Source organism: Crocodylus siamensis, chromosome 8 (assembly GCF_052110815.1).
Source record: "Crocodylus siamensis isolate JL-2025a chromosome 8, ASM5211081v1, whole genome shotgun sequence".
Taxonomy (NCBI): domain Eukaryota; kingdom Metazoa; phylum Chordata; order Crocodylia; family Crocodylidae; genus Crocodylus; species Crocodylus siamensis.
In genome coordinates, this window is record NC_143402.1 from 79,329,344 (window position 1) to 79,460,228 (window position 130,885).

A 130,885-nucleotide genomic window follows, 5' to 3' on the forward strand; every position below is an offset into this window, starting at 1 on the left:
GCGACCCAGGCCCGGGCCCCTGAGCGCTAGCAGCTACGGTCCTTCTGACTAGCCAGCGCCCTTCCTGCCAGCTTGTGCCCGGCTCCTGTATCCCCGTGGCAGGGGCCTGGGCTCAGAGCAGAGCTGGGGGCTGCGGGTGCCTGCCAGGCCGAGTGCCCCCCTCCTGGTCATCCCTGGGCAGGTCTCTCTCCCGCCCGTGCTGCTCCAAGGACTCGGCTCCCTCCATGCTGCGGCAAGCCCAGCCCTGGGCGGGCGGGGGAGACCCGTATTGCAGCCTCGCAGCAGGTGCTGCCCTCTGGGCCCGCAGCCAGTGGCACGTACTGCCCCGCACCCTCCAGTGCCCCCGGGGTGCAGCCGAGACCCCTGCGGGGAGATCAGGACCCCCACGGTCCTTGGCCCTAACCAACCTGACGTGCAAGCTCAGCCCTGCCCTGCTGTCAGCACGGACGGTCCCCGGGAAGGCCAGGCAGCTCCTCCTCGTCCGTGCCGGGGGACTCGGCTCCTACCGCGGCCCAAGGGCCAGGCACGGTGACCCCAGGACACGCCGCAGCACTGGCTGGGGGAGCCAAGTGGAGGGGCCTGGGGGCTGTCTGGGATTGGGGTGCCCTGCTGACGGGGGAGAGCCCGGCCTGAGCCCCTCCGTGCAAGGGGAGCTGGGAGCAGCCAAACCTCGTCCGGCTCCGCTCCTGTCCCAGTCGCAGCTGCAGGGACAGGGATGCCTTTCTGGACGGTACCGCACCCCCCGGGAACAGGCCGGCAGCCCTGGCGTCGCTGCCAGCACCGGGGCAGGAGGCTGGGGGTAAACACTGCACCCGAAGCCCTTGGCATTAACCTGCCGCTCTGCCGTGAGGCCCCGGCCCTGAATCACGCCGGCTTGCAGGGCTGGGGCACCGCAGCGCGCCCTGTCCCACGGCCCCCGCGGGTGCCGTGCTGCCCGCCAGAGCCTCGTTAACCCTGCGCCGTTAGCGGGCCAGGGCCCGAGGGCTGGGTGCAGGCCAGGAAGCTAACGGTAAACAAGCCGGGGTGATTCATCGATGCCACGGTGCAGGGGGCCCGGGGGGGCAGGAGCGAGAGGCTGCCCCCCCGGCTCACGGCGGAAGCTTCCGGCAGCCGCGGCAGTTGGGGGTTCTAGCGGCTGCAGCGGGGGGAGGGCGGCGAGCGGGCTCGAGCCGCGTTGCCGGACGCCTGGTGCCCTCGGTGATTTAGGAGCCTCGACGGGCCCGCGGGGCCTGCGCTGGTGGGGAAAGGCCGGGTGTTGTGGAGCTGCAGGCGGGGCAGGGGCAGGGCCAGGCCTCGTTAGGGATCCTTGAACGAGCTTTTCTTGCCCCGGAGGAGCAGGGCCGCCGGGGCGATGGCGACGGACAAGCGGCACGAGTTCCTGGAGAGCTGCGCGACGCTGGCGCTGCGCTGCAGGCCCGACAAGTGGGCCAAGCTGGTGGGCAGCGAGGAGGGCGGCGCCGCGCTCGCCGAGTTCTTCGACAAGCAGGACGTGCTGGCACTGGTGCTGACCCTCAGCCCCGCCGGGCAGCTGGTGCCCTGCCTCGACTTCCCGCCCGCCCTCAAGGGCAAGGGCATCTACTTCGTGAAGAAGAAGAGGGAGAACATCACCCGCGACAACTGCCGCACCGGGCTGCTGGTGGGGGACCTGGGGCCCTCGCCCGTGGAGCAGCTGATCGCCGCGGTGGAGGAGGTGGGCGCCCGCCGGGCTGCGAGGGGCACGGTCCCGGCACCCCAGTCTCCCCCGCGTGTGGCGGTGCCGGTGCTGGACCAGCCGTGCGCTCGCTCCTAGGTCGTCTACTCGCTGTTCCTGAAGGAGGGGAACCTGAGCGGGTGGCCCCACGTGGTCTCCGAGGACGTGGTGAAGCAGGCCCACCGGCTGAAGAACGAGATGTTCGTCATGGGGGGCAAGATCCAAGGGAAGACGCTGCTCCCCCTCCCCGAGCACCTGGAGGATCTGGATGGCTCCTGCACGCTGCTGGGCAGGTGAGCGCGGGGCGGGCTGCCCTCCGCGGTCGGGGCCTGCGCAATGCAGGCGGGTGCCGCACCACGCCGTGGGGCCCCTTGCATGACCACAGGCCGGATTGTCTTGGTGACACTTGCCTGGCTGCGGCCCGAGCTGGCCAGGAGGCCACGCATGGGGAGGGCAGGGTCCCCATCGCGTGGCCAGGGTTTGGCCGGCAGGTCACGGGGTGCGGCCATTGCCTTGCAGTCTCCCCGCTGCACTGGACAGCGCCTTGCTGCACAGCATCGAGACCACCATCATCGACTGGTCCCACCAGATCCGGGACGTCCTGAACAAGGACTCGGCACAGCCCTTGCTGGACGGCTCCAACCCGCTGCCCAGGGTGGAGTTCGACTTCTGGCACACCCGGCTGAGGAACCTGGAGTGCATCTACGAGCAGGTAGTGCCCCCCACCCCGCACCGGCACCACGTCGCCCCAGTGCGCGGGAGCCCCCCGCTCACCCACTGTCCTGCCCCAGCTGCTCTCCGTGCGCGTGACCATGATCGCCAACGTGCTGAAGAAGGCGAAGAGCTGCTACTGGCCGGCGCTCAAGGCTATTTTCAAGGATGTCAATGCAGGTAGGGGCTGGGCCGGGCTCGGGCTGGGGGTTCCAGCACTGCGGCCTCTGTGCTCACCCCGGCTGCTCTGGCTGCTTGCTGCAGGGCTGAAGGAAGCCAGTGACATCGACCTGTACCTGAAGCCGCTCCGGGTGCTGCTGGAGGAAACGGAGCAAGTGGACTACGCCCAGGTACTGGCGCACTGTGTGTCTCGGTCCCTGGCTTCCCTGCATCAGCGCAGCAGTCGGAGGTCAGGGCAGGCCAGGCCCGGGCACTGAACGGCTGCTGGGGCGGCAGCCCTCAAGCGAGCACATCCCAGGGCTCTGGAAGCTGGCAGTGGGACAGCCCAACATGGCCCCACTGTCGTGCCCAGCGCATGCTGTCATGTGCCGAGCATCTCCCCTGCATCCAACATGCCTGTTTCCCCCTCAGCTGCCACCCTACATCGACCAGGTCCTGTACACGGTCTGCCTGGTGTGGGCCAACTCGGGGCACTACAGCACGCCCTCCCGCATCATTGTCATCCTGCAAGAGATCTGCAACCTCTTCATCGAGCTGGTATGCCCGGGGCGCGGGCTCCCCCGCCGCGGCCAGCCCGTGGGGCTGCGCTATGTCCAGTGGCAGGCGGCCGCCGCTCTCCTTTCACCTCCTCTTTGTGCCCGAGGTGGCACCAACCAGGGCACGTTCCCTCTTCAGATCCGGTGGCCCCATGCCGTGGGCAGCTGCCTCTCAGGAGGTTGCGCCGGGAGCATGTGCATCCGTGGCCAGGGGCTGGGGGCCGGGGTGGTGCGGGGGGGAGCTGGCACCGGAGCACGCTGCCACCTTTCTCCCTATTCAGACCCGGAACTTCCTGAGCCCGGAGGAGGTGATGAAGGGCCTGCAGGGCGAGATCGAGGAGATCCTGGATGGGATCAGGCTGAGCATCGCCGTCATCGAGAAGCTGTACCGGACCTACGACGCCTGCTGCTCGGACACCATGCCCGCCTTCTTCCAGGTACGCTGCTCTGGGGGAATGGGGCACTGGACCGCTTCGCTCTCTCATGCCTTCCTGCCCTGACCACAGTCTGCTCCCCTTCCAGGACAAGGACCCGCGGCTCTGGGAGTTCCCCTCCTCTCTCGTGTTTGGCAGGATGGACTCGTTCCTGCACCGGCTGAAGACAATCGAGGTGAGCAGGGACAGGGACTTGGGCTGTGCCCAGGGCATTCACGTCCTCCCTGCCCAGCCCCAGGGAGCAGGAGGGGTCTGCAGGGCAGCTGGAGCCCCGTGCCGCACCCTCCAGGCACAGGGGCTCCCCCAGAGAACAGCGATGCAGCAGAGCCGTGCGCTGGTTAGGGAGCAGACTGGTGCCAGTGGGCTTGTCGTGAGCACTAGTGGTCCCGATGCATCAGGCACCTGCTGACCCAGGGCTCAGCTTCTCCCTCTGGGAAATGGGCACACGCCTCTGTGCAGGCTCGAAAGCCCTCTGCCGTGTGGGGGTCTGTGCCCCACGATCTCGCTCATCTATTTAGCACCCATGCTCTTCCCTCCGATCACCCGTTTGGCAGCCTCCGTCCAGCCCTGGCTGGCTGCTGCTACCAGCCCAGTACAGCGGGACCGTGCTGGCTACGGGACGACGCGGCTCTTTCTGCCCGGCAGGAGCTGTATGTGACGGCCGTGGAATTCCTGAAGCTGGAAAAGATTGAGCTGGGGGGCGTGCGAGGAAACATCCTCGGGAATATGGTGTTCCAGATTTACGAGGAGGTCTCTGAGCTCGTCAAGGTGTTTGCTGACTGCAAATACGATCCCTTGGATCCTGCGGAAGAGGTGAGTGGCTGTTGGTGCCAAGCCCCGGCTGGTTTTCGATCGATCGATGACTTGCCTTGAGGAAGCCACTGGATCTGCATGTGGAGCAGTCACCATGGCAACAAATGCATTTAGTTGAGTGATGGGAGCGTTCCTTGGGTTGCAACGAGCCAATCTGCCGGCCGCCTGCCCGAGCAGAAACCGCTCCCTGGCCATGCTAATCCCCGTGCTTTGCCTTGGCAGCAATTTGATGTGGACTTTGTGGAGTTCCAGACCAAAGTCCAGGACCTGGACAGGAGGCTGGCGACCATCTTCTGCCAAGGATTCAGTGACTGTAACAGTTTTGAGTCCGCTGTCAAGGTACGAATGGACGTGTGCAGCTCACGCACCCACCTCTAGCAGGGTGGCAGTGCACGCACCGCTGGGGAGAGCGTCCTGCCAGGGCTGGTGCCAGGTCTGCACAGGGATAGCGCACGTGCCCACCAGGGACAGGTGCATTTGGGTTAAGTGAGAAGCACCCACCCAAATCTGTGGGTGTCAGCATGAGCCACCTCGCAGAGGCCTGGTTCTCAGGTGGGGTGCTCGAGGGAGACAATAGCTGAGCATGGAAATGTTGGAGCTGGCAGAAACAGTTTCAGGGGAAGGATTTCCCATCAGAAAATGCAGTTTTGTGGAAATGAAGCCATCTGGTGGGAACACTGCCACAGGGCCCAGGGGCTGTGGGATTCAGAGTCTGCAAGACACGGTGGTGTGGGAAGAGGTGAAGCTCTACTGCTCGTGTGCAGGGCAGTCAGACTGTGGGACCTTCAGGACAGTACAGTGCAATTCCAGCACGGGTTGCACAGAGGGGAAAGCCTGGCGAATCGTTTGGGCTTGTCTCGTTCCATTTTGCTACTCCCGGAAAGTTTGTTCTGACTTTGGTGGGATTCATGTTGACTCCTCTAGTCTTGCAAATGTAGGAACCATTCAGTATAACGATACAGGGGCGAAAGGGAATGGGATTGACGCTCCCAAAACAAGGCACTCTTACTTTACTGACCTCCTTCCACGGCAGCGCCAGCACCAGCTCTTGGGTTTTTGGAGCAAGGTTTCCTTTGGTTGGGAAATGCTAGTTTAGGTGCTCCCTGGACTTTCCACACTTACCCCCAAGGAGAAGGGAGGCCACTGAGCTGCAATGGTCTGTGGAGGTAGCAGGTCTTTATCTGGCACAGTAGGGGAAGGGCACCATGTGCTCCTGGTGTGACTACCAAGATTTACTGAGAGCTGTGCCAGCGACTACACTGCAGTGGAAACAGCACAAACTTGGTTTTTTAGCTCGTCCACATGTTTGCATCCCTCCTGGACCGACCTCTGATCAAGACAGAAGCATCACCTCGTTACTTGACCCTGCTGGAAATGTTTAATGCTGAACTGGACAATGCCAAGGTCATGTATGATGCCCAGGTAGTGGCCACCCAGTCAAGCAGAGGCGCTCTGCCCATCAACAAGAACATGCCTCCCGTCGCCGGGCACCTGAAGTGGGCTCTGGAGCTCCAAGAGAGGCTGGATGTGCAGATGAGGGAGCTGCAAGCTATCAGTCACCCGTAAGTAGCCGTCCTGCGCCGTGTGTTGCAGGGCGCTCCTCTCTGGGTACATACCACGGGGCGGGTGCTGTTGGAAGCAGGGATCGACTCCCACGCTCCGCTGACACGCCTCACTCGGGTCATTACCTCCGGCAGCATCATGGTCAGCGCTGAGGCTAAGCTGGTGCATGAGAAGTACAGGGAGATGATACGTTTGCTGCAGAATTACCGCGACCAGACCTACAAGGAGTGGATAGGCCAGGTGGATGCCGACTGCCAGTTCAACCTGGAGCAGCCTTTGCTGCAGAGGGATCTGGACTCCATGCTTCTAAGGGTCAACTTCAGCAAGAAGGTCGGTGTGTCCTGCACTCCCACGCGGAGCCGTCCTGCCCAAGTTGGCCGGGGCAGGCATGAAGTCTGTGTAGAAGCTGTGTGGGCCCAGATCCCTGCTACTGCTTGTGTCACCTGTGATAAAACCCCTGCAGCAGTGTCACGCTGCGTGTCTGTGGCACTGGGCTGGCTGTGACCCACGTGGACTTCCCCTGATTCACTCACAGGATTTGTCCTTACAAAGTGACTGAAAGTTTTGCCTGTGCTGACAGGTGCTTCATTCTGCCCTTGTATCTTGCAGCTCGTTGCCGTTCTCCGGGAAGTCAAGTACTTGAATTTCCAGCAGCAGAAGGATATTCCAGAGAGTGCTGAGAGCCTCTTTGCTCGTAACGAGACTTTTCGCAAGTTTGTGGACAACTTGGATCTCATCGTGGGTTGGTACAACAAGGTATGTTGGAAACCCGGGAGAACGTACGGCCAAGCAAGAAAGCATCCTTCATCTCCTTGTCCCTGTAAGAGCTAGTTTTCAGTCTGTCACAGCCGGGTCAAACTTTACATTGGGCAATGGGCTCTCTTGTAGAGCAGGCTTTACAAACCCGTGGGGCTTGGACACGCTAATCAGGGTGCCGTGTGCTGTAAGCACCACTTCCCGCCTGGAGCCACAGGAGACGGCAGCCCTGGGGCTTTGGCCACCTGAGTGTCCCTGAGCAAACCACCCTCCACTGTGCCGGCCACGCTGCCCCCCTGCCCAGGGCTGCAGCCAGACGGATTTGGGGCAAAGGTGCTCGGGCCAGACCGGCTTTTGGCGGCGAGGGCTGCAGCCTCCCCTTGGCCCCACGAAGCAGCCTGGGCCCTCAGCCACGGATGCTGCTGTTTCCAGATCAGGTTGACGGTGCTGCCGGTTGAGCTTCCTCTGATAAAGGAGGAGCTGGAGGAGATGGACGCCAAGCTGAAGACAGCCGAAACCACGCTGTTCTGGAGCAGTGAAGGTAAAGCCGGCTGCCTCTGCTCCACCCACCACAGCTCCCTTGCACACCCGCGGGTGGCCCAGGATTCCCCATCTCACATCAGCCCCAGGCTCAGCTCGGCTCATGGCTCCCATGCTGGGCTGAGCTTGTGCATCCCGTTTGGAGAACAGGCAGGCTGCTGCCAGCCAGGCCCGGGGAGGCCAAGGGCTCTGTGCCATCTAAGGCAGGGGGAGAAGGGGCAGTGGAGCTTCCTGGGACATGCCCTGGCACCCCTGCCTTTAGCTGGACACGCACACAGGAGAGCCGAAATCCCCGTCAAGGCTGATCCTCATACAACAGCCTCTCAGTCAGACCCACTGGCAACTGTTCGAAGTCTCTCAGCCGCCCGCACGGTTTCTCTCAGGGGCTATGGAGTACATCCAGGAGATGAGAGACAGTTTATACAACTTAGAGGCGAGAATCCAGAAAACCAAGCTAAACGTGGAGAGCGTTGTCCAGCTCATGCAGGTGAGCACTGGGTTTTGCAGGCACGTGGGCACTTCGGGCTCCTGAGGCCCAGGTGTCTCCAGCTGGCACAAAGGCACGGGCTGAATGTCAGTGGGTCCTTGCAGGACTGGGCTGCCAGCCCTTTGTTTGAAAGGAAGGACAACAAGGAGACGGCCCTCTTGGACCTGGATGGGAAGGCAAGCAACTTAACCAGACGCTACGCAGCCATTCAGGACGTAGGGCTGAAGATTCAGGCCATGCTGATGGTGAGAGGCTGGGAAAGCTCCTTGGGGTCCCGACTGCAATGGGTAGAGCTTACCCTTGCCTTTAGCATCTACCTACTGCCTGTCTCCAAGCCATCGCCCTCAGCATTTCCCCGAGCTAGGCTGTCCCCACAGCTCTTCGGACCTCCGGCTGGCCCAGCAGCTCTTCTTTTCTCAGGTTGCTATTGCAGACCCAAGGTAAAAGACCCCTCCCTAGCCGTTGTCCGGGGGACCACAGGGACGCTCGTGGCCCACCCCGAGGAAGAGCCCTTTTCCAGGAACGTTAGACGAGTCGTTCTTCCCCCTGGGCTGAGCTGGGGCTGTCGGAGGAGACGTCTGGGAGGAGGGAGCTCGCCTTAGGAACCGGCAGCGAGCTCTGGGCTTGCGAGCGTGCAGATGCCCAGGCAAAGGGCTGACAGCTGCTCTACTTGCAGGAGAACACAGACTTATTCAAGGCTGACAGCACATCCCGGACGTGGCTGAACTACGTGGAGTATGTGGACGACGCGGTCCTGGACGGATTCTTCCGGTTCGTCCACAACTCACTCCAGTTCCTGCTCACCAACATGGCGCCAGGGGTACGTGGCTGGGACCCTGCTGCCCTTGGCGAAATGCAAATGCAGGCACACGGGTAGCACATGTGCCAGCACAGCCTTGGCGTGGGCTGAGGCTCCATCAGTCACAGCCTGCCTGTTCCGGTAGCGCCCCTGCTCTTGGCACGGACGTCTCGCCTCCCGCTTCCCCGTTCTGCCCTCCCAGTCCATCCCCGTGATCCCTTGAGCTGGGAGCCAGGCCCAGTGGGATGGGCGCAGACAGCACAGGTCCTGCCCTCTGGGGATGAAATAAGAGCCAAGGAAGGGGGGCAATCAGCTGGGCCACAGAGACCCCTGAGGGCACGGCAAAGCAGCTGGCGAAGGTGCTGGTGGGCTGGTCAGGGCCACCGGGGCAGGCAGTCGGCAACAGGACTGATGGCCAGTGCTACGGAGGCTGGACGGTAACAGGCTCGGCATTGCCTGTCCAGGCCAACGTCGCGCCACTGTTTGAGGTGCGCCTGGAGCTGTACAGAGACGACCTGCGCTACCGCCCGTCCCTGGAGGTGGGGGCGGAGAACGGCTTCCTGGAGCTGGTGGAAAATCTCATGAACAACATCTACGAAGCAGCCAGGTTCATCCCCCGCCTGGCCCAGGGCAAAGGGAGCTACAAGGTGTGTCCCTCTGCCTCGGGCTCCCCCTCTTAGCAGGGCCCACGCGAGCCGCTTGCCCCCCTGGAGTGCTGGGTTGCACTGCAGGGGGGCACGGGGGCAGCACTGATTGGACTGGATTTACTGCCTGGTTTTGGCTGGAAAATAAACCAGGGGCAGATTCCTGAGCCTGGCAGGGGACTTTGGCGTTCTCCAGGAGCTCGGGCACCTGGGTCTCACTCCCTGCTCGGGTGAAGGCTCAGCCACTGATACCCAGCGGGACAGCGTCTCCAGGGGGGCTGAGATCTCCCCGGGAAGTCCTTTGTGGCATTGGGACACATAGCCCTGACTCAACCACACACGCACCCTGTGCCTTGCAGAGCAACCTGGAGGACATGTCGGACCTGCTGGAGATGCGGGAGGAGGTGGTGTCCCTGGCCATCAGCGCCATGAAGCAGGGGGAGGAGTACGAGGACTCCTTCGAGAAGTACAGCTACCTGTGGATGGACAACCCCCGCGAATTCATGCAGCAGTTCCTCACATTCGGCCGCAGGCTCACGCTCGAGGAGCTGGAGTCCCATGCGGAGGAGTATCTGCCGCACACCCCACCGCCCCTGCAGCAGTTCCAGCTGCAGGTGAGGCCCCTCCAGCCCCTTGTATTAGGTCCGTCCATCTTTCTGCAGGGGGGTAAAGGTGCCCCATGGCCCTCCACATCCCTCCCGGGCAGAGCTGGGACTCGTGTCCATCTGCAGCCGGCTATGGGGCAGTCAATTCCCATCAGACACGCTGCAGCGAGGGGCATTTAGGGCAGGTCCTTGCTGCTGTGCACGGGTGCCCACCTGCCCCCCGCTGGGTAGCAGCCTCCATCCAGAGGAGCCTTCTGCACCCATGCTGCTCCAGTGGGAGCGGGGCCATAGGGTCCAGCAGTCCCCAAGAGCGCACGCTCCCCATCAGTGAGCGCACTCTGGGCTGGGGCTGCTGTGCCTGGAGGTGGGAACGGTCCCTCCTGAGGCTTTGCTATCGGGGATCTCCCTCGATGGCACAGCCATGGCAGCCCTGGCGTGGCTACCCAGGCGTCACTTGTGCACATGCCTGCAGATCGATCTGTACGAGAAGCTGTACGAGGAGGTGTCCAAGTTCGAGAACATGAAGGTGTTCAGCGGCTGGCTGCAGAGCGACTGCCGCCCCTTCAAGCAGGCGCTCCTCAACACTGTCAAGCGCTGGAGTCTCATGTTCAAGCAGCACCTGGTCGACCACGTCACAACCAGGTAGAGGGGCACAGCAAGCCGCCCTGGTGCAGGGGGGCGAGCCGGGCCGGGCCGGCCTTTCCCGACATTGCTAATGACTGAGCAGGCAAGTCGCAATGGGGAGGTGGTGATGGGTCATGCCTGTCCGGAGATCTGCACCACGGACGGTCGGGACCTGCTGCGTCTGTCCTGTGGGAAACCTGCCCTTGTGGGACCCAGTGTGGGAAGGCTGTGGCCTGAGGGAGGAAGGCTGCTCGCCCACCTGGCTGCTGGGCCCATCTCGGGGATGACTGCAGGAGCCTTGCCTTGCTGGCTTCTGCAGACCCCTTGCCTCCCTTGCAGCCTCCAGGACCTAGCGGATTTCATGAAGGAAGCAAGCGCGGGCCTGACTAAGCCCCTGAAGGAAGGTGACTATGACGGGCTGGTGGAGGTGATGGGACACCTGATGAGGGTCAAAGACCGGCAGGCAGCCACAGACCAGATGTTTGAGCCCCTGAAGCAAACCATCGAACTCCTCAAGACCTATGGGGAAGAGATGCCGGAGGAAATCCACATGCAGCTGCACGTAGGTTGTCGAATCCAGCAGCTGGTTGTGCAGCATGGCCCGTGGGGTTTGTTGGGGCATCTGCCCATGCCCATGGCTCTGGAAGGCTGAGACCCAATGCAGCCATGCCTTCGTTATGTGGGCAGGGGCAGCACAGCACTTCCCACTGGAAACAGCCAAAATCAATCACCACATTACTAAACCTCCTGCTGATTCAGCTGTGGCTGCATGCTAAGTGTCCTAGAAAGGAGAGCAGCCACGGGGATGCCCTGCCACGTGGAGGACAAGCTGGTGATGGGAAAGAGCATAGGGCTGTCTTGGCAGGGCTGGGCCAGGCCGAGGGCATGTGCCTGGTACCAGGTGCCACCCAGGGTGGTGCAGAGAGCTGCACAAGGGGCAGTGGTGACATCACCTGCCCGGGCTCCAGGCACTGGGGCAAGAGGGAGTTTGAGTCTATCCTGCAGGACGTGTCACTGGGAGTTTCTTGTGCCACCACCCTGCCCACGGGCCCAGCCTCGGTCGGTCCTTTGCCACGTTCTTTCATTTTCATTGCCATAAATTGGTTTGTGTTCTCTGCAAGTTCCAGCCCTGCCCGTCCCCCCCTCGTCCTCCTTAGCAAGCACCTGTGGGATGGACGGTGGTGTCTGCTTGCGCCCTTGGGTGCAAGGGGGTGGGATGCTGATTGTCCTTGGCCTGCTGCAGGAGCTGCCGGAGCAGTGGAACAACACCAAGAAGCTGTCCTTCCAGGTGAAGCAGAACGTGGCCCCGCTGCAGGCTAACGAGGTCTCCATCATCCGCAGGAAGTGCCAGCAGTTCGAGGTACTGCGTGCTCTGTCCTGACTTGGCTTCTTGCCCGCACTAGAGTGGGAGCAAAGCCAAGGAAGGCGACGGGTACGTTTGAGCCCTGGCCCCAGCCCTGGCCCTGGCCCTGGGCACGTCACAGAACACGGTGCCTGCACCTGCAGTGCAGCTCTGGCACGGAAACAGCCATGAGACAATCGATCTGGACCCCCAACTGCTGTCCCGTTTGTCTCAGACAGCCGGGCTCATCACCGGTGTGCAAGGGGCGTAGGACCTGGGCTCGGGAGATGTCCCAGAGCTCGGGCCTTTGCTGGAAAGTGCCCTGCTAGCAGCCCCTGGCTTTGAGTCCATGGGGGCTGGAGCCCGATCACCCTCTGCCCCCAGATGGATGGTGTCTCCAGGCAGGGAGAGCTTTTCAGGTGAGTGCCCTGAGCTCTTCAGGGCACCAGACAGCAGTGGCGACATTCTGCACGGCTGGGAGTTTCCCAGCCATCCCACTGCTTGTTCACAACACAGTAGCCTAGACGGGCCGGAGCCTGGGGCCTAAGAGTCTGGTCCTGGGCTCTTGCTCACAGCTGCTGTCCCAGGAACAGCCCCTTGCCCAGCGAGGGTGCTAGTAAATGGTAGGGACGTATTTGGTAGCCATGTTGGTCTGAGACAAAAAAGAAATGCAAAAAACTCTAGACCTCTTGGTTCAGAGATGACACCTTTTATTAGACTGACTAAGAAAGTGCAAAAAAATGACCTTTTAAAATAAATGGCAGATAAACTCCGGCGGCCAGGATAGCCGCTCCAGTCGCTCCCCACTGCTCAAGCAGCACTGCCTTGGGGTCTTGTCTCAGCCTCACTGAGGCCCCGGGTCCCTGGTGCTCTGCATACAGCCCCCTCCCACGTGTCCGCTCGCTCTCTGCTTCCTCACAGGTGCGACAGCACGAGTTCAGGGAGAAGTTCAGAGAAGAGGCCCCCTTCACTTTTACAGATCCGGATCCATACCAGTCCTTGAACAAGGTAATGCTCAGAGAAGGGAGGGTCTGGGGGCAAATCATCCTCCACACGTCCCTGCAGAGGTGACAGGCACAAGGTCCCGGGTGCCCGTGCTCTGCATGGTGTTCTCCACCTGGCGCTGAGCTCTGGTGTGCCCAGGGCTGCAGGAGAGGGCATGGCTGGTGGAGAAGCTAAGCCCTGGCTGCGTATCCTGCAAGAGGGGGACCCAGGCTGGGGCAGCAGGAAGCTGGGCTGCTGCTCTGCACGTGGCAGGGAGGTTTGTTGCCCCCAGCTTGCGCTCCCCAGGACTCGCTGCAGGGACCTGGGGCCTGCAGCTGGGGACACGCTCAACCCCAGCAGGGACACTGCCACTCTTGGAGCGCCTCGCCAAGCATGGCGCAGCGGCAGCTCCCGTGGCCAAGGCCTTTTGTGTTCTCCTCACCAGCAACAGAAGAGCATCACCGCAATGGAGAGCAACATGGAAGCCCTGGCCAAGTCCGCCAGCCTCTTTGAGGTGTCCGTCCCAGACTATAAGCAGCTCAAAGCATGCCACAAAGAAGTGCGTTTGCTCAAGGAGCTCTGGGATATGATTGTCTTGGTAAGTGTGTCAAGCGTGTCCTAAGGTGAGTGGTGTGTAGGGGCACATGTGTGGATGTGGGGCACGGGTGGTGTGCGTGTGTGCGCGCACGTGTCTCGGCACAGGGACCAGGTCCCCAGGGGGTGTCTGCACCCTGCAGTGACAGTTCCTGCAACCGGGGCCTGCCTGGCCCACACGCCCTGGCCCATGCATTGCCGGAGGGGAGGGCTTTCCCTCTTCTGAAAGCCGCAGCCAGAGCTGAGAGGGGAACGTGTGTTCGGAAACATAGAACCAGCCTTTGCAAATGGTGCGGGCAGTGCAGCTGGTCTGTGACCGCAGGTGAATGCGAGCATTGACGACTGGAAGACGACCAAGTGGAAAGACATCAATGTGGAGCAGATGGACATCGATTCAAAGAAGTTCGCGAAGGACATCAGGAGCCTGGACAAAGAGTTGAGGAGCTGGGACGCGTTCATCGGGCTGGATAACACCGTGAAGAACATGATCACCTCCCTGCGGGCCGTGAACGAGCTGCAGAACCCTGCCATCCGGGATCGGCATTGGCACGAGCTCATGCAAGCAACCAAGGTGGGGGCCTCAGGGCTGCCTTGAGCAAGCAGGGAGGTCTGGGGCGCAGGGACGGGGTGTTGCAGTCACAAGCACTTGCAGTGCCCGAGCCCCTGAGTGGCCTTGGAAAGTGCTGCCCAAGGAGGCAGAGCTGAATGACTGCTCGTGCCATATACAATGTCCTCCAAGTCCACAAGGGCCTAAGCCTGTTGCATCAGGACTCCCAAAAGCACTGAATAAAGCATGGTGGTAGGAAATCTGAGGACTGCACATGCTGCCCTGGAAATTACTGCATGCTTGTTAACTATATATTGACAACGTGCAAAAACAGAGCATTGTTTCAGCCAAAGCACGAGGACACGGGGCTTTCAGCTTTGCTTCTGATTTCTCAACCCTGCTGCTTCTCCAGCGCTAGCTCCCTGGTATATATTTGTGTACGAATAAACAGATGTCACTAGCTGTCTTTCATTCAAGCAGGAAATCCTGAAGAGCGGCATCAGCGGCCCAAAATAACCCGCCTTTTGCATGTTCATTGGCCGTGCATAAGGCTGTATTTTATAGCCATCACAGATGGGTTGCATTCTAGAAAATCCCAGCTCCTGGCACAGGCTGCATCTTTGAACAGACACCAAAGGGGAAATTCTCATGTGTCATGTGTGTTTGTGGTCTGGGGTCTTTTTCTGGCACAGCTGCATGTGTAATCTCTTTTTCCTAATGTGTAAAAATTGCCGAATTTGCGTGATCTATAGGGACTTGTGTATGTAAGTTCATTTTAATCAGGTACTGAACTCCAGAAACAACCTTCAGCAGCCGAAGCATTGAAGAGGTGTCTCCCATTCTGCTCCAGGTGAATTTCACCATGTCAGACGAGACGACCCTGGCTGACTTGCTGCAGCTGAATCTCCACAAGTTTGAAGATGAAGTTCGCAGCATTGTAGACAAAGCGGTGAAGGAGTCGGGAATGGAGAAGGTGCCGTATGTGCAGCTGAGTCTGTACCTGGCTGGCTGCTCCTGCAGCGGAGCTAGCACGGTCTGAAGCTAGCGCTTTGTGTCCCCTCCGCTCAGCTCATGGGGGGCTGACGGTCGGCACGCAGTTCTTCTCCTGTGGGGAAGTGCTGCTGGCAGGAGGTGGTGGGCTCCAGCGCAATCCTTCCCAAAGTGTTTGTTTCCCATTAGGCTTTCTCCGCTTTGAAAGCCAGAGCTGTGGGAGTATTTCTGTGTCTGCCTTGATTTGCAGGTGCTGAAGTCCCTGGACAGTACATGGTCCACCATGCAGTTTGAGCATGAGCCTCACACCAGAACAGGCACCATGCTGCTCCGGTCCGACGAGGTGCTCATAGAGACATTGGAAGACAACCAGGTGCAACTGCAGAACCTGATGACCTCCAAGTACCTGGCTCACTTCCTGAAGGAGGTGTCGAGCTGGCAGCGGAAATTATCGACGGCCGATTCCGTCATAAGCATCTGGTTTGAGGTACAGAGAACATGGAGCCATCTGGAGAGCATCTTCATCGGCTCCGAAGACATCCGGAAGCAGCTGCCAGAAGACTCCAAGCGGTTTGATTTGATCGATAAAGATTTCAAAGTGAGCAGCCTTTCGTCTCTGCCCCAAGAGCCCTGGCCTGCGGCACACGCTGCAGCGTGAGGCAGAACCCGCCCCTCTTTCTCCTTGCAGGAATTAATGGCCGATGCCATAAAAACCCCTAATGTAATCGAGGCAACAAACAAACCAGGACTCTATGAAAAGCTGGAAGCCCTACAGAAAAGGTGAGCCATGGGCAATGATGAAGTGGGGGGAGAAATTACTGATGTCTGCTCTCTGGCTGGAAGCCTTGAATTTCCACTGCAGCCCTGTTCGCCTGCCTGGCATTTACTCTGCAGACAGGAAAATATGTTTCCATTTCTCTCCCCCTCATTTTAGCTTGGCACTGTGTGAAAAGGCTTTGGCCGAGTACCTGGAGACCAAGCGCCTGGCTTTTCCCAGGTTCTACTTTGTGTCGTCTGCAGACCTGCTGGATATTTTATCAAATGGAAACGAGCCTGTTGAGGTGGGTCTAGTCCAAGGATGAAAGGCCTTTGCTGCTTGCACAGGATCTGGTTCTTGTGCTTTGGCTCAGATGTAGCAGAAGTCCAACATGACCAGGGTAGCGCCGCAAGGCAATGCAAAGTGTGAGGCATTTCTGCGTCCTGAGCAGCCACCTCTGCCTGCTCCCTTCCCAGGTGGGCCGGCACCTGGCCAAGCTGTTTGACAGCATAGCGAGACTCAAGTTCAAAATGGACCCAAACGACAAGCCCCTGAAGGTCGGTTTGGGGATGTACAGCAAGGAGGATGAGTACGTGGACTTTGACAAGGACTGCGACTGCTCCGGGCAGGTTGGTGGGTTTGGGGACCCCATACTCAAATCGCACTCCCTTGGGTATAAGCTCAGACCCCTCTGGCAGGTCACAGCAGGTCGCTTGGCCCAGGCATCCTGAGTGCGCCTACATGTGAGCTTTAATGCACGCTAGCTGACTTTAATGTGCATTGAAGCATCACTTAAAAAAAAAAGGTGCTTTTTACTTAATGCACATTAAAATAGGCTAATGCACATTAAGCATCACGTAAAAGGCGTGCTCTTTAATTAGTGTGCATTAAGACAGGCTAATGTGGATTATCCTAGTACTTCACAATGGAAGTACTATATTTAATGCACATTAACTAAAGCATGGTAACGCACATGTAGACGCACCCTCAGGGCTCCGCTCATCACAGTGGGACCACGGGATGCGATGCACATAGTGTCTTCACTGCAGAACATCCCCCAGTGAAAGGAGATGCCCAGTTTGTGTTTGCTCTGACCCCGTGTGTTGCCATTTGGGGCCGGACTCCATGTGGGCACCACACAGCTCCTCCCCTGCTCTTGGCCAGGGTTTGCTCACATGCTCTGTGTGCATGGCAGGCAGCGTGCGCGCGTCCTGGCTCAGAGCTGCCTCATATCTGTCATGAGACTCCAGAAACCTGCAGCCAGGCAGGAAGCTGAATGCCACGGCTCAGCTGCCCTTGTTCCCTGCAGAGCACCTCCACGGAGAGAGGCAGGGAAACAGCCCCCACCCCACAGCACAGTGCCCTGGGCAGCTGGTTTCCGCTGTCCCCAAGGGCCCATGCCAAGTGTGGCTGCACCTACAAATGAACACGTGGGTGACCACGCATGCATCTGTCTGTGGCAAATGCCAAGCTTGCTAGGTGGCCCGTGGCTTTAGGGGAAGAGCTGCAGCTCCCGCACTTGGCCCACGGTCAGGCCTGCAGCTCAGCATCGGAGCCCACAAAAGGGGGAGGGAAGGGCAGAGCACCAAGGCCGCTCACTGGGCTGGGCTCGTCCCTAGGTGGAGATCTGGCTGAATCGTGTGCTGCAGAGGATGCGTGCCACGCTGCGCCACCTCATCCCTGAGGCTGTGGTGACGTACGAGGAGAAGCCGCGTGAGCAGTGGCTGTTCGACTACCCCGCGCAGGTAGGTTTGTCTGATGGGGTTTGCACAGCCAAAATGAACAGGCGCAGGCAGCCACCTGGGCTCGAGGCACCAAGCGGCCTCGGCATGGAGGGCAGGGTGCTGCCATGCTTCGCCCTAAGCCCAGGGCACGGCTCTGGTCAGCAGCACACCAGGGCAGCAGGACCAGTGTGGCCCCTTGGGATCCGAGCCAGACGAGCCCAGCAAAGTCCTGGCTCCACTTGGGCTCCGTCTGACCTGGCTGAAGGCAGGATTGAACCGCAGCGTTTCCCCCCAAGACTGCAGGACCTGGGGAGCCGCTGGGGGGGGCCCCAACAGCCGTTGTGCATGGGAGCTCAGCTGCCAGCTTCCGGATGCTCTGACCCCAGGGGCCCTTCCAGCCGGGATGAAAGAGCTGGACAAGATGCCCCTCGTGTGTGTGAGGAAGCCAGGCAGACCCGGGGCTGGAGCGGACGGAGGGGCTTCCTGAGGTCTGAGTAGGCTGGGGCTGGAGCAGGGCCAGCTTTGCACCACGTGATCTTTGATTTCTCTGGTTTGCTCCAAAGAGTTGGGTTATTTAGCACCTGGGCCCAGGGGTCCCTCTACTAAGCACTGGTCTGAGCGCCGGCTGGGCTCCTGGCTACAGCAGGGGAGAGGGGAAGGGCCCCGAGGAAAGCAGGACAGTCGTGTCATAGAAGTGCCTCATCCGCAGACTGTTTGTCATGTGGTCTGTCTCAGATTGCTCTAACCTGCACCCAGATCTGGTGGACGACGGAGGTCGGCATCGCCTTCTCCAGGCTGGAGGAGGGTTACGAGAACGCGATCAAAGACTACAACAAGAAGCAGGTGCGTAGGGAGGCACCGTGGACCCACAGTGCTGCTGGAGGACGCGGCTGGGCTCCCCCGGCCCTGACCAACTGCCCTGACCAGTGGTGTCCTGCCTCAGATCAGCCAGCTCAATGCCCTGATCACGCTGCTCCTCGGCAGCCTGTCCTTGGGCGACAGGATGAAGATCATGACGATCTGCACCATTGACGTACATGCCCGAGACGTCGTGGCCAAAATGATCGCGGCCAAGGTAGGACACAGGTGATGGCACCGCCTTGCTCCCCAGGGCCTGGAGCAGGCGCATCTGGCCCCTGCTTCGGTCTCCAACTGCAGAAGTTGAGCACACGCAAGACGAGCTTGTGTGAGCACCAGGGCCAACACGCACAGGCTGCCGTGTGCCTGGCTGTCCTGCTGCAGCCCTATCCTCCCTCCCACACCCTCCCAAGCTTGGGCCCATCCAGCTCTAGATTTCAATGCTCTGAATGGACTTTGCACTGCTGAGCACCACAGTCAATGCACAGACAGCCCCATCACATACAAGCAGCCATAGAGGAAGCCCGGGAGGGCCGTGGTGCCTTCGCTGACGTTTGAAGGGTCTTCCCCTCGGCTCTACAGGTGGAGACCTCCCAGGCCTTCACGTGGCAGTCTCAGCTGCGGCACCGCTGGGACGAGGACAAGCGGCACTGCTACGCCAACATCTGTGACGCCCAGCTGCAGTATTCCTATGAGTACCTGGGCAACACGCCCCGGCTGGTCATCACTCCGCTCACGGACCGGTACGCAGGGGTCGGCCCCGTTGTCAGCACCCGCGCAGGCAGGATTGGCGGTGACACTTGCTAGCAGCAGCGGGAAGCCGCTGGCAGTGGGGTGGGGGGTCAGGCTGCCCGGGCAGCTCAGACAGGACGTCCACCTCGCCCAGGTGCTACATCACGCTGACGCAGTCGCTACACCTGATCATGGGTGGTGCTCCAGCGGGCCCCGCCGGCACCGGGAAGACAGAGACCACCAAGGACCTGGGCCGTGCTATCGGGACCATGGTGTACGTCTTCAACTGCTCTGAGCAGATGGACTACAAGGTAGAGCAGCCAGGTGCATGCAGCGATGGGCAAGGGGGCCAGGTCCAAGTTCCTGTTCACAGCAGACACTGTCCCAGGGCTAGGGCTGGCAGCCCCTGCTCAGCCCATGCTGCAACGGGGTGAGCGAGCGCGGCTGGGGGTCTGCTAAAGAGGGGATTTCCCTGGGGCAGCGTGAGCTTCCTGGGGGCGAGCTCCTACCTGCTTTCCCAAGTGGCCCCCACCTTGCGGCAGCCTCCCATACAGACCGCAAGCCTCTGAGGCGCTCTCCATTGCTTCTCCCCCAGTCGTGCGGGAACATCTACAAGGGGCTGGCACAGACAGGCGCCTGGGGCTGCTTTGACGAGTTCAACCGCATCTCGGTGGAGGTCCTGTCCGTGATTGCCGTGCAGGTGGGGCCCGTGTCCCTGGCAGGCTGTAGGGGCGCGGGTGCTCAGTGCTGCTCAGCTTGTCTGCCCTGGCCCTGTCCTCAGCGGAGCATCGCTGAACCCAGAGCCCAAGTGCAAGAAGCCGTTGGCTCAGTGCCTCACCCCAGCCACCATTGCCTTTGAATCCCACCAGGGAAGCGTAGCAATGGGGGTGGGCCTGGTGATTCCCTGACAGCCACTCCTCAAGCAGGATCTGGCCAGCGGCAAAACAGCAGCCTCCAGTCCACACGCCCCCAGGGAGCCCTGTGTCTGTGGCAAGGATTGCTGGAGTCAGCAGCACATCCTTCCCTCATGACGCTTGAAGCTGATGCTGCTGCGTTTGAAAGCCTCTCGCTGCTCTCACAGGTGAAATGCGTCCAAGACGCCATCCGGGCCAAGAAGACCACATTCAGCTTCCTCGGCGAGATGATCGCCCTTGTCCCCACCGTTGGGCTCTTCATCACCATGAACCCAGGCTACGCAGGGCGGACCGAGCTGCCCGAAAACCTGAAGGCTTTGTTCAGGTGCGTGCAGAGGGGCGGCTCCAGCCGGTCGCCACTCATCGGCTCTCGATGCCAACTTGCTGGGCAGCTCATCTGTGCTCGCACTGCAGCCTGGGCTGCATAACGCTCAGCACAGGCTTCATCGTGGAAATCATGCACATACAATTCCTGCATCTGGGAACTGTGGCTGAGGGTCCCATGCATTGGGGGTGGGGTGTGCACAGAGGGGAGTTGTCACCAGGCTTCTTCCCCTGTCCCTTGTCTCCTCTCCCCCAGGCCTTGTGCCATGGTGGTGCCCGACTTTGAGCTCATCTGTGAGATTATGCTGGTGGCAGAAGGCTTTCTTGATGCCAAACTTCTGGCGAGGAAGTTCATTACTCTCTATACCCTGTGCAAGGAGCTGCTTTCCAAACAGGTGAGTCAGCTGGGCCGGAAAGGGCTGGTCTGTGGCTAGAACTGGGCTTTCACTCCCAGCAGTCTGGAGGACCAGGCTGGACACTTCAGCTCCCATGCAGGCATGTCCTGTGCAGGCAAGTGGGACGCTCTGCTCATCCCAGCATGTCCGCTGCAGGGAAGCAAAGTGCACCTCTGGGCAACTCTGCTGAGCTAGGTTTGCAGCACACACATGCTATGACACAGCCTCGGGGATGCAGACTGGACTTTTCTGTTGCGCGCTCAAACCAAACGTGACATTCAGGCTTCCCACCTTGCCAGGACCATTATGACTGGGGCTTGCGGGCCATCAAGTCGGTGCTGGTTGTGGCTGGCTCCTTGAAGAGAGGGGACCCCGGCCGTGCAGAGGACCAGGTCCTCATGAGAGCTCTGCGGGACTTCAACATCCCCAAGATAGTGACAGACGACCTGCCCGTGTTCATGGGGCTCATCGGGGACCTCTTCCCAGCGCTGGACGTCCCCAGAAAGCGGGATCTCAACTTTGAGAAGGTGAGCACGCCTGGGAGATGGGGCAGGGGCTGTCCCTCAGTCATGGGGATCTCCACCCAGGCTCTGAAATCTGCCCTGTTCGGGCTCTGCCCACTAAATCAGTGCTGCTGTTAACTGTCTTGATTCTGGCGGTTGGAGGTTCCCCGCGCTAGATGCCACCCAAAGCGCCTGCAGCCTGTGCAATGCCCACGGGCTCAGGGCAGGGCAGTGGCAGAGCACTCCAGCCAAGCCCCCGGGCACGTCAGGGGAAGCGATGAGCCCCGGGGAGAGGGACGTGCTGTGGGTGGGGTGTGAGGGAGCAAGCGGCAGGTCCGACGCTGGTGCCTGCAGCGGCATGCGGCCCCGGTGGCGTGCAGGACCCAGTGCTGACAGGCGCGCCCCTCCGCAGGTCATCAAGCAGTCCATCCTGGAGCTGCGGCTGCAGGCAGAGGAGAGCTTTGTGCTGAAGGTGGTGCAGCTGGAGGAGCTGCTGCAAGTGCGGCACTCGGTGTTCGTCATCGGCAATGCGGGCTGCGGCAAGTCGCAGGTGTGGCATCTCCGAGCTGCTCCCCAGCTCGGGGCCTCTGCCCTGAGGATGCCAGCTGTGCCGTTTTCACCACAAGGCAGTGGTGGGAGACCCGGGGTGGCGGCAGACTGCCGAGCAGGGGGACAGATAGGTGTGTGCACCATGAGAGACCACCCCTGGCTTTCTAGCCAGCGCACGCTATGGAGCTGGTGCTGCCCTTTGCCAGAGCTGGCACACGCCCAGACGCAGACAAGGCAGACCACAGGGGCCACAGGATGCTGGCTGGTGGAGGTTGTGGTCTTTCCCACCTCGGAAGGACCCGGGTGCTGCTCAGGCATTGTCGCAGCCGCAGGGGCCATGGCTCTGGGTTTGGATGGAGTCCCGGTGCATGGGTCTGTCATGGGAGAGGAGCCAGCCCCATAGTTGCCACCAGCCCAAGGGGACTGGGGCATGGTGCTGTTGGAGCAGGGGGCCCACTGCGCCCTGGGTCGTGGTGTCTAGGACCCTGTCTCAGGGTATGCATCGGGTTTGTACAGAGCTGCAAGGACGCCTTGGCCCACAGGTCCTGAAGTCCCTGAACAAGACGTATCAGACCATGAAGAGGAGGCCCGTGGCCGTGGACCTGGACCCCAAAGCTGTGACCTGTGACGAGCTCTTTGGAATCATTCACCCGGCGACCAGGGAATGGAAAGACGGTAGGAAACAGATGTCTTCCCCCTTGCACGGCGTCTCCTACCCCCATGGCAGCAGCCAACGGCTAGCCACGGCTCCCGCAGGTCCAGGCACGCACGCCATCCCCTACCGCTGGCCACGGAAGCGGGCCGGTCTTTTCATCAGCTTCTTCCTCCAGTTGGGTGGAAATGGATTTAGCAAGTTTATTCAGAAGCCATTGGCACTGCTCCCCCTGCAGCGAGGTGAGCAGTGCTGGGACGAGCGACTCTGTGTTGTCGGGCAGGTCTGTTCTCCACCACGATGCGAGACCTGGCTAACATCACGCACAAGGGCCCCAAGTGGATCATTCTGGATGGAGACATCGACCCCATGTGGATCGAGTCTCTGAACACCGTCATGGACGACAACAAGGTGGTACCCGGGGCGCCGGCTGCCCGACTCCCGCTCCCGCAGCCCGGAGCAGCTGCTTCACGGCAGCGTTTCCCCCCAGGTCCTCACCTTGGCCAGCAACGAGCGCATCCCCCTGAATCCCACCATGAGGCTGCTGTTCGAGATCAGCCACCTGAGGACGGCAACGCCTGCCACCGTGTCCAGGGCTGGCATCCTCTACATCAACCCTGCAGACCTGGGCTGGAACCCGTGAGCTGCTTTCCTTTTCCCCCGTGTGCCCCCGGGGAAGGTGGGGTGCGTGTGCCACCTTCGCTCTGGGCTTTGCTGGTTGCCCCCCACCCCCTTTCTACACGTGTCAGGGATTTTAAGCCTTCCCCAGAGGCACTGAGTGCTGGCTGCAGCCTGGGCTGGGGCTGGGGATGGGCACCGGGCTGTGCCTGTGCTCCTGCTGGCACCAAACCCAGGTCTTGCACTTCCACTCAGGCTCAGACTGATGCCACACATGGGGGCTGGAAAGGATTTTGGTCAGACTGGAACAGCCTGGGGGGGTTACCTTCCTCTGTAGCAGGGAGTCTGGCCTCCACCCGGGATCTCTCGGGCGCAGGAGCAGGACACTGGCTGCCACGGTCTCCCTGCTTTCCCTGTGGCTGGGCCGGACAGGGTTAAGGGCAGTTTTACAAAGAGTTTAGATGATGGTTTGTCTGGGCTGGTTTGGCCAGGGCTGGTCCTGCCCGCACCAGGGCTTGGACTAGACGTGAGCTCTGGAGGTCCCTGCCAGCCCCTCGTCTCTGACTGCGGGGCACAGCACGCGGGCCTGGCCTGGAGCATGCAGCACGTCCATCTGGTTTGCAGTGTGGTGAACAGCTGGATTGAGAAGCGCACAGTGCAGTCCGAGAAAGCCAACCTGATGATCCTGTTTGATAAATACCTGCCCACATGCCTGGAGAAGCTGAAGTTTGGGTTCAAGAAGATAACACCAGTGCCTGAGGTTACAGTGATCCAGACCCTCCTGTATCTGCTCGAATGTCTTCTGACTCGGGCCAACGCGCCCCCAGACTCCCCCAAGGAGCTCTACGAGCTCTACTTCGTGTTTGCCTGTTTCTGGGCGTTCGGAGGAGCCATGTTCCAAGACCAGGTACGGCGGCGGGAGCGACCCTGACGCAGCAGTGCACTGCCGCCCGGGCCTGCGCTGCACTTGCTTTGGCTCTGGAAGCTCTTGGTGCCAGAGCAGGGCCCTCGGCCGAGGGAAGGGGGTTGTGCTCGGGCCCCGTGCCACGGCGTGCTGTCCGGTCGCTGTTCTGCTTGCACGGGGGGCTCAGCTGCTGTCCGGGTGCACCGTGGGCCCGGACCGGGACGTGGCCCTGCCCCACCGCAGAAGCTGCACCTGGCGAGTTGTCTCGTTCTCTCTCCGCAGCTCGTGGACTATCGCGTAGAGTTCAGCAGATGGTGGGTGAACGAATTTAAAACCATCAAGTTTCCTTCTCAGGGGACTATTTTTGACTATTTCATTGATCCTGACACGAAGAAATTTTTGCCATGGACTGAAAGAGTGCCCAAATTTGAACTGGATCCAGAAGTCCCATTACAAGTAATGGTCTTCCTTGATTCTTTTTATTTTTAATTGAATTGCTAATTAGCTTTCCGCCCCCAACAGTGCTGTGCTAAAGGACATGACCAAGGCATGCATATTAAAACCACCATAATGACAAGAACAATGTAGCCTGCGAATAGGTTGTTTATTTCTGTGCACGGATCCTTGTTCCCACGAAGTTAAGTTGATGATATGGGTGATTCAGCCTGATATCTAGGGTTGCAAGATGCTTGCATATGAGCTCTGGAAAACCTTGTCCCCTGCTTGGGCAATACAGGCAACCAGTGGGGTGCCTTACCTCAGGGGCTGAGATCCGGTCTGGATGGCGGGCAGAGGTTTCCTGCAGCCCTGCTTTTCTATGATGCCGTGATTCCTGTCAGTGCAGGGAAGCCCTGAGCACTGACCAGCTGCCACTGTGAAGGAAGGCTTTGGTCTTCTAAAAGCCATCTCTTTTTGGAACCTTTTCTTTCCCAAATCTGTGCAGCTTTCTGGCCACAAGCCCCATTCCTCATAGACTTCACAGACATCAGGGCTGGAAGGGACCTCGGGAGATCATCGAGTCCAGCCCCCTGCCCCAGGGGCAGGAAGTAGCTGGGGTCACAGGATCCCAGCAAGATAAGCATCCACATTTCTCTTGAAGGTGTTCAATGTAGGTGCTTGAACCACCTCCAATGACAGGCTGTTCCAGACCTTGGGGGCTCAGACAGTAAAGAAATTCTTCCTCATGTCCCACTGCAGCGCCATCAGACCAACCTCCAGGGCATGCTGCCTCGCCCATCCGGCTTCCCCCAGCCCAAGCAGGCACTTATCTCACCACTGGGTTTCCTTGACAGGCCTCCATGGTGCACACAACAGAGACCATCCGGATCCGCTACTTCATGGACCTGCTGATGGCAAGGAAGTGGCCCGTGATGCTGGTGGGGAACGCGGGCACGGGGAAGTCGGTCCTGATGGGGAACAAGCTGGAGGCGCTTAACACCGATGACTACCTGGTGCAGTCTGTGCCCTTCAACTTCTACACGACCTCGGCCATGCTGCAGGGTGAGGGCCGTGCTGGCAGGGCCGCATGGGACTCTGCTGCCTGGCCTCTGTCTCACCAGGCTGTGCCCCTGCAGCGATACTCGAGAAGCCCCTGGAGAAGAAGTCGGGGAGGAACTATGGGCCCCCAGGCACCAAGAAGCTCATCTACTTCATAGACGACATGAACATGCCAGAGGTCGACAAGTACGGCACGGTAGCGCCTCACACCCTGATCAGGCAGCACATGGACCACGGCCACTGGTAATGGCCAGTCTGCATCTGTCTGTCTGTCCAGCTTGGAGCCCTTCTGTGCCCGTTACCTCGGTGTCTGGGTGCCTCCTGGCCTGATGGAGCCGTGCTCAGCCCCGCCAGCAGGCCAGGCTCTCAGCACCGTGTGTGTGTGGGGAACCACGACTTAGAGGAGCTAGCATCTTGTCCAGGGCTGTGCAGGGGGGGACTTGGGACCCCGTCCCATGCCCAGGCTGTAACCCATTGGTTGTTCCCCTACCCCATGGTGTCCCCAGGGGGTCCTGAATGCACGAACTGATTGGGGCAGGCGACTGCAGGGGTTTCCTGCTTCCCTGGCCTGTGCACACCCTTCCCCTGCCCTACCCCTGCCCCACAGGTATGACCGGAACAAGCTGACCCTAAAGGACATCCACAACTGCCAGTACGTGGCCTGCATGAACCCGACTGCCGGGTCATTCACCATCGACTCCAGGCTGCAGGTAGGTTGTGTGGAGCCAGGGCAGGGGCTGGGTGGCCCATCCAGCATCCTGGCTCTGTGGAGTCCCCCTTCTCCCCTTCTCTAAGTGCTTTGACCAAGTGCTAAACTCTGCAGCACTGGCAAAAGGCCATGGGTCTGGTCTGAGGGCAGCGCCGGCCAGCGGAGCTTGCTTCCTGGCAATGGGGCTTTCTGATGCCATCAATGGCTTTGTTTCAGCGACACTTCTGCGTGTTTGCCGTGAGCTTCCCTGGGCAGGAAGCGCTCATGACCATCTACAGCACCATCCTGGCCCAGCACCTGGCCATCCAGAAGGTCTCACCGGTGGTGCAGAAGATCCAGGCCCAGCTGGTTGCAGGAGCCCTGGGTAAGTGCCCGGGAGGGCAGCGTTTCTCAGGGCAGATGCTGGCTCTGCACGCACAGGGCACGCTTTGCTAGGGGCCCTGCTGCCTGGGCGTGCAGCTGGGGTTGGCAGGACCTTCTGGGAGCCTTGACCTGGTTGTACGTGCCACGCTGCCGGTGCTGCAGTGACCTCCTGGCACCTGGTGGAGGAGAACTCATTAAACTGGAAAGCTAATCATTCACACTCATTAGCACCTCAGGGTCCTGCAGCTCCCCTGAGGGCAGCGCGAACAATACAGCAGTCTTAGGAATGATGAGCAGATCAAATTGTCTTTCGGTTCAGCTCTTTTCCAGAGCATCTCCTTGCGTTGCTGCTCCCTGCTTGTGACATTTCTGCTGGGGCTGTAACACAGGTTGCGTCTCAGCTTCAGTTCCAGCTTCCTTCTCAGCACCTCAAAGCCAATCCAGTCGTTGCCATTTGGGCTAAAAGTGCCCGAGGCTTGTCCGCACCAAAGAGGATCACTTGCTAAGTCTGAGCAGAGCTGGTTCTGCTGTCTGGGGCTTCAGCACAGACAACGTTGGTGCTCAAACTGCTCAGCCTTGCAGCTGAACGTGGTGAAAGTAAGGTTGCAACTCGGGCTTGTTTGAGAACCCGGAGAGAGGAGAGAAACATTAAGCTCGGTCTGGAGAAAAGCCATCCCTTCCTTTCAGGCACCTGGCCGCTACCTGGAGCCTACTCTAACACGCGCTGTATTTTCCCCTAAACAGCCTTACATCAGAAGGTGACCACGACCTTCCTGCCCACAGCCATCAAATTTCACTACCTCTTCAACCTCCGGGACCTCTCCAACATATTCCAGGTGGTGACCGCCTGCCTTGTCCCTCCGCCCCATCCCTGCAGGCTCTTGCTCCGAGCATTTTCCAGAGCCAGCCCCTCGCCCCAGCAGCACTTGAGGCCTGGCCTGACAGGCCGTGTTTGCAGGGCCTGTTGTTCTCCACTGCTGAATGCCTGAAGAACCCCATCGACCTCGTGCGGCTCTGGCTGCACGAAGCGGAGCGGGTATACGGCGACAAGCTCATCGACGAGAAGGACCAGGAGAGCTTCGGAAGGGTCCTCGTGGCCACCTGCAAGAAGCACTTTGATGTAAGTCAGGCCCAGAGGCTTCGACCTGTGCCGGCGTGCCACCCGCACCATGCAGACACGCTTCTGGGGTGCACTCTGTGGAGTCTGGCAGCTACCGGCGCCAAGAGCGGCTCTCACGGCAGCTGTAGCGCTGCTCTTCCCCAAGTCGTGGGAACGAGGGCACTTTCCAAGCGCTGCTTCGGCAGTGAGGGTTATGATACAGCCCTGAGCAGCTGCACTGGGGGCCATGTCATGGTGCTGACCTCTGCCCCCAGCCCAGCTGGGTCTGCCCCACCTCGCCTGTGCCCATGCGGGGAGCGAAGGGGGATGCAGCTGCCCCTGTGAGCCCGGGACTCATCTGACACTGCGCTTTCACAGGAGCTTGGCGAGACCCTGCTGTTCGCCAAGCCTAACATCTACTGCCACTTCGCCCAAGGCATTGGGGAGCCCAAGTACCTGCCTGTGTCGGGCTGGCCGTCCCTGAACAAGCTGCTGGTGGAGGCCCTGGACACCTACAACGAGGTCAACGCAGTGATGAACCTGGTGAGCGCCCGCCCGCCCGCCCGCGCAGCTGGGAGTGCAGCAAGCTGGGGGACCTGCCTGCCCGGCCTCTCCCGCGCCGCGTGCGTTAGCAGGTCTGTCGTGTCCCCGCCGCAGGGCCCTGCCCTGAGCACCTGCTGCTGGCTCCCCAGGTGCTGTTCGAAGACGCTGTGTCGCACATCTGCCGAATCAGCCGGATCCTGGAGGCGCCGAGGGGCAACGCGCTGCTGGTGGGGGTGGGGGGCAGCGGGAAGCAGAGCCTGTCGCGCCTCGCGGCCTACATCAGCGGCCTGGACGTCTTCCAGATCACACTGAAGAAGGGCTACGGGATCCCGGACCTCAAGGTGAGCCACACAGAGGCATGCACCGCAGCCTCCCACCTGCCACGGGCCACCATGTCCCCGTGCCCACCCCATGTATCATGATGGGGAAAGTCAACACCATGCCCAGGCCCCCCGCCAGCCCTCTCGCACGGTCCCTGCGTGTCAGACCCAGGCACAGGGATGACTGTTTGCACAGCAGCGGGGTGGCATACAGTGCCAGGCGCTGTTTGTGGCATATAGGGCCGGCGCACGTTCCCAAAGCAGCCTGGCAGCTTTATCCAGCTTCCTTCGCCAAGCCCAACATCTACTGCGACTTCGCCCAAGGCGTCAGGGAGCCAGGCAGAGACCCAGCTTCCTTCTGTGCAGGGAAAGCCCGAATCCCAGCCAGGGACTCTGGGGACGTGCCGTGGCCACAGTGCTGGCCTCCTGTGCTGCCCCAGCCCCCAGAAGGGCATGGACGGTGCTGGACTCACCGTCAGCTCTAGCACAGGCTGGGGGCCTGGCCTGCCCTGGCACGGCACATGCGCCCTCATCCCCTCCAGCACCCGGTCCGGTTGCCTTTGCATCACCAGAGGAGATGTGTGGGGCAGGAACCGGACCCGCACGCTTCCTGCTGGAGCCAGTGACTGTCTCCGTCCCCTGCCCAGCTGGACCTGGCCTCGCAGTACATCAAGGCGGCCGTGAAGAACACGCCCACCGTCTTCCTCATGACGGACTCGCAGGTGGCGGAGGAGCCGTTCCTGGTCCTGATCAATGACTTCCTGGCGTCGGGCGAGGTGCCGGGGCTCTTCCAGGACGACGAGGTGGAGAACATCATCAGCTCCATGCGGCCGCAGGTGAAGTTCCTGGGGCTGCCGGACACACGGGAGAACTGCTGGAAGTTTTTCATCGACAAAGTCAGGCAGCAGCTGAAGGTAGGAGCCCCGGGCATCTGCCTGGCCCCGTCCCACTGCACGTAGGGTGCAGGCCAGGTACCACGCTGGCATGGGCAGCCAGAGGCTCTCCTGGGCACTGCTGGGCTGTGCTCCTGGCCCAGTGGGAAAGGACCGGAGCAGGGTTACGCTTGCACTCACCAGCCCCAGCAACCACAGGGCTCACCCATGCCAGGGGGCCTGGCCACACGCATGCACGGGCCTGGACAAGGACAGCTGTGCCCAGGGGCCACACTTCCTGCTGCATGGCAGGCAGGATCGGGGCCTCTCTGCCTGGCCCAGCCCTGCCCAGAGCTTGCACCCAGTGGTACCCCAATATCAGCCCCGCCAAGTCCTCCACTCCTGAGCTGCCCTGGGCAGGCTCCAGGTCCTGTGCCCTACCGGTTGGTCTCTAATGCCGTGAATGTGCCCCGGGCCCAGATCATCCTGTGCTTCTCGCCCGTGGGGTCGACTCTGCGGGTGCGCACAAGGAAGTTCCCTGCTGTGGTCAACTGCACGGCCATCGACTGGTTCCACGAGTGGCCGGAGGACGCACTGGTGTCCGTCAGTGGCCGGTTCCTGGAGGAGACAGAGGGGATTGAGGTGAGCGGCGCTGCTCGGCAGCAGATGGGAAAGGGGGCACAAGCCCATCGGGGCAAGGCTCGGCCCCTCCTTTACTCACGGTGTGTCTGCACGAGGGCCTGGCAGGGAGGAGGTGAGGGGTTGGTCTCATCCACACGGAGCTGCTGGAAGGAGCCAGGGCTGTGGGCTGTGGGCGAAGGGAGGCAGGGGACGAGAGGGGGCAGGCAGCGAGGTGATGTTGCAGAGCACGGCCCGGAGCAAACTGGAGTGAGGCTGGGGGCGCGCGCAGGGGCTCAGCTGGCAGCCGAGCTGTTTGCGGCTGCCACGGCAGGAGCACGTCCCTACCTTCCCCTCATCTCTGGTTGTGAGCGTTGCCTTGAACTTGTGCCAGGGCAGCCTCCTTTGTGGGGCACAGGTAAGAGCCCACGCTCAGCAATGGGGCGGCCGCTGGCCTGTGGTTCCTCACGCAGCCGGAGGTCAAGGTCTCCATCAGCCAGTTCATGTCCTTCGTGCACAAGAGCGTGAACGAGATGTCCAAGGTGTACCTGGCCACGGAGCGGCGGTACAATTACACCACACCCAAAACCTTCCTGGAGCAGATCAAGCTCTACCAGAACCTGCTCGCCAAGAAGCGGAGGGAGCTCATCGCCAAGATCGAGAGGCTGGAGAATGGCCTGATGAAGCTGCAGAGCACGGCCTCGCAGGTGAGCTGCCGGCCTGTCCCCCAGACATGGTGGTCTGGCTGAGCCAGAGGCGTGGGCAGGACTTGGGTGGTCGTGGTCGGCAGACACTGGAGGTGTGGGGGGGAGGTCCGAGCCGCCCCTGCCCCACCGCTCTGCGCTGACTCTCATGGAAATGCTCCCCGGTGCCAGCCCCGGGGCAAGTGGTGGAGCGGCCGCGTGTGCTAGGCAGACCCAGGGGACCCTGTTCTAGCAGGGGCTGCATCGCAGGGAGTAATGCCAGCCCGCTCCCGGGCACGCAGCCTTCGTGCAAGGGGAGGGCGGCAGGAGCTCTCCCCAACCGGGGGTCCCCTCCCCCTCCTCTATCGCATGCCTCAAGCCCTTGAGGCTTCTAGCGGTTGCTCGCACCGTGCCCGGGCCTGGCCCCAACGGGCTTCTGCCCCTTCTCCTGGACACCATGCAGGTCGATGACCTCAAGGCCAAGCTGGCAGTGCAGGAGCTGGAGCTGAAGCACAAGAACGAGGACGCTGACAAGCTGATCCAGGTGGTGGGCGTTGAGACCGACAAGGTGAGCCGGGAGAAGATGATCGCCGACGAGGAGGAGCTGAAGGTCCAGGTCATCAACACAGTATGTGCTTGCCAGGCCCCTCTCGTGCCACGTGCCTCCCTCCAGTGGCAGCAGCAGGGTGGGAGGCCAGCCCGGGTCGGGGTGAGGAAGAGCCTGGGCAGTTGTCTCCAGCCCTCCTTCCCAAGCCAGCTCCTGGAGGAGCACAGGAGCAGGGCCTGGGGCCGTGGCTGAGCCCCATGAGCAGCAAGCTGCCTGCATGCTGGGGGCCAGGGCGTCTGCAGTGCCTGCTGCCATGCACCATATGTATGCAGTGGGGCACCTATGGGCCCTCCCGAGGGCAGCGAGCCCTGGTCTGCTGAGCGCCAGGCAGGTGCCTGGTAGGAGGCAGGTCCTGCATCAGAGGGCATGCATGGGGGTGCAGTGGGAGGCAGGGCGAAGGGAGCCACGAACCAGGCTGCAGGCACATGCTTTACCTCGGCCAGAACGTGGCAGAGAAGCAGAAAGCCTGCGAGACCGACCTGGCAAAGGCAGAGCCTGCTCTGATTGCGGCGCAAGAAGCCCTCGACACGCTGAACAAGGTAACGTGTGCGTCTGAGCTCTGGCGGCTGGGATGGAGGAAGCTGGGTCCCCAGCCCGCAGCGGCGGCTACAGTCGATCACCCGCCGTGATCCCTGCAGAACAACCTGACGGAGCTGAAGTCCTTCGGGTCGCCCCCCGAGGCCGTGGTGAACGTGACAGCCGCCGTGATGATCCTGACTGCACCCGGGGGTCGCATCCCCAAGGACAAGAGCTGGAAGGCGGCGAAGATCATGATGGGGAAAGTGGACTCCTTCATTGACTCCTTGAAGAAGTTCGACAAGGAGCACATCCCAGAGCCCTGCCTCAAAGCCTTCAAGTACGGGGGGCGGGCAGGGCCCAGCCTGGCTTCTCGGAGGGGAAGGCTCCCCGAGGCCGGCTCTGCCCAGGGCTGGGCCTGCTGTGCTGCAGCATGGGCACGTGTCCCCGGCTCCTCACGTCCCTCCGCGGGCCCCCAGGCAGGCTGGCACTGACCGCAGCCCCCTCTGCATCAGTGGGGCCAGCAGCTGGGCAGTGCTGCTGCGGGACCAGGCTCCAAGTCACCATGTGTCTGGCCTGGGTGGTGCTGGAGGAAGGAATCGCCCCCAGGCACATCCCCTGTGCACCCCTCTGCCCTGGGGCTTGAGGGGCCAGGAGCAGCATCTCTCCGTGTTGTTCAGCCGCCCACAGCAGTGCCCCGCTCGGCGCCCCCCACCCAGGGCATCTCCCAGTATCCTGTGGTCCTTGGTCACAAACGTGTGGGCAGAAACCTCTAGACTGGGGCAGGGCCGGACCCGGACGTCCTGTTTCCGGACCACTCGTGCCCCTGAGCAGAGAGAAAAGGTAGAAAGTGACAGGAGGCTTTACAAATGCATCACAGCATTGGAGGAGGCCGCAGGTTCAAAGCGTTCAGGCCGGGCCGCTGGTGCCCCAGGGGGTCCAGCAGGAGCCAGGTGCAGCTGCACGCCAAGTCCAGAGGCCATTCTACAAAACCAGGCCCATAAAACGGAGCCACCCAAAACTGGCCATGGTTTTTTAATAGCTGGCTACACGGGGCTCACCATGATCCCTGATGGTTGTCCTGGTCTTCATCCTCCCCAGGCCCTACCAGTCGGACCCCACCTTCGACCCCGAGTTCATCATGTCCAAGTCGACGGCGGCCGCGGGGCTGTGCTCCTGGTGCCTGAACATCGTGCGCTTCTACGAGGTGTACTGCGACGTGGCGCCCAAGCGGCAGGCGCTGGAGGAGGCGAATGCAGAGCTGGCCGAGGCGCAGGAGAAGCTGAGCCGCATTAAAAACAAAATCGCAGTAAGCACATGGCATCTCTGCCCTCCCTGAGCCCAAGCGTGCCAGCCATGCTGGGACCCTGCCCACAGCACAGAGGGAAAGCACTAAGGCGCAGGAGGGGTTGGCATGAGGGGGCTGGCTCTGGCACACTTTGGCGTCACCGGGACAGGGAGACTTCAGGGTGCACCCGTGCGGAACGGGTGACTGCAGACCTGTTGTTTCCCAAAGGACCTAAATGCCAACCTGGCAACCCTGACGGCCGAATTTGAAAAGGCGACAGCTGAAAAAATCAAGTGCCAGCAGGAAGCCGACACCACGAACAGAGTCATCATGTTAGCAAACAGGTACTGAGCCGTGGCTCTGGTGCAGGTCGGGGCTGGCAACGAGTGCGAAGTCTGGTCCCAGCAGCTACCCGAGCCGGGGGCCCTGGGGCACTTTCCCTGGGGGGATGTGCTCTGCCGTGGGAAGTCCCTGGGGTTGGCAACCTCTCGCCTGTCCCTGGTCCGAGTGCACTGGTCAGCAGTCACTCTGGCCTCACCGGCCTTTGCCCCCACGATGATCCATCGCTGTCTGTGCAGAGCGTCTTTCTCCCCGAGGTGCTGCTTGCTTGGCCGGGGGGCAGAGCACCTCTGGGCTGGGGGGCAGTGCACCTGGGTCCAGCCACCTCCGTGCCGGTCAGCCCCAGCCTGGGGCTCCCTACCCACTGGGCTGGGCAGTGTTCGGGGGGCTGCTGCACCTCTCCCTGCCAGGGCTGCCCCACTGCCTGTGGCCAGGGGCTAGGGTGAGGCAGGAAGCAGTGGCGGCCCCTCAGCCCGGGTGCCTCTAGCCCTGGCTTTGGTTCCCAATGTTGTGGTCATGAAGGCAGGGCTGCCCCCCGAGGTGGTGGGGCTGGCACACCCTGCCTTTTCTGAGACATGCCCTTGCCCCTTCCCTGGGCGCTGGGGCTGACCCCACACCCGGCTCCATGCTCATGAGGGCCTGGGGTGCTCTGCTGCAGGCTGGTCGGGGGCCTGGCCTCCGAGAACGTGCGCTGGGCTGAATCGGTGCAGACCTTCCAGGAGCAGGGGAAGACGCTGTGCGGGGACGTGCTGCTCATCTCCGCCTTCGTGTCCTATGTGGGCTACTTCACCAAGAAGTACCGGGCCGAACTGGTCGACCGGCACTGGGTCCCCTACTTGAACAAGCTCAAGGTAAAGGGCACAGCCATGACCCAGGCTGCACCTCAGGCTCGCGTGGCTCTGTGGCCACGGGCCGGCCATGCTGCAGAGAGCGCCGTGTGCTCCACAGGTGCCCATCCCTGTCACGCCAGAGCTGGATCCCCTGAGCCTCCTGACAGACGACGCGGACGTGGCGACGTGGAACAACCAGGGGCTGCCCAGCGACCGCATGTCCACGGAGAACGCCACCATCCTGTGCAGCACCGAGCGCTGGCCCCTCATTGTGGATGCCCAGCTGCAGGGGATCAAGTGGATTAAGAACAAGTATGGGCAGGACATGAAGGCAATCCGGCTGGGCCAGAGAAGGTGGGTTTGGCCTTCTGGTGCCTCTTCCCAGGGCCCGAGCGATGCTTTCAGCCACGGTGGGCTGGGCCAGGCTGTGGATGAAGGCTCTGTCCAGCTTTCCAAAACCAAGCCCCTGCCCTGCCCTCCTGGATGGCTGCAGAGCCAGAGCACGGTCCCTGCTCCGCCGGAGTTCGTGCAGGGGTGGGGAGGGGAAAGGGCTCCCCTGGGCCTGGCCAGGCTGCAGGAGCTGTTCTTGCAGCCGGGAGGCTCCCACCGGGCAGCACTGGACCGTTGCTGTGCCGTGAGCCCGGGGCCTCTGGGAGCTCGGCATGCACGGTGTGGGAACAAAACCCACGTCTGGTGGACGGGGCCCCTGGCCCCAAGTTCGGCAGCCCTGCCCCTGTTGGCAGCTGCTGCAGCCAGAACTTGGGATCCGGGGCCCACGTGTCTGGGCTGCAAGACGCCCGGGGCTCTTCTCAGGTCCTGAGCCAGGAAAGACCTGCCTGGATCAAAGGGGCCGGTGAGCCCTTGTGGGCACCTGCTGGGGGGAGGAGACCTGGGATCGGGCTTCTCACGGCAGCTGCAGGGAGCAAGGCTGCCTGGGCCAGCGCAAGAGTGAGGGGCCTGCCCCAGGCTGGCAGCAGGGCCTACGCCAGCTTCCTCTCCCCTTCCCTCCCCTCCGGCGCTGCAGCTACCTGGACATCATCGAGCAGGCGGTCTCCGAGGGCCACACGCTGCTCATCGAGAACATCGGCGAGACGGTGGAGCCGGTGCTGGACCCGCTGCTGGGCAGGAACACCATCAAGAAGGGGAAGTACGTCCATCCCTTCCCACCCCCAGCCAGGCCCTGAGGCGATTCCCTCACCCGCCTGGCCTTGTTTTCGGGTCTGAGGAGCTGAGCTCAGTTCCTGCCTCTGGAGACGAAGGCCTTCCTGCTCGGGTGCAGGGACGAGGGAGAAATGCCGGGGCTCCTCTGCTCCAGGCTGAATAGCAGGGGCAGGAGTGTGTCTCTGGGCCCGCAGCCGCCCTGAGCTGCACGGCCCGTCATGGAGGGGATCCCCACGTGTCGCAGGAGCCTTTGGGGAAAAGCAGCTGGATGGTGCCCAGGGCCCTGGCCGGGGCGAGCCGTGCTCACAGAAACACCCGTGTCCCATTGCCATGCATCAGGTACATCAAGATCGGTGACAAAGAGGTGGAGTATCACCCGCACTTCCGCCTCATCCTGCACACCAAGTACTTCAGCCCCCACTACAAGCCTGAGATGCAGGCGCAATGCACGCTCATCAACTTCCTGGTGACCCGGGACGGGCTGGAGGACCAGCTTCTGGCTGCCGTGGTGGCCAAGGAGCGCCCAGACCTGGAGGAGCTGAAGGTACTGAGGCGGCTGCCGGAGGCTGTCCAGGGCAGGGGCTGCGGTGAGGGGTCCCGGGGCTCCACAACACGCTGCGGCCACACGCAGCAAATGGACGGAGTTCTGGGTTGGGCTTGCCCTGCTCCAGGTTGATGGTCTGGCCCGGGGAGCCCTGGTGCAGGGTGCAGGCACAGCCATCGAGAGCTGCTGCACCTGCCTCCCCCCATCACCGTGGGAGTGGGCCAGGCACCCCAGCCCAGACAGCCCACGCCAGTGCAAGGAGCAGCCGCTCGTGCCACCAGGGCCCCTCTCCACAGCTCTTCCCACGGGCTCCTGTGGCGCATGGCTGTGTGGTTCCTTGGGGATCCCCTCCGCGATGGGCCACGAGCCCAGAGCGCTGCCTCCCTGACTCCGACAAACCGCTGTGGCTGACCGTGACTCTTGGCACTGATCCCGGGGCCGGCTAATGGCTCGTGTGCATCGCGGCCGCAGGCTAATCTCACCAAGAGCCAGAACGAGTTCAAGATCTTCCTGAAAGAGCTGGAGGACTCTCTGTTGGCCCGACTCTCCGCCGCCTCGGGGAACTTCCTGGGGGACATGGCACTGGTGGAGAACCTCGAGACCACCAAGCGCACGGCCATGGAAATTGAGGAGAAGGTAGGAGCATGATCCTGGTGCCCCCCTCGCCAGGGCCCTGCCAGGGGGCTCTTTCCCCTAGGCAGGGGCCATGTTGCTCCTGGGGGCCAGGCCAGGCCACGTGCAGGTGGGTCATGGACGGCGGGTCCATTCTGTGCCCAGGTGAGGGAAGCCAAGGTGACAGAAGTCCGAATTAACGAAGCAAGAGAGAGCTACCGGCCAGCTGCGGAGCGGGCGTCTCTGCTCTACTTCATCCTCAACGACCTCAACAAGATCAACCCCATCTACCAGTTCTCACTGAAGGTGACTGCCCGCGCCCACGCCTGGCTGCGCTCAGTGTGTGGAGCCGTGGCCGCTGTGGCTGCGGGCGGCGCAGCGCTCGGGAGCACAGCGTTGAACCAGCCCCGCCTCTGCTCAGGCTTTCAACGTAGTGTTTGAGACAGCCATCCAGCGCACGACGCCCGCCGAGGAGGTGAAGCAGCGGGTGGCCAACCTGACGGACGAGATCACCTACTCGGTCTTCATGTACACGGCGCGCGGGCTCTTCGAGAGGGACAAGCTCATCTTCCTGGCCCAAGTGACATTTCAGGTAGCGGGGCCAGGCCTGGGGCTGTCTCCTCGTGCCCAGCACCTGTCGTGCTTGCAGAGTGGCTCTCCCCTGGCCTCTGCGCCTCGGCTCGCTGGCAGAGTTTGTGCTGCCGGTTCCTGCTGGCCCCTGGCCTGAGGGACACCCAGGCCCATGCCCAAGGGGCCCCGGTTTTCTGGCCTCTGGTGCAGCACTGGCCACAGGGTCTCACGGGATCCTGCCAGGGAGGCCCTGGGCACCCTCACGCCATCAGCAAAGCTGGACCAGACATGCCGTTGGCCAGTGTGAGCAAGCCTAGCCGTGGGGCCCTGTACCCGCACTCAGCACCGATGGGACTGGGCCCCATCCTGGTGTCCGGTTCCTCCGCACCGCCAACCTGGGGGTCCTGCCTGCCCACACGGGGCCCAGTGCGCTCCCTTCGCTCCTGGTGCTGCCAGTCCTAGTGCTGTGGTTTAACGCTCATGCCCTGGGCCAGGCTGCACCCAGGCTGGCAGCAAAGGCCCAGGCGGGCTCTGGACAGGGCAGCACCCGTTTCCTCCAGGAGCCCACATGTGCCCCTGTCGCAACACGCATTTTCCCAGCACAGATGAGTTCAGGGGCCAGGGCGCGGGTTGTGACATGCCAGCAATTCAGCTTCGCAGCGAGGAGTTATGTAACCTTGTGCCAGGCACTGCTGTGGTCTCCCCAGGTCTTGCTGATGAAGAAAGAAGTGAACCCAGTTGAACTGGACTTCCTCTTGCGCTTTCCCTTCAAAGCTGGCGTGGCCTCCCCCGTGGATTTCTTACAGTCTCCAGGCTGGGGCGGAATTAAGGTTTGTTGGCGAAGCAGGAAATGCTGAGGCCCCTCTCAGCAGACCAGCCTGAGGCTGGCCAGGAGGGGAACTCAGCCCGTCGGCGCCTGCTACCTCATGGGGCCAGTGGCTCGCAGGCAGGGAAGAGTCAGATGCTGCAGCAGGGCGCTGGGGACACTCACCATTTCTGGCTGGGAGCTTTGGGTGAATCTGCCATGCCCATGGGCCACGAGCCGAGCAGCTGGGGGGGCACTGCTGCAGCCAGTGCCTAGCTGTTCCCCAAAGCAATGGGAGGATGGCAGAAAGCTCAGCACAGGGAAGGTGGATGCCCTGGCTCAGGCCGGCCTAGAGCTAAGGATGCAGGTGTTGAAATGGGCTGGGGCAGACCCAGAGGAGCCTTTGCTCTGTGGCAATGTTGGCGTCTAAATGGACATTGTTCGGTAGCTCTGGGCACAAGCAGAGTGCAGAGCTGGCTGTACCCAGGGTCCCTGCACTGCCCTGCACCTCCTACAGCCCCGCGGGTGTGCCCAGACACTCCTGGAGCACCGGAGGCACCTGCCCTGTGCATGCCCCAAGGGTGAACACAGCCTCACCGTGCTCCTCTCGCTGGTCTTGCCATCACATGTGCAACTGCTGCCGTGCACTGAGAAATCACACCCTCCTGCATGTTCCAAGGGCACTAAAATCTCTGCCCCTATGATGCCTGCACCAGGGCTTACTCAGCCACTTCCTACCCCAAGCATCTTGGCGGACAGAAACCTCCTGAGTATCTGGTCATTTGGTCAAATACTTGGGGGCTGTGGTGCCAGGTGGGGGACCCAGCCGGGCCCTGGCAGGAGGCACTGGGGCACATGCATGTGGCTGGGATGCAATGGGGCTTGTAAGGAGCATGTGGCGCCTGAGCTTCTGCTCAGTGACACCTGCAAGGACCTGTCCCCAGCCCCCAAGCACTGGCACTGGCACTGCCCACCTGCCCCCTGCCCGCAGGTCCTGTCCGACATGGATGCGTTCAAGAACTTGGACAGCGACATTGAGGGCTCGGCCAAGCGTTGGAAGAAGTTTGTGGAGTCGGAGGCCCCGGAGAAGGAGGTCTTCCCCAAGGAGTGGAAGAACAAGACGGCCCTGCAGAAGCTGTGCATGATGAGGTGCATGCGGCCTGACAGGATGACCTACGCTGTCAGGTGTGCCCACGGGGGCTGTGGGGCCGGGGCTGCCCTCCCAAGCAGTGTCTCCAGGCGAACCGTGGGGCTTCTACGGCAGAGCCCAAATGGGCGCTGCACAGAGCTCACCCATGGCGGCTCCTCCGCACAGGAACTTTGTGGAGGAGAAGATGGGGAGCAAGTTTGTAGAAGGCCGGAGCGTGGAGTTCTCCAAGTCCTATGAGGAGAGCAGCCCGTCCACCGCCATCTTCTTCATCCTCTCCCCCGGTGTCGACCCCTTGAAAGACGTGGAGGCCCTGGGTAAGCCAGCACCCTGGCCAGTGCCAGGCGCCATCCGCAGCACGGCTCCCACTCCCGGCAGCCCCAGCAGGCCCCGGTGCATGTCTCCCTCCAGGCAAGAAGCTGGGCTTCACCATTGACAACGAGAAGCTGCACAACGTGTCACTGGGGCAGGGCCAGGAGGTCGTGGCCGAGAACGCACTGGACGTGGCAGCCATACAGGGCCACTGGGTCATTCTGCAGGTGAGCGCAGCACCGGGCACCCCCGAGATCCTGACCAATGGCCTTCAGCCATGGCAGCTACACCAGGGGGTCCCAAATCCTGCCCCCTCCCCATGCACCAAAACAAGCTGCCACTGACACAGAGTCCAGCCTACAGCACAGCACTGCCTGGGCACTCCTGGGCACACCAGCTCACAGTGGCTTGTCCCCATGTCATGGGTGGCACTGCTTCCCCTTCCTGCAGGCTGGGGCCACATGTGTGGCAGGCCCTGCAGGGCCGCAGCCACCAGCAAGGGCCCCCTCCCCACCCCCCGCTTGGTAACTCGCTCATGCATCATGCAACGTGGGAGCAAGGCAGGACTCCGTGCTTTTGTAGAACATCCACCTGGTGGCCAAGTGGCTGGGCACGCTGGACAAGAAGGTGGAGCGGTACAGCCAGGGCAGCCACACCGATTACCGCGTGTTCATGAGTGCCGAGCCAGCCCCCAGCCCCGACACGCACATCATCCCGCAGGGGCTCTTGGAGAATGCCATCAAGATCACCAACGAGCCACCCACGGGCATGTATGCCAACCTGCACAAGGCGTTGGACCTCTTCACACAGGTACCTGGCGTGCTGCCAGCCCATTTGCAGCCACCGCTGCACACGCAGTGATTCCTGGAAAGGAGGGGTGCCTGCAACTGTGCAGCAGCACAGCAGCTCAGGGGCACCACCCTCCTCTTGGTCTGCTACAAGCGTGCATGTGCGTGTGTGTGTGTGCATGTGCATGGACTTACAAGTGCCACTGCTGGTTCCTGAGAGCAGCTGAAATGGAGAAATCTCTCCCAGCTGCTAAGGGCTCCTGCCATCCAGGTCCCTGAGGAGACGGGCACCAGGGCTGCCATGCAAGTCCTGGGCAAGTTGACATAGTTGGGCGAGTCATCCATGCTAGCGTGGTGCCTCCACCCCTTTGAGGACATCCATAACGAAGCTTCCCCAGAGCCCAGCCTGGCAGGGGGAGGGGGTGTCTGTTTGGGCAGGGGTGGAGGAGGCTTTTGTGGGTTTTGCCACCCTGCTGCCTGGTTCCCCATCCAGCAATACTGCATGGCACAGGCTCAGCCCTGACACGGGGGCTGTGGGGGCTGGTTTGTGTGTTTCAGGGCCTGGCTGGGTGGCTGCGCACGGTGCTCTGCTGAAGTCTGAGCGCCACTGGCCCCAAACTCCCAATGTTCCCCAAAGTCTCGGGCAGTGCTGGGGGTCCCACGTGATCCCTCCACTGCTGCCAGCTTGGGGCTGCAGCCTCTGTGCTGCCATCAGCCCAGCAGAGCTACAAGCCGACCCCGGCTCTGCCACAGTGCGTCACGGCTCCAGTCAGCCGTGTGCCTGTGGCAGCACCGTCTCCTCTCTCCTGTGCTCTAGGACACGTTGGAGATGTGCAGCCGGGAGATCGAGTTCAAGTGCATCCTGTTTGCCCTCTCTTACTTCCACGCGGTGGTAGCGGAAAGGCGTAAATTTGGCGCTCAGGGCTGGAATCGGTCTTACCCCTTCAACAACGGAGATCTGACCATATCCATCAATGTGCTGTACAACTACCTGGAGGCCAATGCCAAGGTGAGGCACTAACAGGGCAGCTGAGTGTCAACCCATGCCCAGGCAGCAGCACCACCCCACAGGCATGGCTGCAGGGACCTCTGGGCCAGTGTCTGGAGCTCTCCCCGGGGGAAGGAGGGCATAGGCCTATGTCTGATGGGGATACACCCTCAGCAAGGGATGGGGCCCCGGGCCCAACCTGGGGAGCAGGGTTGGGGGTGCCATGCAGGAGAGGGCCATTCCATGAGGAAGGGGCTGGCTTCCCTCCCCCAGGCCAGGGCCCTGCCTGGCTCCCTGCACAGCATGTCTAGCAGCATGCCCATTTGTGTGCAAGGCAAAGCCCCCAGAAGCAACATGGTGCCAAGGCAGGCAGGACCCAGTCCCTGTCCCTGCCCTGTGGAAAAGGCTGTTGCCACAGCTGCTGCTGCTGCTGCTTCTCTTGTCTCCGCACCACATTTGCCCATTTTGCTACATGCTCACGCTCTGCTGTACTTGGCGAGGGCTCGTTGAACATGTGCCTTTGACCAGCTGCACTGCAGTAGGTGCGGCCCTGCGTCGTGGTCGCAGGTGGTTGAACCAATGTATAGCCCCACTTCTCCATTAGTTCCTTGGAGCATCCAACTGTTGCGTAGGTGGTTGAGACATGCCCCCCCCCCAATGCCAGTGTGGGGTGAGGTGTGATGCCAGGCAGGAGGAGCCCAGGCCTCGAGCCTGCTCGGGGGGGAGCAGGCAGCTGCACAGAACTGTCCCAGAGCCACAACAGTTGTGCGCACCACGGGTTTGTGCCTAGGTGCCCTGGGACGACCTGCGCTACCTCTTTGGGGAGATCATGTACGGGGGGCACATCACAGACGACTGGGACCGGCGGCTGTGCCGCACCTACCTGCAGGAGTATGTCCGTGTGGAGATGCTGGAGGGAGACATGCTCTTGGCGCCGAGCTTCTTCATCCCTCCCAACCTGGACTACAAGGTGAGGCCAGCGCCCTTCCCTGGGACCGGGGGAGAATGTGGGGGCCAGGGTGGCAGGGAGACGCTGAGGGAGGGGAGATGGGCAGGCATCAGCCCCTTCCCCGGGCTAGGGCTGGGATGCGGGGCAGTGCAGGCCAGGGCAGTGCACTAAGCGCCTGCGCCCGGGGCTGCCCCAGGGCTACCACGAGTACGTGGATGAGAACCTGCCACCCGAGAGCCCCTACCTGTATGGCCTGCACCCCAACGCCGAGATCGGCTTCCTCACCGTCACCTCGGAGAAGCTGTTCCGCACCGTGCTGGAGATGCAGCCCAAGGAGTCAGAGGCAGGGGCTGGCAGTGGCGTGTCCCGCGAGGAGAAGGCAGGCAGATCTGGGCAGGGGCAGGGGCAGGCATGGGGGAGGGTTGTGCATGTAGTTTCTGCCCCAAGCAGGCTGAACATGGACCAGTGCAGTACAGTGCAGCACAGCTTTTAGGGACAGCAGGTCATAGGGATCAGGCCTGTGGTCCCCCACCATGTTTCAGCCACTGCACGTGGCCCCTGTTCCTGGATCCACCTCTCTCCCACAGACCCCCTCCCCCCCATGGGAGGCAGAGATGACAGCAGGGCGGGCAAGAGGTGGTGGGGCAGGGAGGGCTCAGCTCTGTTGGAAGCGCTGGTGGTGGGGGTTGTGCAGCAGACAGCCCCTGGGCAGGAGGCCGAGGGCTGCAGCAGGGCATGAGGCAGGGGACACGCTTGGGGTCCAAGTCCATGTGGTAACTGGGGCCTGCTCTGCCGCACCCCAAACCCCAGCCCCCTGCCGTGTGCTGAGGGCCGGCATTGTGTGCTGCAGGTCAAGGCTGTGCTGGACGAGATCCTCGAGCGGCTCCCCGAGCCCTTCAACATGGTGGAGGTGATGGCGAAGGCAGCAGAGAAAACGCCTTATGTGGTAGTGGCCTTCCAGGAGTGCGAGAGGATGAACATCCTGACTACAGAGCTCCGGCGCTCGCTGAAGGAGCTGAACTTGGGGCTGAAGGTACATGACGCCACTGCCGGGCCATGGTGCTCGGCCTCTGTACGGCGCCTTGACAAACTGCACTCCTGGGCATCATCCTCCTTTCTGCTGCCACGTCCCCAGGCTCTGCTTCTGCTCCCCACCCCCCGCTAGCTACAGGTGTTTCCAGGAACTACAGCTGCACATGAAAGTGCAAGCTCCCTCAGTGCCATAGCAACCCTCTCCCTGGGCAAGGCCAGACCTAGACAAGGCCCAGGCTGGGGTGGCTGGCACTGCCCTGCCCGTGAGCCATATGGCTTCTGGGGCCTGCTCCATACAGCGGGGACTAGGGCAGCTCGCCTGGCTGTGCAGAAACAAATCTGCGCTTCCTTCTGGTCCAGGGGGAGCTGACAATTACGACAGACATGGAGGAGCTGTCTACTGCGCTCTTCTACGACAACGTGCCCGAGTCCTGGACAAACCGGGCCTACCCCTCCTTGCTGGGCTTGGGAGCCTGGTACGCAGACCTGCTACTTCGGATCCGGGTGAGTCGCCCCATCCCCACTCAGTGCCTGTGCACTGAGCACAGCAGCTCTTAACTGAAGGGTACGGCCTTCAGTCAGGGTAGCACCATGGCACCTGCCACATGAAGGGGCTGGAGCTGTTGGCAGGCGTCCACCTGCACACACAGCCAGTAGCAACAGGGCTAAAGCCAGCTCACTCTTCTATACATGGACAGAGGAGAGGGGTAAGGCCTCACTGCCCACACTGGCTCTGCATGTGTGGCTCCCATGGGCCTGCTGGCTCCAGGCAGGGAGGTCAGGGCCTGCGAGGCTTAGTGCTGGGGGAGTCAGTCTGTGCAGCAGGAGAGTAGCCCCTGCCGGAGAACAGGAGGCAGCCCAGCACCCTGAACTGCTTTTGTGTTTGGAAAAATGTAAGCAGCAGTCACACCCTGAAGAGCCCATGACCAAACAGTTGCCATCAGAGCCTGGGTCTCTTTGCCAGTCTCCTCAGTAAGCCCAGCCCCGCACTACAAGACAGAACCAAGCCTGTCCAGCCTCCCAGGGAAAGGGAAGCCTGCGCGTGCTCAGCTGCAGAGCAGCGGGCCCCGGAGCTCTGCTCTGAACTGCTGCAAACGCTTCCACTGCAGGAGCTAGAAGCCTGGACCACAGACTTTGCGCTGCCTGCGACAGTGTGGCTGGCAGGCTTCTTCAACCCCCAGTCATTCCTCACGGCCATCATGCAGTCCATGGCCAGGAAGAACGAGTGGCCACTGGACAAGATGTGCCTCTCCGTGGAGGTGACCAAGAAGAGCCGCGAGGACATGACAGCTCCCCCCCGGGAAGGCTCTTACATCCACGGCCTGTTCATGGAAGGTAGGGCCTGCTGCTCTTTGCCACTGCCAGGTCAGTGAGGACCTGGCTAGTGTGTGACACTGCAGCTGGGAGTCTGAGAGCAGCTAACCTCCTCACCCTGCTTTCCTGGCCTCAGCCCCAGCAGTCTAAACACAGTTTCTAGGAGGGCTGAGGCACTGCATCCTCCTGCTCTAGCAACTTTCCTCCCTGCAGCGCACAGAGCCATGCTTTCTGAGCTGTCAGCGGCCCCAGGCCATCACTGCTGTCCACGTCAGCGCAGGGCCCCACGCGCACTGACGCTGTTCAGAGCGTGCTGCCTCAGGGCAGGAGCACTCCCACAGCCACCTCCCCGTGATGAGGCCAGGGCCAAGTACAGCGTACATGCAAGCCATCCCCCCAGGCCACAGCTAAGGCGCAATGACTGACCAGGTTGTACTTGCCAGCATCCCAGCAGTACAACATGGGCAGCTCTTACTGGCTTTGCGTCGCTGTTTTGATCCGTACGCAAGAGCCAGAGGCCGTTTGGGGAGCAGCTGCTTTTATTGTGTACCAGTGTCAGGCAGGGGCCAGCAGGGAGCAGCACTCAGCTAACTTGGAAGCAGCAACAGGCTGATGCTCAGGCTGGGAATCCAGCAGCAAGATGCAGAGGTTAGGACAGGGCTGGGGAGGTTACTGCAGTGGGCTGGGAAAAGGAGTCCCAATAGTACAGGAGACTGGACTGAGGAAGCCCAAGTAAGAAGGAAGTTCCCAGCCAGACCCGGCCGAGACCAACCCAAGCAGACTACACGGGATAGTTTAACGTGGCTTGTCCCTGGCCAAGCTTTGCCCTTCCCTGCGTGCCTGCCCTCAGAGCTCGGGGCAGGACTGCACACCCGAGACCCCACCCCTAGCATTACTGCAGGAGGCGTCAGTGTGTGTCACAAGGAGATGGCACCAAGGGAGACCCACGCAGCCCTCAGCCAGGCCTTGCTGCCAGGATCCCCATCCCCACCCCTTCCGGCTTAGCAAGCTGACAGCTTGCACCCTTCCAGGCGCTCGCTGGGACATTCCTAGTGGCGTCATCGCAGACGCGCGGCTGAAGGAGCTGACGCCCTCGATGCCAGTCATCTTCATCAGAGCCATCCCTGTGGACCGCATGGACACCAAGAACGTCTACGAGTGCCCCGTCTACAAGACGCGGATACGCGGCCCCACTTATGTCTGGACCTTCAACCTGAAGACAAAAGAGAAACCGGCTAAGTGGATTCTTGCTGCTGTCGCTTTGCTCTTGCAGGTTTGATCGTCTACTGAACCACCACTCGTCACAGGCCGCAGAGCCTGTGGGCACTCACTGAACACACAGCCCGACCCCTTGTCTGTCCCTGAGGTATTTTAGCCATGTGACAATAAAAGAAACATCAAGTTCCTAGCACGGTGGCTCAGTAGTAACTGGCCTGTTTGGGCGGCTGTCATGATACGTGGCTGCCTGATGCCCCCACGAGAACGCCAAGTCAGGCTGTGAGAAAGCCCTGCTTAGACCATGCGCTAAAGAGAAGTGGCAGCCACAAACACTGGCCCATGGCCACCTTCACTTCTCGTCCCACACACCTACCAGTCACTTATTCCATGGCAACAGCAGAGCACTCGCCTCCCACCCGGCCCCAGCAACCACAGCCCCTATCCCAGGGGATCCCAGGCAGGGCAGAGGGGAACGGGCTGCCATGCAGGGGAGAGTGCAGGCACCCACGTTCTGCTGCACACTGCCCCCGTGCTGGGGCCACACACCTGCTGCTAAGGCTCATGGCACCTCCCCGTTCTGCAGACTGCCAGCTTTGCCTTGGTGCAACGGGCTGCAAACACCTAAGTCCGGCACACTTGTCTCTGCCTCTGGGATGCAGGGTCTGTCCATCCCCTTGCTCCATCACCCAGGGCCTGGCCTGCAGCTGCACTCCCCCCCACCCCCGCACAGCAAGTTCAACAGCCTGTGGGCATACAGCTCCCCCTAGTGAGTCTAGCACCAGTGGCAGGCCACCCACACCATCCCACTGGTGGACCCCGCAGAACCCATCACTGCTGCAGGCGTGCTCGCCCCAGGATGCCCCACTGCAGCCAAGGGAGGCCAGTCCCGCCCCATGCCTCAGCGAGAGCCCAACCCTCTCCCTCTGCATGCAGGAGCCTGGTACCCAGCCTTACAACAACACAGCTGGCTCCGCAGCTTCAGCCACTTGGGCATCCCCGCCCTCAGCAGTTGGCCTAAGAGCCCTTGTTCTAAGGAGCAGTTACAGCAACGGCAGAACGTGGGCCAGACTTCTAGGGACATCTCTGGCCTGGGAATGCCACCAAAGGCTGGCGTTGGTCTCCTGCCAGCCAGGCCCTGGGCCCACCTCAACAGCTAGCCTTCACTGCGGTCCTGGTTGTGGTCTGCACTCCCAACTAACCACCACCAAACCTTCCAGCCTACGCTTGCTTGTGCTGACCGCAGGGCAACGGATATGGGCTGGGCTGGATCCGTCCTCTCCACAGGACATACATGGCAATATTCCCACAAGTGCTGAGCCTCCCTCCAGTGCCCTTCCCACAACTGACTCACAGCATTTGAGCCCAGAGTGCTAGGGGACAAGCCCCAGTGCTGCTTCCAGGCTCTCCCGTAGACAAGATCCCCGGAGTGCAGGCAGGGCACAGCTCAGGGAGCTCTTGAGTTCGGGGTCTGCAGCCCAGTGCTCAGCCCTGGGTGCCAGAGACTTGGGCATCCCTGCAGCATAGACATGCCAGGCTCTTTCAAAGGTGGGAGTAGGTTACAGGCAGAGCCTGAGGTCACACAAGGAGGCAGCGGCGGCACAGAGGCAGACATGCTACCCTTTCCCAATCGTGGCCGGCTGGACTCAGGCCTCCCCCAGTTTCTTGGCAGTTGTGCAAGTACTGGGAGGAAGGGCTGCTGTGGTCTCGTCTGAGCCAGGACAGCAACAGCTCTCATCAGACACTGCCCAATGGGCCAAGGTAAGCACTTCTGAACAGGCCCCGGATGAATCTTCTCCTCCCTCCAGCCCCAGGTCGCACAGGAAAGGACACAGCATGATCCTCATCAGGAGCACACAGGTAGAGTCCAAGCCAAGACCCCAGCTGCAACAGGGACATTTCATAAGAGGAAATCCTACCGGTGTATGGGAAACCTTTGCTGGGTTCTTTCCTCCCCGTTTCCCAGAAGGATCATTAGTTATTTCTAAACTATGACAAAGTAGAAATGAAACCCACTCATGGGGAAATGTAATGCAGGCCCTCAGAAGGCTCTGAGCTGCAGTGAGCAGCTTCCCAATTTGAGAGGAACCTGGGATGACTGACTCTTCCCCATTACAAAGAAAGGCAACATGAAGAAGTGCAGTCACCATAGGATCATTTCCTGAGGTTTAGGCCCTCCCGGAGCAAAATGTAACACTCACCCCAAGCCACCTCCTTTATGCCTTCAGAAGAAGTTCTTGATCAGAGGTGTTACCAGCTTCACCCAGAGCTTCACATAGCGACTCGGCTGCTCAAACGTAGATGGTGACACCATGCCCGACCTGAGATAGAGCTGCTCCTGTTCCTACAAGACAAAGGACCAGAAGCCAATGCTTTGCCCTTCTCACAAACATCCAGTCTCAGCTGAAGACTGACTGTGGCTCTTGCTAGAAGGATAAATCATTCTTCTCCTACGTGTCTAAATTCAACAGCTCTGCCAGGTCAGGGGCCAAGGACCCATCCTGTCCAACACTGCGACGTGAAGCAGAGATGCAACTTGCCCACCAAACCGTGAGCACATGGCATGACACAACAAGGCTGCCTGCTGAGGCTTCACAATTTTATTCTAGGGAGCTACACTCAAATACTCTGCCTAAACATGCTCAGCTATTTACATCTTAAGATGGGCCCCACTGGAGGTGTCTGCTGGATTGGGCCCTGAAGCAATTAGTTAACTCAATTACACTTAAAGGAAACAGGAACAGTGACAGGGGCCAGCCCCTAGCTGCAACAGCCTGAGAAAGAAGCCAGACTCTGATCTCAAGAGTCAGGTTTGAAAAACTCTTTCTAGACACAGCTCCAACATGTTTTCAAATGAGTATGCAGTCAAGGTTTCAAGCAAGTTACCAGAAATGCTCGAGTTTCTTCAAAGCACATACAGCACTGCTGGAGAGGGAAGTGAGCGCTCAGTTCCGATACATTTCACAGGGCAAACAAAAGTCGTGGTTTGATCAAAGGTAGAAGTGGCTCTTTCAATAAAACTAGTGAGGTCTCTTGCTTTCCTGTTCATGCAAATATGGTGTGGGGCATACTCTGGAAGCAGCAGTGTCTTCTCTGCACTTTACACAGAAAGTCTCTTTCCTGCCATCGCAGGGGAGGAGGAGGAGGAAATTGAGGGAAAACAGGACAGGAACATCCCAAGCTGCTGTGTGATCCAGAAGATCCTGGCAGCGGCTAGCCTGCTTATACCAATTACAAGCATTTGAGTCCCGTGCTAGACCCTGTGAGAGAGGCTCCAGGCTTTAGTCACTTAATGTAGTGAGGCCTGTTTCAGCTCAGAGCTTTTAACAAAATATTTACCTTGGTTCACTCAGTGCAGCAGCCAGAAGAGCTATCTGAGCCTGCTTGGCACCTTCCCCGGGTAAAGCATTCATTTGAAAGTGTAAGTGTGTTAGAGTGCAACACAGGCAAGGCCCTGCCAAGGCAGCAGGTGAGCAACATTTTGTAAAATAGCTGCTGGAGGGAGTCAGCAAAGAGACCTGCAGGGCAATTACAAGTACAAGAGCATAAAGATGAAAGGCTCCAAGGCACGAAGGCAAATGAAACCACAAAGTGAACTTGTTGAGGTCTCGTGACTACTGGAAGGACCAAACAGCCTGGTTGTTCGTACATCTGAAAACAAAGTCTTCACTGAGCTAACACACAGGAAGCAGATACGCCTGATGTCTAACACTTAACTGCAGCCATCAGGTCCAGTGGAAAACAGTCACTGAGAACAAGGGTGAGAGCAAGGCACTGGTGCTGCAAAGGCTCTGGCAGAGCTCACCTCAGCCTCACCCCAGCCAGGCAGCAAACTGCAGGGCAGTTTCACACCCATGGGAAACGCCTGCTGATGGATGGCTGCAGGCCACATGCTTGTTCCCAGGTCTCTTCACTCCAAACACTGCTATCGGTTTTTCTCATTAGGAAAAGCCCAGCTGCGGGACAAACACAAAGGGGAACATCCATATGACTTCCAGCAAGACAGAGAACTCTGTTTGCCTAGGCACACTTGAACCCATTTCATAGGGCCAAATCAGCTTGGGGAAAGAGAGGCAATTCCCACTGATCTGACAGAAACTGAGCCTTCCCATACCAGGCATGGGTGTGATCCAGTAGGTTTTTGCAAAGCTTTAAATAAAGCATCTGCACTAATCCGTGCCAAAGAGCTCGGACTTGCAGGAGCTGCTCACAACAATGCCAAAGTCCAAACAGATGGGGTGGGGGTGGGAAAAAGATAATGAAGTGAAAGCTTCTCAACCACTGAAAGGATTCTAGATCTGGAGGAGCACAATCCTTCCTGAGGAACCCAAGAGGAGCCGGACACGTCTTCTTACGGTAACAGTGATGCTGGAAGCACAGGCCTGCCCTGCCTCCCCTCTCTCCTAAGTCCTGTGGGAAAGGAAATGGCTAGAAAGCAGCCACAGTGGCATTCACACTCCTGTACAGGATTCCAGCTGCATGATTAAGATCCAAACCACTCTGCAAGTGAGGTCAGCAACTGTGAGAGCCTGAGGCCTGTTCCCCAGAGCTCAGACACTACCTGACAATGGAGGGAACCAGGAGCGCGTGCTGCCATCAGTAGCCACAGGAGAGTCAGCGGCTTTGCTCGGAGTGGCTTGTCTGCATTTGCTCAGCCCCCAGGGCCTAACGGTTCCCATCACTTGGGAGGTCATTGGGGACAGCTCTTCTTTCTCGTCATGGGCTCGGGTTCCCAGAAGCAGGCACTCATAGCCAGCAGCTCATCAATAGACACTTAACTGACAGCTCCTCAAGTTTCCCTCTGCTTGGGAAGGGTTTCACTGACTGCCATGGTAGGTTTTGAATGCACCATTCCCTTCCCCCGCCCCTCCCACTCACACCCACCTGATGGAGCTGGTGTTGCAGGTCTCTATTTTCCGTCACAATTGCAACCTGAGCTTCCAAGTCCCGATGAACTGACCTGTATCCAAAATTAGGAGAGCCAATCAGGGTTAGGCAGGGCAGACTGCTTCCTGCTAGGTACAGCCAGAGGCCTGCCGGGAAACAGGAGAAGAAAGGAAACATGACAGACAAAGGAAGTGACTGTAGCTGTCGCGAACTATTGTTCTTACGTAAAAGAAATGAATTAAACACTTCATTGCATTGACAGGAGCCAGAAATGGCCATGACGCAAGCAGGCGGGCAGGAACAGGAGCGGTCCCGGCACAGGGCAGTGCGCAGGTGGGGGAGCCCATGGAGGCAACCTGCTGGAACTCAGGGCTGGGGCCCTCCTACACGAGCAACTTGGGAGCTCTTGGGGGTCAGCAGTTGCTGTGCTCTGTGCTGAATCCCAAGCAGAGGCTCCAGCTGGGGGCCAACATGTCATTTCTAAGACACAGCACAGTATACAGACGCTCTAACCGTAAAGGCTCCAAGCATAACAATACTCGGAGAGTTACCAGTAAATGAGAGGTCACTTGGTATACCAGGAAATACCATAGAGGGCTTGAAGCAGGACAAATACTCTGTAGCCCTCCCTCTTTGGTAACTAAGGAGAGTTCTCGACCCCCTGGGCTCAGGAGCAAGCAGATCTAGTTCCAAACCAGCTCTCTCCCACACCACAAAAATGTGGAAACATGGCTCTTCTGATGGCCATCGAATCTGTGCCTAAAATAAACAATGCCTTTAGTGCTGGCCACCCACCTCATAGCAGATCTGCCTTCTTCACACTGAGAAAGCCACACAGCTTCCCACCCGCATGCTGTGATCTTGTGGCCCTCCCTACCAGGCCAGCACTGACAGGCTACGGCAGGACCGATGCGAGCTCAGACCTTCCTCCCATGTTATTTCTATGCATCAGTTTCTCCTTATTGCTCGTGGAAGTGGACAGCTCCCTCTCCCACTGTCCCTCTCACCCAGAGGTAGGGAATGAGCCAGGAGGAACCTTCCTCAATGCGCCCCCAAACAGCTGCACCAGGCTGGCAGCCAGGTCACTGGTGCCAGCTGCCACAAACACCCGAGGCACACATTTCCCCAGGCTCCCAGTGCATTTCCTCCATTACATGGCCAGTGGTCACCCCTGCCAAGGACACCAGCCATTCTAGCCTGCGCGCCTCACACTTCCCGATTTTCCCAGACTACAGGTAGGAAGCGCTGTAACTTTCACTTCTGTTCTCCATGAGACGTGAAGATGAACTCGTAAGCACCCCTATGACTCCTGGTCTTTTCTTGGGAACTTTAGAAAGTTTTCGGGCCTTCTACACATGGCAAGGAAAAGGAACAGAAGAAGGTGGGGGCCAGAAGCCCAACTTCTTCCCCTTTGCAAGTCTCTGGAATTGAGAGCTGATGAGTTCCACTTCCCAGCACCAGGCAGCATCAGAGCACTAGGGCATCTGCCAATGAAGCACATGAATTCACACGAGCCTTCTTACTAATGAGGTAGGCCAAACAATCACACCCACTCATTCCCTGGAAATCACCAGAGGGTAAATTTGAGTGCCTGATATTTATAGCACAGTACAAGCCAACCCACGGGGACACCCAGGCCCCAAATCCACACCACATCCTCCTCTCTACTTGGGCGCAGCAGTCAGCCCTTCCCTAAACCCCTGAGAGCCCACGCCCTGCCAGACAACCACACCAAGGGCCAGTGGCAGGTAGGCAGGAGCCAGTTCTGCAGCCCAGGAACAGGAGGTTCTCAGGCACTCCGCTCGGCTCACAGGATGGAGTCGGGAAAACAAAGACAGGTCATCCCCAGGAGAGACCAAGGCCTGGCAGAGGAGCGCTCGTGAGGCTGCCGGTGGACGAAGGTGATGCAAGGGAACTGCCTGATCCTGGCTGGACAGGACATGTGCATTAAGGGCCCCGGCTGTGCCCCTAAATTAGCTTAGCCCACAGGTCACAAGAAAACAGGGCACAGAAACCACCTCATCCTGGAATACAACCAGGGTCCTTAATTCAAACCAAGAGCACTTCCAAGAACGCCTTGAGTAAGAGGCTGCCAATTCAACATCTCTTCCTGTAACCTGCTCCCCACCCAGAGCACAAGGCCCATGACCTCTGGGCCACTTTCAGTTGCACCTTTCACTCACCAATGACAAGTAGAGGCTGCTCCCCCACACACCCCGGCCACAGCCATGGGCAGGACTCTCTGCACAGGGGAGTCCCAAAGCCACAGAGAACAGGCGCTCTGCAGAGATTCAGTGCTTCCTGCCACCTCGGTGCCTGACTCGAGCCGACTCTGCGTGAGCTGGGGCTCCCGGCAGGGGTGGGGGACAGGAGTTGCCCTCCGTGCTAGGAGAGGGGCTTGGAGATTCACTCACCTTGAGCAGAAGGAAGCCTGTGCTCCAGGCTTTGGGACAGCCAGGGAGCCTGCTCACACCCTTCCAGCAGGAGAAGAGCAGTTTCCCAATTCTCATTCACCAGCCATAAAGTGGGTTCACCTGAACCTCAGAAGGCCCTGGCTGATGCTTTATCACCTGGCCCTAGCAAGGTTTAATCTAAAAAACACGTTAACCTCACTACGAGAGCCCCCCACGGGGGACCCCCTGGCTCCTCACAGAACATGAACCCCCAGGCAGGGCCACAGGCACTGCAGCTCTGCAGCACCTGGCCCAGGATGCAATCGCCTTCTGCACCCACCCCAAGTAAGGCTAGCACAAGAGTGAGGGCAAGGCTGTGCAGCACTGGAGGGAGCTGCACATTGCAGCAGTGTTTTAGAGGTGGGAGGCTTGCAGCAGTCGCTACTCTAGCCAAACACTCATCTCCTGCTTCCTGCCCTGACCCGATTTCAGTCCTGCCCAACCTCAGGTTCCACCAGAAGTTGGACGAAGCAGACACCTGTCAAACGGCCAAGCAGAGCAGAATTGGGAGCTGCAGACCTGTCTGTCTGGTGCTCAGAAGGGAAGAGGGAAACAGCCCCAGTGCGGAGGAAAGGTGTCAAGTCCTCTCCTCTTCTTAAGTGGCAAATCCCACCCAGGAAGGCAAAACCACCTCTCGGCCCCGGACAGTTCTGGGCCCAGAGCATAATGCTGCAGTCAGAGAGAAGCATCACCTCCAATCAACCAGGCACCCCAGCCTGGACCACATATCACACGTCCCCACCAGCCAGACAGGCTCAACTCCTCTTGAAGGCTGAGCCAAGTAAACCAGGAAATGTTTTCCTGCTCTGGCGCTCCGAGCAAGGCTGTGGAACAGGAGCCATGCACGCAGGACAGGCAACCGGTCCACAGCCTGCTTGTATTACAGTTCATCACTGGCATCCGAGCTGGGCAGAACATGTATTGTTTTAGTCCAGAGAAGGCTTTAGTCAGCACCTTCCTCCCCCCAACCTCTGAGCCGTCTTCCGAGCAGCCCCACAGGAAGCAGGGTAGATGGTAACATTCCCACAATCATTAACCTCCAGCATCCTCAGACAAACAAATGCAGAGATCCTCCAAGAGCTGCAGGCCCTGGCCTTTGGAACTTGCGTCTGCTGGCCCAAGGGACTAGCCACATCCTTCCACCCTGCTCATCAGACTCATCCTGCACACAATGCAATGCCCTCAAGCACAGAGCACAGCTGCTGTGAAAACTCACCCAGTAATTCCTTCCAGACTGGATCTGCCTACAGTGACCCCAGGGCGGCCATGTGATGGGCTGCCAGCTGTGCCCAGGGTGGGCAGGAGAGCAGACAGTGCTGTGGATCAGGGCTGAGGACCCAGAACAGCAGTGTGGAACCAGGGCTAAAGTAGCAGGGGAACCAAAGAGCTCCTTTCCCTGACCCCTGTGTGCCTGTGCTTCCCACGACTATCTTCTCTGCCCTGAACGGATGGTGCAAAGGCAAGGTATGAATCTGTGTGAGGAGCTTGGGCACAAGACAGGCCATGGAAAGGAAACAGTTTGTATAGGGAGAGCTCAGTCCTCGTGCAGCAAAACTATGCAGGGACCAGCACAAAAGGCTACACAGGCCTCGCTGGCCACAGCCACCTAGAACAGCACTGCAGCCATGTGCATGGAACTGCACAAGGGCAACCAGAAGGGAGTGCACCCTGGCAGGAGAGTAGAGGGGTTATGGGGCAGTTATGGTTAAAGGGAGTGAGATGTTTATGCCCTCAATCCATGTGGTGCAGGACGGTGGAAACCCCTGTGTCTAACAGCAAGGAAGGCCCTGGGCCAGCAGCAAGGCCCATGGCTCCAACAAGGGCTTGGGGTGCAATACATTCACTACATGGCCTTCTGCACTCAGGGGTGCCCCCTACTCAGACTTCTCACATACACATGCCCTGTTCTCATCGCTGCTTCTTCAGCCATGCTGCTCCCCATGTGCTGAATTCATTTGTACAACAGAGGGAGAAGCTGGTGTGTCCCCGTCACCTCCCAAACACTCCATAAAGAAGGGCATAGACCCACCCATGGGGTAAGACACTCACAAGTGCCATGGGGCTCACTGCTGGCTCCACAGCTGATCCTGCCCATTTCCTGCCCCCGGCTCCCTTCCATATCTCTAGAAAAGGACTCACTGCATCACTTCCTGTTCTGTAAACTGCCTAGACCAAAGCAACAGGAAACTGAGAAACCGAATCAAACTGCCATCACTACTGCAAACTCATCCAGATGTCTCCTGTTCTCCCAGACCAAACATGCCTGAGGCACACCTTTCTCCTCACCCCATGCCCTGTACAAAAGGCACAAGGCAATGGGATTGCTCTTGCACTGAATAGGGTATAATGCCCTTTTACCCCAGCTCCCCCACTCTAATCCTATGTGGGGAAGCCAGCAGTAGGGAGCAAAGTGCTCAGCGGTCTGTTCCTGACTTCTGCTCTAACTGCCTGTCCTTGACTGTCACATGGAAACTGCTTGGAGTCGCTACTGACTGGGGACTGGTTGGAACCAACAGGAAAGAGACTGCTTTGCAACCTCCAGCCCCCCAGGCATCCAGATCTTCCATGTGTACGTGCACGATGGGTGCTCTGAACACTGGACTGGCACAGTGTGACAGCAGCTTGCTAGTGGACTTACCCCCTCCCCAATTTCATATATTCACTCCATGCCAGCCTTGCAGTTTCCCTACAGAAGGCTTGGGAACAAACTCTCTCACCTTTAGCATGGAAAGTCCATCCATTCCTGAAGTACTCCTGCAGTCTGACCCTCTCTTGCTGGCCAACGCAGCACACTTCATTGTAAAACTGGCGCTCAATGTAAACATAGGCAGCAGGAATGGCACCAGCCACCCCTTTGGCACCAAAAAACCCATTCACCTCTGGCGAAGCCAGCAGAATCTGATACTCCGCCCTGGTGCCAAGAATTAAATCCATGTAGGCTTGAGTCAGGTTGAAGTAGCCGGTAGTAAGGTACACCCTGGCACCCCGCTCTGCCTCTGTCAGCAATGTCTCTGTGACCATCTCGTCTATCTGAATCCCAAAGGGCTTCATCTGGATTAGTGGATAAATCCATGTGTCTGGCTTCGGTTTCATGTCCCCACTTGCATATAGGTCTTGCTGGGAGAAGCAGTGATCTTCTCCCTGGCTGCTGTGGAAAGTCTGTGCATGGAGGAATTCTTGTCGTGTCCTGGCAGAGTTGATCACTTCCATGACTCTCTTATTTGCCATCTCGCAATATGTTATCTTGTCTCCTAAGGAAAAACACAGAGTGATTGCATGAGCCTTTGGAGAGCTGCAGCTACAGAGCCTCTACGTGTAACAAGGGAAACTTGTTACACGGTACCTAATAAAGTACCCCAAAGAGGTAACACCAACATGGAGCTCGTGTAGTCTGCTGTCTTTCCTTTCTGCAGCTCAGATGGGAGAAATCAAAGGGAAATCAACTTTCCTAGAATTAATGTGGGAAGAAGCAGCAGCCCCATTTCTGATGGGGATGGCAAGCCGTGCGACTTCTTCCTGAACTGATCAACACCACAGTAAGCACCCATACAGCCATCACAGAACAAGACGACAAGCCTCTCATGAGCAGAGGCAGCTGCTTGTTCCACATCTCCTGCTCCAGCTCCAGTCCACCTTGCACATCTGAGTGAGCAGGATGAACTGAAAGCACCCTTCCTTCCCTTCTACTCTTCTAGGAGCTGATGTAAGACATGCAAGACTGTCTTGTACTAGGTCCCCTTGAAGAATAGTGTCATTCCCTCTTGGGCTTGAAAGACTAGTGATGGGCTCCATGGGTCTCTAAGAAAGGCTGAAGATGAGGGCTGACATGGGCAAGAGGCTGCAATTACACCAAACAAGTGAAAACTTTGTACTGGCAAAGAGGGACGACCTAATCAGCAACCTAACAGTCGAAGGGAAGCTAGGTAACAGTGAGCATGAGCTGATCACCTTCACCATCTGCTGTAAAGCTGGCAAGTTGGTCAGTAATACAGAAGTCCTTGCCTTCAAGAAAGCTGACTTTGACAAGCTAAGGAGGCTTGTCAGAGAGGCCCTAAAAGGCCACAACACAAAGGAGAGGGAAGTTCAGGACGAGTGGTTGCTCCTCAAGGGAGCAATCCTGGATGCGCAAGCAAAGTCTATTCCGTCTCGGAGGAAAGGCAGCAAAAGGGTACAGCAGCCCCCTTGGCTCTCCAGGGAACTGGCGGACCTCCTGCATCTTAAAAGGAAGACCTACAAAGGATGGAGGACTGGAACCACCACCAAGGAGGAATACTCTGCTCTGGTCCGGACCTGCAGAGAGCGAACCAGGAAAACCAAGGCTGTAGCTACCTGGAGTTCCACTGCAAATATCAAGGACAATAAAAAGTCTTTTTTTAGATATGTGGGGAGCCAGAGGAAAAGCAAGAGCAACACTGGACCCCTGCTAAACCAGATGGAGCAACTGACAACCGATGCCCAGGATAAAGCAAACTTGCTAAATGGGTACTTTGCGTCACTTTTTCATCAGTCCCATGGGATGCCCCTGCTCACTGTGGGTCAGGGAGGCCTGGGCGAGTGAGATTCCTTGCCCTCCATCAAAGCTGACCTTATGAAGGAACACCTTGAGAGGCTGGACACCTTCAAGTGAGCCAGCCCTGACAATCTACACCCCAGGGTACTCAAGGAGCTGGCAGGCATTGTAGCGCAGCCTCTGGCACAGATCTTCAAGAGCTTTTGGTGCCCTGGTGAAGGGCCGGAAGACTGGAAGAGGACCAATGTGGTGCCTATCTTCAAGAAAGGGAGGAAAGTAGATCTGGCTAACTACAGACCCACCACCTGACCTCTAACCTAGGGAAGGTCTTGGAATAGATTATCAAAGAGGCCATCCTTAACAGACTAGCTGAAGGCAATATCCTGAGGGATACCCAGCATGGGTTTGTTGTGGGTAGGTCTTGCTTGACCAATCTCATTTCCTTTCATAGTTTCACAGTTGGTCGGGTCGGAAGGGACCTGAGCAGATCATCAAGTCCGACCCCCTGCCATGGCAGGAAAGAGTACTGGGGTCAAATGACCCCAGCAAGGTGATTGTCTAGCCTTGTCTTAAAGACCCCCAGGGTAGGAGCCAGCACCACTTCGCTTGGAAGTTGATTCCAGATCCTAGCCGCCCTGTCCGTGAAGTCGTGCCTCCTGATGTCTAGCCTGAATTTACCCTCTGCCAGCTTGAGACCGCTTTTCCTGGTCACTCCTGGCAGTGCTCGGGGGAACAGGGACTCCCCCAGTGCCAGCTGGTCCCCCCTGACCTGTTTGTAACAGGCCACAAGATCCCCCCTCAGCCTTCTCTTGTGGAGGCTGAACAGGTTCAGGTCCCGTCGCCTCTCCTCGTAGGGCCTGCCCTGCTGCCCCTGATCATGCGAGTGGCCTCCTCTGGACCCTCTCCATGCTGTCCACATCCCTCCTGAAGTGCAGCGCCCAGAACTGGACGCAGTACTCCAGCTGCGGCCTGACCAGTGCCGCACAGAGGGGGAGGATCACCCCCCTGGACCTGCTCGAGATGCATCTGTGGATGCACGACAAGGTGTGGTTGGCCTTCCTGACCGCGTCCCCACACTGCCGGCCCATGTTCATCTTGGCGTCACTGACAACTCCAAAATCCTTTTCTGCCTCTGTACTGACAAGAAGGGAGTTCCCCAGCCTGTAGGTATGGTGCCGGTTCTCCTCCCACCAGGTGTAGCACCTTGCACTTGTCAGTGTTGAATCCCATCCTGTTCTCATCCGCCCACCCCTGTAACCTGTCTAAGTCCGATTGCAGCTGATTCCTCCCTTCTAGTGTGCCCACATCCCCCCACATCTTAGTGTCATCAGCAAATTTGAACAGGTGCTTTTTACCCCCTCATCCAAGTTGCTGATGAAGATGTTGAACAGTGCGGGCCTGAGGACCGAGCCCTGGGGGACCCCACTGCCCACATCCCTCCAGGTTGAAAATGACCCATCAAGCAGGCCCTCCAGTCAGTTGGTGACCCATCTGACTGTGTGGGTGTTGACACCACAGGCCCCCAGTATCTTAATGAGAATGGGGTGAGAGACAGTGTCGAAGGCCTTCCGAGAGTCCAGAAACACTATGTTCACTGCTACCCCTGTGTCTAGGGATTTGGTGACCTGGTCGTAGAAGGCCACCAGGTTGGTCTGACAGGACCTGCCCCTAATGAACCCGGGTTGGTTGCCCCTAAGCATAATCTCCCCGCTGGACCTTCGTGGACATGCGCCAGGATAATTCTCTCAAAAAGCTTGCCCAAGATTGAGGTAAGACTAACTGGCCTATAGTTTCCCAGGTCCTTCTTCCTCCCCTTTTTGGAAGATGGGAACCACACTGGCCCTCTTCAAGTCCTCTGGCACCACACCAGAGCACCACAAGTGCTCGTACAGCCGTGCCAGGGGTCCCGCAATGACCTCAGCTAATTCCCTCAGCACTCGGGGGTGGAGATCGTCCAGAGCAGCTGATTTAAATATGACTTATCACCTGGACAAGGGGAAAGAGATTGACATTGTATATCTTGACTTTAAAAAAGCCTTCAATCTGGTATCCCCTGATCACCTCTTGGCTAACTGTGGCCTTGACTTCACCATGATCCGCTGGCTGGGGAATTGGCTCTGCAGTAGGACCCAGAGTGTGGTGGCTGACAGAAGCCATTGTCTTGGCACGCGGCCACTAGTAGGGTCCGTCAGGGCTCTGTCCTAGGACCTATACTATTTAACATCTTCATCAATGATGTGGACATTGGTGTCAGAAGCAGACTGGCCAAGACACCAAACTCTGGGATAAAGCATCCACACCTGAGGACAGGAGGGTGATCCAGGCAGATCTGGATAGACTCATGAAATGGGTGGATGAGAACCTGATGGTGTTCAACACCAAAAAATGCAAGGTTCTCCACCTTGGGAGGAAAAACCTGCACCATGCTTATAGGCTCAGCAGTGCTACGCTGGCTAGCACTACAGATGAAAGGGTCCTGGGGGTCATGATTGATCATAAGATGAACAGGAGCCTGCAATGCGATGCTGAGGCTAGTAAAGTGACCAAAACACTGGCTTGCATCCATAGATGCTTCTCAAGCAAATCCCGGGACATCATTCTCCCACTGCACTTGGCCTTGGTAAGGCCGCAGCTGGAGTACTGCATCCAGTTTTGGGTCCCACAATTCAAAAGGGATGTGGAGAAGCTTGAAAGCATGCAGAGGAGAGCCACACGCATGATCAGAGGTCAGGAAAACAGACCTTATGATAAAAGGCTGAGAGCCAAGGGGCTATTCAGCCTGCAAAAGCACAGGCTCAGGGTTGATCTGGTGGCCACCTATAAGTTTATCAGGGGTGCTCATCAGGATCTCGGGGAACATCTGTTCACCAGAGCACCCCAAGGGATGACAAGATCGAACGCTCACAAACTCCACCGCAACCGATTCAGGCTGGACATAAGGAAGAATTTCTTCACTGTCCAAGCCCCCAAGGTTTGGAACAGACTGCCACCAGAGGTGGTGCAAGCACGCACTTTGAATGCCTTCAAGAGACATTTAGATGCTTATCTTGCTGGGATCCTATGATCCCTGCTGACTTCCTGCCCTTTGGGCAAGGGGCTGGACTGGATGATCCTCCAGGGTCCCTTCCAGCCCAAATGTCTATGAAAGTCTATAAAAAGCATGGAGTCTACCAAGAGCATATGTTAAACTGATCTTCACTCAAAGGAAGAGACAGGTGTATAAACCAGCTGCACCTGGGCCAGTGAGTCAATGGGGCTGGAGCCATGGGAATGAGCCTTACAGTATGGGCTTATGTGATTAGACTGAGACAAACATTTACATGCCACCAGCCAAACAGGAGGTACCAAGCAGGTCTGCTCTCTGTCAGTCAGGTCTGCACGTGGGATTACCATGCGAGAGACTGGCCTGCAGGAGGCTGTTCCTGCTCACTGGATCTGCCTGCTCCAATTACATTTGGCTTTGTGAAATCAGCTCCAAATGTGCCTGCACTCTAAGTAACTTGACTGCAGCTTTGCACATTGGCATCTTGTGAATTGAGCTTTTTTTGGATAGCGGCACCACAGTCCTGAATATCTTATGCTCTGAACCAAGTTCCATTAACATTCTTTCCCTGCAAAGCAGGACAAGAATTGTCTGAACAATGCACAATGCAGAAATATATACAGCCCGCAGCATCTGCTGCCACCTGCCACATGCCCATCAGTGCACAGACAGAATGAAAACCTATCATGTTAATCTGAAAACTCCCCACTCTTGTCTGCCTACTCTTTCACCAGAAGGCCCTTGTCCTCCTCCCAATTAGATATTTATCCGACAACCAAAAACAGATTTCATTGCAAAATACTATTTATTGAAAATAGCACTGGATTCATATGGCCTTTGGAACACTGACATGAAATGACCAGAGTTGTAACAGCAAGGATTGCAGAAAGGGCATAACTCCTCTGTTTCATGGCCTGAGCTACCAATGTCTGCTAGTTTGGAAGAAACCCCCAAGGCCTGGTTATTCTACTGCTCATTCCTGCATCTTCCTCTGAATCAGCTCTCAGAAAAGGCACACTGGAGGAACAGTCCTCTTGACTGATCGAATCGGAAGATTTTAGTCATTTTGTTTTTGTAACAGTGGGAGGGGAAAGGGATGCAATCAGCTACGCAAAATTAAATCTCAGTGACCAGGGAAAGCTGGAGTAACAGAATCAACCTCACCCATCACTAGCTTTATTTCCAATGTCCATCGGACCATCTCATGCCCAGGGCGGGCAAGGAAAACCTTCTCATACCTTGGTAAGGATGCACCATCCCTTCCATCATCTGGACTGTATCATCTTCCCGCAGCTGCAGAGACACATCTCCAATTGCATTCACAAGCTCTGTGAAGAAATCTGCGATCTCAGGAGAGTCCCGAAGGAGTATGTAACGGTCCTGACGATTGGTGAAGTACGAGTCACTCAGGTTCGCGCTGAGACAGGATGAGAATGTCAGGATAATGAATACAGCAAGTGTGACTGGGAGCATCTGGGGCATCTCATTCTCAGGCCCACATGAGACTGAAGGATTACCAACTGCCCTGATTTTACTTTTTTAAAGTACATTCTCCAACAGCTCTAGGCAGACATGCAGAGAGGCTTATGCTGCAACTAAAAAAGGTCCCTGCTTCTGCACTATCGCAATCAGAAAGACATAACTAAGTCCTATATTAAAACCACAGCATTAGCTGGCTGACTGAAAAGTACACCTGCAGCCCTGCTCCGGCATCCTGACCACGGATAGATTTCTCTTTTGTAACTCCCAGTAAAGACAGTAAGATTGCCCCCATCAAAACGGAACAGGGTTTTGAGAGAGTGAGAGCAGGGGCAGGGAGGGGGTGGTGAGGACTTACCCACTCAGGATCACATTATCATCAAAGAGATAAACCTTGATGTGCTGCAGCCCGATGGTCTCATTGAAACGCTCAGGGATTAAGAGTCTCAGCAGTCCACGGAGGTTGGGTGTGTGAAAGAGGGACACACGGACTTGCTCTGGGAATCTTCTTAGCAGTGGGAGGAGCATGGTTCGGGAGTTCTTCCTGCCTGAAAGACAGGTGGAAATGTGTCCACAGGGGAAAGTGTGCATACGGCATCTCAGCAGGGTCCTGCCAAGATTCATCAGTGGGAAGTCCCACCAAGAAGGCAAGAGATTCCCAGCTGGAAGCTACCTCCACAGGATCTCCTGTTTGTATTTTAGGAAGGCTCCGCTCCTTTGTTTTAAAAGAATAATGTTCTCTTTATACTTCTATTGATTCTATAGTGACGAGACAAGTATCCTAAGCCCATCAGAGAATGGGCTTTATGAAGGATTACCCAGAGAGTGGCACACTCAAGCTTCTTCACCCGGCCACACGTAACAACATCAGTAGCATGTGTTAGGAGGATGTACTACAACAGATTCAGGGCCAGGACAGATCCTATTTCTGTCAACTTCTACCTGACACTGCCTGACAAACTCCCAGGGGGGAGGGCAGGATGAGTACTGCTGGCACCAGAATTGGAGTCAGTGGGCTTGCAGAGGCATAACTGAGAGCAGGACTTGGTGCAGTGACTGCAATGTCACCCACTTGAGGGTTTCCTGTGAGCACAAAGCTACTGTATTTTGGATGACTCCTTGTTCATAGGAAGCAGGCCAGCTTTAGAAGAGAACAGAATGCAAACCTTTGGGCCTGATAAACCTGGAGCTCCGTGCTCTAAGGATACGGATACTGTGACGCCCAACACTACCAGTGCGGCTGTTCGTGACTGAACCTTGGACTGCGGAAAACGGACGCCCCCATTTGGTACCTACCGCGAGATCCTCTTGTGAAATCCAGGAGGATGGAAACCCTGAGATCAGAGGATGATCCACTTGCCTGCAGTGACCTGTCCAACATCTCTTCTAAGCAATCCACCTGAGGAAAGATCACCCTGCATGTCACGTGCACAGCCAGCTGCTGGGAAAGCCTGCACACCTCTGCCTCAACCCGTCTCGTGATCAAATACTCCTCCGATTCAGACCTAGCTTCAGACAGGGCCCCTTGTCCCTTCATACACATACAAAGCACCATGCCAACCTACAGCACTGACTTTATACGCATGCAAAGCATCATTCAAGCCTCTGCATTCCAGTTAAGCACAGAAGAGAATTACTCAAGCTTCTTCCCAAATCAGAGTTGCTGAAGCCAGTCAAAAGGGGAGGGAACAACTCCTGTGAGCAGCACAGACAGTCACGCTCCTTGAGTGGAGAGCTGCCTATCGCAGGCAGTTGGAGTCCTGTGTACTTGACGTAAGCCTGTTACAGGTCCATAGAGAAGCCAAACAACTCTGTGTCAACCTGCTTTAGACCCACTTCACCATGGAATTTGCATTCCAAGCCATGCATGACTTCAGGACCCATGATTTCTACCCACAGCTTCTGATAGAGAGACACTGTTTACACTGGGAAGGGCAGACAGCATCAAAGGTAAACCAGCAAGAGACAAACTGGGGTCTGCTCTCAGTGCAACAGGCTGGCGCAGGAGGCTGTGCATATCACACTTGCTACATCTGCACGCTGTGAATCACAGATGCACTAAATCTAGGGGTTTTCACAAATTTCTGCAACACCTCCACTTGCCCCACACTTACCAGCTCCTGTTCCAGGAATCCTGTTCCCAAGTACAGTGAAGCCATCACTACTCGCTGCTTAGCTGCCTTGATCTGTGCCTGAGGGCCATGGGAGAAGAAAAAGACTGAGCTGTAGTGTCCTGAAGGTCCTTAGGTCCCTGGAAAGAACGCCCCTCTTTTGTGACCCTAGGAGCTAGAGAATTAAGCCAGAGACAAGTAGTCGAACACATTTTGTTCTAACCCCAAGGTTTTGCCTCCCCCAACCCAGTGTCACCAGTTCACAGCAGCACCACATGGAATAAGAGGTCCTTACCCCTGTGCAAACCTGACCCCAAAGGCTGCAACAGGCTCTGCCAGACCAGCAGGAGCCTCCCAGCCCCACTCAATGCAGTGGGGAGTGAACATGAGGGCAGGTCTCCAGCAACCAGGCTGTAGACCACTTTGGCCTTGTCTACACCGTGAGAGCCCTGCTAAGCACAAAACTGTGACAACACTCCCACCCCAAGTGCTGAGCAGCGCAAGGCAGCTGCTCCTTGGCACACCCCATTCTATACTCGGGCTCAGGAGCAGGAAGCAAGCAAGCAGGGCGCATTTCCATGGCTGTATTCCCTCACAGTCTGATGTGGGACAGACATGCTGTAGTTTTTAGAGTAACTTCAGCACTTTGACTTGCATACAGAAGCACATAGGAAATCAAAGCAGGATCTGGAAAACTGGCTGACATGCTCTCTGCAGCTGTGCCTGTTATGCATCCAAGGCAACTACACCCTGTGCCTGCCATAGCTCTAGTAGAGCAGTCTTGGGATTTCCCCCTGCCAACTTCTTCCTCTCCCATCATTTTTATTCCCTTATTTCCCACCTGAATTCTCCTGGCCAGGAAAGGGAGTTGTGCCTTCCCTAGGAGCAGGTGGCGCTGCTGGCCAGCAGACAGCAGTGAAGCTGGGCCTCAGAAGGGCTCAATTTCTGCTGCACTTAGTGAGACAGGGCCGTGGACACAAGGTTTTGCTTCCCCTGAACTAATTAAACCAATCATTTTCTATTGGCAAGGTCAACTGGCACTTACGCAGGTGCAGCCAGGCAGGCCTTGGGGTCCTTGATAATGACCAATGCTTTCGGGCAGGGGACTTGATGGGGTGGGATGGGCTTCACCTCTCTCCTAAAGGCAAGCATGTCTTCTCTTCCAGGTTGGCTTATCTCGTGTGGTGACCTTTAAACTAGCCTCACTGGGGGAGGGGGCCACAGGAAGATGAGAAGATACCACCCACGCAAGACAGATGACAAATGCAAGGAGTGCCCAGGTAAGAAACAGGAGTCCAGACAGTCTCCCAAATTGGGGGGGGGGGGGGGCCACACACACAGCTAGGCAAGGCCTTAAATGCCTATATATCAATGCTCGTAGTATGGGGAATAAACAGGAGGAACTCGCCCTCAGAATAGCCAGTTCAGACCCAGACATAATAGGGCTTACAGAAACGTGATGGGATTCATCCCATGACTGGGCAGTTAGCATTAGGGACTATCGGCTTTACAGGTGGGATAGAGAAGGAAGGAAAGGTGGTGGTGGAGTGCGCTCTGTGTCAAGGAGCAATACACATCCTCTCCCAGCAGAATGGGGTCAGAGGGGCAAGCGGAAGTGCTCTGGATCAAGAAACAAGGGGGCCGTGGGGACAGGGATCTAATGGTGGGGGTCTACTACAGACCCCCCAGCCAAGGAGAAGCAAAAGATTGCCACCCCCAGCCTAGCCCATACTGTTCTCTAAGGTCACAAATCATAAGGCCACCATCTTAAGACTTTAAGATGTCTTGAAGGCTTCAGGAACACTGCCTTCCTACCCTTTGTTTGTTCATTCTGCCAGAAAGATCCAAGCCAAACTGCCTAAGAAAGGTCTCAAGCCAGCCTTGGTGCAGGTCTGAAGAGATATATAATGCCATGGGACCCCCCCACACAGATCCCTGTCAGTGCTCCTGAAAGCCAAGCCTGCTGGGAGCACAAAACTCACCTTCAGGAGTTCATAGAACTCAGGTGGGGATGAGATCACCTTGACATGAGAGCTGGAGATCCCAAACTCCGGAACCACATTTCTGATCCACTGGAACCTGTGGGCTCCCTCTGAGCACAGACAGCAAGGGGGGGACGTGATCAGGGGCACAGCAGGGGTGAGCAATGGTGCCAAGAGCAGCCATGACGATCTGGCAAAGGAAAAAAATTGAGGAGTTGTGTGTGACAGAGTTGTGGCTGCCCACAGATGCCCTACAGGTATACAAGCCAGGGGATGCAATCAAGCCCATGTTGCACATCGCAGCCTTTCACCTTCATTATTCACAGCAGACTCACCAGTCTGGAAACAGGAAACTGCAACAGAAGATAGAAGGGCAGAGCTGGAAATCAGTAACAGCTCTCTGCAACACAAAGGGAGCGCAGCCCAAGGCTAACAGACCAACAAGCAGAAACAGGCATGGAAAGAATACAGCGCGCTCTCCAGCCAGGAACTTGCTGCAATGGGAAAACCCAGAGAAAGCTTCCGAGAGGCAAATGCCAACATGTGCCTCAACTCCAGTATGCGAGGGGAAAGGAGTGAACGGGGAGAAACAGCTGCCAGCTGCAGTGGTACACGGAGCACGGGGGCTAGGAAGAGACAAAGTTTCCCTCACAAAGGCTACAAAGGAGGTGCAGGAAGCCTAACTTCAGTCTCAGAGAATAACTGGCCTCCCACACTGTCAGGAGTCCCCTGGGGAGAAGGGAGCCCTTACTCGGAGGTTACTTTTGGGGAGCAGGGAGTTGAAAGTGATGCTTATGGGTTAAAGAGCCATCCCTTTCCCTTAGAGCACCTGGAGCAAAGCCCTGCAGGAGACACAAGTGAGAACAGCAGGCAGCACCTGGCCCTCGATGGAGATCTGTCCACATCAGACACCACATAACTCAGCACAGCTAGGCCTGGCAGCCCAGACAGATCCTGGAGCAGAAAAGTAGGCAGTGGAAATGTACTTCCAGAGCTAGCAGAAGACTGCTTACCCCTACTAATCCCCTTTACAGAACAGGACTCCTACACCCAAAGGACCAAGCTGCTGACTGTATCCTTGAGGAATGGCTGGTCCCCCAAGGCCAAAACGCAACTCCTGTAATCTGGCGTGATGCATTTCACCATCCCCTTCACAGAAAGGGATGACCTTTACCAGGACTTTATGAGGGATTCTTAGGCTTTACCACTACCCAAAGCCCAAATGAGCAGAGATTCCAGGAAAATGATTTCATGCATTTGCTTCATAATAAAACACAGGATCTTCACCAGGTTTGCAAGCAGCCTTACACAGTAGCCAAACAGCTTGCAGTTGCATTTCCCAGAAAGTCCATAAGCTTGTCACCACCTATTCATCGCAACACAGGTCTGAGTCAGTTTGTGCAAGAATTCCCAAGAACTGCATTTTTCAGCAGCTCCTGTGGATTGGGCTTTGACTTGGGAACTATGAGCAACGCTAATTTGGTTTTTAAGAACAAAGCCTTCCCCCAAGGATGGACTTTCAAAAGTCCTTTGCCAATACTATGGTATTTCATGCTGTTTCCAACACATTTCCCTAAAATAACCACTTCTGATGACACTGACCAAGAAAAGAAAAGGGGTTTTTTTTTGGTTGTTTTGGTTTTATTTTTTGTAGAAACAAGCATGTTGCGTGAAGACCCACAAGGAAGACAGAATTACAACACTCTTATCGAGAAAGCTAACACTTCCTGGAATTATTCCATATAAGGCAGCAAGTGTGTCACACGCTGTGGCAGTAACTCATGAATCAGACCAGCAGGGATCGGCCTCTTCCTCAACACTCTGCTGACCCGGCAGGGCTCAGACTGCATTCCCCGAATGACAAGACAATGGCCCACAGTCCAGTTCCTAGGAGTGTTTTTAAAAAGCACTCTGGGGATTCCAAAGGAGCTGCTTCCTTGCTGGGAAGCTGAAGACAAAAGTTAGGCTCTTCCCTCTCCATAAGCAGCGCAGTGCCAGGACAGTGACCAGAGAAGTGATCAAAGGCAGGTTCTTTGCCACTGTCACTTTAGGAAGAGATAGTGCCTGGGGCATGGATGGGCCTGACCACCTCCAAGACTTCAAAATCAACCTGCGTATCTCACTTGATCTTTGCAGCCCAATTTGGGATTTGTCACTCGCTTGGAGAGCACAGACTTGTGTAGCAAATGGCAAGCCTTTCAAAAAGCCACCACTCACCCTGGCATAGCAGCAATCCACAGACGCAGCTAGCACTGGCCATACGCTGGGGAGAACAGTACAAGTCACTACCTACAAGTAGTTCTGCTTGCGCCCCTAGCACCGCGTGCACAGTCACCAGAACCCTAAGCATCATGCTAAGGAGAAACCATCAAAGCCTGCACTTCCAGAAAACGGAGTCAGAGATGCAGTGATGGAAAGCTTCTAGGTCAGTTCACATCATCAGATTAATCTGAAAATCAGAACTAGCAAAGCTCAGTTTCAATCTTTTCTAGATGAAACCCATCCCTATTTATAAATCAGAGGGGGTTTCTTTGATGTTTTATTTTTAAGAATTGTGGTTTTGCTCTACAGGCTAATGTGCACTACCGCGGGAGCTCAGGCTCTCCAATTCACTGTAAAACCTCAGCCGTGGTGCCAGAGTGAAGTGAAACAGCAGGATCCAACGCAGACCTTCCACCCACACAGAAGTCACCACAGAGTGGGATCTGTAAACTGCTCTTGTGTCTCTATTCATCACTGGGGTGCATACTTTTGTCTTTTTTTAAAGAATTAAAGGTCAGTGGTTGAGTCTGGAAATTGATTTTGTTGCTCAGTGATGCAACCAAGTAACAGGGAAGCTGGAGAGAGGAAAAGCTGTGTGCATTATCGAAAGTGCGTCAAGCAGGTGGCTCCTTTTCTCTCTGTCTGACTCGGGCTTTCTCTGAGCAAGTCCCCAGAGGACAGAGGCTACTCTGAATGGAGATTATAAAGCCACTTAAGCATTCAGGCTGCTGCTCACCTCTTACTTACAGGAAAAGTGTCAGTGTGGAAAATGCCAAGGGACTAGGGAAGGTGAAGGAGCCAGAGGTCATAAAAGAAGAGTTGCTGGAAAGCTGCGCTGCGGTGACAGACACCACACGAGCTCATGTGGGATTTTTTTTAATGGAATTTTCAGGGATACTCAACGGGAAGAAAAGTCTTTCCCTCAGATGTACTAGGACCCTTCAGTACCACGCAATTCACTACTTTTGGTCTCCACCTCACAAGATGCCAACTGCTGCACACACTCCATAATGCAGGAAGTCTTCCACATCTCAGAGAAAAGTAGCAGACAGTCACAGTATTAAAATATCTAGAATTAAGTAGATGCATTTCAAGAAATCCTGTTGTCTAGGAGGCACTAATCAAGGGGTTTCTTCCAAGACCAGATTCAACATATCCAACTTCTTTTCCAGCAGTTGATTCTTTCTGGAAAGAAATGACAGCAAGTGCAGCTTGGTTGCCAACTATTTTGGCAGACAGAACCACAGGTAGAAGCAGCTTTCAAATAAGGAAGTCTTTGTTTGCCTTCCTTCTCTTCTAATCAATTTGCATGGAAATTTTACTACAAATGAAGTAACCAGAAAACAACAGGCAGAAAAAATATCTGCTAAGGGGAAACCGAGCTCTGAGAATGTAATACTCTTCCTGTAACACCAGCAGCAGATAGTCTTTCCCAAATAACGCAAGACTCAACTACCAAATACACTTCACAGACTTTTGTTCCTTTATGGTGCGAAAGGGCATCCATTGGCTCCCAACAGACCATTCCCCATGCTTTTAGGGCCAGTCAGCAATACACTGGTGTCAGGCGAGACCCAGCGGGATGGGGCAGGCACCTAGAAGAGTGCATCAGTAAGGGACCTTGCCATCTGTTACAAAATACAACAGGCTTCCTAACCACAGCAAGCTTCAGTGAAGCCAGCTCCACTTCAAGCCTGTACTTAGTGGGCTCCTGAAGAGAAGAGAGCCCTGTGCTATGTACCATACAACACCTAGATGGGCTTGCGCTTAATTAATTGTGCAAGTGACCACGCAGCAAACATTACCCAAGGAGCTTCAGCAGAAAGGAACTGGTCCTGGAGGACAAGCGATGCCACTTAAGAGCTGCTCTTCTCATCCACCATGTGTGCACGTCCCCCCTGGCTCCGGCACAGTGCAGCACACAGCACTAGAGCTGGCTGCAGGCCCAGCCTCCGCAGGGCTGTCCAGCAGGCAAGCTGCAGCCACAACCAGCCCCTGATACCCTACTACCAGCCCACGGGTGAGGCACAAGAGGGATGCAATGACAGAGCACAAGGAGCATCAAGCGGTGCCAAACCAGCTCTGCACTTGCAGCTCTGTGCCCCAGCTCATACCCCCCACGCCTAGCAGAGCCAAGAGGGCTGCCGAGTGCCCTGCACCCACCCCGGCACAGCAGCCCGCACACGCGGCGACGTTGCTGCTTCTACCGCTGGCACATGCAGCACGGCCTGGGGGGGCTCCGCGCTCACCGCGTCCCGTGTCGCCCAAACCCCAACCTCCCCCGGGGACCAAGGTGAGCAGGGCCCGCGATGAGCCCAGCCCCAGTGCCAGGACTGGGGGTGGCAAGGTGCAGCTGCCAGGTCCCTCGAGGCCTCTGTGCAGCCTCGAGCGAGCAGGCCCGAGCCCAGCTGAGTGCCCAGGGCCGACCCCTCGACACGGCCCCGCTCCGAGCAGGGGGCGGCCTGGATGGGACCCCCGCGGCGCCTCCACCCTCGCTCGTGACCCCACCCGGCAGTTACACCCCGGGTCAGGGCGGACCGACCCGTCTGCCCCCGGCGACACTCGGGCGACCGCGGGGTCCCGTCCAGTCCGACCCTGCGATCCCACGGGCGGAAAGACGGAACACCCTGCGCGTGTCGCTGCCCCCGGCCCGAGCTGCAGGGACGCTGCGGCCCGCCCGGCGAAGGGGCTTCGCGGCGGCGCCACGTGCGGCGCGGGGGGCGGGACGGGGCGGAGCGGGGTGGGCCGGCGAGGGGCGGGCCCGGCCTCACCTGCGGGCGCGGAGGTCCCGGCCCCAGGACAGGCGGTCGGCTAGGCGGCTGAGCAGCGCGGCCAGGCCGGACCGGGCCCCCAGCGGCAACAGCGCCGACAGCCGCCACCACTGCGCGGGGACCCCGGCCGCCGCCATCACGGCCGCGCCACTTCCGCCCGCTGCCATGGCGACCCGGTCGCCCCCGCTTCCGCTTCCGCCCGCTGCCATGGCGACCCATCGACTCCCGCCCCGCACACGCTTCCGCTTCCGCCCGCTCCCATGGCGACGCGCCGCCGATGCTTCCGGGCCGCGGGCTCGACCACGTGCAGCGTGGCGGCCCGGCCCGGCTCGGCTCGGCTCGTGGGGCGCGCGGAGACCCCCTCGGCTGACGGCACGAAGGGGACTCGTCTGTCCGGTTCCTCCGTCCGAGGCTCCGCCAGCCCCGCGCCTCGGGCCGGCCCCTCTGCCCCCCTCCTGTCGGACGCGCCTGTGCCGTGCCCCGGCCCGGGGGGCGCCGCGCCGCGCCGCGCCTGGCAGGTGGCCCCGGGGCGCGGGGCGGAAGACGCGCCGGCCGCCGGCGGCACAGACACGGCCGCCGTCGCGGACGCTCCCTCGCTCCGCCGCCCGCTGGGCCTGGGGTCCCCCCCGGGACGAGGTGCTGCGACGGGTGTGAAGTTCGGGGGGCGGCGCGAGGTCGCGTTCATTCAAGGTGTCACCGCCCCCGCTCCAGCCTCGCTGGCTCCGCAGGGGCCCTGCTCGCCCCAGGCCGCAGACGCCTCGGGCCTCCCGGGGCCGGTGCGCAGGAGATGGGAGCGGGCAGAGCCCGGGGCTGTGGTCAAGCGCCGGCCCCCGCGGGGCTGCGGGCGGGCAGGGAGAGGGGAGCGCGGCTGGGAAGCCGGCGCCCTGGCTCCTGCGGGGTCGCTTTCCCTGCTTGTATTTCTCATTTCCAGTTGTCCTGGATCGCAGTCATCTGAAACCCTGTTGCCCAACAGCCTCTTACTCAGCCGCCCCACCACGGAGGCGCAGAGTCGCGCTTCCACAAGGCGCTCATTTTCGATAAATGCCCACGCCCCCACCCACAGCCCGGCCGTGGAACAGGAGCCCGCGGAGCCGGGGCTGGCCGCCCTCTCCCCGGGCTCGCGCCGCGGGCGGAGATGGAGCTGCCCCAATACCCAGGGACTCTCAGCCGCTTGTGGCATGGCAGGCGGCCAGCGGCGGCTCGGGAGCCATCCAAGCGAGCTGCTCCTTGGCAGAGGCCAGGGAAACGCATCATTATCTTGTCAGGCTGCTTCGGAGGGTATTCCCGGCGTCCAGAGGTGCAGGAGCGGCCGGGGCAGAGCAGGATTTACAGGACGGAGCACTAGGACACGCCTGCCCCATCCTCCACACCCCTTGCGCCCCCAGCTCTGCCCCGACACGACCCCCTGTGCAGGGCTGCCTGGGCCAGGCGCGCACCATACCTATGCCAGATCAGACTCCGCCTGCTCAGAGTTGCAGCCTCTGCCCCTGGAGCAAGGCCAGTGGGCGCTGCCTCGGCGGAGCTGGTCAGAAGGCGGCCCGTCCTCCTGGCAGGGAGGCAGGAGCACTCGCTGTCTCCGGTGCCCAGGGGCAGCCGGCTTGGGAGACTTCCCTCCCTCGGGCATCCTGCCCCAGGAGGGCTCAGCACTGTCCCCGCCCAAAAGGAGTCCACTCCTTCAGCAAAAGCTCCCGTGCTCTGCCCCCGGGTACGCCGGGTAGGGCATAGCCCCCGCCACCTGCAGCCCCCCCTGCTCTGGGTGGCAGCGACGGAGGGGGCGAGACGTGGCCTCCGAGAGGGAATCCCTGACGCGGCCTCCGGGGCGGGGGTGGGCTGAGCGAGTGCCAAGGTGAAGCTGGGCGGCAGCCAGAGAGGAAGCAAGTGCTGCTGTCCTCCCTCCTGGATGACGGGGTGGCCCCGGCCAGGAGGCTGGTCCTGGCAGCGGCAGGGGCTGCTGCAGGGCTTGGCCAGGGTCCACCCAGCCGGGCCTCGGGCACGTCCCCGGGGATCCGTGCACCGGGGCCGGGCCCTGCCGCCCGAGCCAGCTGAGCCAGGCCCTCTGCTCCTTCCCTTGTGTTTCACCACTCCCGCCCGGGGCAGAGCTCCAGCGCTCCCTTGCACTTCAGCCCAGCTGGTTCACCGCAGCCTCACTTCCCAGAACTGCTCCTCTCGTGTTTATCCCTGACTGGCAAAGGCAGCGGCAGCTCCAGGGCAAACACGGCTATTTAAAACCAAATCCACTGACAGAGTGCGCCTTGTTTTTAAGGTCAAAGTTGCCAGTTGCCAGAATGAACAATGCAAAGCCTCCTGGCTCCTGGCCTACACATCCCCCACGGGCAAACCCTCCCGGCCCAGCCCCCGCAGCGCAGCGGCAGCCGGCATGCCCGCACCCGAGCTCCCTCCCAGTCCGTGTGGGAACCCTGCCTGGCACACCTCGCCCGCACGCGAGGGGACTCGCAGGTGCGGGGCATCCCCGGGGGTCCCGGCCCCTTGTGCGCCCCGGCGCGGCCGGTGCCCCCTTCCCCACGGGGGCCGCCGCTGCTGCACGTCCAGGGCGGAACAATCCAGTGACCGGCCGTTTCTCCAGGCCCCGGGGCGCCGGTCGGGAGAGCGGAGCGCTTCCCGCGATTGTTCCCAAACGCTGCGCTCAGGTTCCTGCCGGGGTTCGGGCTTCTCTTCCCGGCAGGTCTCCTGGGAAGCGCGAGCCAGGCCGGCGCGGCGCGGCGCGGCGCCCCCTCCTCCGCAGCGCCGGCCCCGTGGCCGGGGGTGCCGGCGGGGGCGGGGCGGGGCGGGGCGGGGCGGGGCGGTCCCGGAGCGTGCCGGGGCCGCTGCCCGGAATGGGCCGGCAGTGCCTGGCGGCGCGCCCGGGCGGGCGGGCCGGGGCGGGCCGGGCGGGGCCGGGGCGGGGGCTGAGTCGCGTTACAAGAAGGAGCCGAGTTCCAGGAACCCGAGGGCGGCGCCTGGCTCGTCCCGCCGCGCTATAAGAGCCGGCGCCGGCGCCCGGAGCGCAGCCCGCCCCGCCATGGTGACCCAGAGCAAGCCCCCCGGCATGAGCGGCCCGAGCCGCGCGGCCGACGCCGGCCTGCGCCTCAAGACCTTCCGCTCGGCCGGCGAGTACCAGCTGGTGCTGGAGGCGGCGCGCAAGCTGCAGGAGAGCGGCTTCTACTGGAGCGCCGTGTCGGGCGGCGAGGCCAACGCGCTGCTGCGCGCCGAGCCGGCCGGCACCTTCCTCATCCGCGACAGCTCGGACCAGCGCCACCTCTTCACGCTCAGCGTCAAGACCGAGGCGGGCACCAAGAACCTGCGCATCCAGTGCGAGGGCGGCAGCTTCGCGCTGCAGAGCGACCCGCGCGGCCAGCCCGTGCCGCGCTTCGACTGCGTGCTCAAGCTGGTGCAGCACTACATGCCGCGCCGGCCGCAGCGCGCCTACTACATCTACTCGGGCGGCGAGAAGATCCCGCTGGTGCTGAGCCGCCCGCTGCCCGCCAGCGTCTCCAGCCTGCAGCACCTCTGCCGCAAGACGGTCAACGGCCACCGCGACGCCTGCGACAAGGTGGCGCAGCTGCCCGGGCCCATCCAGGACTTCCTGGGCCAGTACGACGCGCCGCTGTGAGGGCCGGCCGGAGCGAGCCCGGGGCTTTTCCTCCGTTTCAAGGGGACAGTGTCGCGTGGGGCGGCTGTCCGCCGGGTCCCGCGCTGGCCATCCGAGGGACTGTGCCTTAACCTCGACCCCGTCCCGAGGAGCGGGCGGCCGCGCAGCGCGCGCCGGCTCAGGCGAGGCCGTCCCGAGCGGCGCGTGGGCGCCACGCGGGAGCCCGGCCGTTGTCCCCAAGCGCTGCCCGCCTGCCGCAGGCCCCCGGCCCGCGCCAGAGGAGGGGTCTCCGCCCGGCCCCTGGCCGCACGGATCCGAACCGAATGTAGCACGCGGAGGAGTCCCGGGGCCGCCGCGGCCTGGAAGAGCAGCCGGGTGTTTCTGGTTTCCCAAGAGAGCGATGTTTACAGACCTGGCTGAATCACTGTCTTTTATAAAGATTCCACCTTCACCTCCAGCCTTGAGGGCTGAGCAAACCATGCTTGAAAACTCAACCCAAACCAGACTCAGACGAGAACTTTGCACATATTTATATTTATATTCAGGAAGGAAGCCTTTCCATAATTTATAATAAAGAGCACTATTTTTTAATGAAAAGCCCAGCTTCTGGGTCTGCTTCCCGCCCCACCCGCCTGCCCCGGGCTGCGGTCCCGGCCCCGCCACAGCTCCGCACCCAGGGCTCCCGCCGGGCCTGGAAGGGCAGCCGGGCTTGACGTCAGGCGAGCGCTAGCGTCCCGCGGTTGCCACCCCGAGCAGGGGTGATTCCTGCCGGCGGTGAGTCAGCCCGCGCGAGCACCGCTCCTTACTGTAAAGGATGCCTGAGTGCTGAGACGCCTCGGCCTGCCCGGCGGCGCGGGGCCCGCTCCCTGCCAGCGCCGGGCCCGAGCCGGCGTCTGCGGGGGTCCGGGCAGCCCCCGCAGAGTGCGCCGGGGGCCGCGGGCAGGCAGCGCCTCCCCGGGCTTGGCTCGGCGCCAGCGGGGAAGAGCGTGGGGCCCAAGCCCGCGGAGCTGACAGCCGCCCCCCTCAAGCCCCGAGGCCAGGTCTGCAGGGGCTCCAGCGGCGGCGGTGCTACCAGAGAAGGGCCAAGGCGCCGCACGCAGGGGCTGGCCAGGCTGGGAGGGGGGCAGTGGATTAGCCCCCGGGGGGGCCAGGGACACGCGTGGAGCTGCCAGCACCTGAGTCCAGGGGGCTGGGGCTAGCAGAGGAGCGGCCGTGCCCCGTGGCGGGGGACACGGCTGCTCCGTCCAGCCTTCAAGGGCGGCAGGAGGCCCGCCTGGGAGCCTGGTGTCCCGGGGCCCCTGCCCAGCGCCAGCCCCCCTCCCGGGCCAGGCTACCTCATGCCAGCGGGTCGGGCGGGCACCGCTGGCGTGCCCCCGGGGCGCCGTGGCTGTGCTGCCCTTTGGTCTGCCCCGCATGGCACAGCTGAAGCCCAGGGAACAGGGCAGAGGCTCGGGCCCCTGCTCCCGCGCGGCCGTGTCCGTGCCGGGGGAGCCCCTCGCCCAGCCGCAGCCACGCGCGGCCACCTGCCACCCGCCGAGGCGCGTCCCGCCGGCACCGCGCCCCAGCGGGGTCTCCACAGCGGCGCGGAAGGCCGGAATACCACTGCTTATTCTCAGCCCGGTGCCAGGAAACTCGCGCGGCCTCCTCCCCCTTCCCCTCCGCCGCCCGCCCGCAGCGCTGCCGGCTGCAGGGGCGCCGTCGCAGGGGCCCTGGCGGGAAGCAGGGGGGCAGGGCTGGCCATTCTCGGGGCTATTCCGAGCCTCCAGGGCCCCGCAGAAGGGCGAGTGGTGCTGCCCAGGGACACGTGTGGAAGTCACGGCTCCCGGGAGCTCGGCAGCGGGCCAGTGCCACAGCGACCCGGGGGCCGGGGGCCGGCCGGGCCGTGGGGCGCCAGGGGCAGAGCGGCTCCGCACGTAGCAAGCCGAGGGGCTCCCGGCACGGAGGGAGCCGCGGGGGCCACGGCTCCCCGGGGAGAAACGTGGTGTCTTGCAGGCCCCTGCCCCACGCCCCGGGGGTGGGTCTGGCTTCCCGGCCCCTCTCTGGGCTCGCTCTCACCAGCTGCTGACTCGGACAGTCCGGGAAGCTCTGAGGACACGGCCCGGACCCGCCGTGACACACGGGCTGGTGGACAAATCCCTGCCTGGGATTTCACAAGCCTCCCTGAGCAACGCGGCCTTGGCCCGGCCTGACGTCAGGCGAGTCACAGGCAGGCAGCTCCCTCCTGCCGGGACACGGGCTGAGCTCACCCCGCCCGTGTGGCCATTTCCTGGACCGGGAAGACCTGCTCCAGCGCGATTAGGCCACTCTCCCGGCAAGGGCCCAGTGGGGACGAGGCAGGAAATGGGCAGAGAGGGGGAAGGGCAGGGCCTGGCTCTCATCGCGCCTCTGGCCTCCGCCTGTCACCTCCCCCACCCCCCCGGCAGGCAGGAGGACGGTGAAAGAGCCTCCAGGGAGGCAGGTAGGTTGTGGAGTCAGCTGCCCCCTCCAGCGCCAAGGGAGCCAAGATTGAACCTGCCGCCAGGCTCGCAGGGCGCCGGAGGCATGTGGCACTGGCCCTGGCCCCAGCCCCCTGCGCTCCCAGGTGTCCCCTATCAGCTGCCCCCGGCCCAAGGACGCAGAGCCAGGGGAGCCTCAGTGCTGGCGGGCCCTGCCCCAGCTCCACCCACCGCGAGGGCATGCGGCCTGGGACGGTGCCCAGCACTGGGCTGCCACCTCCCCCCGGATGCAAGGTCTGCACGGTGTTAACTTGGCGCCAGGCTGGGGCCATCCCTGAGCCACTCAAGCTCAAGCTGCTCGTGCTCCCGTCACAAGCCCATGAGGGGACACAGCAGCATCAGCCCTGGGGCTGGCGCCCACGTCCCTGTAACCTGGCCCAGAGGCCCTGCGAGCGCTTCACAGACCTGTGCTCCCTCCCTTCAGCCGTTTCTGCACCCAGCACAGCATAGGGCTGGGGGAGGCAGGAGCACGCAGAGCCCCAGCTGCGTATCCTCAGCTGCTTTTCATCTGCAGCTGCAGGTGGCAAAAGGAGACCCAGCTGGTGCCCTGCTCCCCACCCACCACTCAGGACCCCAGCCCCATCCCTGCCCTGGCACTGCCAGCATGCCACCCTGCTCCAGCCCCACGCCCAGACAGGTGTGCTCCTTAGCCTGCCGCCCCAGCACCTCGCAGCAGGATGCGTCTGTCCGATAGGCCCCGGGCACAAGGAAGGCCCCACAAAGCCACAAGAAGGGAGTGCAGCCTCCTGGCAGGGCTATGGCCTGGGCTGGGTTCGGGGGGTGCTGCTCTGGCCTGCAGCAACCCACCGAGATTTTGGAGCCTCTGGGGCTGGAGGGCCGGGGGCCCCGTGCCAGCCTGGCTGCACCACACAGCACCATGGCAGGGCTGGGTGCTCCCCACTGCAGAGCCCCATGGCACATCCCGTCGCCCTTCATTCAGGGTGCTGGGCTCCTGCTGCCCCTTCCCCAGGCTCTGCCTGGAGGCGCCCATGCACTGGCTCGGGCAAACATCCGTCTGCACCTGGTGGGGACAGGGCTGCATCTCCTGCACCCCCAGACACACACAGGCACCAGCCTGAGCATCACCCGCTCCCACCCACAGCAGCCTCCTCCTGCCAGCTCTGGCCTGGCAGAGGCAGCAGGGGGGTGGGGGGTGGAGCCCCCTGCCCTGCTGCTGCTGCCCAGGGATGGCCGAGCGGTAGGATGCAGCCATCCTTAGCAATGAGGGTGCTTAGGGCAAGGACCCATGCACAGCTCCGAGCACAGGGCCCCTGGGTGGGCCCCCATGCACAACACCCCTGCCAACACAGGGCATGGGCTGGCTCCAGGCGGGTTCAAGCAGCACAACGTGGGGCTGGGCCCCCTGAGCAGCATCCAGGCTTGATACAGCGGCGCGGCTGTGCAGGGAGGGCCTGGGGCCCAGGCAGCCGCAGGAAGCCTGCCAGGATGGGGTGAGGGCAGGGGACTCTGCACCTGGCTCCCTGGCTCGCAGCCTGCCTGGCGACCTCCTGCACCAACACTTCCTGCAGCATTTCCCAGCAGGCGCGCTGCGGGTGCGGGTGCGGGCGCGGCTGCAGCTGGAGGTTCCTGAACGCCAACACACCTGCTCCTTCCACCCCACAACGGCTGCCTGGGCCGGGCCGGGGCCAGGGGCTCACACTCCCGTGGCCAGGACCTGTGCACTCAGCCCTGCAGTGCTGCTGGGCTGGGGGCGGGGGGACAACAGTGCTGGGGGCCAGGCTGCAGGTGCCCTGCTGGTGCCCTGGGAGGAGGGGGAGGGCTGGGAGAAGCTGGGGGCTGCGCACAGAGGCACCAGAAGGAGCACTGGGCAGGACCCAGGGGACTATTTGATGTCCATGGGGTACACGGCCAATGCCGCAGTCTCCCTGCTTGACCTTAGTCAGGCCCCTAGCCCCTGAGGACAGGAGCATGGCTGTAGCCACTGGTCTGTTCAAACTCCTCCAGGCCCAGCCTGGGCAGCCCCCACAAAGCCAGCCACCACGTGCCTGAGGCCGTGCTGTGACCTGAGAGCTCAGCTGGGGACCGGGGCAGGGCTCCTGGGGCGAGGACAAGGCATGCTGGGACCCGGAGCACGCGCGGGGAGCTGTGGGCTGCTCCACGCGGGATGTGGGCTGCAGGGAGGAGAAGCCCCGTGCATGTCTCCATAGGGCCGGGTCTCCAGCAAGACCAGCAGCCAGTGCCTGGAGCAGGCGCCAGCAGCAGATTCCTGGGCCACTCCATCAGCAGGCGGGAGCTGAGCCTGCACCCGGCCCCTTCCTCGCAGGCCTGAGCAAGCCGCCCTCCCCCTGCGGCTCCCTCCGCTTCCCGGCCCCAGGACCGAAGCTGGGGCTGCCCCCGCCGTGGCACAGCCCCAACGCCTCGGCCTGTGGCCCCGGCCAGGGGGGCTGGTGCCTGGGGGACAGCCAGCGCTGGCCAGGGGTGTCTGTCGCAGAGCCCTCCCCGCTGAGCTCACCCCTTGGCCACAGAGATGCAAACCGGCTCCAAGTAGCTGTCAAATGAGCCTGAGCCTTGGCAGCCTGACGAGCAGCCTGGCCACGGAGCCCGTCCGCACGGGTGCCCCCGGCACGGCCACACTAGGGGCGCGTCCAGCTGGGATGAGGGAGCATGGCACTGGCGCATGGCCCCACCAGCCCCTGCGAGGTGGCCCTGCCAAGGAGGCAGCTGCAGCAGCCGCCAGCTACGGGCTGGGCAGAGCCTGCTGCCGGCCCCGCAGTCCCCGCTGCAGCCTGGCACCCCAGCCACGCTGCCCACCCGCCAGGCCCCGAGGCCGGGCATTCCCCCGAGAGCTGGTGACGTGCTGTGGCCAGACTCGTGACTCTGAAGGAGCTGGAGGCCCAGCTGGAGACCCCCTCGCCCTCCTGCCCACGTCCCACGAGCAGGCAAGGGCAAAAGGGGAACTGGGAGCTGGGCAAGCGGGTGGAGGGGGGCACTCAGCCCGTCTCGCTGCTCCGGCGGTTGCGTGGCCCTGGCAGTGACGTCATGGGGCTTCCCATCCGAGAAGCGGCTAGACTGGCTCCGGGGAACCCGGGCGGCTTTCCCCCATGGCAGCCCTTTCCCTGCTCCTGGAAAGCCTGGGGATGTCACCCGCTGGAAGTCCCCTGGCCCTGCAGGGTGGAGGAAGGAGGGGCATGGGAAGCCACCAGCAGGAGCACAGAGAGGGAAGTGGGGGCAGAAATAGGGGTAGGGTGCGGGGGGGGCAGAGGTGCCATCCAGCCCTGGACCCCGCCAGGCACCAGGTGCAGTGCCAGGGCTCCCCACCGTGGCTGCTCTGGGGCTCTGCAGTCTGGGGGTGGTTGATGAGGCCCCCATGACCAGCCCAAGCAGACAGAACCCTGCCTTGCCCCGGGCGCAGGGTGGGGACCACGGTCCATCCTGCCTGCCCATCCCACCTGCCTCCCCTGCCCGTCCCCGCCGGCTGCATCAGCGCTGCCGGCCACGGAAACACGAAGGGAGCCGGACTGGAAAAAGCAGCTGCTTTCCTGACTCATCCGGGACCGCGGAGGCTCTTCCCAACCGGCTGGGAAGGAGCACATCCCCAGCCAGGCAGGACAGCACGTAGCCGATGCCAGCGCTACCCTCCCACCTGGGCCACACAGAGCCAAACCAGTGCTGGCCCTGGCTGCAAGCCCTGTGGGGCACCCACCAGCCTCCTGGGTGGCAGGGCCTGGCACCCCAGCACAGAGCCAGCCCCTCCAGGCAGGGGCTGGGGCAGGATGGAGGTCCAGCCCCTGTCTGCCTGGGTGAGGCACCGGCAGCTCCGGGCACCACGAGCGGGTCGGACCCTTGGCCCCTGCAGTGAGAGCAGCCAGAGCAAGGTGCAGCCCTGAGGCCGCGGGGCTGGATCCACCCGCGCCACGTGGCCCCGGCCACACCTGCCATGTTGGACAGGGCAGCGGTGGCCGCGGCACCGGGGCAGCCGGCCAGGCTCTGCAGGGGACCCAGGGCTCCCCACAGCGGGGACAAGACAGAGCGGCCCAGCCCGGCCTGGCCCTTCCCTGCAGGCCCAGGCAGGGGAGGAGAGCGCTGGACACGGCCCAGGCACGAGCTGTGGTCAGCAGCGCTGCGCCACGCCAAGGCTGCCCTGGCAGCTGCTTTCGTCCGTGGCTGTGGGACCCCCTCACTGGCAGCTGGGCTGGGGGCACGGTCACGAGCCACGAGCCGCCTGCCACTGGGCCGGGGCTCTCAGCGCCGGCCCGTCTGCGTGCCTCCCCCCGGCCCTGCCGTGGCCGGGGGGGGCTCCGCTTTCACAACTGTTTACAGACAGATGTTTAGGACGGAAAATCCTCCCCTCGGTTTCCATGGAAACAGAGGAAGTTTTCCTCCCGGCCACAGGGCTGGAATTCGAGGAAAGTCCTGGCATTTTGGGGGAGTGTTTCAAACAAAGCTGGTCGTCATGGCAGCGGGAGCCGCAGGCTCTTCCTGCCCCCCCGCCCGAATCCGGGACCACGGCCAAAGGAGAAGTAGAAGGAAGTGCGGGAGCAGGACCCAGCGGGACGGGAGCCAGGGAGGCAGGGGTCTCCATGCTCGGGCCCTGCCGGGCAGGGGCCGTGACTGCAGCACAGGGCGCCGGGGTCAGGGGCGCGGTCTGGTCCCCCCACCCCAGCCCCAACCCCTCCAAGAGCCTGTGTCAGGCCACAGCGTGCCGGGTCAGGCACTGGGTGCAGTGCCGGCACGTCAGTGCCACGCTGTGCCTGGGGAGCACCCAGCTTCCCAGCAGGGCTAACTACCTCGGGAGCCAGGAGCAGTCAGGAGAGGAGGGATCCAGGCACACGTGTCCCACATGCACGTGTGCCCCCTTACCCAACCCGAGGCAGACGCAGCAGCAGTGGGGGCGGCAGCAGCTGGTCCCCCTAAGGTAAGTAGGAAGAGGGACCAGACACAGCTGAGCTGGATCCAGAGGGGAAGCTCCCCAGATCCCTCTTACCTCAGCCTGTAGGGAGCCGCGCGGCAGGCGAGCAGGAAGGGCCAGGAGGGAGACTCCTGCCAGGGCAGGGCGAAGGCACCGCACTCAGCCATGAACAAGCAGCAACTCCTACGATGGTGTCGACGCAGAGTGCTCCCAGGGCCCCTGCCCGGGGGAGCAGCCTACCTGGGGCTTGTCTGTGGCCTCCACCCAGACAGAGCCCATGGGGGGACTGGCATCCCCCCACCCCCTGGCCTGCAGTGGTTGCCCAGCAAGGCCGGGGGGGCAGGGATTGGGGACCCCCACACCTGTCCTGCAGGTGCCCACCTTAGGGCCCTGGAGGCGCAGGTGAGGGAGCTCCAGGAGGAGGTTAGCAGGCTGAGGGGAATCAGGGAGGTGGAGGAAGAAATCGAGGGCTATTTCCTTTCCCTGCAGGGTCACACATCCAAGGAAGAAGCACCCCAGGACGTGCCCTCCGCTGCAGAGTGGCAGACGGTCGCCTCCCGAACCGGGGCTGCTCGTAACACGGCAGCACCAGCTCCTCTGGTCTGTCTGGAGAACAGGTACGAAGCCCTGACGACACTGGAGGAGGAGGAGGGAGAGGAGGCAACCGGAGAGGAGGCAACTCCACGCTCTCCACACTCTGAAGAGGCCGAAGGAGATAAGCAGGCCCAGAGGAGAAAGCGTCGAGTGATCGTCATAGGCGACTCCATCCTGAGAGGTACGGAGGCCCCACCTGTCGCCAGGACCCCTCGATACGTGAGGTCTACTGCCGGCCTGGAGCAAAGATTCAGGACGTGAAGGGGATGATCCAGGCTGTGATCCAGCCCACTGATTACTACCCCATGGTCCTAATCCGTGTGGGTACTAATGATGCGGCCAGGAGAAGCCCTGACCGCCTGATGGGGGACTACCACGCTCTGGGGGTGTGCTGAAGGAGATGGGCGCACAGGTAGTTTTCTCTTCTGTCCTACCAGTGAGTGGACATGGAAGACGGCACGCGACGTGCATTGTGGAGACTGACTGGCAGCTTCGGGAACGGTGTCTCAAGCCGGGCTTTGATTTCCTCGACAATGACCAGCACATCACAACGAGAGACGTGCTCGGGTGGGATGGGCTCCACCTTTCCCCCAAAGGTAAGCACGTGTTTTCTTCTAGGTTGGCGGATCTCCCCCGCCGGGCGTTAAACTAGGCTTGTCGGGGGAAGGGGAAGACGAGGGCGGAGGAAGCCTTGGACCGCTAAACCAAGCAGCACGGCTCACAGAGGTCGTTAGGTCGAAGGACGTGGTCATCATGGGGGACCTGAACTTTCCAGACATCTGCTGGGAAAAGCAGTCAGCCACGTCTGACCGCTCACGTAGGTCCCTAGCCCAAAAGCAGGACCTCCACCTAACCCAGGAGTGCACAGCCCCCCCAGGGGAGATGCCTTGCTGGACCTGGTGCTGGCCATGGGTGATGACCTGGTGCGGGGGCTGCGGGTGCTCGACCCCCTGGGCGACAGCGACCATCGCCTGCTGGGATTCACCATCCAACGCAACGTGGCAAAGGCCGGCAGCAAGGCAGCAGCCCTGGATTTCAGGAGGGCGGACTTCAACGAGCTAAGGAGAATAGTTGGGGAAGCGCTGAGGTCCTGGAGGGGAGGGGAGGGGAGGGGAGGGGAGCCGGGTGTCCAAGGAGAGTGGTTGCTCCTTAAGGAGACGATCCTCCAAGCCCAAAGGGAGGTAATCCCAACACGGACCAAAGGGAGCAGGAGGGCACACAGCCCCCACGGCTCACCAAAAGCATCCGGGAATGTCTCCTAGCTAAAAGGGAGGCGCACACCCGATGGCGGGGAGGGGACATCACCAGGGAGGACTACACCGCGGTTGCTCGGGGATGCAGGGGGGGTCAGGAAGGTCAAGGCAGAGATGGGACAGGGACTAGCAACCCGGATCAAGGACAACAAGGAGTCCTTTTTTAATACATAGGGGGTAAAAAGAAGGTATCTGGTAACGTGGGGCCCCTGCAAGACACACTAGGAAATCTGGCCGTCACACCAGACGACAAAGCTGACCTATTTAACGACTTCTTTGCCTCCGCTTTCCTGAGCAGGGACCGGATCAGCCCCCCACCGGGCCCCCTCAGGCCCCAGGGGAGGCGCACCCAGGCCCAGGGTCAGGGAGGATCTAGTCAGGGGATGTCTGGCGGGACTGGACGTGTTCAAGTCAGCGGGTCCGGATGATCTCCACCCCCGAGTGCTGAGGGAATTGGCTGCGGTCATTGCGGGACCCCTGGCACGGCTGTACAAGCACTCGTGGTGCTTTGGTGTGGGGCCAGAGGACTGGTAGAGGGCTAACGTGGTTCCCATCTTCAAAAAGGGGAGGAAGGAGGACCTGGGAACTATAGGCCAGTTAGTCTTACCTTGATCTTGGGGAAGCTCTTTGAGAGAGTTATCCTGGCACATGTCCACGAGGGGCCGGGGGGGAGATTATGTTCAGGGGCAACCAACAGGGGTTCATTTGAGGCAGGTCCTGTCAAACCAACCTGGTGGCCTTCTACGACCAGGTCACCAAATCCCTAGACACAGGGGTAGCAGTGGACATTGTCTTTCTGGATTTTCGGAAAGCCTTCGACACTGTCTCTCACCCCATTCTCATTAAGAAACCGGGGGCTGTGGTGTCGACACCCACACAGTCAGATGTGTCACCAACTGGCTGGAGGGCCGCACCCAGAGAGCGGTAGTGGATGGGTCACGTTCGACCTGGCGGGATGTGGGCAGTGGGGTCCCCCAGGGCTCGGTCCTCGGGCCCGCACTGTTCAACATCTTCATTAGGGACTTGGACGAGGGGGTAAAAAGCACCTGTTCAAATTTGCTGATGACACTAAGATGTGGGGGGATGTGGGCACACTAGAAGGGAGTAATAGGCTACAATCAGACCTACACAGGTTACAGGGGTTTCATAGTTGGTCGGGTCGGAAGGGACCTGAGCAGATCATCTAGTCCGACCCCCACCCCTGCCATGGCAGGAAAGAGTACTGGGGTCAAACAACCCCAGCAAGACATTCATCTAACCTCCTCTTAAACACCCCCAGGACAGGAGCCAGCACCACTTCTCTTGGAAGCTGGTTCCAGACCCTAGCCGCCCTGACTGTGAAGTCACGCCTCCTGATAGCTAACCTAACGTAAAGCCGTGCCAGGGGACTTGCAATGACCTCGGCCAATTCCTTAAGGACTCTAGGGTGGAGATCGTCCGGCCGGCTGACTTGAACACGTCCAGCCCCTCCAGAAGCCCCTTAACTAGTTCCACGCTAACCCATGGCCCAGGTGTGCCTCCCCCAGGGCCCGAGGGGGGCCCAGCAGGGAAGTGGCTGTTCCGGTCCCTACTTAGGAACACAGAGGCAAAGAAATCGTTAAACATGTGGGTGGATGAGAACAGGATGGGATTCAGCACTGACAAGTGCAAGGTGCTGCACCTGGTGCAGGGAGAACCAGCACCATACCTACAGGCTGGGGAACTCCCTTCTCTTCAGTACAGAGGAAGAAAAGGATCTGGGGGTCATCATTGATGCCAAGGTGAACATGGGCCGGCAGTGTGGGGACGCGGTCAGGAAGGCCAACCGCACCTTGTCCTGCATCCACAGATGCATCTCGAGCAGGTCCAGGGGGGTGATCCTCCCCCTCTGTGCGGCACTGGTCAGGCCGCAGCTGGAGGACTGCGTCCAGGTCTGGGCGCCGCACTTCAGGAGGGATGTGGACAGCATGGAGAGGGTCCAGAGGAGGCCACCCGCGTGGTCAGGGGGCAGCAGGGCAGGCCCTACGAGGACAGGCTGCGGGACCTGAACCTGTTCAGCCTCCAAGAGAGAAGGCTGAGGGGGGATCTTGTGGCCTGTTATAAACTAGTCAGGGGGGCTCAGCAGGCACTGGGGGAGTCCCTGTTCCCCCGAGCACTGCCTGGAGTGACCAGGAATAACGGTCACAAGCTGGCAGAGGGTAGGTTTAGGTTAGATATCAGGAGGCGCGACTTCCCGGTCAGGGCAGCTAGGGTCTGGACCCAGCTTCCAAGAGAAGTGGTGCTGGCCCCTACCCTGGGGGTGTTTAAGAGGAGGTTAGATGAACGTCTTGCTGGGGTCGTTTGACCCCAGTGCTCTTCCCTGCCATGGCAGAGGGTTGGACTAGATGATCTGCTCAGGTCCCTTCCGACCCTACTAATGAAACTATGAAACTATGAGTGTGGGGCTGCCATGGCCCTGCTGCTTCCAGCTCCCCGGGCCGCTCCCATGGGCCAGGCTTGGGCCCCCCCATGGTGCCGCGAGGGCAAAGGTGGATGGTGGGACCTCCCTCCCTGGCCCAGCTCCCTCCCACCACGTGGGTGGCCCTGGGCAGAGCTCACCTGGAGCGTCCCCAGGTGCTTCCCACCTGCAATCACTGCTGGGCTGGGCCCTGCATGGAGCGAGCCAGCTGCATGCCCTGTGCCAGCCTGGCTGGGAGGCTTTGCAGCCCTGAGAACGGGCAGTGAAGTGGTGCTGGCTGGGCTGCAGGGGACCCAGTGCAGCCAGCGGCACTGTCCAGTGTGGGGTGGGCCACATACTGCCAAAGGGGCCCTACAATGTGGGGCCCCGGGCCCTTGCCGCGACCAGGGCATCCCAGCATCGTGGGTCCGCTGCAGTTCCCACTACAGTGGTCGCTAGCACTTCACCCCTTGCCCAGGGCTCTGGGGCAAAAGGGCCCAGCCCCCAGCACCACGCACCTCTCCCCTGCTTGGGACCCCGTGCTCACTCCCTGCAGCCCCCCATGCCCATGGCCCCTCGGGCCCCCCATGCCACGGGCTAGCCATCATGCAGCCAGAGCACAGAGCGTCGCGGGCAGGTTGAGCAAGACCAGGTGCTCCCCCCACCCCCAGCCTGCCTGCATCCGCAGCGTCAGCCTCCTGCCCTGCTCCCAGCGCGTGGCCCTGACGCAGCGCTGCTGACCGGGCAGTGGCCAGGGGCCCGTCCTGGCCATGGCTCCATGGCAGGAGGGACAGCCCCTCGGCCTGGCAGAGGTGGGACCATCCCGGAGCCGGGCACAGGGGCTGCAGTGCGGGGGTGGGAGCCAGGCTGCTGTCCCACCAGTCCACGGATCCCCTCGGCAGCAGGCGCAGGTCGGCGTCTGGAGACGGGTGATGCCGACGCAGCCTCTGGCACCAGCACTTGCCCTCACACCACGGCCCAGGCCGGGCTGCCACGCTAGCGCCCTCGAGGGCTCGTTATCCCGGTACGGGAACGGGAACGGGCTGCCTGCAGTGTTGATTCCTGCTGCGGCACAGGGAGAGAGGCTCTGGCACCCCCCAGTGAAGCGTCCCCCAGCCCTGCCCCAGGCTGGGAAGGGGTCAGACCCCGTGGGAGCTGTGCTGAGTCAAGGCTGCCGCTGGTTTTCCAGGCATGGGCTGTGGCTGGGAGGCCGTGACTAATCCCTTCTCCAAAGCAGCACAAAGGGAACCCCCTGGGGAGGGGCTGAATCACGGCCTGGCCCAGGCAGAGGGAGGGGCTGGGCGCCAGGGCCTGCAGCCTGCTCCACGGCCCCTGTGCGTGCTGCAGGCACCTGGGCTGCCGGGTGCTCCCAGCCTGCCCTGCAGGCTCTGGCCAAGGACTCGCTTCCCCTGCTGCCTTCATTGGCACCACTGGACCCACGGGCACCGTCTCTGCTGCGCTGCAGGAGCACGGACCTGGGAGCAAGCTCCCGGGTCCACCCAGGCACACAGCCCCACAAGGGCTCCTGACACCCCTTGACCCTGGCACACGGGCGGGAGCCCCTTCCCTCAGCTTCCCCATAGCCAACCCCAGCGAGCCGGTCGCCAGGAGTGCCGGGCACATGGGAAGCACGTGGCAGGCACAGAGCCAGGCACAAGAAAAGGCACAGTAGGGACAGAGGTGGGCACGTGGAGAGCACATGGGAAGGACATGGCAGGCATGGAGCTGTGCACATGGGAAACACAAAGAAGGGTCAGAGCTGGACACACGGGAAGCATGTGGCAGTCATGGAGCTGGGCACACAGGAAGGATATGGCAGGGATGGGTCCAAAAACATGGGAAGCACATGGCAAACATGGAGCTGGGCACATAGGAAGCAAAGGACAGGGACATGGAAAGCACACAGCAGGGACGGAGCAAGGCACAGGGCCCCCAGTGCACAAGTAGCCTGTGGCAGGGACGGCTCCGGGCACACGGGAAGCACGCGGCCGGCGGGGGGGAGGGCAGGCCGCGGCTGGGCTGGAGCCGCGCTGCCGGTCTGTCTTTTTTCATCCATTAAAACAAAACAAAAACGTTAGAAAAGCAATAAAAGGAGCGGCGGGAGCTTGCTCTGGCCGGAACGAGGCCCCCATTGATTTGCTGTTATTAAAACCAGAGCAAACACCGCTGTCGGGAACTCGCAGCCTGGTCCCCGCGCACACGGTTCCTGGAAGGGGCTCTCCTGCGCCGCGGGCCTCAGGGTGCCCGGCCTGGCCCTCGGGCAGCGTGCAGCTCCCACCAGGCCCAGCTGCTGCCCAGAGGGAGACCCGTGGTCCCCGGTGCTTCCGCAGGGCCCCGTGGGGCTCCCCCAGGACGTGGCGCCCTGCAGCCCTGGGCCCCAGCTTCAGGGATGGGCTGTGGCCTCCGGCCCTGCGGCCGCAGCGAGCACAGGGCGTCTGGGGGCGGCTGAGTCACGGCTCCGGCAGCGCCTGAGTCAGCGCTGGGCAGGAATTCTGCCCCGGGGCTTTTCTGTAAGAGCCCTGGGATTCTGCAGTGGCTTCAGGGCTCTCCCCGCACCCTCCGCGCCGGGACTGGGGCGGGACCGTGCACCCTGGGTTACACAACCCCAGGGATGGCTCCTCCTGCCCCCGAGCCTCTCCTGCCCAGTCCCCGCCCCGCAGGGAGCAGCTCGGGAGCCCAGTCCAAGCACTGCAGGTGCCCGACAGGGCAGGACTGGGGCAGGGCAGACGCCTGGGTGCTGGCGGGGCCGTTCCCTGCCCTGTTGGGAGACGCGGAGCAAGCCCGCAGCGGCTGCCTGCACCTTTCCCCGCACGCCTCTGCCAGCCTGGGCTGCAGGCTCAGGACTGGGCATAAGACGGGCAGGGCTGTGCCTGGGGGCTCAGCACCTGGCCCCTGCGCGGGAAATGGAGATGGAGCTCGCGAGTGCAGGGGTACCGTCCAGCTGCACCCCGGTTTCCTGCACCCCAGGTGCGCGACTGCCCCCCTGCGTGTGCCAGGCCCAGCTCTGGGCTCTCTCCGGCCTCTGCGGTGGGGAAGGATGCGGAGCCAGCTGCCAGCAGGAGGAAAGGCAGTGGTCCCCTGCAAGCCGGGGCTCGGCCCCTCCACACACCCATGCTGGAGCTGGGCAGCGGGAGAGCAGCCCCCGCCGAGCGCACGCTGGAGCAGGGCTGGGGCCTGGCGAGTGGACGGGAAGGGCAGCGAGGGCTTCCCTTGAAACCGGCGCTGACCTGCCGGGCTGGACATCCCCAGCCCGGCCCCCTCCCTGCAGCTGCAGCAGGCCCAACGGGCAGAGCAAGAGCAGGAGAGGGGCCGGCGAAGGCACGTTCAGAGCAGGAAACGCAGCGTGTCCCCTGCTCCTCCTCTCCCCGCCGCGCCGCAGGGCTGGCTCACCACAGCCCGGGAGATTTTCTGGAAGGCAAACCCCGCAACCGGCCACAGGAGCGGGGCTTTGCCCCAGGGCCCCAAGAGATGAGGGGTCCCGCAAGCCTGGCACGCTGGGGGCACTGCCGGTTGCGCCCTCGCCCTGCTCCAAGTGCGCTGGGCCCCACTCATTGATGGTGACCCTGGGGGCTCACGCGGTCCGAGCAGGGCTTTCCTCACATCCCCGAGTGCCCAGGTCACGGAGGACAGCCCGGCTGACTCTAGCCCTCGGAGCAAAGTGGAAGAGCACAGAGGGGCCTGGGCTGAAGGAGAAACCCAGGAGTCGGGCCGGCCCAGCCGGCGCTGTCCTGCAGGGATGCCCTCCGATTTCCCAGGTGTCTCATGCAAGGACTGGACGGTCACTCAGCCCCTGCGCAGCTGCCTCTGGGCAGACTGTGGTGCCGGATGGAGCATGCACAATGCCCCAGGCCTGATGCCCCAGGTCTGGGCAGGGCCCTGAGTTCATGCTCCAGCCTCGTCTGAGCCCGGCACCTGTTGCAAACTACGGCCGGTGGGTGCACAAACAGCTTGGGTGACCGCGGATGCCCCGGGGCAGCCTCTGGAGTGGCTGGGCGCTGCCGAAGGGGGAAGCTTGAAGGCAGGCTGAGGCCTGGGTCCCACGGTCTGCCCCGGGCAGTGGCCCCTGCTGCTAATGCTGCAATGATCCCCCACCTCCCGCTCTGGCTCCCTGGGGGACTTGGGCTATTAGCTAAGCCGTCCCGGCTTGCAGCAGACCCAGGCAGGCAGCGCTCCCACGGAGGGTGGCAGGGCCAGGGGAGAGCCCGCACCCTCACCCGATCAGGCACGGTGGCTCTCACGCTCCCCAGCCAGCGAGTGCCTGGCCCAGCCCTGCCCGCCGGCGCTGAGCATCGCAGTCCTGGCCAGGGCTCGGCTGGGCGCGCAGCGCCCGCACGTGCAAGTGAAAGCAAGCAGGTGCCGGCGGCTGCGGCGCTGCACTGCGGGCAGGATGGGGGCGGGGGCGGGGGCAGGGGCAGGGAGAGACCTGCCACTCTGGTTCCCTGAGCAAAACAAACCGCAGCGCGAGAGCAAAGGGCCTGGCTCTGCCCGTGGCACCGCAGGGCCCCACGAGCCTATCAGCGCATCGCGCTCGGAAACCCGAGAGAGCAGGTCCCACTTCCTGGCTCCTCCTTTCCTGGACAAACAGCTTCGCCGAGAACGACGTGCGAGCGCCGGTTCCGAGAAGGCCCCGCACGAATGCAAATCTCTTCCAGCAAGCCTGGGCAGGCGGTGCCGGAGCCGGGCGGCTGCTGGCAGGTGGTGGGAGGTGCCAGGCCTGCGGGAAGGCGCGCCGCCTGGGCAGGGAGCAGGGTGCACCTGAGGGGAGAGCTCTGGCCGGGCGCCTGCAGAGCCGGGGCAAAGGGCCACGAGCCGGCTGCCCCCGCGGAGCTGCAGCGCAGCACGAGCATGGGCCACCGCACGCCGTGCTCTCCCCCGACGGGGATGAAGCCGGGCCAGGCCCAGGCGGGAGTGCAGCAGCTGGAGCCGGGCAGACGATGCTGCTCCCTGCCCGGCTGCACAGTGACGGGGCAGCAAGTGCCGCGGATGGACCAGGTGCCCGGCTAGGTCAGGAAGGGCTGCAGTGAAGCAGCGAGGGAGCAGGCACAGCCTGGGGCCAGGCTCGGCCCAGAAGCTCCCGGAGCCTCCGTGGGGATGCCGGGATGCCGCTGTAGCTGCCCAGCACCAGGCAACACGGGCCTGCCAGCCAGGCTCAGGACGGGAGAGCCGTGACGAAGGGGACGCCGTGCCAGGGCGGCCGAGCCAAGCTGGCAGGAATGGGCCCCTGGCAGCGTGGCAGCCCCCAGAGGCACCCCCACAGCTGAGCCCGGCAGGGCAGGGAGCAGGGCCCGGCAGCGACGTGGGTGCCTGGGGCTGGGGGCCGCTGTGTTTCCCTGCGCGCCTCCTGTGCTGCCTCCCTCCTGGAAGTGTGGCTGGCGGGTCTCTGCAGGCCCGCCCGCTGGGCTCCCCACTGCAGGCTGTGCACCAAGGCTGGCCCAGGAGCGCGGTGGGGTGCGGAGCCGCCTGCCTCCCGTGCCCCCAGCCGGGGGCCAGCGCCTGGCGCTGCGGGTCCCTCCCTGGGGCGGGTGGATCGTGGCGGACGGTTCCCCGGGCCCTGCAGCGGGTGCTTCGCCCCCTCCCCCCATCCCCTGCACCATTAGCGACCCCCTGCCCCGGGCCGCCGGCCACTGCTGCACCAGACCCCTCGCCCCCGCAATGCCTCTGCCGCTGCAAGGCTCGGCGGAGGGGGAGGCCGCAGCACTTCCCCCTCAACTCCCCGCACCCGGGCTGCCGCTGCCCCGAGGACACCCCAGCTGCACCCCGATCTGCTGAGGCCTGCCACATCTGCACCCCGCGTAGTCAGGCCGGACCGATTCACGGACACCCGGTGCTGGGGCCGCCGGCCTCTCCTGCCAGGCTCGTTAGCAGCCGGCAAGGGAGCGAGGCCAAGGCCCGCGGAAACAAGGGAATCCTTGTTGAAGCGCTGACAGAGATGCACTGCCCTCCTGCCCAGCCCACAGGGGAGGGCCAGGCCAGTCCCGGGCACTGGCACTCGCACAGCTGTCCACGCACCCACGGGCCGGGGCAGAGCCGGGGGCAGGGGCAGAGCAAGGGGGTCGCAGGGCGCTGGAGACTCCCAGAGCTGCCCCAAGACTCGGCCTCCACGAAAAGGAGCTCTCGGAGACCAGGCCTAGAGCAGACCCCGATGCAGCCTGCCAGGGGCAAGGGCAGGGGCTTGGCCCCGGCCCCGTGCAAGCTCTGGTGACGTCCGTGCGTCCATCCCCCACCCCGTGCTGCACAGGGTTTATTTTATCATCTTGAGAAAAGCATTTACTGCCGACGAGCGGCTAATTAATTCTCCTCAAAGACCTCTCAATTATTCATCCCCGGCCACAGAGAAAACAATTACAGCGCTTGCCTCGGGCCTGGGTCCAGCTGCTCTGCCGGGCCGGGCAGGCGGGCACAGCCCCCACAGTGACCTGCCCCTGCCGTGCCAGGCAGGCCCCACCCCGCAGCACCGTGCTCTCGGCCCAGCCCCTGCCCCTGCACAGGCATTTGGGGCCGGCCGGTCACCCTCTGCCCTTGCCACCGCAACCTCCCCTCCTCGGCGTGGCCCTGAGGCTGAACCCTGCGATGGCAGCAGCCGCTGTGCAGCACCTGGCGCCAGGGGCTCGGGTCCGGCAGCGATGCCTGCCACGGGGGGCGGCGGGGGAGCAGCCCAGGCTGCACAGCCCGGCTCCCGGTGGGGAAGGGGAAGGGTTAAGCGCCGGCGGCTGGCCCCCAGCCCCACGTGCTGGCTGCCGGCAGCAGGCCGGGCCTGTCGGGAAGCAGGGATTTCTGCAGTGGTGTTACTGGAAAAATTGTGGCAGAAGGTGGGAGGGGGTCTCCATGGCAACGCCCGCCGTGCAAGCAGGTTGGCGGGTGGCGCGGTGCCTCCCGGGCACCGTCCCGTTGCCCCGGCGCGGCAGGGCGCGGGGAGCCACCGGCACCAGCTGCCCCGCCAGCCCGACCCCTCGGCCGCAGCCCCCCATCCCGCCGGCGCTGCCACCTCCCGGGCGCCGGGCAGCGGGCCCCAGATGGGGGCACGGGAGAGGCCCAGACTCGGCTCCCCCCGGGCAGAGGGCCAGGTGGGCCGGGGGCAAGGGCAGGGCCGAGGCCGAGGGGCGGCGGGGCTCTGCTGCGTTCTCCCCAGCCTCGGGCCATACACTCCCTGCACTGGTGCGTGCAGGCGCCTGCAGCCCGGCAAGGCGCAGCCGCGCATGCCCCGGGCACACAGCTCTGCACGGGAGCCCCCAGCCTCCCTCGGCACAGAATCAGCTCAGGGGCATCCTCCCCACGGGGCACGGATGGCATGGCACCCAGCCCCCTCACTCAGCTTGGCGCAAGCTGCAGCTGCAGGGGCCGAGAGCACCGGGGCACTGTGCCGGTGGAGAAGCTCGGGGTCGTACCGACAGCTCCCGCGCAAGTCGCTGGCTGGAAAGGCTCTGCCCCACGAGCAGCCGGCTCGCACCATGGGAAAGCACTGGTCATGGCTGCACATGCCCTTGGGGGGCTGTGCCCCCATGCACAGAGCTGCTTGCCGCTGTCTCAGGCCGTGCGGCTGGGGGCTGCATGCGGTGCCCGAAGGCCATGCAACCCATACGGGCCTCTGCTGCCATGTGATATCCATGCAGGCCCCTGCCACGAAGGTCCTTGCAGCCAAAGAAGGGATGTGAGGCCACTCTGGGCCCCTGGGCTCCGGGAACTGCCCTGTGAGGCTGCCAGCGCGGGGAAGGGGGCCAAGCCTGCGATATGGCCACGCTCCTCTTGTTCAGGGCTCAGCAGCTAATTTTAGTGGTGGGGAGGCTGGCTGCACAGCATGACCTCCGCCCGCAGCAGCTCTGCATTCCTCCGGAGTCACCGCGGGGGTGGGGGCAGGGGTTGCCCTGGCCGGTGGTGACGGGCCAGGTCTCCACAAGGCCCCGGCGCTGCATCCCCTGTGCTGCAAGCTTCCTCCACCGCAGTGCCAGCAGGGCCGTGCCCACAGGAGGAGCTGCAGTGCCCAGGAGGGCAAGAGAGCTGGGCTGGAAGCCTCCCGCACCCTGCAATGAGCCGCTGTCCTGGGAGACAAGCATCTGCCCTGGGGCCCATTGGACCAGCCGGGAGGCAGAGAAGCGGCCTTGGCCCCGGCAGGGCTGGCTGTCCACGGGGCGATGCCCCACTCGAGGAGGCTTCCGCATGCCACAGGGACAGGAGCACCTGGCCTTCCCCCTGCTCCAGGACGCAGCCGCAGCCGGCCCCATCACCACCCTCCCCGTGCGCCGCGGTGGCTGCACTTCCTTTACCGGCTCAGCGGCCGACCCGCAGCCCTGCACTTACTGGAAGAGGGAGCTGCTGGGAAGGCAGCGGCACGTGCACGGGGAAGGCTGGGAGAGATGCAAGGAGCCGCGGGTCGTGCTGACCAGGCTCCTGAGCCCAGGGCCAGTAACGGGAAGCAGCTGCTCCCAGTGCCCATAAATCAGATCAGGGAGATTAGGCCCCTTTGCCTAATCACAAGCAGCTCCAAGCTGAAGGACCAGTTACTGGAATGAGGAGGAAACAGAGGCAATAAAAACGCAACCATCTGACCTGGGCGCTCGGGCACCTGCCCCCTGCACGGGCCAGGCCAGGCCCCCCCACCGCAGCTGGGGGAACAGGAAGAGGCCAGGGCAGGGGCCACATTTGCACGGACCGAGGTGCCTCTGCTTGTGCGGGTGCTGGGGGCACTCGTGCAAGGCAGGGGGCACTCACTTGTGCAGGGAAGAGAGGTCTGTGCTGTGGAGAGGGAGGGGGGACCTCAGGGACCCCCTCTGCCCCCAGCCCTGCTCTCAGGAGCCGCTCAGCTGGAGCAGGCAACAGACGTCCTGCTGCGCAGGAGCTGCCCCTACACCAGCCCCAGGCCCGGACTGCTCTGCTTGGAGGCTGCCCGGCTCTGGGCCACGAGGGCAGCCCACAGCTGCCCGCCCCGGGGACGGAGGCGCTTGCGGTTCCTGCAGGCCCAGCCCCACCTGCCCCGTGGACCCGACGCCAGAGGCACCGCCTGCCACAGGGCTAAAGTCCACGGCTGCCGAGGACACTCAGGCCTGGCACTGGCTCCTGCCCCTCCCAGCCCGGCGCAGCCCCACCCCAGCTCCAGGCAAGGATGCAGCTGGGGGCTTTCCCCAGGGCCGTGGCACCCTGCGGGGAAATGCAGCCCCTCTTGCGGTGAAGCACGAGCACATGCAAGTGGCGCCCCGACACGTGTGCACAGGCGCCGGGCAGGCCCGAGCCCGGGGTCCGCGCCAGGCAGGGGCCCTTGCTGGGTCCGGAGCCCGGCGGCCCGCGGCCCGCGGGGCGGGGCGGGGGCGGGGCCGGGGGCGGGGCGAGGCGGGGGGGCGCGATGCTGCGGCTGCTGCTCCCGGCTCGGCCCGGGGTCGCCGCGCGGCGCCGCGCGGGGGGCGGGGGCGAGGGGCGGGGGGCCGGCTCCGTGCGCGCCCGGCCGCGGCCGCGCGTGGTGGACCTGCGCAGCGACACGGTGACCCGGCCCAGCGCCGCCATGAGACGGGCCATGGCCCGGGCCGCGGTGGGCGACGACGACTACGGCGAGGACCCGACGGTCGGCGGTGAGCGGCGGCGCGGGGGGCGCGGGGGGCGCGGGCGGCGGCGCGGAGCTCAGCGTGCCGCCCCGCAGGGCTGCAGCGCGCGGCGGCCCGGCTGCTGGGGAAGGAGGCGGCCCTGTTCGTGCCCACGGCCACGATGGCGAACCTCGTCGCGGGTGAGTGCCGGGCGGGCCGCGCCCACGCGGGCGGGGAGCGCCCCGCGGGGCCCGGCCTGACCCCCGTGCTCCCGCCCCAGTGATGTGCCACTGCCAGCGCCGCGGCGCCCAGCTGCTCCTGGGCCGCGGGGCTCACCTGCACGTCTTCGAGCACGGCGGAGTCGCCCAGGTAGGCGGCGAGCGCCCGCGCAGCCCGCCCGGCTCAGCCCTGGGCGCGGGGTCGCGCTCTGCGTGCGGGGCGGGGGGCACCTGGCCTGGGCACGGCCTGCAGAACCCCGGAGCCCTGCCCAGAGCTGCACCCGCAGCCTCCACCGCGCGCGGGGCACCCAGTGGCAGCGCCAGCCTCATCCCTGCCCCTGCCGCCGCCCCACGGCTGCCCCAGGGGGATGCCCCCCTTGCAAACTCCAGCACCCATGGGCCCACTGACAGCCGGGGTGGGGGATGCCACGGGGCAGCCAGGCGGGCACCGCAAACTCTACCCCAGTCTGCAAACAAACGAGGTTTCCCTGCTGCAGGGCAAAGCCTGGCCCCTGCTCCCCATCCCCGCTGCCCCTATCCGTGCCCTGCCCACGCTGCTGTCTGGACACAGGTAGCCGGGGTCCACTCCCAGGCGCTGCAGGACCTGCCAGACGGCACCTTGGACCTGGACCAGCTGGAGTCCGCCATCCGTGAGGCGGCCGGCAGCCAGTACCACCCCCGCCCGGAGCTGGTCTGCCTGGAGAACACCCACTGCTCGGCGGGGGGCCGGGCGCTGCCCCTGGCCTACCTCAGGGAGGTACGGGGGGCCCGCTCCCCGCCGAGGCAGGGCAGGCTGCGAGGGCCGTGAAACCGAACACCAGCCTGGGCTGCGGCTTGGAGCCCCTGGGGCCTGTCAGCTGGGAGCCGGGTCCCGGGCCAGGGTGCCCTGGCAGTGGGGACTGAGCCCCTCTCGCGCCTCGTGCCTGGGCCGCATCTGGCAGGCTGGCGCCAGGCTCTTGGGCAGCTCAGTGCCCTGGCCCCAGCCCTGCCCTCTGCCCCCTCCCAGGTGCGTCTGCTCACTGACCGCTACGGGCTGCGCATCCACATGGACGGGGCACGGCTGGCCAATGCAGCCGTGGCCCAGGGCGTGGCGCCAGCCCAGATTGCCCAGCATTGTGACTCTGTCACCCTCTGCTTCTCCAAGGTGCCCTGGGGATGGGGATGGGGGCACTGGGGCAACCCACAGGCTGGGGCTGGGGCTGGGGCTGGGGCGGGGCTCTGCAGGGCGTGCACAGCCCCTGGGGAGCCAGGGGGGCAGGCAGCTGCCTGGGGGATGTCGCTGGGCTGGCTCTGACCCCCCTCTACTGCACAGGGCCTGGGCGCCCCGGCCGGCGCGGTGCTCGCAGGCCACCGGGAGCTGGTGGCGGAGGCCTGGCGCATGCGGAAGCTGCTGGGGGGCGGCATGCGCCAGGCGGGGGTGCTGGCCGCTGCGGCCCGCGTAGGGCTGGCGCACATGGAGGAGACGCTGCGCAGGGACCACGACAATGCCCGGCGCTTCGCCCAAGGTGCACACGCTGGGGGCAGCCACCGCGATGCAGCCAGCCCCTTCCCTGGCGCCTGCCCCGGGTGTGCTCTCCCTGGCCTGGCAGGGACCCTGGGGGCTCTCAGGAGGGCACAGGGTGCCAGGGCAGCCACTGCAGCCCTGCAGATCCCTGCCTGCTGCCACGTTACAGGGGTGAGGGAGGATGTTGTCCCACCCCCAGGAGCTGGGGACAGCCTGGCACAGACCCAGCCTCACGCGGGTGCCCACCTGCCACCCCAGGTGTCCAGGCCCTGGGATCCCCCGTCTGCTCTGTCAACCCCGCGGCTGTGGAGACCAACGTGGTGCTGCTGTGCGTGGGCGAGGGCTGGCCATCCCCCGCGGAGCTGTGCGCGCGTCTGGAGGCCGTGAGCGCCGAGGAGGAGGCTGAGACGGGCCGCGCTGTCAGCCTGCGACTCCTGCCCTGGTCCGCCCGCTGCCTGCGGGCCGTATGGCACTGCGACGTCTCTGCCGAGGACACCAAGCTGGCCATGGACAAGCTGAGGTTCGTGGCAGAGAAGTGCCGACAGGAGCGTGAGGCCGTGTCCTAGCCCGGGGGCCACTGCGGCTCCCCCCTGCCCTGCACAGCGGGGACAGACCCCGCGGACAGACCTGGGACCAGCAAGGCGATGCCATGTGCCCTGCCGCAGCCCGGGGGGGCCGGGTGGCTGAGCTCTAAGAGGTGCCTCCCGGGGGCTGCAGAGACCCCCAGCCCAGCATGCGGGAGCTGAATAAAGGACAAGGCCCCAGCTCCAGCCTGTGTCTCCCCCGCCCCCACGGAGGGGCGAGGGGGCCTGGGCGGGGGGGGCCCACAGACAGATGGACGTGATGAGACAGACACTTTTATTCAAGCACGACGCTGTTGCGGGGGCAGGGCAGGCATGGGCCAGAGGCCCTGGAAGCAGCGGGCAGCTAAAGCCCCAGCAGCACGGGGCAGGAGGGTGGGGGGCGCGGGCACAGCGGGCTCAGGATGCGGCTGGCTGCCCCAGGAGCTGCCCAGCACTGGGCCAGCAGCCCCCTCCCGTGCCGTGCTCCTCTCCAGCCCCACAGGGTTGGTCAGGCTGCACCGGGGGCAGGGTCTCCTGTCTGGGGAGACGCTGGCCCGTAGGGGCAGGGGGAGCCCCCACGGAGAGGCAGGCGCCCATGCTCAGGGAGCCGGTCTGCAGCCGGCAGCAGCTAGGCGGAGGGGTCAGCCCAGCGTGCCACGCTCCAGGCTGTGGCCCCTGCCATGGCCAGCTCTGCCTGAGCCTGGGCCCCCGGGCCCCCCCATGCATGGCTCAGATGGCCACCGAGTGTGCGGCCTGCTGCTGGCAGACGAGGGGAGCGGCGAGGAGGAGGAGGAGGAGGGCACCGGCACCAGCCGAAGCCCACGTGGACGCGGGCGAAGCGCTGCAGGTCGTACAGGCGCCCAGTCTCAACGAAGGCCGCCCCTGAGTAGCGGATGTAGACGCAGATCCCAGAGAGGGTCGGCAGCCCTGGAGAGGACGGGGTCAGAGCCAGGGGCAGGGAAGTCCACCTGGCAGCGGTGTAGCACGCAGCCCCCTGCCCAGCCAGCAGCTCCGCCACTGCCCGAGCCCCACAGCCAGCAGTCGCAGCACCAACGGCCCGAGTAGGCCAAGCGAATGCCGCTGGGCGTTGCAGCGGGGGCAGGCCGCATCCTGCACTCAGCTCTGGCGTCAGCAGCCGCAGGCAGTGCCCCAGCTCCAGGTCCTGCCCCCGCGCACCCGAGGGAGCGGCGCCGCATGTTCAGCACCGGTGCCCTGCTGGCTCCTGGCACCCCAGCCCCGGCAGGCAGCCAGCTCCCCCGCCCGCCCCCAAGCACTCTCCGGGCATCCGCCTGCGGGCTCAGCCCCAGGGCTGGGCCCGGGCCTCCCCGGGAAGTGTGGGGCTTCGTGAGCGGGCTAGCTGGGCAGGGCGAGCTGCTGGGGAGCCTTCTCTGGGGGAAGTAGCTCCGTGCAGCCCTGACCCATCAGCCCCCCGTCTCCTTCCTCACCCCTGTGCCTGGCCTGCATTGCACACGGTGGGACCCCTTGCTGTTCCCGGGCCATTCCCTGCTCTGCCAGAGATTTCCCACAGCCCCGGCACAGCCACAGCTCGTGCTTCCCGGGGAGGTCTCTGGCGCAGTAACCCTGCCCGCCCCGTGTCCGCACATGACACCCCTTCGCCTCTGCACCACTCCAGCCAGCGCGGCCAAGGGCCCAAGCGCGGCCTGGCAGCTCACTCGCTGCAGCGAGGGCACAGCTGGCCGCTCCCCTGCCCAGTTGTCCAGCGCCTCCCCACGGTTCCCCAGACAGGCCGCCGAGCTCCCCGCCGTCCTCTGGGAGAGCTGGGGTGGGCAGCTCGCTGCAGCATAGGGGACCACGATGCAACCTCCGTGGTGCCCCGCTGGGAGAGAAGGGGACACGGCGCCGGGGAGGAGGACACGACCAGGGCACGGCTTTGCCAGGAAGCCACACGGGACAGAGTACAAGTGTCAGCATCCGGGTACAGTGGCCACAACCCCCTGCACACAGCCCTGGCCCAGCGCCCAGCAGCAGGTGTTACCCTGTGGGGGCAGAAGTCACTTCGCTTCACTTCCCCCCCAGCCTCAGGCTATTCGCAGCCCAGCTCCTGGGGCAGCACTGCCCTCTCCTGGCTCCTGCCCGAGCTGCCCAAGCCTTGGAGGCGGCAGGTGGCCCCCGCGGCAGCGCCCCAGGCCAAGCACGCTCCCTGCCTGCCGCAGGAGGCTGGAGGCGCCGTGCGCCCAGCAGAGCCTCGCGGAGACAGGGATGAAACCAGCAGCTGCCTCTCCTGGGAAAATGCAGCTGCTTGCCCCTGCGCACAGCAGCGTCAGCGGGGGCTGGCTGGGCCCGTGGCAGGCAGGAAGGCCTGCGCAGCTGAGCACAAAGCCACAGCCATCCTGGAGCCCGGGCCTGGTGCGAGCCCCTGTGGCTGCAGGCCTGGGGGCAGAGGCTGTCTCTGCTGCTCAGCTCCCGTGGTGCTTGGGGAGACGGGCCAGCATCCGCGCTATGTGCGAGTAGGCAGGCACCCACGTTCCCCCGGCAGACCCTGCAGGGCCCCAAGGCTGGCCAGCTCTCGGCCGGGGGCAGGTCGGCAGCGCAGAGCGGGGCAAGGCTGGCCGAGCCGAGGGCAACGGCCAGGCCTGGCAGCCCGGGGTCCCTGGGCACGGGGATGGACACAGTGGGGTCAGGCAGGGAACCGCAACAGCCATGGGTTAGACTGGGGCATCCAGCGCGCAGCGACTCTGCTCTGCTAAACCAGGCCCAGTCGTCCACGGGCTGCTCGGCCCCTGCCCAGGGGCCAGCCCATGCATGCAGGGCAGGGCAGGGCAGGGCAGGGCAGGGCAGCGGGGGCGTAGACGGTGGGGAGCACCGCGGGGCAGCCCAGCTGCACTGGTGACTCCAGCAGGGAGAGGGTCCAGCCCCACAGCCCTGCCACCACCCTGGGCTCGCTGGGCTGGCAGATGTCCATTCACTCAGGGAAGGGGAAGCTTCTGGCTGGGCCCTTCCCGCAGCACCGAGGCACAGGCGCCAGCCTGGCTGCCCTGGGCCAGAGGCCAGCGGCAGGGAGAGGAGAGGGCTGGAGAAGAGCCTCCTCCCCGCAGAGACTGGTCCTGCCCCTGCTCATAGACACTACACAGCATCGCAGCAGGCAGGGACGGGCCAGGGCCTGCTGGGCCCAGTCGCCTGCAGCCACATCTCTGGGGGTCCGTGGTAGGGGTCTGCTGGCCTTGCTGCCTTGTGCACGGAGAGGCCCCCACCAGCCGGCCTGTGCTGGGGGCTGCAGGGCGATAGCTCAGCGCTGCCTAAACCCCTGTCCCCTCAGGCTGGACACCCCCCACGGCCTCCCCCGACCTGGGGCAGTGGCAGCAGGGAGGTCCTGGGGCCAAGGGCTCAGAGCAGGCTGGATCTGCAATGGGCGCACCTGAGGAGCAGGACACCGAGGGAGCGAGAGCCCATGGAGCATGGCTGTGCGATGACATTGCCAGCAGCAAGAGCAGCTCTCGGACCAGCTTCCCAGTGCGCAGAGACATTGCACAAGCTCTGGGGTGCGAAATGCCCTTCCTGCGACCAGGGAGCCTCCTGTGCCCGGGTGCTGGACACAAAGGTGGCGCAAGGATAGGCGTCACCAGACAAACCCTGCCTCTCCCTGGCAAGGGCCCGGCTCCTCAGGGGTCAGCATGATGCCCGGCAGAAGCACACTCGCCCCCCGCAGGAAGCAGCAGCCGGGGAAGAGCAGCAGGCAGGAGCTCCGGGCCAAGGAGCCGATGACGCCGCAGCCCCAGCCGAAGACGATGAGGATGAGGCTGAGGGGCAGCAGGACCACGAAGGCCCGGTGCATGCCTGCCAGAGACGGGGGGGGGTCTGGGCAGGGGGCCACCCCGGTCCCCAAGGGCAGAGCAGCCCGCCAGGGCCCCCAGCAGCTGCGGGACTCACGGATGAGATGCTGCAGCGAGGCGGGCCCCTCCCGGCTCTCGCTGCCGAAGGGGTCGATCAGCGGCGCGCAGGGATCCCAGCCTGGGGCACAGCGGGGACCGCGGACACGCGTGGGGCTGGGGACCGCGCCCCCGCACGCGGCGAGCGTGCGCGGGGGTCGGCAGCGCCCCCTGCCCCGGGCTCGTCCTCCCCCGCGAGGCCCCAGCGCCCGGGGCCGGCCCGTTACCGTCGCAGACGCGCCCGAGGCCGGCGTGGGAGCCGAGCGGGGCGGCCCCGGCGCCACGCGCCCCCCGCACCAGCGGTCGGAGCCCCGCACAGCGCCGCGCACAGGCACGGCCGGCATGGCCGCCTCCCGCCCCGGCCCCGGCCCCGGCCCGGGCGCGGGGAGGGGAGGGGAGGGGGCAGCTGGGGCGCGGGCGGGCGCCGGCCCCGCGGGCCCCCCGGGCAGGGCACGAAGGCCCCGGGGGCTCCTCGGGCACCGGTCCGGAGCAGCGCCCGAGCGGGGCTGGCGGCCCCTCGGGGGACGGAGCCGGCCCGCGCCCCTCGCCCCTCGCCCTGCCCGGGCCCCACGCGGCAGCTCTGCCCCGCGGGGGAGGGGCTGGGGACACGCGCGAGACCGCCCCTCGCTGTCCCGGAGCGGGCGGGTGCCGATGCAGCACTCCGCCCCGTCCGCCCTCCGGGTGGAGGAGGCGGCTCTCCCTTCCCCCGGGAGCTGAGTTAGGCGAGAGCAGCAGCCGTTCCTCCTGCCCAGACTTTATTCAGTGCTCGCGGCAAGAGAGGTTTAAAGGCAACCGCCACGGAACAAGCCCGCCGGGGCGAGGCAGCCGCGCCAGCCGCCGCGCCGTCCTGTCCGTCCAGCGTCCCCGCAAGCCGGCGCCTGCCCCAGGGCGGAGGCGGACGCTGCCCCGACGGCGCGGGGAGCCGGCTGGCAGGCCCCGTCAGGCCCCGGCGACGGCGTTCAGCAGCACCTGCCGCGGAACCGCAGCCCGTTGCAGCGGCCGCCGAGCCCTGGGCCGTGCTGTGGGCACGGAGGCCACCGCTGCTCCTCGCCAGCTCTGCCAGCGCCGCGTGGCCCTCAGCACGGCCGGAGCTCGGCACACACAGGACGCGGGTGGCACGAGCAGACCGCCCGCCCCGAGGCAGCATCTTCAGCAGGACGCCTGGGCAAGCATGCAGGAGGCATGAGCCCTTACCTGGGTCAGGATGTAGCCCTCCTGGGACAGCTTCTCAACCACATCGAAGTGATCCGTGCGGGCCACGTCCAGCAGAGACACCGTCCAGCCTGCCGAGCGCAAGGCCTGGAGGCAGAGCAGCGCTGAGGCTGGCACCAGCTCTGCCAGGGGAGCTCCCAGCTCAGCAGGGACTGACGCTCCAGGCTGCCCAGCACCGCTCAGTCCCCTCCGTGCCCCCCCCAGGCAGAACCGGCTTGGCTTGCGAAGGCGAGGGAGAAGCGCGTCCCGAGCCCCCCACGGGCACTGGGTGTGACTGGGCTCTGCTCCAGGGGCCGTTTGCTGGGGCCCGGGGCAGGAAGCGGTGGGGGCGGGGGGCAGGCCGGCGCAGCACCTGGAAGTACTGGCGCGACTGCCGGTGGAACTCAGGGGAGTCGTGCTGGGCCACCACAACCAGCACCTCGCAGGCCCCTGTCGCAGGCGTCGCCGCCGCCACGTGCAGCAGGGGACTGTTCCTCTGGGCCACCTCTCTGGGGAGAGACGATACAGAGCAGTCCCGGGAGTGGGGGGAGGAGGCCCTGCCACGGGGCAAAGAGACGCCCAGCTCTGTGTGCACACTGGTCACCACACCCCTCCACGGCCTGTGTACACGCATGGAAGATACGCAAGCAGCAGGGCAGGCCCAGCCTGGGTGTGCAACAGGTGTGCGCACTGGCACCTGATGCACCACACACGTCCAGCGTGCAGGCACTGCAGCCAGAGCATGAACGTGGGCAGAGCAGAAGCGGGCTGCACGTCACGCATGGGCACAGTGGGGCAGGGGTGTGTTGTGGAGCCCGCCTGGCCGGGCCCCAAGCACTCACGGGGTCATGCGCAGCGCGTCGTTCACGTAGGTGCTCACGATGGGCTCCAGGTCATAGATGCCGCTCACCAGAAAGGCTCCTGGGAAGCGAGAGCACCCGCATCGCTGAGCCCTGCCTCCCCTGCAGCCTCGGTCTCTCGGAGCCTGCCAGGGCAGGCAGAGGCATGGGCCGTGCAGGGTCCCAGCAGGACCCCGTGGGCACGTGCCAGGAGGAAGGGGTGGCCTGCCCGAGCTGGCAGTGACACCACCTTCCTCGTAGTCAGTGCCCATGTGCTGCACCCTTCCCCCTCAGCAATCCGACACAGGTCCTAATCCGACATGGATGCACAGGCAGAAACGCTGGAAAGGATTCCCCGGCTCCCGCCAGGGCAGGTGCACTGCGGGGAGGGGCTAGAGCAGGCTCCCCGAGGGGGGCACGGAGGTCCCTGGCTATGATGGGGGGGGTGGCCCCAGGAGACTGTCACAGGACAGTTTCCGAGGGCGAGGTGGCAGTCGGCATGTGGGGAAAGCACCAGGTCCGTGGTGTTTGACCCTGCTCCCAGCATCTGGTCCTTTCGTCAGCCCACTTCTTCCTTGCAACAAACCCTGCTGTTTCTCTGCTCCTTTGCCCCGTGCCCGAGGCCACCCGTGATTTCTGGGCAGATCAGGAACCCGGGCTCGCCCTGGGAGCAGACCGACCAGGGGCTGCAGCGCAGCGCACCTCAGGAGCAGGCCCCTGCCTGCATGCACCCACCCGACGGCTGGGCAGCGACTGGGCCCTGGAGAGCCCGCAGGAGCTACCTTTGATGTTGGGCGTCACTCCATACTCCTGCCAGTCCGTGGCGAGCACCATGGCTGCCAGGTGGGCCCCCGCCGAGTGTCCGCACAGGTAAACTCCGCTGGACGGGGCAGCGGCACAGAGGAGGAGCCATGAGCTGGGCCAGGGGGTCTACATGCCCCGCCGTGAGCAGGGTCCAGCCCCGGAGCCGTACGGCCCAGCGCCAGCTCTGCACCCATCCCAGCAGTGGGGGCATTGACCTCCCCCCCAGCCTGCACCGAGGGGAAGCAGCGGGCCTGGCCCTGGGGAGCTGCCCCCAGCACCCGTCCTCAGGGCCCTTCCCACGGCCAGTCACCGCCGCGAGACCCGGACTTCCCTAAAACGCCTCCAGCACCATGCGCCTTGGACGCCGCAGCCCAGCGTGACCTCCCCCGCCGCTCCGGGCAGCACTGCACGGGGGTCGCAGTGCAGGAGCAGGCGCGGCGCGGCACTGCACGTGGCCCCACCTGGTCGTGGGGTACTGGCGCACGACGCAAGCCGTGCTGCGCCGCACCTGGGCCACCATCGCATCCATGTTGCCTGGGCAGAGAGCGGGTGAGGGGAGGCAGGCCAGGCCGCGGGGCGGGGCGGGGCGTTCCCGCCACCTCCACCTCCACCTCCACCTCCACCTCCACCTCCTACCTCGTGGAGCCACGTCGTAGCCCACGGCCCCCAGCGCGATGCCCCGGGACAGCAGCGGGGGCGCGGCAAAGCCGGACTCCTCCTTGCTAGGAAGAGAGACGGGGGCGAGCTGCGCGCGGGCGCGGACCGGGGCACCCCTGGGCCGGGCGCGCACGGCCTCTCCGGTGCCCGCCGTGCCCGGGGCCGCAGAGCTGGGCGTCTTTCCCAGAACGGCCCGGCTCACCTCAGAAACTGCCAGTATCCGCCGTGGACGTACAGCACGAGCGGGAAGGCTGCGGGGGGGGCAGGGGTGAGCCCAAGGCCCGGCCCCGGCCCTCCCCCCGCCTCACCTCCGGCCGGGCCCGCGGGCAAGTACACGTCCAGGGCCTCCCGCTCGCCCGTGCCGTACGGGACCTGCAGCACGGCGCCGGCCGCGGCCCGCGCTCGCCGGGTGCCTGCGGGCAGAGACGGACAGAGCAGAGCCGCGTGCGCCGCCGCCCCCCCCGCCGGCCCCGCCCCGCCCGCACCTGCCGTCCGCACCTGCCGTCACCTCCCGCACGTGCGCCTCCACCACGGCCGCCGCGCCCAGGCGGGGGGACCAGCGGCTCGGCGAGTACTGCCGCTCCAGCTCCTGCGGGCCCGGCACGGCACGGCACGCGTCAGCCCCCGGGACAGCGCGGGGGTGCGTCCCCCCGCCCCGCGACCCCGGCCCGGCCCGCACCTCTCGGCTCAGCTCCTGCCACCGCCCCATGGCGCCGGCTGCGCTCCGCGGGGCAGCACGGACTGGCAGGCGGGGCAAGGGCCGGCCACTGACCTCTGCCCTTTACCCCGAGCGGCGCGGGGGCGGGATGCCCCGGGGGGGTGCAGGGCCTGAGACCGGGCGGGGGGGCGGGATGCCCCGGGCGCACCTCCACGTACCGCCGCGCGGGGGCGCTGTGGGGAGGAGCCCCTCCCCCCCCAGTTCCCGGCATGCCCCGCTGCGTTCCCGCGCGCCGCGTCCGCCTCGGCGCCTATTGGCCGGCGCGGGGGGCGGGGCCGCGGCGGATTGGCGGCGCGGCGCGGCGCGCGCGGAGCCGGCTCGGGCAGTGCCGGGGCGTCGCCATGAGCTGCGGGTCGGTGTCGGCGCCCGGCGGGGCCGGGTCCCCCGGGAAGGCGCGCGGGCAGATCCAGGTGGGTGCCTCGGGCCCGGGGGGGGGGGTGCGGGGGGGTCCCTGGTCTTGCCCCTGCTGACTCGCGCCCTGTTCCGCCCGCAGGTGATCTTCGGGCCCATGTTCTCCGGGAAAAGGTGAGGGGGCCGCCGGTGCCGGCCCGCTGCGCGGGCTGGGCTGGCGGCCCCGCGGGAGGCACGGCGGGCGGGGCCCGGGCGCTGCTGACCCCCCTCCCTTGCAGCACGGAGCTGATGCGCCGCGTCCGCCGGTTCCAGATCGCGCAGCACCGGTGCCTCCTGGTGAAGTACGCCAAGGACACGCGCTACAGCGTCTGCGGGGTGTCCACGCACGACCGGTGAGCTGGGCGGGGCCGCGCCGGGAAGCTGCCCGCGGCTCCCGGCCTCCTGCGGCGAGCGGCACGGGGGGGCTCGCCAGCTGGCCGCCGGCGGCGGTTTTGGGTCCAGGAGACGCGGCTCAAGGCAGCTGGGCCCGCGCTTGAGCCTCGTCTTTGATGGCTCCCGGCCCCAGCTCAGCTCTGCGCCTCCCTTGCAGGAACACCATGGAGGCGCTCCCGGCCTGCTGCCTCAAAGACGTGTACCAGGAGGCGCTCGGCTCGGCGGTGATCGGCATCGATGAGGGCCAGTTCGTAAGTTCCCGGCGCCGCGGGGCCTCTGCCTCTGTAGGAGGGCGAGGCCAGGGCGGCGGGGAGAGAAGCGCGCCATGGTGGGAGCGTGCGGCACCCGCCTCTTCCCTGCAGGCTGCTCAGTGTCGGGACACGACTGGTCTTGTGCCGACCTGCCTTTGCCCAGCCAGAGGCTGCCGTGTTGTGCTGGCCCTGGTTTGGCCTGGTCCGTGGGGTGGTGGTAGCAGCCACGCGTGTGACAGTCCTAGCAGGGAATCCCCCTCGTCCTCCTTTGACCTGGGAATGCTGCTCTACCTGCCGGCTGCTGTCGGGTCCTGAGCATGATGCTCCTGCCGCGCGGGCCGAGGCTGCCCCCGCTCTCCCATAACCCGTTGTTTGTGCCCCACGTAGTTCCCGGACATTGTGGAGTTTTGCGAGGCAATGGCCAATGCTGGGAAGACTGTAATTGTCGCTGCTCTGGATGGCACCTTCCAGAGGAAGGTAATCTCCTCTCCTTCAGGTGCTCGTACTGGATCTGCTCGGTTCTCCTCTCCCCACCTAACCCCTTGTCTCCTGCTGTAGGCGTTTGGGAGCATCCTCAATCTGGTCCCCTTGGCAGAGAGCGTCGTGAAGCTGAACGCCGTGTGCATGGAGTGTTACCGGGAAGCCTCATACACCAAGAGGCTGGGAGCGGAGAAAGAGGTAAGGCTCCAGGAAACACCAGCCGCTCCTAACAGGGCCTTAGAAGCTCGAGGACGCCGCTGTGGTCTAACTCCCACCCATCACACGTTCGGGGCAGGCTGCGGGAGTGCCACATGCTAAGGCCTCCCGCCCTTCTCGCCCCCAGGTTGAAGTGATTGGAGGGTCGGACAAGTATCACTCTGTCTGCCGCCTCTGTTACTTCCGGAAGCGCTGCCAGCCGAGCGGCTCCGAGAACAAGGAGAACCTGCCCATGGGGGTCAAGCAGCTGGAAGCCGCTGTCTCTCGCAAGGTGTTTGCTTCGTGACATGACTGATCCTGTGGCAAAGCCCAGCAGGCTGAGCAGGGGGGGCTAGGGGCTGTGCCTCCAGGCTATGTCAGTGCTGGCTTCCCCTGCTCTCAGCACTGCTGCAGAGTCTCCCAAACCTGACTGCCGCTTACCTGCACCACGCTGCCAAACCGAGCAGGGCCCTGGGGGTGGGACAAGAGGGAGGGGATGGAAAGGTGGGGGCAAGGCAGAACGGCAGGGGGAGCTGCAAGGATATGGAGGCAGTGGCTGACCCTGCTGGCCTGTAGCTCCTGTCCGGTCCAGCCCTGCCACGGGGTTGCAGATCCTCGCAGTAATCAGCCTGCAGCACATCTGCCTCTTGCCTGTGTTCTCGCAGCCCGGCCCTGTTCCCAGCCAGCCCTGGGGGGCACTGGCTAGTCTTCCAGCCCTAATCCTAACCCTAACCCTTGTTCTTCCACCTGAACACCGGGTTCCTTTTAAACACTGCCTAAGCAGCTTTCAGTCTCCTTGCCAAGAAGCCCTGAGGCTCTTCCTTTCCCCTCACTGTCTCATTCCAGGGGTCCCGCTTACAGCCACTTCTCCCAGCTGAGTTTAGCGAGTCCTGCACTTTACAGCAGGTCTGAACATGTTTTTCCTCATGCTGCGCTCATTCCTCTTGAAGAATGCAAAGTTTTAGGCTTGGCTTTTTATTGTTAGTGACTTAACAGGAGCAGAGCCCTGGTCCTTTCATCTCAGGGTGGGAAACAAAGCCTGTCCTTGGAGGGCAAGCAGGGTTCTGCGCTAGCCTGCAGAAAGCTGCCCTGGGTGAAGCGGTGCTGGCAGACGTGCTAACAGGCTGTCTGATCAAGTGAAGCCCAGTCTTGCCAGGCTGCTTCACGTAGACCCAGTTGCCTTAAGACCTGAAGTCTGCACATTGGCTCGTGGCCATAAGGGAGCATGGGTCTGTGCTGGTGCTGGCCTTGCAGGGCTCCTCCAGTAACGGCACTGCTCCTTTCCTCTCTCCACACTAGCCTCAGGCTTTCCCAGGGCGGAGACACCAAGCCAGGAGTTAGAGCTCCTCTGGCTTCAGCATCTGCTGCTTGTAGGAACTTGCCTCCTCTTTGCCTGCTGGACCTTATTATACATGTATCTTGGGCCTGTTGCTTCCCCACTGCTATAGCAGCCAGTCATGCCAGGCACCCTTTCCTTCATAGCCTTTGGCTGTCCCAGCATCCTCAGGCAGCCAGGGTTTTGCAGGCTGGGCTCACTGCTGTGGGCAGAGACCTGAGATTAAGCCTCGCTGCATCCCATGAGCAGTTCCTGTCCTGCCCCAGGAACACAGAGGCTGCTGCTTTCAAGCCTCTACCAGAACGCCCCGCAGGGCAGCGTTTCTGCTGCCAACGCTGCACTTTTTCAAACCAACCCCACCCCAGGGGCATGGAGATGATTCGAGATGCTCGTGACAAGGCTGCAGCTGCCCCTTCTGCTTGCTGTCCTGGTGACAACTGGCTCTTCCCTTGGTATTGGCAGCTCTCCAGGGAGAGCTGGAGGTACCTGTGGTACTGCCAGTTTTAGATTAATAAATAACTTATGAAACAGATTGGTGTGTGTGTGTGTGCATGTGCCTAGGCCTCCTGCAAACAAGGCTGCCGGGAGAGGGCTGCCCAGCCTGCTGGCAGGCAGAGCAACCCTGTCCCATGGAGCTTGTTTATTAGAGCTGGCTGTTTGTTTGCATAAGCCCTCCCTCGGCGCTGGACTCTGTCCCCGTAGGAGCAGGAGGGGGCAGTACGGCCATGCTAAAAATACGCTCCTGGATGAGTGTGCAGTTCCCTGCTGTTGTGGCAGAGCTCACGCTCCTGCCTTGGAGGCACTTGGACACCCCATGTTGTTGGGGCTGGGGGCGTTTGTCCCAGCCAGGCCCCCTGCCTGCCCACCCCTTCCCCACAGGGCAGCAGCAGCGTAGCTCATGCAAGAGCCCCTTGTGCTACCCCCTGCACTGCTGGCACGGTCACCCAGGGGCTGAGTGAAAAAGTTTATTCCATCTCCACACAGTGATAACATACATTTCAAACACTCAGCCTGGGGCATAAGTGCTGTAGCAGACACAGTTCACACAACAGGTGCGCTCGGAAGAACAAGCACAGCCGGCTGGCAGCAGCGAGCACAAGGGGCACAGCTCCAGCCCAGAGAAGCAGAGAGCAGCAGGCCTTGCCAAGCCCCAAGTGCCCGAAGGCACACAGGCAGGTTGGTTCCGCCTTGCACAGGCTGTGCCGTGGGGAAGCCGGGTCAAGCAGAGGGCTGGATGCAGGCACCCTGCTCTGGGTCACCTCCGTTACAGCTGCAGCCCCAGGAGACCAGGCTTCCCTCCCGCCCCCCGACTACCGGAAGCCCCGGCTGTGATCTGAAGGAAGTGGGGCCAGGCCAACGTCGCAGCCTACGTGCAGCAGCGGTCAGCAGGAGAGTTTACTGCGAGGCTTTGGCACCGAGCCCACCAGCAGCAGCTGAGGGAAGGGAAGAAGGCACAGGACCCCCCCAGCTCCAGGCAGCCTTGCAGCTGCACGTGTGCTCTGCTGTCCAAATACCAGAACCCCCACCCCCACCCCACCCAGGCAGGGCCGGGCCGGGCAATAAGACACTTGCCGTAGGAGTGTGAAGGCAGTGCTACAGAGATAAAGGCACCAGGGCTGGGGCTCCCCCGTGGCTATAGGCACTTGGTGCAGCCACACACAACAAGGCCAGGGCTGGGGCTCCATTAAGCTCTCAAGAGACAAGACCACGTGCTGTGGGGAGGGGAAGGCAGCCATTCCCACCCCCCAGCAAAGCACAGAAGGGAAGTGAACAAAGAGGAACGGGCACCAGCCCCTCCTCCCCACAGGCTTGAGCTTGGCTGTCAAGTTACCACCCCCCACCCCACCCAGCAGCCCGTCCCTGAGCTTTGGAGAGTCCCAGTCCCAGGCCCACCCCAACCCCCACCGCAGCGGCTGGGCAACCTCTCCTCGGGCACGCAAGCAGCAGAGCCCCAGTGCCCCCCCATAAAGCAGCAGCCACCCCCACCCCAACCCCACAGCAGAAAGAATTGCACTTGCAGACACTACAGCAGCCCGGGCTCAGTACGTAGGTGGGGGCTGGTAGCCCTCCGTGCCCTCCCCAGCCTGGGTGAGAGGTGGCTGCTGGTAGCTGTCGTGGCTGATGTTGGGGTAGCTGGAGTAGGGAGTGGACGGATCTGGGGTAGGGTCCACGTAGCTTTGGGCAAAGTCATCCACACCCATCTGGTACCTCCGGAAGGCACAGGCGACCAGGAGGGCCTGGGGAGACAAGCGCTGCTGGCAGGGGTCCTACCTGTGGCCCGGCCAGGCTGGCGTGGCTGGGAAGCCCCCCAGCCCAGAGCAAAGCCTCCCCGGTCAGGCAGAGCAGGCACCGCTCACCCAGGAGAACACGGAGAAGAAGCTGAAGACGATGGCGGCGCGGGCCGAGTCGCCGCCCACAAACACATCCGTGGGTTTTGTCCAGGCCCACTGGTTGGTCAGGAAGCAGAAGCTGACGAACCACAGGACGGTCCAGATCCCTGGGGAGGGGGCGCGAGTGATGGGGGCTCAGGACAGGCCTTGCCCCGCACGAGGGAGCCCATCCCCTGCACCCCCTGCCCAATGCGCTCAGTGGCATCTGGCCCGAGCCACTGCCTCTCAGGGCTCCTGCGCAGCTGGGCCAGCCAGGATCGGTGCCCTCCAGCCTGGCCCCACAGGGCCAACCTTTCCTCCGTGCTAGGAGCAGCAGCTGAAGCCAGGCTGCACGCTACGGGCACCGTGCCAGGAGACCAGAGCTGCACCCAGGCACAGCTCAGGCCGCTGCAAAGCAACACGTCATCCCCGGAGCGGGACAAGGGCACCTATTGTCTGCCCACTGGCTACAGCGCGGGCACAGCTGGGCCAGGTACCTGAGAAGCCCAGGTCAGCCAGGACCAGGTACTTGCGATCCGTGACGTTGCTGATCTGGGGCAAGTAGAAGTCGACCAGGAGGAAGAAGATGCAGCCCAGGAAGCCGAGGACACCAATGCCAATGCCGTAACGGCAGGCGTCCCCGTTGTGGTTGAAGACACAGAAGAGTTCGGGGGAGCCGGGCAGGTTGGTGTAGCCCTCGCCGGTGATGCAGCAGAAGACGATGAGCGCGAACACCTGGGCGGCAGGGCCTGGGTCAGAGCACAGCCGCCGGCCCCAGCGGCCGTGGGGGAGCACGCCAGGCGCCTGCCCAGGGCCCCACGCGGCGCGACAGCGCTCTCCGTAACTTCTCCCGCCTGCGAGCCAGCGCGCGGGGGCGGCAGGCCGGCATCGGCCGCGCCCGCAGGCCCCGACCGAGGGCCCAGCGACGTGTCCGGGCGCCGACGAGCCCGAGCCCGAGGCCGCGGGAGCCCGAGGCCGCGGCCGCCCGGGGGAAGCGCCCGCCCGCCCGCCCGCTCACCGCGCTGACGAGCCGGGCCGCCACCTGCGGCTGCTGCACGAAGCGCACCGGGTCGAAGGCGCCGCCCGCCTTGGCCGCCCCGTACGCGCCGCCGCCGCCGCCGACCTCCATGCCCCGCGCCCGGCCCGGAACCGCCGCCGCGCCCGGCTTCACCCCGCCCCGCCCCGCCCCGGGGGAGGAGCCGCCGCCGGCGGGCGGGGCGGGGCGGGGGCGCCCGGGCGGCTGCCCCGCGTGAGCCGCCGCCGCCCCGGCACGGGCAGGCTGTCTCCCCGCGCAGGCAGCCGCACGGACACCCCGACGCACCCCGGGCACACGCTCAGCAAGACAGCACCGCACGCGCGCCTGCAGCCCCAGGAAGACGTGGACGTGTGCACGCGCACACTTGCGCGGACGTCTCCCCGAGCGCCGGGCCTGCTCAGGGGCTGGCGCACGCGGTCTCCGGGGGAGGGGCGCCCCCAGCCTCGCTGGGGGCCCGCGGCTCCCATCGCCGCCGGGAGCCGGCAGGCTTCGGAGACGGGCTGCGGGGCGACTCGGCTCTGTCCCCAGCCAGGCGACTGCCACTAGCCATGGGCTCCTCCAGCAGCTTGGCCAGCTCCTCCACCAGGCCCCACTTCTCCTTCACCCTCTGGGGGAGGCAAAGCACAGTGGGGTAACGTGGCGGATGCCTCCATGCAGCTGCAGCCAGCCCCGAGCCCCGGAGCAGCCCAGGCCCCCACACCTGCGTCAGCTGCCTCTTGAGCTCCTTGATGGCCTGCTTGTTCACCCGGGCCTGGGACACGCACATGGTGAGGATGAGGCTGCAGGGGGTACGGAGGCGCTGACCCCCCAGGATCCGCCCTGAGGGGTCCTGCCCGCTCGCCCGAGCCCAGCAGGGTCCCAGCCCCAAGGCTTGTCCCCTCCCTACCTGAGCAGGACGATGAACAGGCAGCCGAAGGCGTCCGAGGTGAGGTAGTTCAGGACTTGCTGGGCCGCATGGGGCAGGCGGGTTTCCACAGCCTTGGGCACCACCTCCCAGGCAGCCGGGTAGTTGGCAAAGAGGCCACAGGTCTTGGAGGGACGGATTCTGAGGCCCGGAGGAGGGAAGCGTCAGGCAGAGGCAGGGAGCGGAGCCTCGGGGCGCCCAGGACTGGGACGGAGAGGGGCTGGGGAGCCGAGCCCCACGGCCCAGACTGGTGCTGTGCTGGGGCCCCACTCACCGAGTGATGGCATAGGTGAGGGAGCCTGCGGCCATGGCCAGGCCCAGCAGCAGCACGAACTGGAAGAAGAAGGTGGAGCTCGAGGCGCGGAAGAGCCTCTTGGCCGGCCGGCAGTTCTGGAGCACCGTGTACTGTGGGCAGAGAGCATCGCTGGCTCCGGCCCTCCCCGCAAGGAGGCAGCCCCGGGGCACGCGCAGCCCAACCCTCGCAGCACCAGCCCCCGTGCCCCTCACCTTCTTGAGGTAGAAGGTGAGGAAGATGAAGGTCCCATTGAGCAAAGGGAGCAGGGGGCAGAAGAAGATGCCCAGCCAGACCACGGTCTGCGCAGCCACCGTATCCAGGATGTTCTGGGGGACGAGGAACTCCTTCTGCACCCAGGCATGTTGTACCCGCTCCGCGATGAGCCTGTGGGGAAACGGGCACCTGTCCTCCAGCCTGCGCTCTGCCTGGGCCTCGCACGGGAGGGGAGCAGTGCCCTCGCCTCCCGCCCGGCCTGGGCGCATCTCTCCCCTGCCCCTCTCCGTGACCATGGCCCCAGCCCCGGCCCCACCTCCTGGGCAGGCTGATGAGGAAGGTGCCCCCGAGGGTGATGAGGAAGCTGAAGACTGTCAGCTTGTACATCTCCTGGCCGACCACGTTCTCCCAGCACTGCGGGACAGAAGGGACCAGTCACACCCACTGTGGCCAGGCACAGCCCCCTCACAACACGTGCCCCAGGCCCCAGCTGACGGCCGGACTTTGCCGCGGCCTCGCTGCAGCCAGATCTGCCTCCGTCTTGGCAGGGGCATGGTGCTGCCGCCCACAGCCGCGTGCTCCGCTTACCCGGGGGCGGCAGGCCTGGGAGGTGTCTTTGCTGTTGCTGTTCTCCAGGCACAACGTGTGCCGCAGGGAGAGGAGGACCATGCCCAGGCTGCCCAGCCGCAGAGTCACGCACCTGGGGGCAGAGCAGGGGCAGGGTCATGCTCCGTCCATCTGGGCTGCAGCTCCCAGCACAGCCTGGCTCCCCACTAAGAGACGGGCTAGAAAGGGCCTCTCCGTGGCTGGGTCAGTGTCCCTGGTGTTCCCCAGGCCCCGGGAAGTGCAAGCCCAGGCTCGGAGCCAAGTGCGAGCTGCACAGTCCCAGGGCAGCACCCACCTGATGAGGGTGAAGTTGACCTCCATGTGCGGGGAGTAGCACTCAGCCTGGACCAGCATGTGGAAGACCCAGGGCAGCAGGAGGTTGAGGAGGGAGATGGTGATGGACGGCAGGTACTGACTCACCACGCTGGCCTCAGAGGCCTGCGGAGAGAGGAGCTGAGCCAGGCCTGGGGGGACCCTCGGACATGGCGCCAGCCAGCGCCTGCAAGGGCCTGGGGACCACAGCCTGAGCAGGGCCGCCTTGCCAGGGAGGGCACCCACCTGGGAGAGGGCCGTGACTTGGTGGATGCAGTAGAAGGCCACGGCCACGAGTAGCAGGACACCGAGGTTGACCAGTAGACGCACCAGGTAGGTGAGGCTGCGCTGCCACCGGGTCCGGCGCTGATTTTCCAGGTGACGCCTCTCCTCTGCCAGCTCCATCTGCCACCAAGGATGGGGGGCTGTGGTCAGTGCTGCCCCGTGCTCCCAGATGAGACATGGGGGAGGTCGGTGCCCCCACAAGGCCAGGGCACTGCAACAAGTGCCCCTGTGTGCCCAGGCCACCACTGGCCCCCTCCCCTGCCCCCACCCCATCACCTTCAGCTCATTGCAGAAGCTCTGGCGCTTGTTGGCCGCGGTGCCCAGGCTGTGGATGCAGAAGTCCCACTCGCTGAAGATGTGGGTGCCCCGGCATGGCCGGTATGCCCGGCTCAGCACCTGCTGCCGCACCAGCCCCTTCACCGACCTGCGGGGCAGGATGTGGGAAGCTGGCACCTGGTGTTGCCCACCCATGTGGCACCCCACACCCAGCCCAGCCCGCTCTCCCCGTCAGCCCTCTGCCACCCTCTACTTTATCCAGCCCCTGCAGCAAGAAACAGCCATGGCGTTGGGCATGGCGGCTGCCAGACCTGGCCTGCCTGGGCCCCACCCTGCCGCCTGCCTCCAGTGGCACGCACCGGCGGAGGATCCAGAGGAAGCAGAGCAGCAGGTAGCCCAGGGAGCTGAGCAGGTAGGCCAGGCAGACGATGTGCCAGGCGCTGTCCTCCTCACCCACTTGGTAGTAGCCGTAGAACAGGTAAGAGCACTCCAGAAAGCCCTGGGGGGGAGAGTTCAGAGCTGCCCTGGCACAGCCGGCTCCACCCCGCTGTGCCCAGAGCCCTGCAGCGTGGGCAGCATGGGGCAGAAGCATGAGGCACGCGCTGCCATTGAGCATCCTGCCCTGCTCCAGCCCCCCGGCACACTCACCTTGCCCGAGAAGAGGTCGTGGAGATGATGCCGGATGGCTGAAGGCCTGTTCCTGTGGCTGGCATTCAGGCATGGGAGGCCTGGGAGCGGGAGCACAGGTTAGGGTGCCCTGGCCCCTCCCCGGGGGCCTGGCACAGCCCCCAGCTAGCCTAGCTCCCCTGCGCGGAGGCCTGGCCTGGCTGGTGGGGGATCAGAACCCGGGTCCTGGCTCCGGCTGCGCTTGCAGCTTGGAGCAAAGGGGCATGGCCCAGGGGAGCAGGGCCTGGGCAGGACTGGTAGGGAGCGCACACCCCCGCACCCTTGAACCCCCTCCCGTCTGCCCAGGGCTGGATAACACCACAGTTCCCTGGAGCCCTGGGCTGGGCAGAAGCTGGATGATGGGCTGAGGGATGGGGCACCCCTGCCCCACACAGCCCAGGCTGGCTTTGCTCCCAGGCGTGAGCTGGGAGCCGGCTGCTCCTGGGAGGTAGTGGGTCCTTTGGTGCTGGGGGAGTGTGGCTGCACGGGGGGCAAGACCAGGCCCGTTGGCCCTGGAGGCCACACACCAGGCCTTAGAGTCCAGTCACTGCTCGGGGGGCAGAGCGAGCACAGCGCCCTGAGGAAGCAGCTCACCAGCAGCCTGCCCCCGGAGCCAGCCGAGAGGCACCAGCACAGACCCCGCAGTCAGCAGCAGGGGCAGGAGGTTGAGGCAGAGCAGGAACCGCAGGAACGAGAAATAGGACCGCACCCCGGTGCCAAACTTCCCTGCATGGTAGAGACAGGGCGGCGGGCATCAGCACCAAGCCCACCCCCCTTGGGGCAGTCCCAGTCAGGGCCCCCACACACATCCTGGCTGTTCCCAACGCTCGCGGGACCCCGGGTGACACTACGGCCAGGCGGGGACACGGCCATGCTGCCGGGGCGCAGCTCACACCCCGACGCCGCGGCTGCAGCTGGCTCGGTGCCCAGAACCCTCCACGGGGCAGAAGACAAGGCCCCTCGGCGCCACTCCATGGACTGCCTTCCACGGGTGCAGTTGGCAGGGGCAGCCACCAGGGGGCACTGCAGCTCCACAGGGGCCCAGCTGGGGCATCCGGGCAGGGGGAGGAAGGCCGGGGCTGTGGCTGGGGGGTTCCCTGCCCGGACCAGTCCAGGCCCCCACCGTGGCGGGAGCAGCTGCAGGGACCCTTTGCCCTACCCTCGATCTGGTCCAGGGGAGCCTTCCAGAGCTGGCAGAGCCCCACCAGGCGCTGCAGCCCCTCCCGGCACCGCTGCAGGGTCCTGTGGCGGCTTGGTCCCCAGGGCACCCAGCCAGACGGGGCTTTCTTCCAGGACGCCTGCAGCAGCCTGTCAGGTGAAGACAGCTCAGTCCCGCAGCCCGCAGCCAGCCCCTGTGGTGAGCGTCCCTGTGCCCGCTGCCTCCAGGCCAGCCCATGCCCAGCAAGCAGGGCAGGGCGGTGCAGGGCACGTGGTCTCCATGACCACGACCCCCTGACCTGCGCTTCTGCTGCATGGGGCAGGGCAGGGCCCTGAGCGGCACGTCCACGTCCACGTCCGCATCCGGCAGGTCCTCGTGCGCCGGCTCCGGGAGCGAGAGCTCGCTGGCGGGGCGCTGGCTGGTGGCGTGCGGGCTGCGGGGCCTGCACTGCTGTAAAGGGCTGCTCATGGCTGCGGGGCGCTGTGGGGCACACAGGAGCCCGGCTTGGGGTGGGCTGCCCGGACGGGACCAGCCCCTCCCCAGCTGCAGCTTGGCAGCATCAGCTTGGCCAGGCCACACCTGAAGGCACCACAGCAGCCACCACCCGGTGTGGTCCAACCACTACTCGGGGGGCAGGGAGAGCACAGCCAGGAGGGGAGGGGAGGCCAGGCCAGGGTGCGCCCACGCCACGCCCGTGGCCCCGTCCCCGAGAGCGCCAGGCCCGGAGCCGGATGGCCGCGCAGCTCCTGCCAGCGGCACGTCCCGGTGCTCTGCAGCTTCGAGCATCGCTACAAAAGAGGAAGTTGTCCGCTCTGCCCTCGTGACCCCAGCCCGGCCCCCACGGCACATCCTCCGGCCACGTACGCTCGCCTGGTCAACTGCGCGGCCCCTCCAGCGGTGGGGGCGCCCGGGGCCCCCGCACCTGCCAGCAGTGTCTTGCGCAGCACCCAAGCAGCAGGGTGATAGGGCGCCAGCATCATGTGACAGGATTTGGGCCCCCACCCCGACACTTCCTTTGCTGCCCGCGAGGCCCGGAAAGCTGCAGGGAGGCGCAGCTGTCGCTCGAGGCAGGCCAGGCCAGGCCCTGCCAGAGGAGGAGGGGGTGAGTCGTCCTGCCCGGAAGCGGCCCCGGGGGCTCAGCGCTGCCCCTGCCGGTGCCAGGTGCTCAGGTGGCCGCTCGCTTGCTCTGTCATTGCCAGGATGCAAGTACGTGTGAGGCGCTGAGCTCTGCATGGCCCGGGCTCGGGGGACGTACACAAGCCTCCCCAGCCAGCATGAAGGGTCCCGGCAGCTCTGCAGACCCCAGGGCTGGAGATGCCACGCAGGCACCGAGCTGGTGCCAGCAGGGCTGCAGGCTGCAGGGCATGGGACTGCTCCTCTGCTGCTCAGTGCTGCCCAGCACCAAAGTGCCCAGCGGGATCCCTGACTGCAGGCACAGCCCAGGGGCTTCAAGGGCGTGAGATGGCCCCCCCAGCCTCAGCCCTGAGCCCTGGCCTCACCCCCAGCCCAGGCTCCAGGCTGGGGTGCAGGGTCAGGAGGATGAGCTGGGCCCCAGGGCAGAGGCCCCATGCCCCAGGCCTGAGCGAGACCCCAGCCCTGAAACCAGGTGGGTGCAGGACTACAACTCCCAGCATGCTCTGTGCTGCAGGTGAGGCAGGGCTGCACGTGGCCCCTCCAGGCAGAGCCGGGCCTCCCCAGCCACCCGGTGCTGGGCCAAGGGGCTCCAGCTGCGCAGGACATGCTGGAGCCAGTGGGTGAGTGGTGGGAAGGGGCATCAGGGCAGCTAGCCGGGCTCCTGCTCCCCTGGCCCCATCCCAGCGCCCCCTGAGCTAGCAGGGCACCTGGGCCAGGGCTCAGGCACTGGGGCCCAGGCAGGAAGAAGGGGCTGGGGGAGCGCGGGCCCCTGGCACGAGGCAGTGGGACCGAGGCTGCCAAGAGGGGCTGCCCGACGGCCTCCCTGTGCAAGCCAAGCTCTGGGCACAGGGCATGGGTGCAGGGCGGGGAAGGTGGGAGCCGTGCCAGGGCTGGGCGAGGCAGTGGGTGGAGGGCACCAGAGGCTGTGACCCTCCCCGGGCACCAGCCAGTAGGAGAGAGGACGGCTTCCCCGCGCCCACACCTGCCCCCGCCCAGCACTGCAGCTGCAGGGCCCCGTGCCAGAGCCGGGCCTGTTCCTGGCAGCCAGGGCCTGATGCGGGAAGGGCCCGGAGGCCCAGGGCAGCCCATTAGCTGCTGGACACTGCAGGGACCGGTGAGTGCAGGGCATTCCTGGCGGGAGCGCTCCTCGTAACCCCTCCGTGCCAGGCAGCCTGCGCGTGGGGGCTGCGGGAAGCACAGGGAGGCAGGGATCACGGTGGGGGGTAGCTTTGCCCCCTCCCTTGGGCTGAGCCCTGAGGTCCTACCTGCCTGCAGAAGTGTTACCATGAGCAGGGGCTGGGCACGGACCTAGCCCCGATGGGGCAGGGCTTTGCTAAGCCGCCGGGCAGGGATGAGGGGCAGACAGGGCTCGCCCTCCAGCACCCTCTGCTCTGGGGGCTTCTCCCCAGGACTGCGAGGATGCAGGTGTCTGGGCAGCCCAGCCCCAGGCAGAGCCGCATGCTCTGGAGATTGGGGGTTTGGAGCTGGGCAGGGGGCACTGCCGGGACCTAGCCAGGCCGAGCTGGGCTAGGCTGGGCTGGCTCAGGAGGCCGTGGGGGAGGCCGGGCCGAGGCTTTGTGCAGGGGGAAGCACAAAGGAGCCAGACAGAGGCTGTTTGTTCTTCCCCCCGCAGCTGCGCAGAGCTGGCAGTGGGGGAGGGAGGCCCGTCCAGCTGCTTCTGCCCATCAGGCTTGACACGGGGCTGAGGACCCTGGAGCCCCTCGTCACCACCTCCCCGTCCAGCCCGCTCTGCCCATGGGCTGGCCCAGGATGGGTGTCCAGGCCAGACCCCCCGCATGACCCCTCTCGGCTGGGGCAGCAGGGTGGGCGTGTGAGCCGCGCTGGGGGCTTCGTGCACCCAGAGCCGGGGGACCCGGCCGTGCTGTGCACGCTCCCGTCTGGGCTGGCAGGTGTGGGAGGAAGCCCGGGCCATGGGGGTCTGAGCAAGCAGGGGAGGCTGAGGTCTGCCGGTGTGCAGAGGATGTGGGCAGCACCGGGGCTCGGGGCAGGAAAAGGCCCAAGCCAGGGCAGGCCCCAGCCACAGGCGCCGGCTGCAGCCTTTGTCCCCTCCTCTCTTCCTTCCTGCGCGCGGCTCTGGGCTGCGCCTCACCACAGCATGTGGGTCAGGCCTGCAGCCGGACGGGTCCCCGCACAGAGGGCCCGGGGAGCCAAGCAGGCTGCGATGTGCCTGGGCTGTAACCACCGGTGGCTTTCGCTCGCTCGCACCCAACTGATGCTCACCCTCTGCTCTCTCTGGCAGTGGCCACGGATGGGGGAGACCCAGGGCCAGTAGAGGAGCCCGCCCTGTGGAGCCCTGCCAGCCCCAGCGCCGCCTGGCCTGCTGCAGCCCAAACCCTTGCAATGTCCCAGCCTCTCACCTTCACCCTGCCCGTCTCCAAGGGCCAGGAGGACACCAGGTGGGTGCCCCGACCCTTCTTGCCCCTGCTCCCAGCCTGCCCGGCCCTCTACCGTGCCCATCACTCAGGCATCTGGGCTCCGTGGCATTCGCAGCAGCAGGGACTCCTGCCGGCGCTCCCCTGCCCGGGCTCTGGGCTGTTCAGCAGGTGCCTGGTCCCAGCACCCTCTGCCCACGCCACTGCCTCAAGCCACGGCTGCCTCTGTCCCTGGGTCCTGGCAAGACTCCAGGGATCCCTGCTGGCCCCGAGCCCCCAGATATGCTCGTACAGATGCCCGAGCCTGCCCATCCATGCAGAGCCCCGGCGGGTGCCGTGCAGGCTTGTACCCAGGACTCTGTCTCTCCCGCAGCCAGGACCTGAGCCCGTATGATGAGGGGGCCGTGCATGACTCCTTCCATGAGATCATCCAGGAGCAAGGCCTGCAGCTGCAGGAGCTGTGCTTGGGGGACAAAGGTAATGCCTCGCTGCTGCGGTGCCAGCTGACAGGCCGTGGGGCTTTGGGGGGCGCTGGACCCCGGGAGGTGATGCAAGCAGCCACAGAGGAGCAAGCAGTGTCAGAGCCGGGCTCACACCACGCTGCAGCCCACGGCTTGGGGGCAGGGGGCACCTCCCTGGAGTGCCCGTGCCAGGCGCTGTGGCTCCCAGGCTTGGCAGGGGCTGGGAGACCAGCCGCAGGGCAAGTGGAGGCAGGACGGGAGGTTGCAGGAGGCTCCTCGAGCCCTCACCAGCTCTGCGTCTCCTCCAGAGCCCTTGGCCTACATGCCTCCTCCCGCCCCCGGGGCCAAGGCCTGGGCCAAGCCCGAGAGCAGCTGGGAGCACCCCGAGTACTCGGCCGCCACGCTGAGGATCCTGGCCAGCATGCCCAGCCGCACCATCGGTGAGCTCCCCTGCGCCACGGGACCACAGCCCAGCCTGCCCCAGCCCACCGCTTCCCAGGGGTGGCCACAGGCTGCAAGGAGCAGCCGTGCCCCCACCAGCCCCGGCGCTCGGGGTCCAGCTGCCACCTGGCCATGCCGTTCGGCCACGTCACAGCGGGTGCAGCCAACAACTCTCCAGTGCCCCAGGCTGCCCAGCCACCCAGCCCGGGACCCCCCAGGGCAGACCACACGGCCCAGCCTCCCAAGCCGAGCTGTGATGCACGGGGGAAACCGTGGTGGGGGCTTGCTGCAGGGGGGAGCTGCGGCGGGTGCAGAGCCGTGCCTGCCGTGGCCCGACCACACCCCGTCTGCTCCAAGCCCACGCTCTGTCCGCTCCAGGCCGCAGCCGCGGGGCCATCCTCTCGCAGTACTACAACCGCACAGTCCGGCTGCGGCGCCGGAGCAGCCGCCCACCCCTGCTGCAGGCCTCCCGCGCCGCCCGGCCCAGCCTCCACCAGTACGACCTGGAGCTGGACACTGGCCGTGCCCAAGAGGAAGGTGAGTCCTGGCCGCTGGTGCTGGGGGGGGGCTGCCTCGTGGCACTGCAGTCTCATCCTGCCCTTGCTTGTCTCCCCAGAAAAGCGGTGCCTGCTGGTGAATGAGCTGCAGAGCCTCCCAAGCAGCCAGCGCAGCCACCTGCTGCTGACCATGCCCCTCAGCCTGGCCCAGAAGCGCAGCCTCAGGTGGGTGCCAGCTGTGCTGGGCATCCCTCCAGCCTGGGAAGGTGGGGAGGGGGCATGTGCAGGGGGCAGGGGTAAGCAAGACAGGAAATGACCCATGCCTCAAGTGCCCCGCGGGGCAGGCTTGGGGCTGGGTCCCTTCCCCCTGCAGCCTCCGCTGGGCTGAGCTGAGCAGGGGCTAGATGTCGGCTTGTCTGTCTTCATTGCAGGCAGGACTCAAGCAGGCAGGGAGACACCCTGAAGAAGCCCTGCAGGACCCAGGGCCCCCTGCCTGGATGCAGCCACCTCAAGTACTACCTCATCCTCGTGAGTCCTGCTCCCTACCCGGGGCTGCGGCCAGGGTGGGGGGCTCTGTCCAGAGTAACTTGCTCCCAGCTCGAGCCTGCAAGATTCCCACTGCCCCCCTCCCTGCTGCAGGGATGCTGGGGGTCCGACGGGCAGGCAGACAGCTCCCTGGGACCACAAAGCTGCTGCAGACTGGGGCTTCTCTGGGCGTGCTGGGGTCCCCCCTCCATGGGAGTGGTGCCTGGCTTGTGCTCTCCATACCGGGGGAGCAGTGGGCCAGTGCAGGGCCACAGGGGCCAGAGCACAGGCAGCAGGGACCCTCACTGCACGGCAGCTGCCATGAGCGCAGCAGGCCGTGGGGTCAAGGAAGCCCCTGGCTCTGGCAGACCTGGACGCAGAGCATCGTGCATCCCCACAGGGTGTCCGGAGTACCTGGTACGGGCTGCTGTCCTCCCTGCCCACGCTGCAGCCCTGGCACTACGCCCTCAAGCAGATCGGCGGCCGCTTTGGCTCCAGCATCCTGTCCTACTTCCTATTCCTCAAGACTCTGCTCCTGTTCAACCTCCTCCTGTTCCTCCTGCTCCTCGTCTTCGTCGTGGCCATGCAGGCTGCCTACCGCCCAGCCACCCCCGCCCGCCGCACCTTCATGGGCCTCGAGCTCCTCACCGGGGCTGTAAGTGCCTCCCTGGGGGGCTCCAGGGCCCCCACTCTCCCAGCTCGCCCCTTGCTGCCTGCGTTCCCCCCTCACCTGCTCTGACCCCAAGGAAGTGGAGCTTTGGTCCAGAAAAAGCCCCACACTTCTCCATGGGGAGGGGAGGCCATGATGGGGGAAGCAGAGACTCAGGGGGCCATTGTGGGGGAGCAGCCCCACATCCCCCTTGCAGCGCTCGCCCCAAAGGCAGTGGCAGGGGAGACCAGGTGCCATCCCTGTGCTCCCCGCAGGGCTCCTTCACCCACACGCTGATGTACTGCGGCTACTACAGCAACGACACCCTGAATGACCCCTGCATCTTGGGCCCCAGCTCCACGAGCTGTCAACGCGGCCACAGCCGCCTGCCCTACAACATGCCGCTGGCCTACCTCTTCACCGTCGGGGTCTCCTTCTTCATTACCTGCATCCTGCTGGTGTACAGGTGAGGACGCCCCCCGCCATGCCCTAGCACTCCCCTCCCACTCCCCAAGCCCAGGGTACCACTTTGCCCACCAGCCAGTTAGGAAGCTCCCCAGGTATATGATACTGTTTGCACCATGCCTGGTTCCCACCTGCCCGGGCACTCAGCCCAGGCCAGGCAGCGACTGATGGGGCTTCTCCATGCTGCAGCATGTCGCGGTCCTTCGGGGAGAGCTACCGCGTGGACAGCACCAGGGGCGACCTCGCCATGAAGGTGTTCTGCACCTGGGACTGGAAGGTGACACAGCAGCGCTCTGTGCAGCTGCTGCAGGACAACCTCTGCACCCAGCTGAAGGTGATCCGTCCCCAGTCCCTATGGCTCCACACAGTTGCACCCCGGCCTGGCTCATCGGCTCGGAGAGCAAGCACTGCCAGGCGAACGGGCGGCGCCAGGGCCCGGAGTGGCCTATGCCAGCCATGACGCCATGTCTTGCAGGAGCTGCTGGGGGAGCTCCGGGAGCAGTACCACCCCAGGAGCCTGTGCCAGCAGCTGCGCAGGATGGCGGTGCTGGCCCTGACCTGGGCCCTGTCTGTGGGCAGCGTGCTGGCCTGCGTCCTCGCCGTCTACTACTTCTCGGAGCACATGCACAGGGTGAGCATGCCCTACCACCAGATCCCCACCCCGAGCCCACCTGGGGCAGGGAGCCCCATGCCAGGTCCCAGCACCCCTGGCGCTGAGCTGCTTGCTGGCGGGTGACACCCCAGGCGCCTGCTTTGCAGGTGCAGCAGCAGAGCCGGGAGCAGCACAGCAGTGAGATGCTGCAGGAAGCCCAGCTGCTGGCCCTGCCACTGGTCGTATCCCTGATGAACTTGGTGCTGCCCTATGTGTACAGCACGCTGGGCGCCTGGGAGCGGCACGAGTCCCCAGTGCTGGGGGTCTACGTGGCCATCTGCAGGTGGGTGGCACGTGGGGTAGGAGGGACACCTGCGGGATTCAGGGGCTTCTCACGCCCGTCAGGGCCCTGTCCCGGTCCTTACTCTCAGCCCTGCTCCCCACCCTCTTCTCCCCCCTCAGGAACTTGCTGCTGAAGATGGTGGTGCTGGGGCTGCTGTGCTACCACTGGCTGAGCCGCAAGGTCGGGCTATCAGGGGACAAGGTCAGTGGCTGGCGGCAGGCGCTGCGCGTGGGGCGCAGGGGCAGCATTACCCCAGAGCCCTGGATGGGGACCCAGGGGCTTGAGAGATGGGAGTTTCCCCTCCGAATGGAGCTTTATTCAGCAAAGGGCCGTGCTGAGTCCTGCGCTGGGGACCTGGCAAGGGGGTCTTGTTCCGTGTCCTCCTGCCACACAGCCAGGGTCTCGCCGGGATACTGTGGCCCTGCTGTGGAGCCCTTTCTGGCCCTTGCTGTGTCCCGAGGCCATGCTGGGATGGGAGCAAGGAGCCCCCCTGCCCGGTCAGCACAGCAGGAGCTCCAGCACCAGCCTGGCCTGTCTGCCAGGGCGCAGGCCCAGGCACCAAGGCGGGGGGTATCGGTATGGCTCCTACATCCCAGTGGCTGTCGTGGCCCCTTGCAATGGCAACAGACGGCGCAGCTGGGCAGTGCCAGGTCCCAGGGCCCTGGAGACAAGGCAGAGCACCATGGGCCAGGCCTGCAAGGGCCTGGTGGGAACGCTGTCAGCTGTGGGGGCACAGGAGCCCAGGGGTTAGGGGGCCCCACAGGTCTAACAAGGCTCAGGGAGGCCCAGAGGGAGCCTTCCTGCTCCTCAGTCTGATGCTCCCGTGCCCGTGTGCCCCCAGTGCTGGGAGACGTCGGTGGGGCAGGAGCTGTACCGCTTTGTGGTGATGGACTTCATCTTCATCCTGCTGGACACCCTCCTTGGGGAGCTGCTCTGGAGGTAACGACCCCCTGCAGCCTCCATCTGCTCTGACCCGCAGGGACCGGGCAGCCAGGCCTCGGGAAGAGCCAAGGCTCACGTCCCGTGGCCTCGTCCGCCCAGTGCCTCCACTCTCTTCCAGGCTGATCCTGGAGAAGAGGCTGAAGAGGAAGCAGCGGCCAGAGTTCGACATTGCGCGGAACGTGCTGGAGCTGATTTACGGGCAGACGCTGACTTGGTGAGGTCCCGGGGCCACGCTGCACTCCCACACCAGCCCCGAAGCTGTGACTCACTTCCTCTGTGCGTGCTCATGCCCTGGGGAGAGGCCGCGTGTGCTGGCCCTGCCTGGGGCCAAGGTCAGACCCACCTTTAAGGGTAAAGCTGACCTCCAGCTGCCCGGGGAGGACTGACCACATGGGCCAGGGCTAGGCGAGTAGCTCAGCACCCTCCTCAGAAGCCTATGGGAGCTGGGACAGGAGATGGCCCTGCCCAGGCCCTGGCTGAGCCCCCTGCGGTGCGTGTCCGGGACTGCCTGGGCCTCCCCGTCGTGTCGGGGGACGAGGCCCTTGAGTGGGGGCCACGCTTCACCATGACCCACAGTTCACCACATTGGTCCCCTCCTGCCCATCTCCCCCTTCCTGTGGGCAGCCCAGCCAGGGCCACGTTCCCCTGTGCTGGGGCCCTGCCGACTGCATCTGCCTCTCTTCTTCCAGGCTGGGCGTCCTCTTCTCCCCACTCCTCCCCGCCATCCAGATCCTGAAGCTGCTGCTCTTGTTCTACATTAAGAAGGTAGCACAGCAGGCAGCGCCGCATGGGGAGTGGCAGCAGTGCCGTGCTGGGCGAGCCCAGGCGGTGGACAGGGTGGAACGGGGCAGGCCCCAGCTCTGTGGTCAGCTCATCCCAAAGTGGCTGGCAGGTGCCAGGGAGGGGGGCCAGCCTCTTCGCCCCTGTGTCCCCAGGGAGCTCACGGGTGGTCGGGAGCTGGCACTGGGAGCTCACGGCCTCGTGTCCCCAGGCCAGCCTGATGAAGAACTGCCAGTCGCCCAGCAAGCCCTGGCGGGCATCGCACATGACCACTGTCTTCATCACTCTCCTGTGCTTCCCGTCCTTCCTGGGAGCAGCCGTCTTCCTGTCCTACACCATCTGGTCGTGAGTCAGCAGCTGGGGGGTGGGACCAGCGGGACGCAACTGCCAGGCCTGCTCGCCCCCGGCCTCGCTGCTTCTCTCCGTCAGCACGACGGACCTGGCCATCCAGCACCTCCCTGGTGCCTCTGTAGATGCTGGGCACGGGCCAGGGGATTTCCCCAGCCCTGCAGCCTGAGCTGGCAGGGAGCAGAGCACACTCCTGCCCGGGCTCCCGCTTGGGGCACTCAGTCCTCTCCACATGCCAGGGCTGCCCTTTCCTGGGGTAGGACCACCCCGAGCCACCCCGGCTCTCGGGCTGGGGAAGGGGCCTGGCTGAGCTCGGGCACACTCCCCGCAGCGAGTGAGACTGTCCCTGTGCCCTCCTGCCTCAGAGCAAAGCCGTCGGAGACGTGCGGCCCCTTCCGGACCCTGGAGACCATCTATGAGTCTGGGAAGACCTGGGTGCGGCGGCTGGAGCATTCCGGCCCCAGCATCACCTGGTTCACCTGGATCCACCAGCACCTGGTGGAAAACACCTTCTTCCTGTTCTTCATGTCCAGCGTCCTGCTGTGAGTACCGGAGCCGGACATCTATTTTCATAGTTTCATAGTTTCATAGTAGCTAGAGTCGGAAGGGACCTAGGTAGATCATCTAGTCCGACCCCCTGCCTTGGCAGGAAAGAGCACCGGGGTCAGATGACCCCGGCAAGGTGCTTATCTAACTTCCTTTTAAAAATCCCCAGGCTAGGAGCCTGCACCACTTCCCCTGGAAGCTGGTTCCAGGCCCTAGCCGCCCTGACTGTGAAGTAGCGCCTCCTAATATCTAATCTAAACCTACCCTCCGCCAGCTTGTGACCGTTATTCCTGGTCACTCCTGGCAGCACACGGGGGAACAGGGACTCCCCCAATACCTGCTGATCCCCCCTGACCAGTTTGTAGCAGGCCACAAGGTCCCCCCTTAACCTTCTCTTGGGGAGGCTAAACAGGTTCAGGTCCCGTCGCCTCTCCTCATAAGGCCTGCCCTGCTGACCCCTGATCATACGAGTGGCCCTCCTCTGAACTCTTTCCATATCGTCCACGTCCCTCTTGAAGTGTGGCGCCCAGAACTGGACGCAGTACTCCAGCTGCGACCTGACCAGTGCCGCATAGAGGGGGAGGATCACCTCCCTGGACCTGCTCGAGATGCATCTGTGGATGCATGACAGGGTACGGTTGGCCTTCTTGACTGCCTCCCCACACTGCCGGCCCATGTTCATCGTGGAGTCAATGACGACTCCAAGATCCTTTTCCGTCTCCGTGCTGGCAAGAGGGGAGTTCCCCAACCTGTAAGTGTGGTGCCGGTTCTTCCTCCCCATGTGCAACACCTTGCACTTATCAGTGTTAAACCCCATCCTATTCTCATCCGCCCACCGTTGCAACCTGTCAAGGTCAGCTTGTAGCCTATTGCACCCTTCTAGTGCACCCACATCCCCCCACATCTTAGTGTCATCAGCAAATTTGAACAGGGTGCTTTCTACCCCCTCATCCAAGTCACTGATGAAGATGTTGAACAGCGCGGGCCCGAGGACCGAGCCCTGGGGGACCCCACTGCCCACGTCCCTCCAGGTCGAGAAGAACCCATCCACTACCACCCTCTGGGTGCGGCCCTCCAGCCAGTTAGCGACCCATTTGACTGTGTGGGCATCGACACCACAGTCTCCCAGCTTTTTGATGAGGACAGGGTGAGAGACAGTGTCGAAAGCCTTCCGGAAGTCCAAAAAGACTACATCCACAGCAACCCCTGCGTCTAATGATTTGGTGACCTGATCGTAAAAGGCCACCAGGTTGGTCTGACAAGACCTGCCACTGATAAACCCATGTTGGTTGCCCCTGAGCATGCATTCCCCCGCAAGGCCCTCCTGGATGTGTGCCAGGATAATTTTTTCAAAGAGCTTACCCGGGATTGAGGTAAGACTAACTGGCCTGTAATTTCCCAGGTCCTCTTTTTTTCCCTTTTTGAAGATAGGGACCACATTGGCCCTCTTCCAGTCCTCCGGCACCTCACCAGAGCACCACGAGTGCTCATAGAGCCGCGCCGGGGGTCCCGCAATGACCTCGGCCAGTTCCTGTAGAACCCTAGGGTGAAGATCGTCCGGGCCAGCGGACTTGAACACGTCCAGCCTCTCCAGAAGTACCCTAACCAACTCCTCGCTAACCCCTGGCCCAGGCGTCTCTCCCGGGGCCCGAGGGGGGCCCAGCAGGGAGGTGGCTGAACTGGGCACTGCCAGCGGACGGCCTCTGTGGGGTCAGGAGCAACCCCTCCAGCTGACCCCCCAGGTTCCCTCTGCTCTGGCCAGGTGCCAGAGGACTGGAAAAGGTCCAATGTGGTTCCCATTTTCAAAAGAAGGAAGAAGGAGGACCTGGGTAACTATAAGCCCGTCAGTCTTACCTCGGTCCTGGGGAAGCTCTTTGAGACAATTATCCAGGAGCACATCTGTAAGGGACCAGCAAGGGAGTGTATGCTTAGGGGCAACCAACACGGGTTCATTAGGGGCAGGTCCTGTCAGACCGACCTGGTGGCCTTCTACGACCAGGTCACTAAATCCTTGGATGCAGGTGTCACGGTGGACATAGTCTTTCTGGATTTTAGGAAGGCCTCTGACACGGTCCCTCACCCCATTCTCATTAAAAACTTAGGCGACTGTGGTGTCGATGCCTACACAGTCAGATGGGTTGCAGATTGGCTGGAGGGCCGCACCCAGAGGGCGGTGGTGGATGGGTCTTTTTTGACCTGGAGGGACGTGGGCAGTGGGGTCCCCCAGGGCTCGGTCCTCGGGCCCGCACTGTTCAACATCTTCATCAGTGACTCGGACAAGGGGGTAACAAGCATCTTGTTCAAATTTGCGGATGATACTAAGATGTGGGGAGAAGTGGGCACACTGGAGGAGAGGGACAGGCTACAACTAGATCTGGACAGGTTACAGGGGTGAGGAGATGAGAACAGGATGGGATTCAACACTGACAAGTGCAAGGTGCTGCACGTGGGGAGGAAGAACCAGCACCATACCTATAGGCTGGGGAACTCCCTTCTCATCAGTGCAGAGACAGAAAAGGATCTGGGAGTCATCATTGACTCCAAGATGAACATGGGCCGGCAGTGTGGGGACGCAGTCAGGAAGGCCAACCGCACCTTGGCGTGCATCCACAGGTGCATCTCGAGCAGGTCCAGGGAGGTGATCCTCCCCCTCTGTGCGGCACTGGTCAGGCCGCAGCTGGAGGACTGCGTCCAGGTCTGGGCGCCGCACTTCAGGAGGGATGTGGACAGCATGGAGAGGGGCCAGAGGAGGCCACTTGCATGGTCAGGGGCAGCAGGGCAGGCCCTATGAGGAGAGGCGATGGGACCTGAACCCGTTCAGCCTCCACAAGAGAAGGCTGAGGGGGGACCTGGTGGCCTGTTACAAACTAGTCAGGGGGGACAAGCAGGCAGTAGAAGAGTCCCTGTTTCCCTGAGCACTTCCAGGAGTAATGAGGAATAACAGCCATAAGTTGACCGAGAGCAGATTCAAGCTGGACATCAGGAGGCGACTTCACGGTCAGGGTGGCTAGGATCTGGGACCAACTTCCAAGAGAAGTGGTGCTGGCTCCTACCCTGGGGGTCTTCAAAAGGAGGCTAGACAGTCACCTCACCGGGGTCGTTTGACCCCAGCGCTCTTTCCTGCCATGGCAGGGGGTCGGACTAGATGATCTGCTCAGGTCCCTTCTGACCCGACCAACTATGAAACTATGTCCGCGGCAGGTCTCAGCCCTGTGCTCCCCTCGGAGCCACTTGTCCCCATGGTTGGGAGCCTGAGCAGAAGGGCTTAGGGGGCTGCTCATGTTGGAGGAGTCGGAGAGGCCAGGCCCTCACGGCCCCATGGTGCAGTCTGACGTGACCGGGCAGTGCACAGGGCAGGAGGATGCTGGGGGCAGGCTGGGCTCTGCGCCCCGAGTGTGGGCAGGCCCAGGGCGTGCAGGGAGGAGATGGTGGAGCCCTGGCTGGGGGAGGAGAGAGGAGGCCTGGCCCCCAGGCCCCCCAGCTCAGGCCCTGGCTCTGCCCCACAGGG

The 130,885-nt window shown here is 62.9% G+C and overlaps 11 protein-coding genes across 28 annotated transcripts in view; 6 read left to right on the plus strand and 5 right to left on the minus strand.

The window, feature by feature from the left end:
- Nucleotides 1–1,351: 1,351 nt before the first annotated feature.
- DNAH17 (dynein axonemal heavy chain 17) lies at nt 1,352–45,684 on the plus strand. The gene is made up of 80 exons (XM_090061334.1): nt 1,352–1,690; nt 1,790–1,983; nt 2,210–2,402; nt 2,482–2,581; nt 2,666–2,751; nt 2,993–3,118; nt 3,399–3,554; nt 3,640–3,726; nt 4,197–4,364; nt 4,587–4,703; nt 5,658–5,926; nt 6,062–6,257; nt 6,537–6,683; nt 7,116–7,224; nt 7,607–7,710; nt 7,815–7,955; nt 8,387–8,530; nt 8,974–9,158; nt 9,515–9,767; nt 10,231–10,400; nt 10,722–10,944; nt 11,626–11,742; nt 12,646–12,732; nt 13,154–13,306; nt 13,625–13,873; nt 14,700–14,822; nt 15,090–15,437; nt 15,528–15,619; nt 15,774–15,900; nt 16,073–16,225; nt 17,216–17,341; nt 18,056–18,163; nt 18,264–18,395; nt 18,761–18,921; nt 19,065–19,221; nt 19,506–19,610; nt 19,992–20,149; nt 20,405–20,543; nt 20,843–21,070; nt 21,459–21,596; nt 22,138–22,270; nt 22,531–22,658; nt 22,738–22,886; nt 23,490–23,772; nt 24,052–24,225; nt 25,062–25,269; nt 25,344–25,509; nt 25,874–25,976; nt 26,192–26,339; nt 27,083–27,174; nt 27,297–27,458; nt 27,816–27,980; nt 28,130–28,321; nt 28,948–29,214; nt 29,653–29,814; nt 30,264–30,497; nt 30,937–31,101; nt 31,524–31,619; nt 31,719–31,936; nt 32,698–32,905; nt 33,113–33,228; nt 33,882–34,074; nt 34,172–34,407; nt 35,078–35,200; nt 35,554–35,758; nt 36,230–36,394; nt 36,536–36,676; nt 36,792–36,962; nt 37,648–37,770; nt 38,737–38,930; nt 39,061–39,209; nt 39,304–39,431; nt 39,787–40,014; nt 40,810–41,001; nt 41,771–41,950; nt 42,126–42,308; nt 42,780–42,962; nt 43,322–43,465; nt 44,071–44,296; nt 45,307–45,684. The coding sequence occupies exons 1-80, from the start codon at nt 1,352–1,354 to the stop codon at nt 45,552–45,554; spliced, it is 13,389 nt and encodes a 4,462-aa protein (XP_089917460.1). The 3' UTR covers nt 45,555–45,684.
- Nucleotides 45,350–71,170, minus strand: PGS1 (phosphatidylglycerophosphate synthase 1). Of its 2 annotated transcripts, XM_090061335.1 has the most exons (10): nt 70,989–71,170; nt 65,956–66,145; nt 63,977–64,054; nt 63,159–63,261; nt 62,221–62,410; nt 61,622–61,800; nt 55,548–56,081; nt 50,375–50,523; nt 47,692–47,834; nt 45,350–45,488 (listed from the first exon to the last, which is right to left on the minus strand). In XM_090061335.1, exons 1-9 carry the CDS (start codon nt 71,153–71,155, stop codon nt 47,715–47,717), a joined length of 1,710 nt encoding a protein of 569 aa, XP_089917461.1. In that variant the 5' UTR covers nt 71,156–71,170; the 3' UTR covers nt 45,350–45,488; nt 47,692–47,714. The 2 variants fall into 2 exon arrangements, with proteins under 2 accessions (XP_089917461.1, XP_089917462.1); XM_090061336.1 differs by lacking the exon at nt 45,350–45,488 and having other exon boundaries at nt 47,698–47,834; nt 50,375–50,450.
- A 2,713-nt stretch (nt 71,171–73,883) lies between these two features.
- Nucleotides 73,884–77,007, plus strand: SOCS3 (suppressor of cytokine signaling 3). Its single transcript, XM_090061337.1, has one exon. It carries the CDS (start codon nt 74,008–74,010, stop codon nt 74,596–74,598), a length of 591 nt encoding a protein of 196 aa, XP_089917463.1. The 5' UTR covers nt 73,884–74,007; the 3' UTR covers nt 74,599–77,007.
- Nucleotides 77,008–81,484: 4,477 nt separating this feature from the next.
- Nucleotides 81,485–91,187, plus strand: LOC149859161 (uncharacterized). 2 transcript variants are annotated; one of them, XM_090060184.1, is made up of 4 exons: nt 81,485–81,948; nt 82,432–82,717; nt 82,974–83,132; nt 83,405–91,187. In XM_090060184.1, the coding sequence occupies exons 1-4, from the start codon at nt 81,874–81,876 to the stop codon at nt 83,596–83,598; spliced, it is 714 nt and encodes a 237-aa protein (XP_089916310.1). In that variant the 5' UTR covers nt 81,485–81,873; the 3' UTR covers nt 83,599–91,187. The 2 variants fall into 2 exon arrangements, with proteins under 2 accessions (XP_089916310.1, XP_089916311.1); XM_090060185.1 differs by having other exon boundaries at nt 81,498–81,948; nt 82,974–91,187.
- A 4,317-nt stretch (nt 91,188–95,504) lies between these two features.
- Nucleotides 95,505–98,269, plus strand: LOC149859162 (uncharacterized). Its single transcript, XM_090060183.1, has 7 exons — nt 95,505–95,762; nt 95,831–95,914; nt 95,995–96,083; nt 96,504–96,689; nt 96,939–97,076; nt 97,245–97,437; nt 97,695–98,269. The coding sequence occupies exons 1-7, from the start codon at nt 95,540–95,542 to the stop codon at nt 98,000–98,002; spliced, it is 1,221 nt and encodes a 406-aa protein (XP_089916309.1). The 5' UTR covers nt 95,505–95,539; the 3' UTR covers nt 98,003–98,269.
- Nucleotides 98,268–102,316, minus strand: TMEM235 (transmembrane protein 235). The gene is made up of 2 exons (XM_090060186.1): nt 101,888–102,316; nt 98,268–98,926 (listed from the first exon to the last, which is right to left on the minus strand). Exons 1-2 carry the CDS (start codon nt 102,228–102,230, stop codon nt 98,628–98,630), a joined length of 642 nt encoding a protein of 213 aa, XP_089916312.1. The 5' UTR covers nt 102,231–102,316; the 3' UTR covers nt 98,268–98,627.
- Nucleotides 102,317–102,624: 308 nt separating this feature from the next.
- Nucleotides 102,625–106,194, minus strand: AFMID (arylformamidase). Of its 7 annotated transcripts, XM_090059120.1 has the most exons (10): nt 106,057–106,194; nt 105,876–105,966; nt 105,580–105,790; nt 105,357–105,442; nt 105,182–105,254; nt 104,699–104,796; nt 103,920–103,998; nt 103,451–103,586; nt 103,081–103,185; nt 102,625–102,855 (listed from the first exon to the last, which is right to left on the minus strand). In XM_090059120.1, exons 1-10 carry the CDS (start codon nt 106,084–106,086, stop codon nt 102,826–102,828), a joined length of 939 nt encoding a protein of 312 aa, XP_089915246.1. In that variant the 5' UTR covers nt 106,087–106,194; the 3' UTR covers nt 102,625–102,825. The 7 variants fall into 7 exon arrangements, 4 of the variants coding, with proteins under 4 accessions (XP_089915246.1, XP_089915244.1, XP_089915243.1 ...); XM_090059118.1 differs by having other exon boundaries at nt 105,876–106,086; XR_016443732.1 differs by having other exon boundaries at nt 102,812–102,855; nt 103,081–103,586.
- Nucleotides 106,085–109,672, plus strand: TK1 (thymidine kinase 1). Of its 2 annotated transcripts, none has more exons than XM_090059121.1 (7): nt 106,085–106,505; nt 106,589–106,620; nt 106,759–106,838; nt 107,036–107,129; nt 107,517–107,606; nt 107,688–107,807; nt 107,953–109,672. In XM_090059121.1, the coding sequence occupies exons 1-7, from the start codon at nt 106,085–106,087 to the stop codon at nt 108,109–108,111; spliced, it is 996 nt and encodes a 331-aa protein (XP_089915247.1). In that variant the 3' UTR covers nt 108,112–109,672. The 2 variants fall into 2 exon arrangements, with proteins under 2 accessions (XP_089915247.1, XP_089915248.1); XM_090059122.1 differs by having other exon boundaries at nt 106,290–106,505; nt 106,725–106,838.
- A 419-nt stretch (nt 109,673–110,091) lies between these two features.
- On the minus strand, nt 110,092–112,702 carry SYNGR2 (synaptogyrin 2). The gene is made up of 4 exons (XM_090059125.1): nt 112,528–112,702; nt 112,007–112,244; nt 111,498–111,637; nt 110,092–111,377 (listed from the first exon to the last, which is right to left on the minus strand). Exons 1-4 carry the CDS (start codon nt 112,636–112,638, stop codon nt 111,180–111,182), a joined length of 687 nt encoding a protein of 228 aa, XP_089915251.1. The 5' UTR covers nt 112,639–112,702; the 3' UTR covers nt 110,092–111,179.
- A 66-nt stretch (nt 112,703–112,768) lies between these two features.
- Nucleotides 112,769–119,800, minus strand: TMC8 (transmembrane channel like 8). Of its 2 annotated transcripts, XM_090059100.1 has the most exons (11): nt 119,661–119,800; nt 116,697–117,741; nt 115,796–116,164; nt 115,437–115,584; nt 114,859–115,280; nt 114,546–114,657; nt 114,274–114,371; nt 113,724–114,128; nt 113,432–113,590; nt 113,246–113,324; nt 112,769–113,152 (listed from the first exon to the last, which is right to left on the minus strand). In XM_090059100.1, the coding sequence occupies exons 1-11, from the start codon at nt 119,680–119,682 to the stop codon at nt 112,943–112,945; spliced, it is 3,069 nt and encodes a 1,022-aa protein (XP_089915226.1). In that variant the 5' UTR covers nt 119,683–119,800; the 3' UTR covers nt 112,769–112,942. The 2 variants fall into 2 exon arrangements, with proteins under 2 accessions (XP_089915226.1, XP_089915225.1); XM_090059099.1 differs by lacking the exon at nt 119,661–119,800 and adding an exon at nt 118,126–118,231 and having other exon boundaries at nt 112,769–113,590; nt 113,724–114,371; nt 116,697–117,410; nt 117,560–117,741.
- Nucleotides 115,069–130,885, plus strand: part of TMC6 (transmembrane channel like 6) — a 16,775-nt gene continuing 958 nt past the window's right edge. The window contains exons 1-20 of one of the 8 annotated variants that reach the window (XM_090059102.1): nt 118,225–118,363; nt 118,461–118,867; nt 120,656–120,812; nt 121,162–121,265; nt 121,558–121,689; nt 122,069–122,227; nt 122,307–122,412; nt 122,619–122,715; nt 123,113–123,367; nt 123,637–123,827; nt 124,016–124,160; nt 124,302–124,457; nt 124,586–124,761; nt 124,881–124,962; nt 125,603–125,700; nt 125,822–125,917; nt 126,393–126,468; nt 126,695–126,828; nt 127,197–127,373; nt 130,884–130,885. The exon at nt 130,884–130,885 is cut by the window's right edge and continues 77 nt beyond it. In XM_090059102.1, the coding sequence (XP_089915228.1) occupies nt 118,576–118,867; nt 120,656–120,812; nt 121,162–121,265; nt 121,558–121,689; nt 122,069–122,227; nt 122,307–122,412; nt 122,619–122,715; nt 123,113–123,367; nt 123,637–123,827; nt 124,016–124,160; nt 124,302–124,457; nt 124,586–124,761; nt 124,881–124,962; nt 125,603–125,700; nt 125,822–125,917; nt 126,393–126,468; nt 126,695–126,828; nt 127,197–127,373; nt 130,884–130,885 (2,635 nt within the window). In that variant the 5' untranslated portion in view covers nt 118,225–118,363; nt 118,461–118,575. Of the gene's footprint in view, nt 115,209–115,775; nt 115,915–118,224; nt 118,364–118,460; nt 118,868–118,909; nt 119,016–119,047; nt 119,510–120,084; nt 120,306–120,655; nt 120,813–121,161; nt 121,266–121,557; nt 121,690–122,068; nt 122,228–122,306; nt 122,413–122,618; nt 122,716–123,112; nt 123,368–123,636; nt 123,828–124,015; nt 124,161–124,301; nt 124,458–124,585; nt 124,762–124,880; nt 124,963–125,602; nt 125,701–125,821; nt 125,918–126,392; nt 126,469–126,694; nt 126,829–127,196; nt 127,374–130,883 lie in introns of those variants that run through there. The other 7 variants (XM_090059103.1, XM_090059104.1, XM_090059105.1 and 4 more) reach the window with 7 other exon arrangements.

Excerpts from the sequence above, each read along its gene's own strand:
- DNAH17 (XM_090061334.1), top strand. The coding sequence starts at position 1,352 with ATGGCGACGGACAAGCGGCACGAGTTCCTGGAGAGCTGCGCGACGCTG. Across the intron at positions 14,823-15,089 it reads AGGAGTCGGGAATGGAGAAG|GTGCTGAAGTCCCTGGACAG; the intron begins GTGCCGTATGTG and ends CTTGATTTGCAG. Across the intron at positions 35,759-36,229 it reads CAGACCTGGAGGAGCTGAAG|GCTAATCTCACCAAGAGCCA; the intron begins GTACTGAGGCGG and ends TCGCGGCCGCAG.
- PGS1 (XM_090061335.1), bottom strand. The coding sequence starts at position 71,155 with ATGGCAGCGGGCGGAAGTGGCGCGGCCGTGATGGCGGCGGCCGGGGTC. Across the intron at positions 63,262-63,976 it reads GATTCCTGGAACAGGAGCTG|GTGGATTGCTTAGAAGAGAT; the intron begins GTAAGTGTGGGG and ends ATCTTTCCTCAG. Across the intron at positions 61,801-62,220 it reads GATAATGTGATCCTGAGTGG|CGCGAACCTGAGTGACTCGT; the intron begins GTAAGTCCTCAC and ends ATCCTGTCTCAG.
- SOCS3 (XM_090061337.1), top strand. The coding sequence starts at position 74,008 with ATGGTGACCCAGAGCAAGCCCCCCGGCATGAGCGGCCCGAGCCGCGCG.
- LOC149859161 (XM_090060184.1), top strand. The coding sequence starts at position 81,874 with ATGCACGTGTGCCCCCTTACCCAACCCGAGGCAGACGCAGCAGCAGTG. Across the intron at positions 81,949-82,431 it reads CAGCAGCTGGTCCCCCTAAG|GGTCACACATCCAAGGAAGA; the intron begins GTAAGTAGGAAG and ends CTTTCCCTGCAG. Across the intron at positions 83,133-83,404 it reads GCTCCACCTTTCCCCCAAAG|CCCCCCCAGGGGAGATGCCT; the intron begins GTAAGCACGTGT and ends AGGAGTGCACAG.
- LOC149859162 (XM_090060183.1), top strand. The coding sequence starts at position 95,540 with ATGCTGCGGCTGCTGCTCCCGGCTCGGCCCGGGGTCGCCGCGCGGCGC. Across the intron at positions 95,915-95,994 it reads GATGGCGAACCTCGTCGCGG|TGATGTGCCACTGCCAGCGC; the intron begins GTGAGTGCCGGG and ends CTCCCGCCCCAG. Across the intron at positions 97,077-97,244 it reads TCACCCTCTGCTTCTCCAAG|GGCCTGGGCGCCCCGGCCGG; the intron begins GTGCCCTGGGGA and ends TCTACTGCACAG.
- TMEM235 (XM_090060186.1), bottom strand. The coding sequence starts at position 102,230 with ATGCCGGCCGTGCCTGTGCGCGGCGCTGTGCGGGGCTCCGACCGCTGG. Across the intron at positions 98,927-101,887 it reads CTCGCTGCAGCATCTCATCC|GGCTGCCGACCCTCTCTGGG; the intron begins GTGAGTCCCGCA and ends CGTCCTCTCCAG.
- TK1 (XM_090059121.1), top strand. The coding sequence starts at position 106,085 with ATGGCGCCGGCTGCGCTCCGCGGGGCAGCACGGACTGGCAGGCGGGGC. Across the intron at positions 107,130-107,516 it reads GCATCGATGAGGGCCAGTTC|TTCCCGGACATTGTGGAGTT; the intron begins GTAAGTTCCCGG and ends TGCCCCACGTAG. Across the intron at positions 107,808-107,952 it reads GGCTGGGAGCGGAGAAAGAG|GTTGAAGTGATTGGAGGGTC; the intron begins GTAAGGCTCCAG and ends TCTCGCCCCCAG.
- AFMID (XM_090059116.1), bottom strand. The coding sequence starts at position 106,086 with ATGGGGCGGTGGCAGGAGCTGAGCCGAGAGGTGCGGGCCGGGCCGGGG. Across the intron at positions 105,791-105,875 it reads CGTGCGGGAGGTGACGGCAG|GCACCCGGCGAGCGCGGGCC; the intron begins GTGCGGACGGCA and ends CTCTGCCCGCAG. Across the intron at positions 103,999-104,698 it reads AGTGACGCCCAACATCAAAG|GAGCCTTTCTGGTGAGCGGC; the intron begins GTAGCTCCTGCG and ends CTCGCTTCCCAG.
- SYNGR2 (XM_090059125.1), bottom strand. The coding sequence starts at position 112,638 with ATGGAGGTCGGCGGCGGCGGCGGCGCGTACGGGGCGGCCAAGGCGGGC. Across the intron at positions 112,245-112,527 it reads CGGCCCGGCTCGTCAGCGCG|GTGTTCGCGCTCATCGTCTT; the intron begins GTGAGCGGGCGG and ends CCTGCCGCCCAG. Across the intron at positions 111,638-112,006 it reads GGCTGACCTGGGCTTCTCAG|GGATCTGGACCGTCCTGTGG; the intron begins GTACCTGGCCCA and ends CCCCCTCCCCAG.
- TMC8 (XM_090059099.1), bottom strand. The coding sequence starts at position 117,729 with ATGAGCAGCCCTTTACAGCAGTGCAGGCCCCGCAGCCCGCACGCCACC. Across the intron at positions 117,411-117,559 it reads CCCATGCAGCAGAAGCGCAG|GCTGCTGCAGGCGTCCTGGA; the intron begins GTCAGGGGGTCG and ends TTCACCTGACAG. Across the intron at positions 115,585-115,795 it reads TTCCTCTGGATCCTCCGCCG|GTCGGTGAAGGGGCTGGTGC; the intron begins GTGCGTGCCACT and ends CCTGCCCCGCAG.